Here is a 144,179-nt window from a genome sequence, read left to right as displayed (position 1 = left end):
GATATTTTGAGACTGGGTGAACACCCTATTCCTCAACCTGCTTTCACTTGATAGTTTTAGCATCCACTGATAAATTTCACTTGAGTCAATTATTACTTTGGCAGGTATAAAATGATGATTTGCTATTTCTATCATCCCTTCCACTTTCTTAGTTGGAATTCTGTCCATAGGAGCTCTCCCTTCTCCCACTTTTTTTGAACATTTGATTTTCAGTATCTGTATGGACTCATGGGTTCTTTATTATTATTCAGTGTGTTACAATCCATTCCTGTCCTTATCCATTTTTATGTTCAAATGATCCCAAATGGGTCTAGTAGGGACCCCTTCTAGCTGGCCCCTGTGTCCCTTTTACATAGTCTACCAATTTTTGAGCATTTCCTTGCTTTCTGACACAATAAGATATTCCAAGCTCAGTTCATTCTTTCCTTGCCCTGGACATAGGATGAGTCAGTTCTCCAAGGAGATCTAGCACCTTTTGGTGGGGCATAGTGTGGTGGACATGGAGAGGTACAGATCACCCTTCAGGAAAGGACTTGTTGGGGCACCCAGGTGGCTCAGTCAGTTGAGCATCTGACTCCTGATCTCGGCTCAGGTCTTGATCTCATGGTCGTGGGTTCAAGCTCCACGCTGGGTATGGAGCCTACTTAAAAAAAAAAAAAAAAGGAAAGGAAAGGACTTGCTGTCCAGCGGTGGGGAGTGTGGTTAGTGGGGTACCTCCAGCTGTCAACTCCTCCAAGGCCTGGCTCAGATGCTGAACCACTTCACCTAAAGTGCATGCCCTTCTTGGGGCAACCCACAGCCAGTGACTGAGTGAAGCAGCGGTATAAAGGCCCATATTTTCAACTTGATCCAAGACCCTCTGTTAGGGCAAAAATGCAGCTCCAGAGCTCCCTGCTGGGTTGAATGAAGCTTTGTCAGGCCTGAATCTTGTTTATCTTCTCTATCCTGTTTCCCCACACATCTTTTTAAAAAAGATTTTAAAAATTTATTTGATAGAGAGAGAGGTGGGGAGCACAAGTAGGCAGAGTGGCAGCCAGAGGGAGAGGGAGCAGCAGGCTCTCCACTGAGCAGGGAGCCTGATGTGGGGCTCGATCCCAGGACCCTGAGATCACGACCTGAGCCGAAGGCAGACGCTTAACCCACTGAGTCACCCAGGCGCCCCCTACATCTTTATATACTTGTTGATCCCTAGTAAATATCTTGTACTTCACACTCCATCCCAGCACTGTTTCCAGAGAACCCAACTTGAGGCATGTAGTGTTTAGTAAATGAGATCTAGGTTCTGTGTGCTCATTGCAACTGGGATGTCATTGCTTCTAGGCCCTTCCAGTAGACAGATACCTATTTTTAAATCATGAGTTCACACTACTAGCTGTGTTCAGTTCAACATCACATGGTTCTTCCTCTCCTTTCCTCATTATATAGTTTGTATTTCCTTTTACTCATGGCGAGAAACCCTGACTCCCAGTGTATGTGCTCATTAGCAATGCATTGAATTATTTGCTATATCTAATGAGACACACAAAATAGCTTCAGAATTGTTGCAGCAATATATTACCCATAATAAAACTGCTAAAAATATTCAAGATTGCTTTACAGGTGTTTTAAAAGTCTATATAATGTATCCCACTGAAGGAGTAAAGTGAGAGTACTGGATCAAAAGTTATTGGACTAAATGTTTTTATTCTGCTGTGTAGTTATACCTTCAGTGTGTTGTGCAGTTAGATTAATTTGTTTATATTGAATTTTGGGGTTTTTTTCTCATATCAATTCAATTTTTTGAATATATAAAATATAAATGTAAGTAACAGACAAAATATACAAAAATATACCAGAAGAGTTCCATTGCCCTTTCTTGCATTCTATTTGCATCTACTCCCTTTAGGTAATCAATGTTTTTGTTAAAGATTTTATTTATTTGTTTGACAGAGAGAGACACAGCGAGAGAGGGAACACAAGCTGGGGGAGTAGGAGAGGGAGAAGCAGGCTTCCCGCTGAGCAAGGAGCCCTATGCGGGGCTGGATCCCTGGACCCTGGGATCATGACCTGAGCCAAAGGTGGATGCTTAATGACTGAGCCACCCAGGAACCCCTAAGTAATTAATTTTCTTAATTTCTGGTTTATCCTTCCCACAAAATATATTTTGCAAATACTAGCAGATACATAAAAAAGATATCTTTTTACACAAAAAGTAGCATACTGTATAGAATATTTCGCATCTTGCAAACACAATGCAGTCTATGAAGTTATAATACAAGGTTACTCAAAAGTCCTTTTTTGACTGTTCTATTGTCTCCATTTTTCAGATACTGGATCTGCTGATCACTGGTCATGGTGCCCAACTTCCCATAAATTTTGCAGATTTGGTTTTAGAGCTAATTGTCTGTGGGGATTTTCTTGCATGCCCATTCCTGTTGTGGGGAGGGTTTCTCAGTTGCCTCAGGTCTGTCTCCTCAAGTAAGCAGCAGCTCAGCTCATGGAGTCTTTCTGTAAGATTTAATGGTCCTAATGCCCATACCCACACGGCACAAACCCAGACGTAAGTGCTATGTTGGTTAGGGTTTTCTGATTCAGCTGTTCCCTCAAGCAGGAAGGAGATCCTGGCCCAACCTTGGTGGGTAGACAGAGCTCTTTCAACCATTGCTCTCAGGAGAAAGCATGATTCTAAGCCCTGGCTTCACACTGGGATCCTGGTTCCAACCCTGTACCACATACCGAGCAAGTCTGGCTCCATTGCCCTATGGACTTGAAACCCCGGTCCCAACTGCTCATGGCTTCCCACTGTAGTTTGCTTCTTGGTGTTGGTCCATGCCAATTTTCCTCTCACATTTGATTGCTATGTACTTTTAAATACATCTTTAAAGACCTTATGGATCATTCCCATGTGTTTGAAATAGCATGGGGGAGAATTTTGCATGTGTTTGCTTCACCGTCTTGATGTGAAACCACATTCATTTATTCAATGAATATTTATTGAGACCTACTACATGCCCAGCACTGGTCCAGGGTCTTGGGACACCAAAACAAATTCAAGAAACGATCAGAAGTAGTCAATACTCACGTTTCTTTCGCTCTATGCTTTGTTTATTAAATATGTGCACTTTGCCTTCATAATCCAATAAAACCTTTCAAAAACATTGGGATTGCTAGGATCCTCGGAAGGAGGGGTCACCTCACCCTTTTCCTCCTCCCTTGCCTCCACCAGAATACACACTCTCAAAATAAAAGAAGCTTTCCTATAGAAAATAAAAACTCACCCTGAGAAGAAAAGCTTTTCCTTTATTCCTTTATTCCTTCCATTAGATGCCCAGGAGCCCTTAAATGGTAAAGTAGCCCATACGAATCTGTTTCTGGTAAAAATAATTACATAAGGGGCGCCTGGATAGCTCAGTGGGTTAAGGCTCTGCCTTCAGCTCGGGTTGTGATCTCGGGGTCCTGGGATCGAGCCCTGCATTGGGCTCTCTGCTCAATGCGGAGCCTGCTTCCCCCTCCCCCCCGCTCTGCCTGCCTCTCTGCCTACTTGTGATCTCTCTCTCTGTCAAATAAATAAATAAAATCTTATAAATAAATAAATAAATAAATAAATAACAGCCTGCCACCTACTCAGTGCCCTGTATCACCCTCTAAGACCTCTTATGTAGACGGAGTCTTGGCTTTTTTCTTTTTTTTTAATGGTAAATTATCTTACGGAACCCACTTGTGATGGTGAATTCTGGCTTTCGGGCAGACTTCTTAACTTATGTGGCCACCATCCCAGCATTTCTCCCCTGACGGATGTGTGCTTAGGTCATGCGTGACATTTTCCTTGATTATTGTGTTTTACATCTTCTTATCCTCCTCTGGAAAGGCTAAAATTGGATGCATTTTCAGTCTTTGGTTCAAGGCTGAGACAAAGGGCCTCCTCTGCTCTTTGATATTTAACAAGCTGATGTGCTGACTAATTCTGCAGCGGCTTTCTGTGTTAGTTCAGTCGCTAAATATAGCAGTGGCCATGTGTCTGATAAAAGCAAGTTAATTAAACATTACTCTTCAGCCATTAATATTTCAGTTGCTCACTGTGGAAGCACAACTAGTATTGTTGTAGAAAAAGCAATTCACAGCAACAACACACGCATCTTCAGGACACATAAATGTCCTAGTCGACCATTTTCCTGCTACCTCGGAACTGAGAGCCCCTGATAACTGCAAAACTTTTTTTGCCCCCCAAAATGCCGTCTCCCACACATCAGAGGTTAATGTTCCCATTTAGAATTCTGAGGGCCGAGGGAAGTCAGACCCACCGAAGCTTGGGAGGGTTGCTCCGGCTGCTCTTAAATCATGTCACTGTAACTGTTTTCTTAGTCCGGACTGTACAAATCGACAATATTGAACAAAAATGGAGGCAAACGAAGTCTTGACTTGTTTTCTAGACTGGAATGATTCAGGAGTTGAGAGCCCATGCCAGTGGCGGTTAGGCCTCTATTTGGGAATTGGGTGTGAATGGTTCTCTGTAAAGCTCACCGTGAAGACAGCCATGAAGTCGGCGGGGGGGGAGGGGGGCGTTGCGGTGACTGAAGATACCCTTAGCTGGAGCCACTTTTTCTTTTCTGGGTCCTCCATCCCCATATCTCAGCTCAGAGAGCATGTCATCAATGGCTGTGAGTTTAGTACAGATGTCAACTGCCTTATTTCTATGTTGTGTTTTTTTTTTTTTTTGGTTTGTTTTTGTTTTTTGCAAACAAGGCAGGAATAGAGAAAGAAAACTAGTACATGTTTGTCGATGTAAAGTAGAACTTTACATGTATGGTCTCGTTGAAACTTTACAGTAGCCATATGAAGGAGGTGCTATATTGTCCTGTTTCCTAGATGATGAAACTGAAGTCCCAGAGAAGTTAGGCAACTTGCCGAGGGTCACACAGTTGTTAAGAGGGGTTGTGAGTATTCAAGCCCCGGGCACTCTGACCACTAAGCTGGCATAGATAGATTTCTTTTCATTGACGTGTTCCTCACCTTCACATATAATGGTTTTTTAATTTTTTATTCGCGATACGGGGAGGGGGGAGGGAGAGAACAAGTGGGAGCAGGGAGAGGGACAGGCAGACTCTGTGTTGAGCACAGAGACCGACTCAGGGCTCGATCTTACCACCCTGAGGTCATGACCTGAGCCAAAAGGGAGAATTGGCTGCTCCACCAGCTGAGCCACCCAGGCACCCCTCATAGAATGCTTTTTAGGGACGTCTGGGTGGCTCAGTGGGTTAGAGCCTCTGCCTTCGGCTCAGGTTGTGATCCCGGGGTCCTGGGATCGAGTCCCGCATCGGGCTCTCTGCACAGCGGGGAGCCTGCTTTTCCTTCTCTCTCTGCCTACTTGTGATCTCTGTCTGTCAAATAAATAAATAAAATCTTTAAAAAAAAGAATGCTTTTTAGCAGTGTTGGACCATGATTTACCATTGACTTAAGTCATTGTTTGGGGGAATGTTTGATCAAAAATTGGCACGATTGCCTTCTTCCTGTCACTTTCAATAAATCAGTGAATGGGGAAGTTCAGAACTCTGTGAGAGCAGCCAGGAGCTCTCAGTGGAAACCCTTTAGTTTTTTTGTTGTTCATTTTAAGTTGTATTTATTTATTTTCTCTATTATTATTATTATTTTATCTTATTTATTATTGAAGCATAGTTGACATACAATGTTTCAGGTATACAACATAGTGATATGACAATTCTACGCACTACTCAATGCTCACCATGATAAGTGTTGTCACCATACAATATTATTTTATTATAATATTATTATAATTAATTAGCCAATGAATCAGTAAGTATTTATTCACTCACTACTACTATATCTGCTACAGAAGACTCAGAAAAAATTTAAGGGACGACCGATGTAATGGAAAGCCCTCCAATGGCTCCTAAAGCAAAATTAAATCTGAACCTTTTGCCATGACCTACAAGGCCTTGCATGTCTGGCCCCTGCCTCGCTTCGCCATCACAACTGCTACCAGCCTCCCCACTCCCTGTGCTCCAGCTATATTGCCTTTTCCTTCGTGGAACACACTTAGCTTATTTCTACCTCAGGGCCTTCGCACTTACTTTTCTCTCTGCCCAGAACAATCTTCCTCCACAACCTCATATGGCTGTTTCCTTGCCATCAAGTCTTCTCTAAGCACCCTATCTCAGTAGTACCCAGCCCAGGTCACTGTCACAGATCTTCCTTTTATATCTTCATAGTGCCTGTAACAATCGGACCTAGTTTTATTCATTTGCTTATTGTTTTTTTCTCCCATGAGAATGTGAACTGCACAAGGGATTTTTGTCTCTTGTTCTCTGTGCTATCCCAAGTGCCTAGAATCTAGCAAGTGCTCAAATAAATATTGATTGAGTGAATAAATGATTGAGTGCTAACTTACTTGTTACCCAGAGATGTAAGTAAATCCCAGGGATTCCAAGGAAAAGGAGAGAAATGAAAGAAACTTGTAAAGAGGAGGTCAGAGTTCAACTGGGAGATAGGGTTTTTAAAAGGGTTTATTTATTTATTTGAGAGAGAGAGCGAGGGAGCACACGCAAGTGGGGGAAGAGGTAGAGGGAGAGGGGGAGAGAATCCTCAAGGAGACTCCCAGCTGAGCAGGGAGCCTGATGCAGGGCTGGATCCCAGGAACCTGAGATCATAACCTGAATCGAAACTGAGAGTTGGATGTTTAACTGACTGAGCCACCCAGACGCCCTTCAACTGGGAGACAGGTTTTAAAAAATGATGATTCAGGGACACCTGGGTGGTGCAGTCAGTTGGGTGTCTGACTCTTGGTTTCAGCTCAGGTCATGACCTCAGGATCTTGAGATGGAGCCCCGCATTGGGCTTGGGGCTGGGAGTGGAGCTTGCTTGAGATTCTCTCTCATCCCCTCCCTCTGCCCCCCCCCAACTCTGCTTGTTCTCGCTTTCTCAAAATAAATAAAGAAATCTTTAAAAAATAAAAAAAAATGGTGATTCAGAGCCCATTTTCCTGATTTTAGATGTGACTGATCTTTGTTTAGCTGTGGTTCCTCTAGCTCCTCTGTTGGTTAAACATATTTAAAAAGGCCAAGGATAGGGCGCCTGGATGGCTCAGTCATTAAGCCTCTGCCTTCGGCTCAGGTCAGGATCCCAGGGTCCTGGTATCAAGCCCCGCATTGGGCTCCCTGCTCGGCGGGGAGCCTGTTTCTCCCTCTCCCACTCCCCCTGTGTTCCCTCTCTCACTCTCTCTCTCTGTCAAATAAATAAATAAAATTGTTAAAAAAAAGCCCAAGGACATCATGAGGATGCTATCACACAAGAAAAGCTTCTGACATTTTAGAATCATTAGCCCTGTTTGATAAATAATGCTTTGGGTGTCTGAGTCAAAACAAATTGAGAAATTGATAACTAGTGAATTGTTGCCGAATTTTGAGCAGTGATGTTTTCTCCGCATCTCAGGCGAGGACTGAATGTGCTTGGGAGTCACAGGCTCAGAGGCCTGGGGGGTGGTCAGGGGGCTCCTGCAGGGAGGACCTTGACAACTGGGCCACGCATGCCCCCATAGGTGCCATAGGGCAGTGTGGGCCTAACATGGCTAACTTTACCCCTTTTTTTCCCAAGGGAGGCCAGAAATCCAGGTTTTTGTGTGAAACTGTTTGATTTTTCAATGTTGGCAACTAATCTAAATAGTTTTAAAATACCACAGGGGCCAACTAAAACATGTCTACGGGCTGAACTTGGCTGACGGTCCCCTGCCCTGGCTTTCTAAAGTTCTTTCCAAGTTCTCAAATGCCTCTAGTCCATGAAATTTCTTTTCTAGAGTTGACACATAATCTGGGTAAACATTTTAAAACACTGATTAGCAGAGGAAACCTTTTTATTGTATAAGATCGAAAGAAGACATGGTTTCAAGTCAAATAAGTTAATATTCACTGTGTACTTCAGTTCTGACCAATATACTAGATGTTTCGATAAAGTTGTTTTCTATTTAATTAAGTGTAGAGCAAGGGGAGCCAGCAATCTAAAAAGAGAAGGAGTTTGCTAGTCGGGATGTCTTAAAGCCAAGATGAGGAAGACATGGGGAGACCAGCCTCTCTAGGTGAAGGGTTGCTGTGAATTTATGTTTTGTGCGAAAACATGAATTCATCCAAAACTTCTTAACAGCAGAGTTCTCGTCTTGGTCTTTGAGAAAATTTTAACCAACACTGGAATGGACCCTCAGTTCATTTTTAAAAAAGATTTTATTTATTTATTTATTTGACAGAGAGAGAGAGAGAGAGCACAAGTAGGCAGAGAGGGAGGGGGGAGTAGGCTCCCTGCTGAGCAGAGAGCCCAATGTGGGGCTCGATCCCAGGACCCTGAGATCATGACCCAAGCCGAAGGCAGAGGCTTTAACCCACTGAGCCACCCAGGCCTCCCTAAATAAATACAATCTTTAAAAAAAAAAAAAAAAAAGAAAGGAGGAGACTGATACCAACACCCAGGTATTTTCATGCCCTTTAGAAGAATGAAATAGAAATTCCCACTCATCCAGGAAGCATACTGAATACTTTAACTATCACAATTGCCATACAACTTTCCAGAAGAACCAAAGTAAGCAGTTTCACATTAACTTTTCTCAGATAGGATGGGATTGGCTTGGAATTTTTTTGATAATATTAACTCCATTAGGGAAGTCAATTGTTTCCATATTACCAAAACATAATAATACGATAATTTTTTCAGTTTTATTACTGCACAGACCATTGCAAAACATTGGGACCCCTGAAAACAGCAACCTAAAAATATTACCAACCTTTGATTTTAAACTTGGAGGTTCACTGTGGTGATTTTTTAAAGCCTCTTTTTCAAAATATTACAGTAACAGAAACCAGGGTTGGTGAGGATGTGGAGAAAAAGGAATCCTCTTGTACTGTTGGTGGGAATGCAAACTGGTGCAGCCACTCTGGAAAACCGTATGGAGGTTCCTCAAGAAGTTAAAAATAGAACTACCCTATGATCCAGTAATCCCACTACTGGGTATTTAGCCTAAAAATTAAAAACAAACAAACAAACAAACAACGCTAATGCACTCCTATGTTTATAGCAACATTATTTACAATAACCAAGATATAGAAGCAGCCCAAGTGCCCATAGACTGAAGAATGGATAAAGAAGAGCCGGTATGTGTGTGCATCTATTTATCCGATGGAATGTTATTCAGCCATAAAAAAATAACGAAATCTCGCCATTTGCAACAACAAGGATGGAACTAGATAGTATTACATTAAGCAAGGTAAGTCAGAGAAAGACAAATACCATATGATTTCATTCATATGTGGAACTTAAGAAACAAAACAAATGAGCAAAGGAAAAGAGAGAGAGAGAGAAACCAAGAGACAGACTCTTAACTCTAGAGAACAACCTTAACGGTTACCAGAGGGGAAGCGGGTGGGGAGATGGCTCATCTAGGTGATGGAGGTTAGGGAGGGCCCCTGCTGTGATGAGCACGGGGTGATGTATGGAAGTGTTGAATCCCTATGCTGTACACCTGAAGCTCATATTACACATACTTTAACTATACCAGAATTGAAAAGAAATGTAAGAAGTTACAGTAACAATTTGAAAATAAAATTAAGGAAAATTCCATTTACAATATCATCAAAAAGAATAAATTACTAAGGAGTAATTTTTTTTAAAGATTTATTTATTTATTTGGTAGACAAAGATCACAAGTAGGCAGAGAGGCAGGCAGAGAGAGAGGAGGAAGCAGGCTCTCTGCCGAGCAGAGAACCCGATGTGGGGCTCGATCCCAGCACCCCGAGATCATGACCTGAGCCGAAGGCAGAGGCTTTAACCCACTGAGCCACCCAGGTGCCCAAGGAATAAATTTAACAAAAAAGGTATGATACTTGTACTCTGGAAAGTACAAAGCACTGTACAAATTAAAAAAGACCTAAATAGGTAAAAGGCATTCCACATTCATGGAAGCAAAAGATTTCATATTGTTAAGAGTTCAGTACTCCCCAACTGATCTACAAGTTCAAGGCAATCCTTATCAAAATTCCAACGGTCTTTTTTCTTTTTCTTTTGCAGAAATGGCAAAGCCCATTCTCAAATCCATATGTAATCACTAGGGGCCCTGAATAGTCAAAACAATACTGAGAAAGAATACAGTTGGAATACTAACACTTCCCAATGTCAAAATTTATTACAAAGCTATAACAATGGAAACAGTGTGGTACTGGCATAAGGGGAGACATGGAGAACAACGGAATGAAATCGAGAGTTAAGAAATTAACCCATACATCTATGATTGATTGATTTTATTTTTTATTTTTATGTTTTTGGGAGAGAGAGAGAGAGAGGTAAGGAGGGGCAGAGGCAGAGGAGAAGGAAAGAGAAACTTGAGCAAACTCAGCACACAGTCCAATGCAGGGCTCAATCTCATGACCCTGAGACCGGGACCTGAGCTGAAACCAAGAGTTGGACACTTAACTGCACCACCCGGGTGCCCTGGAGAGAGAGAATCTTAAGCAGGCTTCACACTGGGGGGCCAAATCTCATGACCCTGACTGAGATCACGACCTGAGCTGAAATGAAAAGTCAGATGGTTAAGCAACTGAACCACCCAGATGCCCCTATGATCAACTGATTTTCAACAAGGGTGCCAAGATTATTCCATGGGGAAAGAGTAGTCTCTTCAACAAATGGTGGTGGGACAACTGATATCCACATGCAAAAGGATGAAGTTGGACCCCTACCTCATACCATATATAAGTATTAACTCAGAATTCATTAAAGACCTAAACATAAGAGCTAAGCTATAAAACTTTTGAAAGAAAATATAGGAGTAAATCTTGGTGACTTTGGGGTAGGCAAAACCTTCTTAAATATGACACAAAAGGCACAAGTGACCAAAAAAATAGACAAATTGGACATCTTTAAAACTAACCACTTTTGTGCTTCAAAAGGGCACCATTAAGGAAGTGAAAAAATGGCCAACAAAATGTGAGAACACATTTGCAAATCATAGACCTTGGAGGGTACTTGTATACAGAACATATAAAGAACACTTTCAACTCAATAATAAAAAGACAAGCCTTGGACAAAGGACTTTGGCAGACATTTCTCCAAATAAGGCCTACAAATGGCCAATAAGCACATGAAAAGATCCTCAAAATCACTAATTATTAGGGAAATGCAAATCAAAACCACAAGGAGAGACTACATCTTAAAAATTCCCATCTCTGGGGCTTCTGGCTGGCTCAGTCAGGAGAACATGCAGCTCCTGATCTCAGGGTCGTGAGTACGGGCCCCATGTTGGGTGCAGAGATTGCTTAAGTGATAAACTTTTAAAAATTGCCCTCACAAGGAAAAACGAATTGTAACTATGTGAGGTAATGGATGTCAACTAAACTTGTCATGCTAATCATTTTGCAACATGTACATTATGTCATTACGTCCTATACCTGAAAGTAATACAATGTTATATGTCAATTACATCTTAATATAACTGGAAAAAATAAGAGTGAAAAAGCATTTTAAAAAGAATATGGAGACATTAGAACCCTTGTACACTGTTAGTGGGAATATAAAAATGATGTAACCGGTATGGAAAACAGTATGACAGTTTCCCCCAAAATTAAATGTAAAATTACCATATGATCCAGCACTTTTGCTTCTTGGTACATACCCAAAAGAATTTAAAGCAGGCTGTCGAAGAGATATTTGTACATGTCTGTTCATAGTAGCCTTATTCCAAATAGCCTAGTATCCATAGATGGATGAATGGGTAAATGAAATGCAGTGTAGACATACAATGGAATATTATTCAGCCTTCAAAAGAAAATCGTGATGCATGTAGAACCTGGATGAACCTCGAGGAATTATGCTAAGTGATACCAGCTAGTCACTAAAAGACTAATACTGCATGATTCCACTTAAATGAGGTACTAAGAGTAGTTTAATTCATAGAAACAGAAAGTGGAATGGCGACTTCAGGGGCTGAGGGGAGGGGAGAGTGGGGAGTTGTTGTTTAATGGGGACAGAGTTTCAGTTTTGCAAAATGAAAAAAGTTCTGGAGGTGGATAGTGGTGATGGTTACACAACAGTGTGAGCGTGCTTAACACCCCTGAGCTGTACACTTAAAAATGGTGAAGGTGTGGGGCACCTGGGTAGTTCAGTGGGTTAAAGCCTCTGCCTTCAGCTCAGATCATGATCCCAGGATCCTGGGATCGAGCCCCGCATTCAGGCTTTTTGCTCAGCGGGGAGCCCGCTTCCCTCTCTCTCTCTACCTGCCTCTTTGCCTACTTGTAATCTCTGTCTGTCAAATAAATAAATAAAACCTTTTAAAAAATGGTGAAGGTGGTCAATTTTCTGTTATGTGTATTTTACATGATTAGAAATACTGTTTCTGAAATAATTTTTAAAAATTGGCAAAAGGGGCACCTAGGTGGCTCAGTGGGTTAAGCATCTGCCTTCAGATCAGGTCATGATCCTGGGGTCCTGGAATCGAGTCCTGCATTGGGCTCCCTGCTCAGTGAGGAGTCTGCATCTCCCTCTACCCCTCCCCCCTGCTCATGATCTCTCTCTCTCTCAAATAAATAAATAAATAAATTTAAAAAGAATTGGCAGGGGATTTGAATAGATATTTCTCCAAGGAAGATATGCAAATGGCCAATAAGCATGGGAAAGATGCTCTGCATCATTGGCTGCTAAGGAAATGGAGATCAAAGCCATAATGACATGGAAGCACCTGGCCAGCTCTGTTGGTAGAGCACGTGACTCTTGATCTTGGGGTTGTGAGTTTGAGCCCCACCTTGGGCGTAGGGCTTGCTTCTGTGAGAAAAGAAAACCATGATGACATGCCCCATCACACCTCCTATGAGGGCTATAACAAAAAAGACAGACAATAGCTAGCATTCATGAGGATGTGGAGAAATGGGAACCTTCCTATGTTACTGGTGGAACAGAAAATGGTGCAGCCACTTCGGAAAACAGTTTGGTGGCTCCTCAGAAGGTTAAATGTGGAGTTTTCATGTGTCCCAGCGATTTCACCTCTAGATACTTAGGCAAGAGAAACGAAAACAGATGTTTCTTAAGAAATGTTCAGAACAGAAGTTGGCGGAGAAGTAGCAGGCTGAGACGACATCAGGTAGCAGGAGATGAGCTAGATAGCTTATCAAACCATTGCAAACACCTACAAATCCAACAGGAGATCGAAGAGAAGAAGAACAGCAATTCTAGAAACAGAAAATCGACCACTTTCTGAAAGGTAGGACCTGCGGAGAAGTGAATCCAAAGCGACGGGAAGACAGACTGCGGGGGGAGGGGCCGGGTCCCGGCAAGCGGCGGAGCAACGGAGCACAAAATCAGGGCTTTTAAAAGTCTGCTCCATGGAGGGACATCACTCCAGAGGCTAAACCGGGGGGAAGCCCACGCGGGGCCAGCGTGGCCCCAGGTCCCGCAGGGTCACAGTAGGATTGGGGGTGTCTGAGTGTCGCAGAGCTCGCAGTTATTAGAGCGGGGAAGCCGGCTACAGAGACAGAGCCGAGGAGTGAGCTCGCAGCTCGGGGTTACCTTGAACCGGTCGCAGGCTGGGTGAGCTCGGAGCGTGGCCAGAGGACAGGGAGATAGGAGTGATTGAGCTCTTGTCTCTGAGGGCGCACTGAAGAGTGGGGCCCTGAGCTCTCGGCTCCTCCGGGCCGGAGATTGGGAGGCCGCCATTTTGATTCCCATCCTCCGGAACTCTACGGAAAGTGTTCAGGGAACAAAAACTCCGGAAAGCGAACCCAAGCGGATCACTTAGCCTGGGCCCTGGTAAGGGCGGCGCAATTCCGCCTGGGCAAAGACACTTGAGAATCCCTACAATAGGCCCCTCCCCCAGAAGATCAATAAGAAATCCAGCCAGGACCAAGTTCACCTACCAAGGAGAACAGCAGAATCCAGAGGAGGAGAAAGCAAAGCATGGAATTCATGGCTTTCTCCCCATGATTCTTTATTCTTGCAGTTAATTTAATTTTTTTTTAATTTTATTTTTTTCTTCTTCTAAATTTTTTTAACTTTTACCCTCTCCTCTTTTAACGTTTTTTAACTAGTTTATCTTAAAAATACCTTTCATAAAAAAATAATCTTTTTTGAATCTTCATTATTATAGTCATATTTTATCCTTCATTGTATCTAACTTTTTTTTGTATACACATAGGGTTTTTTCTTCTAAAAAATTTGGGGTACAACTTCTAATAGATCAAAATATACCCTAAATCTAGCTCCGGGCTTGTTCTAGTCTCCAGCCTGAGGAAAATCTCTCCACTTTCTTTTTCTTTATTCTCCCAACCAACTTACTTTATCAACTCCTTTTTTAGAAATTAAAAAAATTTTTTTCCATCTTTATAGGCATATTCTATCCCTTCATTGTGTTTACCCTTATATATGTTTTTCATTCTTTAAGATTTTGGGAGGTAGTTTCTTCTAAGAGACCAAAATACTCCCAAAATTAAGTGGGTGACCCTATTCTAGTCACCAGTCTAATATACATGTATTTTTTCTTTTTTATATTTTTAAAATTTGTTTTCTTTTTTAAAATTTTTTTCCTGAACTTCTTTTTATCCCCTTTCTCCCCCCCGCCATGATTTGGGTCTCTTCTGATTTGGTTAAAGCACATTTTCCTGGGGTCTTTGCCACCCTTTTAGTATTTTATTTGCTCCTTCATATATTCTTTTTTTTTAAGATTTTATCTATTTATTTGACAGACAGAGATCACAGGTAGGCAGAGAGGCAGACAGAGGAGGAAGCAGAACCCCTGCTGAGCAGAGAACCAGATGTGGGGCTCAATCTCAGGACCCTGGGATCATGACCTGAGCTGAAGGCAGAGGCTTTAACCCACTGAGCCACCCAGGTGCCCCTCCTTCATATATTCTTATCTGGACAAAATGACAAGGCGGGAAAACTCACCACAAAAAAAGAACAAGGGGCAATACCGAAGGCTAGGGACCTAATCAATACAGACATTGGTAACATGTCAGATCTAGAGTTCAAATGACGATTCTCAAGGTTCTAGCTGGGCTTGAAAAAGGCATGGAAGATATTAGAGAAGCCCTCTCTGGAGAGATAAAAGCCCTTTCTGGAGAAATAAAAGAACTAAAATCTAACCAAGTTGAAATCAAAAAAGCTATTAATGAGGTGCAATTAAAAATGGAAGCTCTTACTGCTAGGATAAATGAGGCAGAAGAAAGAATTAGTGATATAGAAGACCAAATGATGGAGAATAAAGAAGCTGAGCAAAAGAGAGACAAACAAATACTGGACCATGAGGAGAGAATTCAAGAGATAAGCGACACCATAAGATGACACAACATTAGAATAATTGGGATTCCAGAAGAAGAAGAAGAGAGAGAGGAGCAGAAGGTATATTGGAGAGAATTTCCCTAATATGGCAAAGGGAACAAACATCAAAATCCAGGAGGTGCAGAGAACCCCCCCTCAAAATCAATAAAAATAGGTCCACACCCCATCACCTGATAGTAAAATTTACAAGTCTTAGCGACAAAGAGAAAATCCTGAAAGCAGCCCAGGAAAAGAAGTCTGTAACATACAATGGTAAAAATATTAGATTGGCAGTGGACTTATCCACAGAGACCTGTCAGGCCAGAAAGAACTGGCATGATATATTCAGAGCACTAAATGAGAAAAACATGCAGCCAAGAATACTATATCCAGCTAGGCTATCATTGAAAATAGAAGGAGAGATAAAGAGCTTCCAGGACAAACAAAATCTGAAAGAATTTGCAACCACCAAACCAGCTCTACAGGAAATATTGAAAAGGATCCTCTAAGCAAAGAGAGACCCTAAAAGTACTAGATCAGAAAGGAACAGACAATATACAGTAACAGTCACCTTACAGGCAATACAATGGCACTAAACTCATATCTCTCAATAGTTACCCTGAATGTTAATGGGCTAAATGCCCCAATCAAAAGACACAGGGTATCAGAATGGATAAAAAAACAAAACCCATCAATATGCTGCCAACAAGAAACTCATTTTAGACCCGAAGACACCTCCAGATTTAAAGTGAGGGGGTGGAAAACAATGTACCATGCTAATGGACATCAGAAGAAGGCTGGGGTGGCAATCCTTATATCAGATCAATTAGACTTTAAGCCAAAGACTATAATAAGAGATGAGGAAGGACACTATATCATACTCAAAGGGTCTGTACAACAAGAAGATCTAACAATTTTAAATATCTATGCCCCTAACATGGGAGCAGCCAACTATATAAACCAATTAATAACAAAATCAAAGAAACACATCGATAATAATACAATAAGAGTAGGGGGCTTTAACACTCCCCTCACTGAAATGGACAGATTATCCAAGCGAAAGATCAACAAGGAAATAAAGGCTTTAAATGTCACACTGGACCAGCTGGACATCACAGATATATTCAGAACATTTCATCCCAAAGCAACAGAATACACATTCTTCTCTAGTGCACATGGAACATTCTCCAGAATAGATAACATCCTGGGTCACAAATCAGGTCTCAACCAGTATCAAAAGATTGGGATCATTCCCTGAATATTTTCAGACAACAATGCTCTGAAGCTAGAACTCAATCACAAGAGGAAATTTGGAAAGAACCCAAATATGTGGAGACCAAAGAGCATCCTTCTAAAGAATGAATGGGTCAACCAAGAAATTAAAGAAGAATTGAAAAAATTCATGGAAACAAATGATAATGAAAACACAACGGTTCAAAATCTGTGGGACACAGCAAAGGCAGTCCTGAGAGGAAAATATATAGCGGTACAAGCCTTTCTCAAGAAACAAGAAAGGTCTCAAATACACAACCTAACCCTACACCTAAAGGAGCTGGAGAAAGAACAACAAAGAAAGCCTAAACCCAGCAGTAGAAGAGAAATAATAAAGATCAGCAGAAATCAATGAAGTAGAAACCAAAAAAACAATAGAACAAATCAACGAAACTAGGAGCTGGTTCTTTGAAAGAATTAATAAGATTGATAAACCCCTGGCCAGACTTATCAAAAAGAAAAGAGAAAGGACCCAAATAAATAAAATCATGAATGAAAGAGGAGAGATCACAACCAACACCAAAGAAATACAAACAATTATAAGAACATATTATGAACAACTTTATGCCAACAAATTTGACAATCTGGAAGAAATGGATGCATTCTTAGAGACATATAAACTACCACAACTGAACCAGGAAGAAATTGAAAACCTGAACAGACCTGTAACCAGTAAGGAGATTGAAACAGTCATCAAAAATCTCCAAACAAACAAAAGCCCAGGGCCAGACAGCTTCCCAGGGGAATTCTACCAAACATTTAAAGAAGAACTAATATCTATTCTCCTGAAACTGTTCCAAAAAATAGAAATGGAAGGAAAACTTCACAAATTCATTTTATGAGGCCAGCATTACCCTGATCCCAAAACCAGACAAGGATCCCATCAAAAAAGAGAATTACAGACCAATATCCTTGATGAACACAGATGCAAAAATTCTTACCAAAATACTAGCTAATAGGATCCAACAGTACATTAAAAGGATTATTCACCACGACCAAGTGGGATTTATTCCAGGGCTGCAAGTTTGGTTCAACATCCGCAAATCAATCAATGTGATACAATACATTAATAAAAGAAAATACAAGAACCATATGATACTCTCAATAGATGCTGAAAAAACATTTGACAAAGTACAGCATCCATTCCTGATCAAAACTCTTCAAAGTGTAGGGATAGAGGGTACATACCTCAATATCATCAAAGCCATCTATGAAAAACCCACCGCAAATATCATTCTCAATGGAGAAAAACTGAGAGCTTTCCCGCTAAGGTCAGGAACACGGCAGGGATGTCCGTTATCACCACTGCTATTCAACATAGTACTAGAAGTCCTAGCCTCAGCAATCAGACAACAAAAAGAAATTAAACGCATCCAAATGCCTTCCAAGATCCCATTCTTTTTATCTTTAGCAAATAGACCCTGATCCAATGCAGAGTTGAAAAATCCAGATCCGGATGTTTTCAAAGAAGGCGTTTTAATAGAATTGTGTAGAGAATCCTCACAGGCTTAACTGGAATTTGAGAAAGTGGTAGTTCGAGAGGCCAGGCGCCTAAGAAGTATGATATCAAGTTAGACAACTATCTATCAGCAGTGCCAAAGGACTTCGGCATCAGAGCGTTATGAAATAAGGAAGATGTTGGTTACCTCATGACTGGAAACAACTGAGCGTATATTTGGTCTATAAACCTGCCTCCTGAATCCTCTGGGAACTCTGAAGATTTAACTTAAAATTTTTTTTTAATGTATTTATTTTAGAGAGAGAGCGGGGACGAGGGGCAGAGTGAGAGGGAGAGTCTCCAAGCAGACTCTGCACCCGGCACAGAGCCCTGGGCGGTGCTCGAGCTCATGACCCTGCGATCACGACCTGAGCTGAAACCAAGAGCTGACCGCTTGACTGCCTGTGCCACCCACGCATACCTGAAGATTTGACAGGAGGTTTTTTTTCTGTTGTTGTTGTTTTTTAATTTAAGGATTTTAATTTTTATTTATTTGACAGACTGAGATCACAAGTAGGCAGAGAGGCAGGCAGAGAGAGAGGGGGAGGCAGGCTCCCCGCAGAGCGGAGAGCCCAATGCGGGGCTCGATCCCAGAACCCTGGGATCATGACCTAAGCTGAAGGCAGAGGCTTAACCCACTGAGCCACCCAGGCGCCCCTGAAGATTTGAGGTTTAAGCAGAAGTTTCCGTGGTGAGAGGACTCAAGCATGGCTAGATTGGAGAGAAACCACACCGTCTGAGCAACCGCGGGGCAGGTTATGGGCTAAATGAATTCATCCATGTGTAGTGGTTGCAAATCCCTAGATAGTTAAGCCTAGGGTCTGATTTTTTTTAAATAGAGGTTTTATGTATTTATTTGTCAGAGAGAGAGAGAGAGAGAGAGAGCAAGCCAGCACACAAGCTGTGGGGGTGGCAGGCAGAGGGAAAAGCAGGCTCCCCGCTGAGCAAGGAGCCTAATGCGGGGCTGCATGACCTGAGCAGGAGGCAGATGCTTAACCCACTGAGCCACCCAGGCATCCCTTGGGTCCGATGATTTGAACGGGACATGATGTTGTATCTACAAACTAAAAAATATCTGTTAACTGCACAAAGACAAGCTCCCAAGGCAGGCAGCCAGCTGCAGGGGAGGAAGACGACAATCATGGCAGTGGCAGAGGGGAGCAGGGTGGGGACTGGGCTTGGTTTCCATCCCTCCCTCCCCACTTGCTCTCATCGGTTTCTCAATATCCCAGCCAGGTCCTCTCCGCCACAACTCTGAGTGGCAACTCCAAACCAAAGATTATCTCCCTTGAAACTTGGGATCCTTCCAGCTTGCTCCAACTTGTAGCAGTTAACCCGGCTCATTCCCATTAACCTCTGGAATTTCTAAGCTAGTCAATGCAGCTTGTATGATATGGTTTGGGTTCATTGTTACTTTCATAACATGAAAAATATTTTTTAAATTAGGAGTTGGGAGAAAGCTCAAGAATGAGAGACTGTTTGTATTTTCACAGTGCACACAAGGCATAAAATATGTTTCTCAACTTTGCAGCTGCTAAGTAACACAGACAGTTTTCCAGTCTCCCAAACATTTGCTTATGCACTTCTGCATTCTTGCGATACCGTTCAAATGTTGTGCTGAAGGCCTCCACGATTTAGGTGCACAACAGGGAAAATCATTTCTCATTTATTCTAATTCCTTTTGCTATAGACTGAATTTTTAAAAGATTTTATTGATTTATTTGACAGCAAGAGAGAGAACAGAAGACAGTGGGGAGAGGCAGAGGGAGAAACAGACTTTCTGCTGAGCAGGGAGCCCGATGCAGGGCTTGATCCCAGGACCCTGGGATCATGACCTGAGCCGAAGGCAGACCGTTAACTGACTGAGCCCCCAGGAGCCCTATAGACTGAATATTTGTGTGCCTCCTCCCACCACCTTCATTCATATGTTTAAGCCTAACTCCCAATGTGGTGTATTATGAGGTGGGACTTTGGGAGATAATGAGGTCATGAAGTGGAGCCCCCATGATGGGTTTTATGTCCTTATAAAAGAGATCCCAGAGAGCTCCCTCATCCCTCCCACCATGGGAGGACACAGCGAGAAGATGGCTGTCTGGGAACCAGGAAGTGGCTCCTCCCAGACACCGAATCTGTCTGTACCTTGATCTTGGACTACCAGCCTCCAGAGCTGTGAGTAGTACATTTGTACTCTTCATAGAGCCACCCAGTCTATGGTCATTTGTTCTAGCAGCCCAAATGGGCCAAAGCACCTTGGGAATCAGGAGCCAACACCATCGTGATTCTAGACTAGACTGTTCAGAGCAGAAAGTGTTAACTCAAGAAGGGGTGAGCTTGGGGTTTTGTCCTAAACGCAAATGCTAGGGTTCTGTCATTTGTCCAGTGTTGGGGCCTGTGCTGGGTACTGGGTGTATGGAAGCCAACGAGATATACTTGTTCCCTGCCCTCATGAAGCGCACGGTCCAATAAGGAGAGCCAGACCATAAACAAGAAAACAAAGGAAGAACATTTGAAGTTGTGAGCAGAGCTATGGCAGACATAAATAGGGAGGTATGGTAAGAGTCACTGGTGTGTGGGGGGAGCTACTATGGAGGTTCAACATTTTTCATTTGACTATGACAGCATTGCCCTGAGAACTTTTCAGTCTGGTGAGGGAGACAGACTAAAAACAAGTAGACAAAAAAATGAACCTAATTGTGGGTTATGATAAAAAGAAACAAACAAAGCAACAAAGGGTGGTCAGAGGTCTCTCAGGGGCGGGGGAGAGGTTGCTAATTCAGCAGAGGCCTCGTGGGGGAGAAGGAACCAACAAGCCAAGGAAAGAACATTCTAAGCAGTGGGAACAGAAAATTGAGAGTTTCCAAGATGGGGAGAAGCTGGTGTGGCCTAGTGAACAAAAGGCAGATTGGAAGGAAACAGGTTAGACAAGGACCAGCTCCAGCTCACGGTGAGGAGTGGGGTCTTGTTCTAGCTTAAGTGCACTGAGAAAATGTAAATGTTGCTTATAGTTCCTTGACCTTCTGTTCCAGACTGGCTCTTTCTCTATAAACTTTCATGGGAGACATGGGTACAGGGTGTTAGTGAGAAAATAAGTTAGCCTTGGCCTTCAACATTTCATAGATATCCAACTGAATCTTTGAAGACAGTGGTTATATGCAGACCTATCCTTGTAGATCATTATGGCCAAGCAACCTGGTCAGCCAAGTGAAGTCTGTTCCCCCCTCACTTTCGTTGAAATATCTTGCAAGGATGGCATTTTCGACAGGGAAATATTACATTCACACTGTTTTCCTCTATCAATAGGTGACTGACATAGTAGTTTGGTCAGTAACATAAGGGGATGTAAGGTGGATCGCTTAAATCCATGTAAATATAACAGGATCAAAAATAATCAACAGATAAAGTTCACGACCAAGGGAAACAAAAAGTGGGGAAAACACATGACACTGGAAAGCTAAAACAGTGTGCTGAAATTCTACAAGTGGTTCAGAAACCTACACACGGGCTGTCTGGTAGGCAAAGAAAAGAAGGAAGCAACACCAAATTCATAATGTCTACAAGAGAAACCATAGTTTTGCTCAAGATAACTGCAGCTTTCCCTGGTTTGGAAGCCTGAGAGAAATTTACTCATAGGTCCTTCTAGATTGGGGACACTGTGCTCAGGTGGACCTAGGTTTTTGTTGTTGTTTGCTTATTTTTTTAAAGCAGCTGTATCAAGGTACCATTTACATACCATAAAGTCACCTTTTTTTTTTTAAGATTTCCTTTTTTAAAGTAATCTCTGCACCCAACTTGGGGCTTGAACTCACAACTCCAAGATCAAGAGTCATATACTCTACCAATGGAGGCAGCCACGTGCCCCAAAATTCACTTTTTTTTTCTTAAAAGATTTTTATTTATTTGACAGACAGAGATCACAGGTAGGCAGAGAGGCAGGCAGAGAGAGTGGAGGAAGCAGGCTCCCTGCTAAGCAGAGAGCCTGATGCAGGGCTTGATCCCAGGACCCTGAGATCATGACCTGAGCTGAAGGCAGAGGCTTTAACACACTGAGCCACCCAGGCGCCCCTCACCTTTTTTTTTAAGTTTTATTGATTTATTTATTTGAGGTAGGGGTGGGAGGAACAGAAGGGGAGGAAGAGGGTGAGGGAAAGAATCTCAAGTAGACTCCTCACTAAGCGTGGAGCCCCATGTGAGGCTTAAATCTCAGGACTCTGAGATGATGACCTGAGCCCAAACTGACTGTGCCAACCAGGCGCCCCCCAAATGCACCTATTTTAAGTTCCCAGTGTCCCTATGTCTTCTGCAAGGCTTCTACATATGACACTTAAGGAGGTTTTATAATTGGGGCACAGAATTCTCTTTTCTTCAGATAAAGGGATTCACGTGAGTAATCATACATTCTCTTAGCAAACAGCTTGATAATTGTTAGCATATGCCTTCTAATTACTAATCTTAAGAATTACTGTATTCATTCCATTTTACAAGATGGAGAGCCTAAGGAGCAAGGAAATTGAACAATTTAGCTGAAGTCAGACATTTAGTCAGGGCTAGATTTCAAAACTGGACTGTTACATAAGCCATATTCTGATTCTAATTGCTTAATATGGGTTGATTTTCCCTGTTTACAGATGGTTACTCTTGTAGTGTGTACATCTCACTCAATTGAAGTCTGGAAATGTGAAAGGGCTCCAGGAATTTAAACCCCCTTAATGCCCCATTTCAGATTGCTAAACACAGATTAACTGTGAGTAATACACTCCAATGCTATAAATGAAGAAAGAAGATGTTTGCTTCCTTATTTTTGGAAAACACGAAAATGTCATTTCGAACTTTAAAAAAGTAGGTAGAAAATTCCATCACACTGGTCCAGAAATTAGTTTCTCAGAACTTTGCTCTTTGTTAATGACATGTGGCCCAACAGGAATGTATAGATAATCGCTCACAAGCACAGTGTGAAATATCAACATATTATTGCAAAAGACCTTGCTATTTTCCAGAATATATTAACAGAAGTATAACATGCAGTCCCAAACATTTGTAAATTCATCCTCTTTGTTTATCTAGCATTTTTTTTGAACTCCTTTTAAAGTATTCTACAGAGCCAAACAAGGATTCGACCATTCTGGAGTCTACAGTTCTCAAACAGGACATGTTTATGATCTCTCCAGACTCTAGCCATCGTAGATTAAGAGGTAGAGAGGGACAGAGAGGCCAAGGGGTGCTTGCTGGGATCATCTAAGAGCCTAGCACAGTGCTGAGAACATAGTAAGTGCTCAATAATTGGATTTTATCCCAAAGACACTGAGGTGGGAAGTTTAAAAAAAATTTTTTTATCTTCCTGTGCATTAAAAACCAACCTTTTTGTTGAGTATAAAAATATAGAGCTTAGTGAATTTTCACAAGCTGACCACACCTGCTTGACCACTTACCCATTTCCAGTGGAGGATTTTTGACAGGAAATGCACAAAAAATGAGCAAGACCTACCCTCTGCACTGGAAGGCATAGTCTGATACAGGAGACGGATGACAAGCAAAATGGTGCCATTATCATCCACGTGCTGAGTGCTCCAATAGAAGTGTCCACGTGGTACCTAGAGACATGGTGGAGAAAGGGGCTCATTTTACCTTGATTTACTGAAGTCCTCAGAGAGGAGGGGACATCTGAGGTGGCTTTTAAAGGGTAAGAGCTTCTTGGTTAGAGAAGGGTGGAGGCAGAATTTTGCATGTGAAAAGAACAGCATGGACAGAGCCAAGTTTGGGAGAACTATGGGAAAGAAAATGTGGCAGGAACATAGGGAGCAGAAACATTTCTCCATTGACCCCACAGCCTTCTCCATCTGATACTCTTCTTTCCTGCCTCCCACACAGTGCATGTTCTCTGAAGAATTGCCTCTTATCCAACCTTCCTCAGCCCCCGTCCACTCCTCAACCCACTCCAATCAGTCTTCCTCTCTCTCTACTTGACTGAAACCACTCCTGCCAAGGCAGCCAGCTTCCATGCTGGCAAAGGAGAGGAGCATTCTTCTATCCTATTATTTAACCTCCCAACAATAACCAGAAGTCAGTCCTTATTCATAGGACAATCTCTTTTCTTGGTTTTGGTACCATCCCACATCCTGGCTTTTTCCAAGCTTCTCCTTCAGTGCCTTTTGCTAGATCCTGCCTCTTCCACTACTCTTACAAAGAGTGACTAAAATAATGCATGAAAAATGCTTAGAATAGTTCATGGTAAATAGTAAGCCCTCAATAAACGGTACATACTATTATTTCAAGTTTTCCTGTGGCATCTTTTTCTTTTTTTTTTCCAGATCTGCTATTGATTTATTCTTATTTTAAGTTATTACCCAACCTCTGAATTTTGTTATTCCTCAGGACTCATGGTTTAAAAACCCTCCATCTAGTTATGAATCACAAATTTCCAACTCTAGTCTTTTTTATCTACTGAGCCTCCTTTCTTCACAGCAGCCAGAGAATTCTTCTTGAGACTTATATATCATCATATTTACTGGTGATATATAGAGTACTAAGATTGTTCACAAGGCAAGAATATCTACTCTTTTTTCTTTTTTTTTTTTTTTAAGTAAACTCTACGCCCAATGTGGGGCTTGAACTCACAACCCTGAGATCAAGAGTCACATGCTCAACTGAGCCAGCCAGGCACCCCAAAGATATCTACTCTTACCACTTTTATTCAACGTCATCCTGGAGGTTCTAGCCAGTGCAATAAGTCAAGAAAAAGAAATAAAAGGCATACAAACTGGGGAGGAAAAATAAAACTTTTTATTCAGATACCATAATTGTGTAAAGAAAAAAATTTAAGGACCCTACAAAAAAAAAACCTACTGGAGGTAATAGGCATATTAAGCAAGGTCACACATACAAGATCAATATGCAAAATAATTGTATTTCTATAGACTAGCTATGAGAAATTCAGAAATAAAAATTAAAACACATTATTATTTATGTTATCATCAAAAAAACCCTTCAAACACCCAGAAAACAATCCAATAAAAGACATTCAAGATCTCTAGAGTGAACAATAGAACACATTGCCAAAAGAAATTAAAGAAGACCTAAATAAATGGAGAGATATATCATGTTGATGGATTGGAAGAATCCGTATGGTTGGGATTTCTGTTTTCTCCAAATGGATCTATGAATTTAATGCTTAATGCAGTCCCATTTGTAATTGCAGCAAATTTCTCTAGTAGAAATTAACAAGCTGATTATAAAATTTATTTTTATTTTATTTTTAAAAATATTTATTTCAGAGAAAGTGAGTGAGAGAGAGAGAGAGCACGCACATGTGCTAGCGAGTTGGGGGAGGGGGCAGAAGGAAAGGGAGAGGAGAAGCAGACTCCTCCCTTACCATGGAGTCAGACATGGGGTTTGATCTCCCAACCCAGAGATCATGGCCGGAGCCAAAAACACCAAGAGTTGGACGCTTAACCAACTGAGCCACACAGGCACCCTGATTGACTATAAAATTTATATGGAAATGCGAATAATTTGGCCAAAACAATCTTAAAAGAGAAAAACTTTGGATGTTACACAGTGAATTAATGCTTAATTCTAAAGCTAATGTGTGGTAACGGCATAGAAGTTGATAAATAGATCAGTGGAACAAGGTAGAGAGTCCAGACACGTATGCTCAGTTGATTTTCAACAAAAGTGCAAAGGCAATTAAATGGGGGGAAAGGATAGTCTTTTCAGTGAATGGTACTGGGAACACCTAGATATTCTTATGGGAAAAAAAATAAACATTGCCCCCCTACCTCATTGCTTACTTAAAAATTAATCTGAGGGGTGCCTGGGTGTCTCAGTCGGTTAAGTGTCTGACTCCTGATTTTGACTCAGGTCATGATCTCAGAGCTGTGGGATCGAGCCCTGTGTCGGGTTCTGCACTCAGTAGGGAGTCTGCTTGAGTTTCTCTCCCTCTCCTCTGGCCCCTCCCCCTGCTTGTACTCTCTCTCTTTCTCTAAAATAAATTAATTAATTAAAAAATTAATCTGAGATATATCACGTACCTAAATGTAGTTAGGTATAGTTAAAACTATAAAGCTGCTAGAAGAATATGTAGGAGAATATTTTCATGAACTAGAGAAAGGCAATAGTTTCTTAGACAAGATATAGAAAACACTGACATGGGGCACCTGGCTGATGCAGCCAGCGGACCATACAACTCTTGAATTCAGGGTTGTGAGTTCGAGCCCCATGTTAGGTGGAGAGATCACTTTAAAAAGAAACAAAAAGAAAAAAGCTACCAAAAGTTGAAAAAAAGAAAGCACTGACATAAAAGAAACACAAAGATAAGCAAAACTTCATCAAAATTAAAAAATTTCTCCTCATGGAAATGTAGCAAAAAGGAACAATCAAGTCACAGAGTGGGAAAAAATATTCACAATACACATCACTGACAAAGGACAAAAGAAAAAAAAAACCCAAAAGAAAAATGGGCAAAAGACTTGAACGACACTTTACAAAAGAAGATGGGTGAAGTAAACACGTGAAAATAAACACAACAGACGCATGAAAAGGTTCTCAACATATAGTCATCGGGGCGACACACACTACAACTGCAGTGAAATACCACTTCACACGCCTTAGAATGGCCACAGTGGAAAATGACTGACAGCATAAAATGTTAGCAAAGATGCAGAGCTAGAGGAAACCTCACACGTTGCTGCTGGGAATATAAAATGGTAAAATATTTGGAAAACTGCTTAGCAGATCCTTATAAAGTCAAACACAGATCTTGCCTATGACCTAACACTTCCATTCCTGGGTATTTATCCAAAATAAATGTAAGCTGATATCCACAAAAAGACTCCTATAAGAATACTCATAGTAGCCTTATTCATATAGTCAAAAACTAGGGGGAGAGGACCAAAACATACATACACCAGCAAGAGAAAGGGCAAACTGTGGACTGTATTGAAATATCAGTCACCAGTAAAAGGAGTGAACTGCTAACGCATGCAACAGCATGGGTGAATCTCAAAAATAATTTTGAACAAAAGAAGCCAGACTTAAGAGTTTATATGATATGAGTTCATATCTATGAAGTTCAGGAAAAGAAAAAAACTAATCTATAGGTGGGGGGAAGAGCATGATAGAACTTTCTGGAGTGATGGAGAGGTTTTATTTTATTTATTTCTTTAACTTTTAAATTTTAATTCCAGCGTAGTTAACCTACAGTGTTATATTAGTTTCAGGTGTACAATACCGTGATTCGACAGTTGTGTGCATTACTCAGCACTCATGTAAGAGATGTTTTATGGCTTGATTGGGGTGTATAATGGTCTAAACTCATTGAACTTCAGATTAATGAATTGTTACAAGTTTATAATTAAACTTTAATTAAAATTATAAATTAAAATTCAATTAAAAGAAAAAATGTAGCCCTGAAGCTTGAAACAACCACAAAAGGACCTCATATATCCAACTACTTAATTGACATTGCTACTTGGATGATTATTTGGGAATCTCAAATGGAACTCAGATACTGAATGGTAGTCTCAAAGTCCTTTGACACCATGAAGAAAATAAAATAAGGTCATGTGATAGAGAGTGACTGGACAAGGGACTATTTTAGTTCGGGTAATTAGGAAGCCATGCGGTGAGCTGAGAGAAGAAAGTTCCAGACAGAGGGAAAGTAAATGCAAAGACTCCTAAGATAGGAATGAGCTTGGCATGTGCCTGAACTTTGTGGGCAAGGGAAAAGTGGTAGTGGGCGGCAGACATCAAAGACGTAGGGCTGGAACATGTAGGGCCATATGGGCTTGGATTTTCTTTTGTGTGGGATGAGAAGTCCTTGGAGGGGTTTAGACAGGCCCATGGTGTGACTTGCGTGGTAGAAGATCACCCTGGCTGCTCTGTGGAGAGTAGATTTGGGAGATCAGGAAGAGTGGAGGCAAGTGGCCAGTCAGAAGCCATGTTGGTTATTCTCTTTAAGCTCTTTACCTCTTACCCCATGACATTCTCTGCCTTCTCTGACCCTGAAGGCTGAACCCTAGAGAGAGAATCTTTAGGGCTCCTTTGCTGGCTGGTTTCTTGTTGAGTTTAGCCAATGGTAGGCACTGGCAGGAGATCAGAAGGAGAGAGAAGAGAGATCAGGGTCCTCATTACCATTCCCTCTGCCCCACTTCCTTTCTTTCTCAACCGGGTCCTGGCTGTGGCAGTTCCTAAAGCTCTTAGTGCTTGTTCCTGGTGCTTCATGACCTTTTGGTTCTTTTCTTTTTCCCTTTTTAAGATTTTTATTCATTTATTTTAGAGAAAGTTAGGGAGAGAGCATGAGTGGGGAGAGGGACAGAGGGAGAGGAAGAGAGAGAATCCCAAGCAGACTCTGCGCTGAGCATGGAGCCGGAAGCGGGGCTTGATCTCAGGTCCCTGAGATCACGACCTGAGCGGAAATCCAGAGTCAGACGCTTAACAGACTGAGCCCCCCGGGGCGCCCCCACTACCTTTTGGTTGTTTTCTTAAACCTGCTCATACCTTGGTAAATGGTCAATAGTTAATAGCCTATATATACTGGTTAAGTAAGAATATATTATATATATAGTAATAATAATATATAGTGGTAATAGACAATGGTTTACAGGTAATAGTTAACTAGTTACAGAGTCTCTTCGGAAATGTCTTTTGAGTGTGCCTCTCTTTCCTGTCGGTGCTCTGAGTGCTGCCAGTGGCTGTTGCAAGCAGAGAGACCCTGGCATGGATGGCAGTAGTAGTAGTAGTAGTAGTAGTAGTAGTAGTAGTGGTGGTGGTGGTGTTGGAGGTGGTGACCAGAAGGCCGATCTGAGATATACTTTGAAGGTAGAAACCACAGGGTGTCCTTATATGTTGGATGTGGAGGCTGAGAAAGAGAGGGATGGAGGGAAGTTCCGAAGATTCGGGCTTGAGTGATTGGTGGTATTCTTTACTGGGGCAAGAAAGTCTGTAGCAGATGCAGGCTTGTAGGGAGAAGCAAGAATTTCTTGTTTGCCATGATTAATTTGAATTGTTGATGAGACATTCGGATGGAAAGGTCACATAGGCATGCAGACATACGAATCTGGAGCTTAGTACAGATGTTGGCTAGAAATAGAAATTTGGAGAAAAGAAAAAGGGAAAGAAACAGGAATTTGGGGCCATCGGCGTGTTGTAGTATCTAAAGCCAAGGGGCACGATGAGATCATTTGGGGAGGGAGCGAGCTGGGGAATCCCCATTGCATGAGTCGTGATGAGAGGCAGAGCCGGCCTCCCCCTGGGGAAACCGAAAATGCCAGACACTCAATTTCCCTGACCCCTGGCAGCTGGGGCACGGACATGTGACCTAGGACTCCCGTCCAGGACTTTGAATCTGGGGCCAGTGTTGCAAAGGAGCAAGGGACAGTTTTAAATTTGTTCTGATGGCAGCCTCTATGGCATCAAAGTGGTCACCGGCTGCGGTTGGTGGTGACGGTGTCAGCATTCAGCATCCAGTGCAGATGGCAGAGGCACCTAACGAGTCTGTTTTTGTGGTGTGAGCTTGGCTGGGACTCCGACCCCTGAGCTTCCCTCAGTCTCCAGTTGTTTCCAAGCTTGGTTCGCTGGTTTTCCTGTTAGATCTGTTTGCTACCTGATTTCCTGCCAGTGAATTCCTTTTCTCCTTCGGTTCACCAGAGTGGGTTTCTGTAGGTTGCAGCTAAGAACCCTTTTACACAATGCCTTGAACTTGGTGGACATTCAACAAGTATTTGGTGATCGAGTGTCTGAATAATTTCTCCCTAACTAAAAATTACTCAGCAAGGAGTCCCCTGCTTTTCTACCATGGCTGCCGTGGTCTAATGGCGAGTTCTCTCTCTCTCTCTCTCTCTCTCTCTCTCGGTTAATTGACATCTTTCCTTGGAGTCTTTGAAGGACTGAGAAACAAGAGGTCAGCAGCTGAAGTAACTGTCATCCTAATCTAACAGGAATAAACATATTGACTCATGGGTGAAGTCAGTTTCCATCTAAAAATAACACGTGGGAATTATTATTCATGGGGAAGAACCTTCTTTGGAGACTCTCTTACTTAGTGATGAACCCACTCACCATTTGCCATATTTCTAACAGCAGCTATAGAAACCCATGACCTCCCGATCTTAAGAAATGTATCCACAATGGAAGCAAGGATGCCTTTGGTGCTTTGCCACTAGAATCAAGGGATCACATTTTCCTTTTCCAAACTTCTCAAGGTAATTCAATTCCTCCCTCCCCTCCAGTGCTTTTAAATGAAAGTCAACTGTTGTCTTTGAGGAGATTTAAAGACATTATTGAAACAGCTGGAGTCTAAATCTGCTTTGGCAAAAACAAAAAAAAAAATAATGTGGAATTAGCCTTCACTGTTCTGTCTTACATTTTATTGATTTTGAGCTGCGTAAGAGGCCATCTGCGGGGACTCCTGAAAAGAAACCAACTTTCTGTCCACACATGACTCCAAACCCGAAATGAAGGCCAGCTCCTCAGCTGCGGTGGGAAGCCAGTCCAGGAGAGTGTGCGGTCACTTGGAGCCCTAGCTGATGGAAAAGGGGAAAATGTCAGCAGATGGAGGAATGAACTCATTGAAGAAGAATCGCTACATCAGATGCTAAATTCTGTGTGTTCCACCTAAATAGCTGTCTCCCATCTATGCCCTCCTGCCCATCCTGGTTTGGTCTTGGCCAGTGCTTCTCCAGTTTCAATACAGACCTCAGTCGCCTGGGGATCTTGTCGTAATGCAGATCAGCTTCAGCAGGTGTGTGGTGGGACCCGAGATCCCGCACGTGTGACAAGCTCCCAAGTGATGCCTGTCCTGCGGGTCTTGGACCACACTGAGCAGCCAGGGTCTAGGCAGCCAGAGCATGCCGTAACGTGCCTGGATATTTAGAGCATCTTTCTGGCTGGTCTCCTGCCTCCACCCTTGTTCTTATTTTCAATTCCTTCTTCACAGAGAAGGAATTGATTTTTTAAATATTTTTAAAATATTTTTAAAATATTTTTTAAATATTTTTAAATATTTTTAAAATAATTGATTTTTTAAAAAAATGTTATTAGAGGGACAGAGAGGGAGAAAGAAAGTGAGTGAGCAGAGGGAAGGGCAGAGGGAGAGGGAGAGAGAGAATCCCAAGCAGACTGCACCGAGCGTGGAGCCTGATGTCAGCTTGATCTCATGACCCTGAGATCATGACCTGAACTGCAATCAAGAATCGGACTTAAGAGTCGCTTAAGTGACTGAGCCACCCAGGCACCCCGAAATAATTGATTTAGAAGCTAAGCCTAGATCTGTAACATTGCCTTGGCCTCTCTCCACTTAAATTTCCCCGATAATGCCCAATGTTCTTGCAATACAACCTAGACCCATTACTATTGCACAGAAGTTCTCTATGCCTATGAGCTTCTAGGCGCCAATTTAAAAAAATATTTATTTATTTGAGAGAGAGAGACAGTGACAGAGATAGTGAGAAAGAGCACAGGTGGGGAGGGGAGGGAGAAGCAGGTCCTTGCTCAGGACCCTGGGATCATGACCCAACTCAAAATCAAGAGTCAGATAGATTCTCAACTAACTAAAGGCGCCCTCCTTTTTTTTTTTTTTTTTGAAATATTTTATTTATTTATTGGGAAAGAAAGAGCTAGAGAGTGTGAGCAGGGAGAGGGGCAGAGGGAGAGAAAGAACCTCAACCCGACTCTCTGCAGAACATGGCACCCACTGTGGGGCTTGATCCCATAACCCTGAGATCTTGACCTGAGCCGAAATCAAGAGCTGACACCCAACTGACTGAGCCACCCTGGTGCCCCCTCGCTCATTTCTTTCTTTCTGTCACACTGAACTATTTGAAATTTCTAAAATCTCTGGGTCTATGGGACTTTGCAACACTATTTTATCTTCCTGGAATATCTTTTCGCCACGTTCTAGACCTAGTAGGTCCTATTCATTCTGCAGGATCCAGTTGAGATGGCACATGCTCCAAGGAGCTTCCATTAATAATTCTTACCCCCAGTCCACCTTCTAGCCTGACAAGGGGCCCCCATAATACTCCAAGCAATCATTGCATGGATTTTTTTCTTAAAAGATTTTATTTATTTATTGGAGATAGAGTGAGAGAGCAGGAGCAGGGGAGCAGAGGGAGAGCAAGAAGCAGGCTTCCTTCCAAGCAGGGAGGCTGATGTGGGGCTCAATCCCAGGACCCTGAGATCATGACCTGAGCCGAAGGCAGATGCTTAACTGACTGAGCCACCCAGGTGCCCCCATAGCATGGCTTATACTATAACTGAATGTTTACTTCTCTGCTCAGACTATGTGCTTATTCATTCATTTATTCATATATTTGTTCATTTATTCAAATATTTATTGAGCCCCACTGTGCTTGGCACTGGGGATAGAGCAGTTTACGTAAAAGACAAACTCTCATCTCCTGCTCCTTGGAGCTTACATTCTAGTGGAGGGAGAGATATAATAGACAAAAAAAAAAAAAAAAAAAAAAAGAATGGTTACAGCCATCCATCAGGTGGCACCCCCCATAATCAACAGGCCCCCTTTTTTTTTTAAAGATTTTTAAAAATTTATTCATTTGACAGAGAGAGAGATCACAAGTAGGCAGAGAGGCAGGCAGAGAGAGAGAGGAAAGCAGGCTCCCCGCTGAGCAGAGAGCCTGATGTGGTGCTCGATCCCAGGACCCTGAGATCATGACCCAAGCTAAAGGGAGAGGCTCAACCCACTGAGCCACCCAGGTGACCCTCAACAGGCCCTTTTAAAAAAAGATTTTATTTATTTATTTGTCAGTGAGAGAAACAGTGAGAGGGAACACAGGCAGGAGGAGTGGGAGAAGGAGAAGCAGGCTTCCTGCCAAGCAGGGAACCCATTGCTTGGCTCGATCCCAGGACCCTGGGATCGTGACCTGAGCCAAAGGCAGACACTTAATGACTGAGCCACACAAACGCCCTTCAACAGGGACTTCTATGCTGGTGTCTACTAGCAGAAGAGCAGTAGTAACTAATTACTAACCCCTTACATCTGGGAAGTCTCTTCATTTTCAGAGGTTTTGTCATATTATTTATACTATCTGGTTTCTACAATAACCCTGTGAGCATAGCAGAGAACGTTATCTTACAGATGAACAAACCAAATCAGAGAAGTTAGCTGACCTTCCTGAGATCCTCAGTTGTGTGTGTCAGATGTGGGCCTTGAACATTTCTTTTTAAAAAGATATTATTTGTTTATTTGAAAGGGAGAGAGCACAAGCATGGTGAGGAGCAGGCAGGGGGAAAGGCAATCTCCCCACTGAGCAGGGAGCCCGATGCGGAGCCTGATGTGGGGCTAGATGCCGGGCTCCATCCCAGGACCCTGGGATCATGACCTGAGCCAAAGGCAGATGCTTAACCCACTGAGCCACCCGGGTGCCCCAACCCTTCTGGTTCTTAGTCCAGTATTTGTTCCACATTACCAGGCTTGGTCTGTTAGGGTAGACTTCGTTTATTTTGTAATGAACATAACATCCATGGAAGATTAGGACTGAACATCTCTTCAGGAAGTTAAATGGAGGAGCCAGGCCAGTGGTCAAGACCCAAAATGCCTTCAGGAGCTGGCAGGTGAACTAAGAGGCACTGCCTGGGGGCTGGGTGTGAAACAGAGAGCATGATGGAGCCTGCATTGATCTAGAAAGCACATATTTTCCCTTAAGGTGTTTAAAATGAAAAAAAAAATTTTTATAACACCGAGCTATCCCAACACAACATATCTGCTGACTTTATTCACTCCACAGGACACCTGTGAGTACTCTGTGATACTCCGACCATCCCAACACAGATGACAACCTGATATTCAGAGGGCCCAAGCAGTTCACCCCAAGTCAAACACCTTGTTACTGACAACTGAGATGAACACTGAGCTCTACTTACCCTCTGCTGCACTTGACCCTACGGTGCCCCAAGAAGCCTACCACCACAGGACAGTGACTCATAATCCAGGCTTCGACTATCACTGTGACACCAAACTCCCTTGGTCTTCACAATCAATTCCCCAAAACTTCTCCCTGTTCCCTGTGGCCTTGCTCCATGCTTGCCCTAAACCCGAATAAAGAAATTATGCCGAGGTAGCCATGTGGGGCAGTGGCTTAGTGTGAATCAGCACAACCAGTTATGTCAGCTGGTTACCCCAAGACAAGGACAAGTTCCTCTGGAGCCAAGTCATTAGGGAAGGGTAACATCATGTCTAACAGTTCAGGAGCTCTGGTTATAGAGACCTGGGTTCGAACCCTGACTCTGTTACTTTGTAACAGGTACTTATCTTCTCGATGACTTAGTTTTATTCTCTGCAAAATTGTTTTCAGATACTAGTTCCTACTTCATAGCACTACAGTGAGGATTAGAGAGAGTAAATGCGAAGTTCTTAGCACAGTGTCTGGCATATCGTAATTCACCACAAGTGACAGACTTTGGGGAAAAAAATCAACAACAAAAAAATATGTCCCATGATGGGTTTTCCTTGGCAGTCTGGGCTGCTTCTGTGTTCCAGGTCTGACTGGAGTTCAGAGAAGAAAGGGGTGAGAAGGGAGAAAAATGTCTTCCAGGTCAAATGTGTTCTCATATGTGAATGTGTATAGCCAGATTATTTTTATGTAAAGGTCATATACTTGACCTGTAAATAGGGGTTACTTGACAGGGCTTGGTGCACCAGGAATAAATTTGTAGAAAAGACAGGAATTCCTTTGGTGCACCAGGAATAAATTTACAGAAATAGAATAATCATGGAATAGACGAATTGGAGCCAGTATGTAGAATTGGGGGTGTCAGCCAGGAAACGGGAAGAGGCCAGAGGTGACTGGGAATAAACCACAGTGAAAGGAAACAGGAGGCAGACTCCTTATCCTCTTGTACTGCTCAACATCTCTTATTGGTAACTGGAATAAAGACTAGAGGGAAAGTTAGTTGAATTTGGAAGTAGCATGCAGCTTGGAAGGGATGGTTAAACAACTTGCATGACAGAATAAGTTTTCAAAAAGACCCAAGGGGCATCTGGCTGGTTCAGTCGGTGGAGCATGTGACTCTTGATCTTGGGGTTGTAAGTTTGAGCACCACATTGGGGGGAGAGATTACTTAAAAATAGAATCTTTAAGAAAAAACCTGTAAAGAAATCTGACTTCTTGCTCTAATAAGATAGTTTTTACAATGAAAAAACCCTAGACACAACAGAACAAACAAACATATGAAGACTCTAAAAGGTGTCAAGAAGAAGGCAGACTTGGCTAGGGACCTTGAGACTTCAGGAATGACATGGCGATGAGTTCTCTGGGTTTCCTTTGCCTCTCATGTGCATTGCAGAAGCCTGTAACCTGGAACAACCAACAGGCGGAGATGAAAAGATCTCCAAGAAGGGTCTTCTCTTTATACCAAAGGACTAGAAAAAGGGTGGCCTACAAGAATAGAAAATCTTTTTGACAATACCTGTCCTACTCCAGCTAAACACCAGTTTGTGTATCTGTCTCTCCACCAATACCACACTTTCCTGATTACCACAGCTATGTAGTTCAACTTACATTGGGTAGAATGATCCCTCCCACTTCATACTCCTTTTTTGAAACTGTTTTAAGCTATTCTAAGTTCTTGCCTTTCCATTTCAATTTGAGTGGGCACTTTTATTATTGATTTGGGACAACTTTTCTAATGTGTGAATTTAGTGCTACAAATGTCCCTTCGGCACTGCTGTAGCTGTGGCCCACAAATTTTGATGTGTTGTACTTTCATTGTCATTTTTGGGCATGTATTATTTGATTTCCCTTGAGACTTCCTTTTTTATTTTATTTTTTTAAACCGTGGATTAGTTAGAAGGGTGTTACTTAGTTTCCAAGCATTGAGGATTTTTCTGTTTGTGCTCCTTGTTTCTGGTTTGATTCCATTGTGGCTGGAGAACATACTCTGTATGATTTGAATTCTTTTAAATTTTTGAATGTTCTTGGTGAATGTTCCATGGGCACTTGAAAATAATGTGTATTCTGCTTTTATTGGGTGGAGTGTTCAATAAGTGTTGATTAGGTACTGTTGGTTAATGGTGTTGTTGAGGTCTCCAATATCATTGCTGATTTTCTGTCTAATTGTTCTACCCATTGCTGAGAGTATGACATTGAAGTCTCCAACTATAATTGTGGATTTTCTATTCCTCTTTCCAGTTCTTTCAATTTTTGCTTCATGTATTTTGAAGCTTTGTTGTTTGATGAATACATTTAGGAGTGCTGTGTCTAATTGGTGATTATGTAATTTCCCCTTTCACCTGGTAGTTTTTATTTTTGTCTGAAGTCTCCTGGATATGATATTAACATAGCCACTCCTACTTTTTAAAAATTCATGTTTGTACAATATATCTTTTCCTACACTTTTTTTCAACCTCTTTGTGACTTTATGTTTGAAGTGGATTTCTTGTAGAGTTGGGTTATGCTTTTTAATTCACTCAGCCATCCTTCTTTTTTAAATTGATATACTTAGACCATTTACATTTAATACAGTTATTGATATGTTAGGATTTAAGCCCACAATTTTATTATTTTTTTCTCTTTGTTCTTTCTGTTTCCTTTTTCCTGCCTTCCTGTGGATCACTTGAGCATTTTTTTAGAATTACATTTTGATTTATCTATATTTGAAAAATGAAGAGGATAAAGAATCTTACCAACAGTCTTTCTATGATGGCATATGAATTCTCTAAGGTAATTTAGGCTTTCTTCACCATGCCCCTGACTTCTTCCTGAGCCCTCCCTGGCAGAATGTTTAACACCTATACTTCTATCAACAATTTGTCCAAACCAATGTAGGATTTTCTATCATGCTTTTCAAAATTCTTCCAGCTTCTACCCATTGCCCAATTCCCAAGTCACTTCCACGTGTTTAGGCATTTGTTGTAGCAGCACTCTCCTGATACAAAATCTGTATCAGTCAAGGTTCATCCAGAGAAATAAAACCAGGATGAAATATATATTGAGATTTATGGGAAGAAATTGGCTTATGCAATTGTGGAAGCTGGGTAGGCAAGTCTGAAGTCTGCAGAATAGACCAATAGCCTTCCTCTTTCAGTCTGGAATTCTTGGTCATGAGCTGAAGATGATAGCCGCAGGCAGGATTTCTTCTTCAGGAAAACCTCAGCTCTGCTCTTAAGGTCTTCTACCTGATTGAATCAGGCCCACCCAAATTATCTGGGTTAATGTCCCTTACTTAAAGTCAACTGCTTACGGATTTTCATCGCATCTACAAAATACTTTCAGAGCAACACATAGATAAGTATTTGACTGAATGGGGACTGTAGGGCCCATAAAACTGGTCATCACAGACTTTAAATTGCTACAATCACCTTTTAAAACTGTTTGACATCATAAACTAGAGCTAAGCATACAGGTACCCTATGACTCAGCAAGCATCCTTCCAGGTTTATATCTAATATGAATCCATGTATCCACCAAAAGTCATGTGGAAGAATGTTCATAACAACATTAATGTGTTAGTCTGAAATTGGAAACATCCCAAGTTTCCATCCACAGGAGAATGGATAAAGAAATTGTGGCATATCCACACAATGGACTACTACTTAGCAATGGCAAAGAACAACTTACTGCTATATGCGAGAGTATAGATGAATGTCACAGATATAATAGTTGAGCAAAGCAAGCCATTCACAAATGAGCACATTCTGTATGATTCCTTTTATACAAAGTTCAAAAACAGGCAAAACTTGTCTACACTGTTAAAAATCATGTTCGTAGTTACCTTGGGTGGAACTATTGACTGGAAGCCTTGTGGGTACTGGCAGTGTTCTATTTCTTGATCTGAGTGCTGATTAAAAGTGTGTGTGTGTGTGTGTGTGTGTGTGTGTGTGTGTGTGTTTGAAGAACAGTGAGGCTGTACACTTAAGGACCCAAACACTTTACTTAAGTTATACCTTAATAAAATTGCTTCAAATAATAAGATCCAGACAGGCCAGAATAATGAGTTGAAACCAACAAATTGAGATCTTTAATGTCTGGCAGTTTTAAAGTAGAGCATGAGGAAGAGCTGATTGGCAGCGTGGAGAAAAACTTGGGGGTTTCAGTCGACCACAAGTTCTGTATGAGTCAGCCATGTGACTTGGCGAATTTAAAAGTGCATGTAATTTAAGCTGCTTTAGCAAAAGCAAAACCTCTGTTATGTTTCATCTTTTTGGTTCTAGCCCATCATTTTCAGATCTCTTTGGATCTTCATTCTGTCATGTAGGACAGAATGAAGTTGGAAAAAGAACTCCTAGCTAGGAAAATAAAGCAAAGCCTTGAAACTCTTCCTAATTAAGACAACTGTTTTTAATGTTGAGCAAGAATCCAGCGCATTGTTTTCTTTATACCTGGACTTCGAGTTAGAGACCAAATGCAAGGCCATTCAAAAGTTCTCAACAAATTTAAGAGGACCCAGAGGCCAGTAATTAGGATGGTAATGAGAAATAACTCTGCCCTATATGGAGGAACTTGAGACAAAAAAACCAAAGGAGGGACATAGAAGTTTCCTTTCATTTTGAATATTGGAAGGGCTGACATGCAGAAGAGGGCAGGTCTGTTTATTCCTGAGGACAGAGCTAAACCTGCACATAGGTATGATGGTGACGTTTGCCTACGTTCTATATTAAGAAGGGACCCCTTAATGTCTGGGGTCCTAAGAAAAAAACAGAGCTGGCCATGATGGAAGAATTTAGGCAATCACTCAGAGACCACAGGCTGGCTAGTGCTCAGAGGACAGCTGCGGCACAGTGCCTCTTTGCAGATGTGAAGAAACAAAGAATGGCACTAGGAGGAAGGGAGGTGAAACCTTGAAGATCATGAGAAAGGACACATGCTAATACCCATGCTGCATCACTATTCTCCATTTGCCATCTCTTACAAGTGGGGGGGGGGTCACTGGAGGACCCCGTAAAGATAAAGCATCAAATGTTTATAGCTGGAAATGGACCAGAAGTAGAAGGTCAGGTTGTTGCAGCTTCCCCAAGTCACCTCTGTAAAATGGAGCTAAGATTGGGGCGCCTGGGTGGCTCAGTGGGTTAAGCATCTGCCTTGGGCTCAGGTCATGATTTCAGGGTCCTGGGATGGAGCCCCACATCCAGCTCTTTGCTCAGCGGGAAGTCTGTTTCTCCCTCTCCCTCTGACCCTCCCCCCTGCTTGTGCTCTCTCTCAGATGAATAAATAAAAAATATTTTAAAAAGAATGAAGTTAAGGGCACCTGGGTGGCTCAGTTGGTTAAGCAACTGCCTTCAGCTCAGGTCATGATCCCAGAGTTCTAAGATCGAGTCCCGCATCGGGCTCCCAGCTCCACGGGGTGTCTGCTTCTCCCTCTGACCTTCTCCTTGCTCATGCTGTCTCTTACTGTCTCTTACTGTCTCTCTCTCTAATAAATAAACAAAATCTTAAAAAAAATGGAGCTATGATCAGTCACCAGCATTATGTTTTCAGAAGAGAGAGACTGGTTCCAAGTGCTGTCCAGACTCTCCAGTCCATTTATGGGGTCACCCATTTCAAAATCTTTCCTCTGTCAAGCAGCATAGAGAACACGTTATTTATTACCCTTTAAAAACATCCCCATCAACCACACTCCCATTGTCCCTCCAAAACTCAAGTCTAGCCATGTGGAAAACCCACCAGATCTTTATGATCATAATAAAGTGATTTTGCTTTAACTGTATTTAATTTAGCAGAGCTGGCATCAAATATAAAGGATTATGCCAGCAAGTGTTGGTCAATCTGACCCTGTCCAGAATGCAATGCTTATTTTACTATCCGGCTGCAAAAATATTGTCATAATGATCTGTGACTATCTATAAAATACATAAAGTTATTAAAACACATTCTCTTACTAAAGCGGTACAAAAAAATTGCATAAACAAAGCTAGAAGCAAACATATTTCATTTGCTTAAATAACACTAAGGAAGCCAGTGAAGCAAATCTTCTGATAGGCTGGCAGGCAGCAGGGAGATAATTTCAGTGATGATATGACATGATAAATTGCCTCTGCTGTACACAATTTTCACTCCAGAAAATAATTCATCTTCTACTCCTGTCACATTGTTCTTTCCCACTCAAGCATGTGTCAGTTCCGTCATCTCCGGTGTCTGAGCAGGACCACATTTGTCCTTTGTGGCTGTAGCTTCAAAGATGCAAAACCATGAAAGGAAAATAAACCCACAAAGCACAGCTTTTGGACAACTTCTAAAATGTAAAAATCATTATTCGGGCCCCATTTACATGTTCACATCGAGAGTCCCATAGATACCCATAGAAGAATACTCTCTCGAGACAAGGTACCTTGAGAGGAAGCAGGAGCAGCCACACTGTGACCCTCTGGAAGCTTGATTGGGAAGTCTAGCACTTACCAGATGTGTGAGTTTCAGTAATTCACCTAACTCTCCAGTTTCCACATTTGCAAAATATGGATATAATACAACTTTGTAGGGTTCTTAGGAAAATTTGGTGATGTCATAATTGTTGGGTGTCTAGTCGCACTGTTTGTGTCTGTTAATTGGCATTACCTGGTATGATCATTCGGTCATTTAATGAATATTTATTGAGTACCTATTTTCCAAGCACTGCTCTAGGGGCTGAGAATACAGCAGTTAATAAAGAAACCAAAACCTTGGGGCTCCTGGCTGGCTCAGTTGGTGGAGCATACAACTCTTGATCTCAGGGTCATGAGTTCGAGCCTCACCTTGGTTGTAGAGATGACTCAAGTATATAAATTTTTTTAAGAAAAAAAACCAAAATTTCTTCTCTGATGGATCTTCAGTCTACTGAAAGCCAGTAGTTTGTCAGAAGGTGATGATTACTGTGGAGAAAAACATAGCAGGGGAAGGAGACTGGGGAGTGCCAGGATTGAGTGTGGGGTTGCAAGCTTTGATGAGGCGGTCACCTAAGACAATGGTGTGTGAGCAAATACCTGAAGGAAGTGAATGAGTGAGCCATGAGCCATGAACCATGAGGATATCTGGGGCAAGTATGTTTCCGACAGAGCGGATGCAACTCAAAAAGCTTTGAACAGAAGCATGAATGGGGTGTTCAGCACAGCAGGCTGTGTAGAGTGTAGAGTGGTGTGAATGATGGGCAGAGTAGTAGGAAATGAGGTCAGAGAAGTAATGGGGTCAGATCATGTGAGGCCTTGCAGTGCCTGACGTGTAATGGGTCTTACTATACGATGCCATCATTATCACCAAACTTAAATATTTAAAGAACCATCCTTTTCTGGGTTGAAAACTGTAGAAAGCACAAGGGTGGCAGCAGGGAGATTCTTGACATCATCAGATGAGAAATGATGGCATCTTGGACAGGAGTAACAACAGTGGAGGATGGGAGACATGGTCAGATTCTGGATATATTTTAAAGTTAGAGCCAAGAGGATTTCCTGATTTAGTAGATGTTGGGTGTGAGTAGAAGAGAGGAGTCAAAGATGACTTCAAGGTTTTGATTCCTGAGCAACTGGAGAGATGGGATTTTCATAATCTGAGGTGATGACTATACAGGGGGAGCAGGTTCTAGGCACTCAGCAGCTGGGTTTGTGAAGTCTATTAGACATCTGTATGGACAAGCTAATTAGGAAGGTGGATATCAAGTTGAGAATTCAGGGGAGAGGTCCATGATGGTGGTATCAGCATACGGATTGTATTTAAATCCACGGAACTGGATGAGATCACCAAAGGGTAAGGATAGATAAAGAGGAAGAGGAACGGAACTCTAGAGCACTCCAATGCTAAGAAGCCAGAAAAAAGAATGGGTCAATCCAAAGAGATGGAAAGTAGATTCATGGGTGGGTGGGGGTGGGGACTGTTCATAAATAAGGGTTACTTTTTGCAGTGATGAGGATGTTCTGGAATTAGATCATTGTGATGATTACCAACTCTGTGAGTACACTAAAACCCACTTAATTGTACAGTACAAAAGGGTAAATTTTATGGTATGTGAATTATATCTCAATTTTAAAAAAAAGAAGTCAGATGGGGCGCCTAGCTGGCTCAGTTGGAGAACATGTGACTCTTCATCTCGGGGTCATGAGTTCAAGCTCCATGTTGTATGTAGAGATTACTTAAAAATTAATTTAAAAAAAGAAGTCAGAAGAGGAGGAATCAACAGAGGAAACTGAGGAGAAGTCAGTGAGGTGGGAAGAAGACCAGGAGAGTGGATTGTTCTGGAAGAAAAGAGAAAAAAAAGTTTCAATAAGAGTGTGTCAGATGCTGTTTAGATTTCACCCAGGTTGAGCCTGTATCATTGGATTTAGCATCATGAAGATCATTGATGACCTTGATCAGAGCCATTTAGGTGAGATGATGGGGGTGAAAGCTTGACTGGCATGAGATGGGGAAGAAATCATTGGTCACCTTTAGAGGGTGCTAAGGATACAACTCATTATTTTGAGAATTGGTAAATAGAGGGAGAGAATCAAGCATCCTTCCTGCCTTTCTACAGAAATGGCACCACTATAAAACCATATAGTAGATGAGGGGACATTTCTATTTATTGAAGTATTTCCAGCTAATAACTGAAGATGGGATGGTAGAATTCTAATATCACCACGTTGTAATCCTCAGTGGAAATCTATGCACGAGATTAGCTATATTAGTAATAGCTGCTAACATCACACAAAGAGGTATCACATTTTTGTACCTCTCAATGTAAGCACACACACCACCATTGAAGTGGTCTGGCAAATAAATAAATAATAGATGGATAGTTAGATAGTTAGATAGATAGATAGATAGATCAACCAACCAACCAACCAAGCCACCCACCCAAACTTGGTTAAACCTCTAGATCCAATCTCCAGTATACAGAAAATATAGGAGACACAGGAGCATGTTTTTATTAAAGACTTTATTTATTTATTTGGGAGAGAGAGAGAGAGCGCACGCACATGCACAAGCAGGGGGGAGGGGTAGAAAGAGAGGGAGAAGTAGACTCCACACTGATCAGGGAGGGACTCGATCCCAGGACCTTGGGATCATGACCTGAGTCAAAGGCAGACGCTTAACAGACTGAGTCACCCGGGTGCCCCACAGGAGCAGGTTAAATATCTCGTGAATCTCGTCTCCAGCCAACACCCTGATCTAAGCCAACATCATCTCTCGCCCGGATAATTGGACACACCTCCTAGCTGATCTTCCTGCCTCCATAATCACTCCCCTATAGCCCAGTTTCCCCATAGCAGCCAGAACCATGGTCTTTTCAAAGCAGATTGGGTTATGTCTCTCCCCCTCTTAACACTGTTGGGTGGTTCTTCCACTGTCATCAAAATATGAATCCCAAATCCATAACATGACTATGTCTACTTCTCCAGTACCCCCTCTCAGGACTCCCCCCCCTTCCTCAAGCTCTGGGAACTTTCCATTGTCCCTTAGACATGCCTAGGCACTGTGAGCACTGGCCCTTCAAGTATGCTGTCCCTTCTTTTAACCTCACCTTCACCCTGTGGACCTGGCTGACCTTCATGTCACAGCTTGTATGTCACCTTCTCCAGAAAGCCCACTTTGGCCCTCACACGCAGCTTTTGGGGCCCCTGCTGTGTGTTTCCAGAGCTCTCTACATATTCTTCCTGTCATAGTTTTGATCTAACTGAATTGTAACTCCCTCTTTTCTGTCTCTCCATCTAGATTAGAGTCTCTGGAGAGCAGAGACCTCTTCTGTCTTGTTCCTCTCTGTATGCTGTGTGTCGAGCTCATAGTCGGCTCTTTGCTCCAGCTCGGCCTTATATCCTCATTTTAGAAAGTCTGGCCGCTCATCCTTCACATCTCACGGTCATCTCATGGCTTCATGGTTATCTCCTCATGGTCATCTCATGGTCGTCTCATGGTCATCTCCTCATGGATGTTGTCTCTGCTCACCCAGTCACTCTACCTCATTACCCTACTTTCTTTCTTTCTTTTTTTTTTAAGATTTACCCATTTATTTGAGAGAGAGCAAGAGAGAGAGAGAGAGCAAGCATGAGCAGGAGGGGCAGAGGGAGAGAGAAAATCTCAAGCAGAGTCCCCACCGATCACAGAGCCCCATGTGGGGCTCCATCCCAGGACCCTGAGATCACGACCCAAGCCTAAGCTAACAGTCAGATGCTTAACCAACTGAGCTACCCAGGTGCCCCCACATTACCCTGCTTTTATTTGCTGCGTGGCAACTGCCACTCTTGAATCTTTTCTGTGTGTGTGTGTGTGTGTGTGTGTGTGTGTGTGTGTGTGTGCTTGTCTGTTTATTGTCCATTTTTCGGGCAGGAACGTATACTCCATGGGACCAGCGACTTTGTCTGGTTTTGCCCCACACCATAACATGGTGCCTGGGTTAAAGCTTGGTACATGGTAGGATGAATATTGGATGAATGCATGATGGGTGAATGGAACGAATGAACCAATGAATGAATGAATGAGATGGAACCCTCAGAGGAGAGCAGCAGTCCCCAGGCAGAAGCAGTAAACTAAGTGAGGAGCCCATGACACCGGAGCTGGGGCCTAAGATGGGTCCTCAGTGGTTCCCTAAGGGCCAGGGCCTACTTTCTAGCATGAACTGCCTCTGGCCCTCATGAAAGGTGCTCTTTTAAAATTTCCAGATGGGACACACCCTTGATATGGAAAGAAAAAAATAGCCTCCCCCCGTGGCTGGCTGGGAAAAAAAGGGGCTGGCGGGAAGTGGGTTCTCAAAACTTCCAGTGGCTGCTGGAGACTGGTTAATCGGTGACAGGTAAGGCCTGGGACACAGATGTCCCATGAACACTCATGGAAACCAGCATGTCATTAGCTAGTGGTAAGACCCAGGGCAGGACAGCGTGGCCTGGATGTCTGGTGGCCCTTTTGAACAGTCTCAGCTTTTCTGGAGAGCAGTGCAGAGGAATTTTGGCCAACAGGCCCCACATTCCATCGCTGGCCCCCATCTTCAGCACTCCCACCTCCCCCCACCAGCAGGAACAGAAAGTCATCGTTCCGCCTCCAGAAGGTCTGTCCACAGGAACGTGTCCAACCTCCTAAACGGAGCTCTTCACTCCTGTGAATACTAAGAAGGGAACCCAAACGGAGCCCGTGCCAACATCACTTCTCCCCTGCTCGACATCAAAATTGAGGTTCTGAGCTTTCCAACAAACATTTCTGAAGCCACCCCCTTTCTTTTGTCGAAACTGGAAAGTAAAGAGCTCTCTCGCCAAAAGCCTCTCTTCCGCCTCTGCCTTAGCTGGAGAGCCATGCCAGTTTGGACATCTCCCAAGGACCAGACTTTCTATGCCAGGCTTTTTATGAACAAAGCACAAGTTCCCTCAAATGCTGCGTGATGGCTGGAAGTCCTGTGGGATTCAACCCTCGGAGGATTCACGCCCAAAGTCCTCTTGATTATTAAGAACTAGCAGAGCGGACACTATACTCCAAGGATAAAACCCAACGCCCAAAGGCCCATTTGCTTGCTCTTTCCTGTACGACTGTGGACAGTTTGGCCCTTTATGTGCCCTGGCTCAGGAGACCCTGTGTCGTGCTGCCTGAACAATAGAAGACCTCGTTCCTACCCCCGAAAGAGTCGAGGGGGGCCAGATCGACATACTCGGAAAGGCAGGCATGTTAATGCAGAATCTCGTAGAGCGGACGCCCGGATGGGACGGCCAGCATCTCCCTCTGCATTGCCTCTGGTGAGTGGTCAGAGACTCCCAGTGTCCTTGGGACTCCCGAACCCGAGGACCAGGCCCCACCCCTCGTCCAGGGCTAGACATAACAGCTCAAGTTTAAATTCGGGTCCCTGGAGCAAGAAGATCTCCGAAGAGCACCAGACCCTCCTGTCTGAAATCTCTGTTAGATTTCCATTCTTCAGGAATGGAGAGTGGGTTGGAGAGCCCCAGCCTCACCCCCCTCGGAGGCAGGGCAGGGCGTGAACCCAGCACTCATGGCTCCTATCCTAATCCTTCTCGCCTCTCAGTAATCCATGCGATCGTACTTCTCCACGCCAGCTCGTGGCAAGTCTAAGCACAAACACGGATCTGAGTGACTCCCCACCACCTCTCCGGAGGCGGGCGTCTGAGACGCAGCTGAGCAGAAATCAGTGAAGCCACTGTGAGCTCAGAAAATGCAGACATTTTGGGTGGGAGGCAGCGGCTCTTGGGAGAAAAAAAAAAAGGAAAGAGAGAAAGACAGTCAGGAAGAAAGAACACACCAAAAAGCAACTTGTTGAGCTGGTTATCTTTTTTTTTTTTTTTAAGATTTTATTTATTTATTTGACAGACAGAGATCACAAGTAGGCAGAGAGGCAGGCAGAGAGAGGAAGGGAAGCAGGCTCCCTGTTGAGCAGAGAGCCCGATGCGGGGCTCAATCCCAGGACCCTGGGATCATGACCTGAGCCGAAGGCAGAGGCTTTAACCCACTGAGCCACCCAGGCGCCCCGAGCTGGTTATCTTCTTGCCAGGCAATATCCCCATGACAGAATGAGCTCCGGAAAGAGGAGAAAGCAGGTATGTCATGGTTTTCAGAAACCATCCAACTCCAGACAGCCCCCCAAATGTTGATGCCCCCCCCCACAGCAGTCCCTGCAGAGGGAGAGAAAGCCCCCGCTGAGAAATTGCATGGCCCAAATGCTGAAAACATACACCCAAATCCCAAAACGTGTTTCTGAAATAGAACCCTGACTCCTAATCCCTTGGGTAAGACTGACCACCCCATCCCACCTCTCTCTCTCTCTCTCTTTTTTTCTCTGAAGAAATCCTCTGTGGAGTGCTTTTTAGGGAACTTGCTTCATTCAGAACTTGCAGCCAATTCCTTGAGATAGCCTGAGTGCTATATTGATTTTTTTTTTAATTGGCCAGTGTTTGTTTGATCCAAGGCCATGAGGCTGATGTCCCAACAAGGCTGCACTTCTTTGGGTCCAAAAAGGTGAAGGGGGTTTTCTCAGGTGTCACAGAGCTGGGCTCTGAGGAGCAGCCCCCTGAGATGTCCAGGGCACTGGCAGCTGCATTGGAATAAGTGTGCAATCTCCCTAGGGAACTTCTTGGAAGGACAACGCTCATTTACTAAATGTAAAAATTCTGATGTCATTGAATAAATATGAAAGCTTTGAGATGCTTGTTAAAAATCAATCTCTCTCTCTCTCTCTCTCTCTCTCTCTCTCTTTTTTTGGCGTGCTGTGTGTTTTGGGAGCAGGGGAAGGGAACAGGGCATGCCACTAAATTCACAGGCTCTCTTCCGGGGCTGGGAGGCTTGGTAAACTTTTCCTGAAAGGGCCACAGAGTAGATATTTTCAGCTTTGTGGGCCATTTGGGCTCTGTCACATGGGCTCAACCCTGCCTTTGTAGTGCAAAAGCCACCACAGGTGGTGTCCGAACCAACAAGCGTGGCTGTGTGCCAATAAAACTTTATTTGCAAAAACAGCTGGCCTGGCCTTGGTCTGTGGGCTGACTCCGGTCCGCAGGCTGTATGTCGTTCGCGACCTCTGCTCTCCGTAGAGCGAACACCCCTTTGCAGACTTCTCGTCGAACGTCTCCGAACAACTTGCTGAAAGGTAAAGGGACGAGCTTGGTCCCTAGGCTCCCATAATCACTTCTCTTCAGCCGTTCTCAGTTTAATCCCATGATGTCATTCTGCAATGCAGTGGGTCACTGACAGGGTCACATTACTCAGAAAAACAGGATGTTTGACACCTAAAATATTCAGAACAAGCCCAGAGCTCATCTCTGCAAAAACGTTCTTACATAATGGGAAGCCGGGACAAAGGGAAGGCAGCAAGGGGTGACGTGAGGGACAGTCACTCCCACAGAGGAGGCACACTGGGCCAGGCCCAGATGGCAAGAGAGCACCTCTCTACTTGCAGCTGTCACTCTAGTGGACAGATGACTTCATTTCAGCTCCCCTCAAATAAAGGGGTAATCATCTCTCACTTGGGAGAAACACCATATGGTAGATGCTTTGAGAAGTTGTAAGAAAAGTAGAAAGTACTTAGGCGGGGAAAGCTTCGTCTAAAAGCGTGAAATTTGTCTAGAAAGGGATCAGGCTGTTTCTTTGAAATGCTTACTAGAAAACCGAGTCTAAACCAGCAGGATTAGGTAACAAGAGCGGCATTATCGAGGCAGATCCCCAGGGGAGATCTGTTTCTGGTGTTTACCTACCTTTAGAGCAGCTCAAATCCCGAACATGCATCCGCAAGGCCCTCCCGTGAAGTGCTCCCGCTGAAACCTTGGTGCCCACCACTCTCCGCCTTGTGCTCCAGGCTCCAAAATACAGCGCGGGAACGGCTTCTCGTTCCCCAGAGGCCCAGAGGTATGTGGCCCCCTGCTCACTGGGGTTCCTTGTTCTCGAAGTCCTGTCTCCCCTTCAAAATTCAGTCTCCTTTGGCTGTTCCCTGCCCCTCGCAAATGTGTCCAGCACCACCCCCTTTCTGCGCTACCCTGGGCTCTTACACATGGTTCTCCTATTGTACGTACCACACTCTCCAGTCCCTTCTTTGCTTATCTGACTGATTTCTTCTAAAAGAGCGCGAGCTCCTTGAGGTCCGATTCGTCTCTGGATCCCCAGGGCAGCGAGCGTGCTGGTGCTCGGGAAGAACTCCAGAAACCTCTGTGAGGGTAGATGCCCAATCATGGAGACACCTTACTGGCCCAGCTGTTCTCTTTTGAACCAGAGCTGTGTTTTCCAGGGCTAGCCTCAGTTAGGGCTCCAGGTGAAGGCCTCTAGAATACACAGCCTTGGTTTCCTCAGCACAAAACTCCCGTCAACTGTGTCGCTCGCGTAGCTCTTCCGTTAACTAACTAACTTATTTTCCTCCTTCCTTCCTTCCTTTCTTTTTCTTTCTTTCTTTCTTTCTTTCTTTCTTTCTTTCTTTCTTTCTTTCTTTCTTTCTTTCTTTCCTTCCTTCCTTCCTTCCTTCCTTCTTTCCTTCTTTCTCTCTTTTTAAAGATTTATATATTTTTCTCCGAAAGAGAGAGAGAGAGTGCACGAGGGGAGGAGTAGAGGGAGAGAGAGGATCTCAAGCAGACTCCCCCGCGCTGAGCTTGGAGCCCGACGCAGGGCTTGATCTCACAACCATGAGATCATGACCCTGAGATCTTGACCTCAGCTGAAACCACGAGTCGGACGCTCAACCGACTGTGCCACCCAGGCGCCCCTTCCGTTAACTTTCTTAACTGAGCTCTTATATACCAAGACTTTCCGTCCTTCTCCTGGAAGTCCCCCAGCCAGCTCCTTCTTATGCTCCAAGGGCCTTCTCTTCAGGGTCTCCTCTTTCAAGAGGCTGTCCCTGACTCCCCAGTCACGGATAGGTCTCCCCACGACTCTGTCCTGGCCCACAGTTCTTTGGCTTTGTCCCCCTCAACACCATCTGTAATGACTGGTCTTATGTCTTGGCTTGTGCGTGATTTGCTTCTCCCTACTGGTGGGTTAGCTGCACGACGACACAGGCCGTCCTCCTTACTCACTGTCTCGGCCTTGGCCTAGCACAGTGCTTGGCACGTCAGCCAGCTTTCAGGAGCTATCTGTGGGATGCAAGAAGGAATGCAGTGAGGTCTGAGTATCGTGAGCCAACCCACCTGGAAGGCCTCACACGGTACCCACTGCCTGTAGGCACTCTACGAACGTTCTCTTCGTCAACATCTCCTCAACCCCATGAACCCCAGGAAACAGCTAGGATAATGAAGCCACATTTGCCCCACTCCAGTGCTTCCAAAGATGCTTCCCTTCACCCTCAGACAAACATAAAGGGAGAGGACTGCCCCCCCAAAAAAGGTTAATTGTCATCTTTCGTGTCTAAATAAGACGGGCGCGGAGTTGACAGCATTCGTGGTACCTTCAAGTGTGGCAGAAGCGAACTCCCCCACAGCCCGAGCAAAGGGAAAGACCAGAAATGGTCACACATAACCTTAAAAGTGGCTCTGACCAGGCTGCAGAACGAGACAAGGCCGGGTTAGGAGATTATGTCCATATAAGGCCCTGCAGGCAGCTCCCAGTGGAGCCTGAGATAATTTGGCACCTCTCGGCAAAGGCCAACAGGATTGCCTTCGGGGCTTTGTTCACAAATAATTCTCGCTCTGCTGTCTACGTTTTCATCTAAACATTTGAGGAAAAACCTAATACCACCCTACATATCCCAGGCCTCAAAGATTCTTGAAAGAAGTGCTGAAAATAACCCAAAGGCAGCCATCATGGAGATGTTCGTTGGAGGCTCCCTGGAGCTCGCCCTGGGTGGCTGGGGAAAAGGCTGGGAGAGGCTGGGAGAGGCTGGGAGAGGCTGGGAGAGGAGGCCAGGGCTCTGGAAACCACCTGAATTCAGGCTGAGACCTGCTTTTTTTTTTCTTTCTGCCAGTGACCTGCAAGGTGATGGGAAGGGCGGTTTGGCAAACTTCCTGTGAAGAGCTAGATAGCATTTTCGACTTTGTGGGCCATAAGGTCTCTGTCACGACTCCTCGACTCCACTGTTGCAGAGGAAAGGCCTTCCGCCATGTGTAACCGAATGGGTGTGGCTGTGTCTCAATAAAACTTTATTGATCAACATTGAAATCTGAATCTCAGGTAATGTTCACGTCAGAAAACATTCTTCTTTCAATTTTTTTTAACCATTTAAAAACGTAAAAGCCATGCTTAGCTCTGGGCAGTACAAATACAGGCAGTGGGCCAGATCTGGACTACGGGCTACAGGGGACTGACCCCTGCAGTAGGCAGGATTACACACAAAACAGCCACAGTCCTTTGGACTCACTTGGATTTTTCAAGCTTACTTCTGCCACTTTTTGGTTGGGTGGCCTCTGAGCCTTAGTTTCCCCATCTTGCCAGCTCTGGAATGAGGATTCAAAAAGACAAGGTATGGCCAGCACTCGGCATAGTCTTCGGCACACAGCAAGGACTCAAACCACGTCAGCTACTGTTATCTGAGATTCCCTTCGATTCGTGTTGGGATTCTCCCTTCTGATGAGCCAAGCACCTAGCATAGTACCTGGCGCATAGTAGACACACACGAATTGTTTGTTGAATGAATGAAAGGGCCCCCACGGAAATGCAGGATGCGATGCCTTCACTCACTATGCCTAGGCTGGCGAATTTCCACCGGCCTCACTTCCAAACTCTCAGTTTGGGCCCAGTGGCCTGGTTGGGTCACCACTGGGGACCAGAGCCTGCGGCTAGACTTTGTGCCATATCGGGACGTAGAGGGAGTAGGTGCTCAGTAATTCCTCGGCAAATGAACGAATGAATGGATGAACCAATGAACAAATGAATGAACAGCTATCACCCAAGCCAAGTCCAAGAAAAGAGACCCCCTTCTCCGTCATCTCTAGAGCTCATGATGTTGGGGGGCACTAGACGAAGGGACCCCTCTGAAAATCCACTTGTGGAGGCAGAAGGTCATGACCCAGCACTACCTGTCTGCCTTCCGGTCCTGACTTCTGCTGCTCTCACCGGGGCTGCCCACCGGCCCGCCACCTGCGTCCCCAGGAGACACAGCTCTTGCACAAACAGATTGGGGCTTTTCGGAGCCAAACTGCTCTCTGCAGACGCATCCCCATCCAGAGGGCCGCTGCTCCAGCTGCTAAGGTAAAAGAGGGGTTAGCCAGTGATTCAGGCCCGTGTGCTTCATGGGGGGGGAGCCATTTATTTTTGTATAAACAGCATATGGTGCTCATCTCCCCCTCAGCTGGAGGCTGTGGGGATTCCTGGCACGGGGGTCATTTTAAGTTTCAAAGTTTCTCCCAGGTTCTGGGAAAAAAAAAAAAAACCTGCAAAAAACACGGGAGGGGAAATCATTTTGAGCCACCCGTGGCAGTTCTGAAACCACGAAGAGCATCGTGAGAAGATCAGAGGCTCCAGCAAAGAGCTTGCTGGAGAAAGGCCCCGGCAAGGTCCTGCCAGGCCGATACGGTGCCGGTTTCCCCACCCGGAGACACGGCGTGGGCGTCAATGGGTGCAGTGTCTCGGCAGCTGCCGGCCCGGAAAGCCTCAGCCTCGGGGGACACCGGGAAGGGGCCTGTGGGCTATGTGAGCACCGACAAGACCCTTAGAAGCTTCCAGCTCTCCTCCAGAGGAAGGCTTGACTTGGCTCCGACTACAAATACTGTCAACCACATCATAGCTGTTTCACAAAAGCGCTCAGAAAATGGAAAATGTTCAGGGCATTTGTGGGAACCAAGAAGGAGCCAAACACAGGCATGGCATCATTTTTCCCACCACACAAGAAGTCACCTTCCCAAGTCTCGAAGAGGCAGAAAGGGGAAGGGCGGTCGGGGAGTCTCGTGTCCACTGAGCAGGCCTCTGTGAGCCCATGGCATCAGCCACTGCTTAGGATGAATAATAGTGATAAAGCCCATAACAGCTACCACTGAGTGTTCCTGGTAGCCCAGGCGCCGTCCTAAGTAGCTGTGTGACCTCGGACATTCCCTGACCCTCTCTGAGCCTCAGTTTGTAGTTTATCTGGAAAAGAGGGGTAATATCAGTGCTTCACTCAGAGGGCTGTCGTAGGGCCTCCTTGGGGCCACGTGTGTGAAGGGCTTAACCGTGTCCCTGGCCCCATCAGGCACTCCGTACACGGGTGGCAACTGGTCCATGTGAAAAGTATCCAGTGATTAGGATCGAGGGGGGGAATGAGAGTAGTCTTAGCCCTGTCTGACTTCTGTCCTCCCTCACCTTCCCTCTTCTCACCTTCCCTTGGCTCTTGGACACAGACTCATTCAATTCTCCCCCGACCCCCAAAGAGGGTGGGCAGAGGGCAAGGGCTGAACTAACAGGGCGGGAAGCACAAAGCCATCCCTCGTGGCTCTGTCTGCCCATGAGCGGCGACTCTGAGCAGCCTGCCTCTTCCTTCCTCCTGGCCAGGTCCGCCTTCTGCATCTATCTCCCTGGACAACATGACTTTGGCCTGCTTCCTCAGAGAGAAGTTGGCAGTGGGCTACTTGCCGGGCTGTGTAGCTGTGAATCAGAAATGCCAAGGCATCCGAAAAGAAAACCCACCCCTTCTGTGATGGCCCACCCCAAATAATGCCCCCAGAGGTGTTTCTGGAGGTCGGGTGGAAGAGGGAACAAAAATGAGGGGCGGGCGCCTGGGTGGCTCAGTGGGTTAAAGCCTCTGCCTTCGGCTCAGGTCATGATCCCAGGGTCCTGGGATCGAGCCCCACATCGGGCTCTCTGCTCAGTGGGGAGCCTGCTTCCCCCTCTCTCTTTCTGCCTGCCTCTCTGCCTACTTGTGATCTCTCTCTGTCAAATAAATAAATAAAATCTTTAAAAAAAAATGAGGGGCAGCAACGGGTCCAGGGAAGGGAGTGTTTTGTCTTGGTGCGTCATTCTGCTCATTCTTTTCATTCTTAGTAAGCATCTACTCTTCACTGAGTGATATGCTTCAGGCACGGGAGAAACGGGGCAAACAGGACGAGGTGACCGTGCCTGAGGGGCGCACCGTCTAGTGGGGGAGCTGGAAAAAATAAACGAGCGCTTCCAACATGCCCTGCAAAGTTCTCCGCAGGAGAGGAGCACAGGGGGGCGGCGGGCCCCAGAGGAACACGTCCCGAGCTCATCGGGGAGCGTGTCTGTTTTAGTCCAAAAAAAAGCCAGCAGCAGCAGCAGCAACAAAAAATAGGCTCTCATGAAAACAAGCGGAACTCAGCAGCCCAGGAAACCAAATGCAGCTGGTGCAGAAATTGCAAACGAGCCTGTTCCTCTGGCTCCTGGTGATTCGGGTTTTCCTTCTTGTCCACCATCCCTGAGCCTGTCGATTAGGCTCAAGCCTCCAAGCCGCCAGCAGTTCATCTTTCAGAAAATGCTCATGATTTGAGGTTACGAAATACAAAGTAAAAAGGCAAAATCCTGCAGACTGGTGGGATTCCAATTTTATAGAACACTTTGTTTCTGTACGTGGGAGAGCAGGTGCATATCCAGCAAAAGGGGTTGGAAGGAAACACATCAAAATGTTAATGAGGGTTGTCTTTGGGACGTATTTTTATATCTTCCTGTTTCTTAAACATTTAAGTGTTCCCACACTGAACATTATTAATCTTTATTATCTGAAAAACACTGTAAATTTCAAAAGTGGAGAGCCAGCCAAAGGCTCATGCTGTATGACTCTGTTTATGTGACATTCTGGAAAAGGGAAAACTATAGGGACAGAAAACAGGTCAGTGGTTGCCAGGAGTCTGGTATGGGGACTCAAGGGAATTTTTTGGAGTGATTAAAAACATTCTGTATCCTTCTTGTGGTGATTACATGACTGTGTGTTTTTCAAAACTCAGAATTATACACAAAAAATGATCAATTTTACTGTATATAAATTGTTCCTTAATACATCCGAGTTTTTTTTTTTTAATGTTGTAGTGTGGATCATTTCTCCAGTTCTATTATCTCGGGACAGTCCAATAAAACATAGGACGATAATGAATATTTTGGAGTATACAATTTCAAAAAGAAGATCAGAGAAAAAAAGAATTTTCCTATGCCTGTCAATCTCCCCATGTTCAGCCTTAGATGGCTGGGGCTTGAGTTTTGTTTTTCATTCTTTGCTCCTTTTTTTTAAAAAAAGTCACTTGAGACCAGGATTTATGTGAAAGACATAGTTTTTCTTGGTATTTAATGAGGTGACTTTAGTATGAATTCAAGTATATGATTTACAACTGGGGTGATATCTTTATGAAACATTTACATCTGTGACAACACCTAATAAAACTTTTTATTGGAAACATCGCTTGTATGGTTAGAGCAGACTGTCAAAGTCATCCCCTTTGGACGGGATGCATCACAAATAGATCATTTATACTGTTGCTCTCGCCGATTTCATACCTACAATCAATCAGATGCAGAATTGAGAAAAGGGCAAGGCAGTGACATCATTTTCTTTATGAAGCTTGGAGTTTTCATTTACTGCAAGGGACACAACATAAAGACTATCTTAGAGTAGGAAATTATATGAGCCTGAAGTTGGCAAGAAATGAAGATTATCTGTAGAAGGTAAGAGGGAATACGCAGACACAGACCCTCCCTCATACATAAGGACCCGAGGGCTTACTATATCTACAGCACAGAGACAGGCACTGCGATTCCTGTCCTGAATGACCAGAGTAGGCCCTGTCCAACCCGGTCATGTCATTTAAATATTTGTGACTGCTTTGTGCTTTATTTACTAGAGAACAGGTCATTGTCCGTCATTATGACATCAGCTGCTGTATAACTGAGATAGAATCTGGGGATGCCTTTGTGGCTCAGATGGTTAAGCCTCTGCCTTCGCTGAGGTTGTGATCTCCAGGTCCTGAGATCAAGCCCCACGTTGGGCTCCTGGCTCGGTAGGGAGCCTGCTTCTCCCTCTGCCTGTCTCCCTGCTCATGCTCTCTCAAATGAATAAATAGAATCTTTAAAAAAATTGTGATAGAATCTAAAGCTACCCTTTGGTTTCTTCCTAAGGTTAGCAACAAGAGAGAGTTCTAACGTAACCCGTCAATGCTATGGCGGGCGGGGGTGGGGTGGGGTGGGGTAATAGCTTCCTTAGTACAGAGAGGGGAGCTGTTTCAGCTCCTCTTTAATTTGCCTGTAAATTCTTCTGTTCTTCCTTACAAGTGGCTCCAAATGTGTGGTACAGAAACTACATGTACAGATGCTTTTGCTTCAAATAAAATCAGTTGAGAACTCACAGAGAAATACTGAGAATCAGAAAATAATCTAAGTGACTGATCCTGGAAAAGGGCATAATGAAAATGGAGTGGCATGGAGTTCCCCACAGGAAAAACAAAAAAACAAAAAACTGGCCATGTTAGTCTACTTGATTTACAAACTAGGATTTTGAAAGTCTAGACCCATCTAGCTAATGGTCCCCCGGCCATGCTCGCTTGGAGACCCACAGGTACCTCATGCTCAGTGTGTCCCAACCTGAACTCCTTCCTTCTCCCTCCCCCGCTCTTCCTGAGTTCCACATCGTGGAGAACGGAACCACCACTCACTACTCACTTGGGCCAAAAACCTGGTCGTTAACCTGAATGTTCCACTCTCCCTCATTCTTCCATCGCAGTCAGTAGGGTCTCTCCTAAACCTGCTTTGGCCGTTCCCTTACCGTCACTGTTGGTCAGTGACGTCTCCATATTCCTGGACCCAGTGGATGCCTTTCGGTCAATTACTTGACCTCTTGACTGATTTTGACATTTTTGACCATCCCTTCCTTATGAAAATTCTTTTTCTCCCTTTGTATCTGTAATACCACTTTCTTATTGTTTGTCACCAACCCCTCAAGTTCTTCCCTCCCAGCCTCCTTTTATTCTACTTTCCCTTTATTTTTTTTTTCTAAGATTTATTTATCTGCCAGAGAGAGAGGCGGGGGGAGAGAGAGCACAAGCAGGGGGAGCGGCAGGCAGGGGGAGAAGCAGACTTCCTGCTGAGCAGGGAGCCCGATGCGGGACTCGATTCCAGGACCCCGGGATCATGACCTGAGCCCAAGGCAGATGCTTAATTGACTGAGCCACCCAGGCATCCCTCTACTTGCCCTTTAAATGTCACTGGTTTTCGTTTGCTCTGGTTTGGTTTTGGTTTATTTCCTATTTTATTTCTAGGACTCTTTCTGTTGCAGACCAAGATCTCTTGGTGATCTCATCCACACCCAAAGCTGAGATCTCTTTCCTGTGCTTTGGGCTCAGAGATCTAACATGTCCTTTAAAGCTGAACTCAGTGCCCCCTTACTGCAGCTCTGTCTCTATCACTAATGTGTGAGCTCCTCGTGAGCACAGCCTTGCCTTATTCACCTCTGAATTCCCAGTACCCAGGGTAGGCACTCAAAGTTTGCTCAATAAATAAATGATTAATAGAATCAAGTAATTAGCCACCTATGAAAGGTAGAGGTTTGACTCCCACTACTGACATCTCTACCAACAGGTCAGAAAAAGTAGAGCTCAGCTGGTTAGAGTACAGAGTAATGAGAGCAAAGTTGCCGGCTCCATCATTCCACAGACCAGGCAGTTTGTCCTGGATGGTAGCCATAGGCCAACTTTGAAGTCTAACTGGCCATCTTGGAAATGTAACGGTGGTCACCAAGGGCTGTGGGTGAGAACAGAGAATCATCAGCCCCAAGGGCGGTAGGGTCTGACCCCAGCCCATCATGGTCATCTCTTTTTGGTGTCTCCACCTGAGCTCCCTTTGTGGGGTACAGTTGGTGTTGGTTCAAGGAAACCTTGGAAAGAGAGAGAGAGAGAGAGAGAGAGAGATATTCTCCTTCCGCAGCATCTCCAGGGGCTACGCATCTCACTCCTGCCTCTCCCGGGAAAGTCGAAGGTGAGCCAAGAAAATTTTCTTTATAGTGTGAAGGGCATACTTTGTGAGATTCTGAGTTTAATGCACATTTTTAGGTCAGCACATTAGTCCTACAATTTCTGGGCGGAGGACTTAAATCCTGCTGCGGAAGGACTGTAATCCTGAGTTAACATAAAAGCAATTTTAGGAAATATCTATCAGGACCAATATTACATTGAAAAAAAAAACAAACCAAAAAACCCCAAACCTGACACCTCTCTGCAGATCATCGTTTTCTCCAGGTAGTTCTGAAGTGACTTTTCCCAACGACCCTGGAGGCAACGAAGACTCCATTTTGGAAACATTGGCTGGGTGAGCTGGTGACTCACACCTCAGATGAATTAATAAAAGTTAAGAAAACAAAACCAGATGTTTCCTTCACTTTACTATAAGCCTCTATGCTTTCGTTGGTCAGTTACACTGTCCGTTGCTGATTTCCTTCTATTGAGGCAAGAATCAATTTTTTAAAAAGTTTGAGTCCCTGCTATTTGGCTCGAACTTCCACAAAGACTGCAGCTCCGGCACCGACCATTTCAGCAAAGCTACAGCAGACCAGAGAGCTTGGAACTTGCTAGAGAACGCTTGCGACAACCTTTGGGGAAAAACAGGGTGAAGCAGGCTCTGCGCTCGCAGATCAACCTCCATGGAATCAGCAAGGGTCTGGCCAACCAGCCGCGGCTTCCTCTCCAGATCCAGTATTCATTCCTTGGCCCTTGACCCTCCCAGAAAATGCTAAGGACTGCATTTCAGCGAGCCCACAACATATATTTTCATTCTTCTGGCCAGACCGGTGGAGGATACAACGAAATCCAGAGTGACGCACTTTTAAATTTCCTAATCACACCACCCATCGTTCCCTGAGAACTTCGGAAGCTTTCTGCTTTTTTGTAAGGAGGGAAAATAATTTATTTTTTCCTCCATCTATTGTACTTGGGTTAGAGCAATTATTTTCCCCAGACACCACCCATAGCAGAAAACTCTAGATGTTCTTGGGTTATAATGCGAGAATGGATTACAAGTCCTGGCGTTTCTCAAACTTGGCATCCTCCCTCCACTTTCTCGCTGGGGGCCCTCACTCCCCTTCTCCCCCACCTTTCCCAGCTGGGCTCTGTCTTTTCTTACCTCAGGGATCCAGGGGCAAACCTAGCTCTGTACCTTGACAGCTCCAACCCTTAACTTCTTTGTCATGAAAGTATTTTCTAGAACAGCAGTTACTGTCATCCTGCCCCCCTCATTTGCCCAGCTCCAGGTGGCAGGGTGTCACCGTAGCCACCTCCCCCGGCCCCACCCCCCAGTCATTCGCTACTGTTATTCACTGAGTCCTGCCGAGTCTACCTCACTAAATGACTTTCTTCTCCCCTGGGCCAGCTGTCTCACCTGGCCAGGTGTTCTAACCATTACCCCTGCATCCACTTTTGCCCTGTCTCGATAATCCATCTTTCCTACTGCATCCGCAAGGAGAGAGATCTTTCTAGAACCCAAATGTGGTCAATGTCTTCCATACACTGCCACTCCCCGGGAATGTAGTGGGCATGGAGGCCCGGGAAAATTCCTTACACCAGTGAGCAATGTGTAAGTGCTCGAGTCACAGGAACGGCAGGGCCTTCCCAGGCTTCCCAGCCTCCTGATCCTTCCCCTCCCTGTGCGTTTACCATCTGGACTTCCTTCCGTGATGGTGCCACGTTGGCCCTTTACTTGCTAGTCTTCCCCACAGGACCGTGGACCTGTTTCAGTGATGGGTCTGCGACACCGGGCACAGTGCCTGGCACAGAGCAGACATTCAGAACTAAATAGTAACAGAGACGACACTCTCTCCCTCGAAGGCAGCATGTTAGCCCCCCACCACGGCCCTAACAAATTAGCATAGACCCAGGGGCTTGTCCTCTTATGCTTCTGGAGGGCGGAAGTCTGAGCTGGTTTTACTGGGCTGAAGTCAAGCTGTCAGCCGGTTGCATTCCCTCCAGAGGCTGTAACGGGGAGAATCCATTTCCTTGCCTTTTCCGGCTTCCAGAGACGGTCTTCCTTTCTCTTCCGATTTAGCAACGTAGCATCCCTCTGACCCTGTTTCTGTTGTCCCAGCTCTTTCTCTGAACACGGCCCGGAAAGGGTCTCTGGTTTTGTGAGCCTGTGTGATTAGACTGGGCCCAGGAGAATCTCCCCGTCTCTTGAGATCAGCTGGTTAGCAACCCAACCTACAGTCTTAATTCTCTTTGCCAGGTAACCTAACAGTCACAGGTTCCCGGGATGTCCCGCAGACGTCTTTAGGGACCATTAGTCTGCCCATCGGAAGCAGGAGCAGGTGAGGGAATTCCATCTGAAGTCCCTTGCTAATGCTTTTCATACAATTGCAATGCTTTGACCTAATGGGCCACAGTGGCCTGGAGATCAGAATTGTGACTGAGTGCCCTCTGTGTCCCCAGCGCCTGGCCCAGGGCTCAGCTCATTTGACATGTTCAGCGTTTGCCGACTGGAAGTCAGGGAGTAAAGGATCGGTTGGCTGGAATGTTTATATCGACCTCTTGGCTCCCCTTAGAAAATGGAGCTTTGAGGGTCGAGGTTTCAAGCAAGTGTTAAAAAAACAATTTTGTAGCACAATCAGGGGTCCAGTTTCCATTGTCTTGCTTTCTCACACTAAAACAGCTTTACAGTTAAAAAAAAAACAAAAACCAGGGGCGCCTGGGTGACTCAGTGGGTTAAGCCTCTGCCTTCGGCTCAGGTCATGGTCCCAGGGTCCTGAGATTGAGCCCCGCATCGGGCTCTCTGCTCAGCAGGGAGCCTGCTTCCTCCTCTCTCTCTCTGCCTACTTGTGATCTCTCTTTCTCTGTCAAATAAATAAATAAAATCTTAAAAAAAAAAAACCAAAAAACAGGCATCTTCCATAATTCGACAGAAGTCTTCCAGATTTTTTTCAGACCAAAAAAACAGCTCACATGCTTTTTGCCTAGTCTACACGGGAACACAGCTGTATAGGAAATTCAAATGAATAAAAGAAAAAAAAAAGCATGCTATAAAGCCTCGTGACTCCCAGAGCAACCAAGAATTGAAACCTTCTCAAGCAATTTTTGTAAGATTAGTATTTAAACACACAGCAAGCCACTTCAGTTCCAACAAATCTGGAGAAATTAAACCTTGTTTCCAAGAAGTGCTCACTGAGCCTTCGATGCATTTTTTTCATTGCTGCAAAAGAAATAACTCGCACAAATACACCCCACTTTAGGAGGACTGAGCGCCCATCAGCCAGCACCAAGTGGAAAATGAGTAGACCTGGGGTCCAGGCGGACGCCAGGGGCAGGACTCCCCAGCCACAATTGCAGTCTGGTGTGTGGCAAAGGAGAGAAGGTCTTTTACTAGGCAGACAGAACTGTCCAGAAACTGTCGGGTCTCGCGGAGTTCCGGCTACAGCCATGACAGCCCCAACTAAGCCAGTTCTCAGAGTTCAGTCTGCACCGTGGCAACGGCTTGGGACCCCTCCAACTTGCTGAACGGGAGATTTCAAAGAAAAGCAGCCCGGAGTCGAATCGTGGTCTGTTAAGCGTTTTCCATATTTTACTCATATAGCACCTCATCAGCAAAACCTTACAGGGTACGCAACCTCAGTTTCAAGAGCCTTCGGAATCCTGATCAAAATGTTCCGATGTACATCACTTCATCTGCTCCCCTGAGCAGGGCTGGCAGCTGCACGGGGCTGGAATCAGAATCCAGCACCTACCACAGTGTTGGCACCCGGCAGTAGCTCAATAAATGTTTACTGAATCAGTCGGCTGGCATCACTTCATAAGGGAAGAAACAGGCTCAGAGAGGTTTAGGTGGCTTCCGGAGAGCGCCCAGTGGCAGGCAGGGCAGGGCCTCAGGCCTATCGCTTCTCCTGCTCCATGCTTCGAAGGCCTTCCAGACCCAGCTAAGTCAAAGGTCAGGAGGACGTTGTGCTTCTTTTCAACACATTCACTGAGCATCTACCCGAAACCAGACCTTTCCGCCGCACTTCCCGTCTGCTGTCTGCCTGGCTGGTTCCTTCAAGCCTTCGTGTTAACGTTACCTCCCGAGCCTGCCCACACTCCCCCTGCCGCTCCTCGTGCCCATCACCCTCCACCGTGTTCCCTACCTGTCCCTGATCCCAATCTCTAATTATTTTGTGTGCGTTATTTATGGTTGGCCTGCTCTGCCGGGAATATAAGCTCTGTGAGGGCAGGGGGCCCGCCCAGACCTTCTGGGGACAGTCAGCCCACTGTAAGACGAGGGAGATGTGGCCACTGAAACAAAGAGCCAACATGGGCTCAGGCGCAATCATGAAAAAGTCTAGAACAACAGACTCCTGGTGCGTGTCCAGAAGATAGGAAGAGAATGAGGCTGTAAGCTTGGGAGCAGAAAAGGCCCAGAAGACATACCGGCTCCTCTTTTCGAATGTCTAAAGGCTGCAAGGGAACAGAGGGCACGACTTGCCTAGCAGGTGCAGCCCGAAAGGGCTGACTGGGAGGAAGTCACAAGGGTAGGTTTGGCTTCGAGGTGCCCCTTGTTACGATCGCTGGGTACTGTCTCCCATACGGATATTAAGGGCTAGGAGGGTGGCCTGTGTCAATTTTATTTTTCACTGTGTATACAGCATAGCACACGGTATGTCTGTCACTCAGGAACCATTTGATTGGATGAATGTTGTGTGGAAGATCGATTACAGGTGGTGAGTTGTCACTGTTCACTCTGCCCAGAACGCTCCTCATCCTCACCGCCCTTCATCTGGTTGGCCCCCTGCCTAGCTTTGAGGTCTGTTTAAATGTCACTTCATTAGAAGATCTGCCTTATTCCCCTACCAGCAGGCAGCAGTCCCCTCTCCCAGCCTCCCGTACTCTGCCATCACAGTCTTTATGGCTATTGTATTTTATGTTATTTGCCAATTATTTAAGATAGATATTCCCCTACTGGAAAGCAATCAGTGTTTCTGTAGCATATGCTCTGTGAAAGCAAGGATGGTTGTGGAACTGTCTGCACTATAGCCACTGTGTGTGGCACAATGTAAGCGCTCAAATATTTCTTGAATGAATTCACTTTATAGCTAAGGAAGCAGAAAGGCTCAGCAAAGTCAAGTAACCAGCTGACACTGTGTAACAGTGGAGCCTGGGTTTGAAACCAGATCTGTGTAACTCCAAAGCCTGGGATTTTTCTACTACACCAAGTTATGCGGGCACAGAGCCACTCTTTAGGACCACACGCTCTGCCACAAAAGATGGCCCCCCTTGGTGAAAATGGTGGAAGGCAGAGTGGGGAGGCATGGTGCTAGCCAGGTCGCCTTGCTTATGGACACAGGAGGGCACTTCACTAAGAATTCGAGAAACTTCCCAATCGGGCAAACTTGTGTTTGGCAGCCAACAATGCAGCGAAGGGAGGGACAGAGCTGAGACTTCATGCCTTTCCCTGGCCTCATGTCAAGCAGGTGGTGGGCAGCAGAATGGAAGTCTGCAATTTTCTGCACTCTCCTTCTAGTTCTCAAGATGGATTAGCCCGCAGACCGCCACTGGAGCCACTAGAGGAGTGGCTAACAATCTAGACTTTGGATCAAGCCTGGATTTGAGTCCTGGCTCTGTCACTTACTAGCAGGGTGGCGACCTCCCTGCACCTTACCTTCCATGTCTGTGAAATGCAAAGAACAGAACGTACTCCCACAGCATGATTCGGATTACATTAAAATGTAGCTCTTCAAGAAGACCATGTATACACACAGCCTGTATCCAAGAGGGGCTCAAAAAAAATGGGGAATTAGTATTGCTATCATTTCCAATTTATTCCAAGCCTCATACCTTACACTGCATCATCTGTGTGGGATGCCTCCTATCAAGGACTGCCTGATGGAGTTAAAACATCTGTACTTTTATATCTTTTTGTTAAATAAACTTAAGTTGAAGAAACTAAGCTTAAGTAACTTAAGTGAACTTAAGAAAACAATGCTCCCAGCATGGGGCTCGAACTCACGACCCTGAGATGAAGGGTCGCACGCTCCACTGACGGAGCCCACCAGGCGTCCCTACCCTTCATCTCTTTACACTCCTGCATTGAGCCAGGTTAACAATGTACTTACTTAGATCGAATGTCAGATTTGATCTGTGAATTAGAAAACACGGTTTGTTCAAGAAAAGAGAGGTTAGTAGGTCCACCACCTGCATCTCTCACTGGACCATGAATAAGAAAGCTGGCAACAAAACAGAGTGCTAGTGTGGTTGGTGCCTTTACTAGACAAAGTTGCTGTGAGCAAACCCTAACCTATAAAACTGCTCAGGTACAGAAAGAAAGATCTCTCTAACTGGGGAAAGGGCTGTTTGCATGAGCGTGCTTTCAACTAAACTTGGAATGGCTTTTCTACCTAACGGGACACAGGATCTACTCTCGCTACATCATGGAACTGACATTTTCATGACATTATCCATTACCGAGCTAACAGGCTACGAATCAGTGTGACGGAATTTGAGTGCTTTGAGTCTTATTTCTTAAATGGTCCAATTGTGACCACAAGCAAATATGTCCAGCCTTACACATAAGCCCCTTGGTTGGCAGCCCCCACACGTTACGTTCTGGTAGGTTTCTGTCTGCTTTTTTTTTAAACATCAGTCTTCCCCACTTTCCCAGTAGGTGTATAGGTAGAAAAATAAATGAAGTCAGCACTCTTTACTTCTCACTAGAATAAACTGTGACTCAAATACGGTGAGTGGTTATTTGCAAGGCTATAATTTTTTTAATGACAGATTTTCCTAAAAGAAACCACTATAACATCTGTCCAAGTACTCCAAGGGAAAACAAAAAAATACATACAGATTAAGTCTATTTCTTTAACAGCACATTGCCAAACACGGACGACGAGGATAAAATGCCAAGGAACCTTACAAAATAACTTTAAAAGATGCAATGTTTGAGTCACTCAAACGCGCAGGGTTCACAAAGAACAGAACGGTTAAGTCCGAGAGCAGCTCTCCTTTGTGCGTGATGGTAACTCAGACTGTCCTTCATTCGAGTTCACTCAGGTGTCGAAAACCGACGGGTATATGAGCACAGTTTGTTGGTTCTTCTTTGCTTGGAGATGTGCACACAGATTAGAGGAGAGGAGAAGCTTCCAGATGCTGATATAAGCATGGCAGCCTTGGTTCCCCTTTGATAAAGTACGAAGGCAGATTTAGTTGACTCAAGCTGTATCGGTTTCCCTAAGAAAGAGTCTGATGCATGCTGAAAGAGACGAGTTACTGACTGTGTCATGCTAAGTATTTACAGCCATTTTCCTAAAGTGAGCTCAGTAACCTGACAGAATAAAAAAGGTAGTTGTTAATTTCTTGTATGACCTTTTACAACTTGAATAACTTCGTGGGTGAATGACGCTGAAGTTCAAAGCCCCTCAAACACACATTAACAAGAAATGAGAGACTGTATGAAGAGGCGCACGTCCTCTCGAATGCACACGTCACGGGGCTCCTGCATAGCAGGAAAGTCGCTACCACTACGTAACAAATGGCTATGCCAACAGTTAGAGCTGCCGCTCAAGAGTCCGACAGTAGAATTCCCTTAAAATCTCAGAGTGTTCGCAACAGTACAGACACCTTGGCGAAAGTAAGTACATATTTTGTTTGGAAAGACATCTTTTGCTGGGAAATTTGAACATCACGTAAACACATCAGTTTGCGAATCGGGTTAAGATTTAAGGCAATGCTACTCAGACCCGAGGCGGGGGAAGACCCAGAAAAGTTTCCATTTGTCTTCTGAAACATTAACAACAGGTCAGAATCCACACCAGAACGTATCCCCCTTTGAAGCATTCACTGCACCTGTAGGATTTTTCAGCATTACAAAATAGAATCTACTTTCATTCTCTGAATAGGAAATGGGTAGTTGCTATGTACTCTTCCTTGAAAACTGTAAAAGAAAAAACAAACCCACACCCACACACACCCACACGGCGGCTTAGGTATTTCATATTAAAAAGTAACATGGAGAGGAAGACAAGTCTAGCCGGAGCACGTAAAGGAACACTGCCCTTACGATGAGTTCCAAAGCGGTGCGCTTCTCCCCGACTGACCTTGATGTAGTGTGGAACGATCATGGGAGTCATAAATTAACTTTAAACATCAACTACAGACTAACGAATGACAATGAGACACAGTAAAGTTCAAAAATTTTACATTTTGCTCCTGTTTGGCTGCTAAAGAGCAGCGATTTAAATCGATATAAAAACATCTGACCACAAAGCTTGCTATACAGATAAAGTATATAATCCAAAAGTAAGCAGCACTGAGTTTCTTATTTAAACTTATCTGGTATGGAATATTTACACATCTGGGAAGAGAGCTCTCCGAAGCACCCCCCCCCTTCTCTTGACTCCGCTCCCGCGCTCTGCCCCGGCCCCCACCAATGCAAACCACCTGCCCTGTGCCATGTACACCCGTACTTCGGCTAACCTGGCAGGATGATACGACTCCTTCCTATGGTCTTGGTCTGGGAGAAAAGCAACACAGTCTTGGATGTCATTTGTAGCCCTTCTTTTCTGAATACCAGTGTGCTATAGTCAATGAATCTGTTCTTTCATAGCAAGGGTGGGGGGAAGAGGCCCCCCCACTTCACTCCCAACTCCCAACGGGACAAGATCCGAACACCATCAGCCTCTAATGCCACAACAGGCCACCGGAGAAAAAGGAAAGACAAAGGTCACGGCCAAGGCAGTAGCAATGAACACAAGTTTCCCAACAGAGGAACCTCTCCGTCCCTGGGCTTTCCCAGAGATAACACTCCCTCTTTCCTCTCCCTCCCCTCCCATGAAACAAAATTAATTCACGGCACAAGAACTTGGTACTCTGGTTAAGTATCAGGTAAGTGTAAGAAAGAGTAAATCTGTCACTTTGTGTACTTTAACTGAGACGTAAAGCTAACGGAACACACAACATCACTGTGAAAATAACTTTTTTCTAAAACAGATCCAATCTACATAGTGCAGCCAATGAAACATAAAAGAATAGTTTGTTCACAATCTGCCTTGTACAGGATATTTATGTTCTCTCGATGCCATATAAAGAGCATTTATATAGCTTAAACATTCAGAGACATGCACTGGGACTTTTTAGGTAGTACAAATTTCTTCACAATCACATGTGCAAATTTTACAAATCACTAGGTGAGTATTAGTAAGCTTAGGCTGGACTGTGTCTTGTATTATCTAACAAATTTAATGGGGGCTCAGAATCATCCATAGGAAGAACCAGGCGTGTTCCCCGAATGACCAGTTCGTGGTCCCCAAACGCAAGCTCCCGATCCAAGGCATCTTCAGAACTGTTTCCCATAAACCTCCTAGGGGCACCGGATGCTCCCGATTCGGTGTTCACAGTGGAATCCCCATACGTCAAACTAATATCGCCATCATTGAGAATAAGATCGGAGTCATCGTCTTTCAATTGCTCCTGGTTCTAAATGCAAATAAAATAAGTCTTAAGAATTGCTTTGTGACTGACTCAAGAAACATTTCCAATAGAAGAATTTTTCGAGGATTCCTATTAAAACCCTTCAGGGCTAGTCTGCTGCCTTCAGGATAAAGCCCACAGTCCTCATCTGGGTTTAAAGACACCACGTGACTCAGGCGTTTCACCATCCCCCCCACCCCATCCCGCCCTGGTATCTGCCTCACCCACTCCAGCCGCCCCACTGTGGGCCTGCCATTTGAACTGCTGAAACGTACCCAAATCACTCATGCTTTCCCTTACCTTCTGTGTCCCCTCCCCCCGCCCCAGTCCAGTGACTAGAGCCTGCTTATCACTGAGGTCTTGGCTTAAAAGAAAGTCCCTTCCTGCTGGAAGTCTTCCTTGATCTTGCAAAGCTGGCTTAGGTGTGCCTCCTGTGCTCTCTCCCAGTGTCTGGCACGTAGCCCTGACCCTGTAGTGCCCTTTACCCTTGTACCACAGCTGCACACGCACTGGTCTGCTCTCAGCCCACACTAGCTTCTGAGCCCCCTCTACACTCGAGTCCAACCACCAGACGGCCTGGGGCACACAGAAGGTATTCTCCAAATGTAAGGTCAATGGATCACTGAGTGGATGAGTGGATTTATGGAAATGAAGCTTTTACTTCAGTATGGACAATGCCTAGAGATATAATGTTTCCCAAATGTGTTGAAACCTCACCATACACTTGTCTCCCAGCTCAATAAGCTTTTGGTTCTCATGGAGACTTTGTGGCCAAAAATGTAGAATTAAATAAAGTTCTACAAAAGGGGAAAAATCAAATACACACACACACACACAAACACACACACATAATGCCATTTTGGTAAATAAAAGAATGTTATATATGCATAGAAAACTTTGGAAGGGTAGTCAACAAAATGATGATCATTAGCTCTGCATGATAAAATTGCTAGTGATTTTTATTTTCTTATGTTTTTGTACTGAAATTTTATTATATTGAGTACATATTACTTTTAAAAATCAGAAAGTCATCTTTTTCTAATATAAAGCATAAGAATCATTCTAAACACTCCTATGGATCTGGCAAAAAAAAAATCTGTGACTAATATTCCTTGGGGAAAGCAGAGCTGATACAAACAGCGGACATCCGTCTCTCCTGAGCTGTGTGTGTTTGAAAATCTTAAATTTGTCTGACAGAGTCAGACTGAGGAGACTGTTAAACACCAATTTAAAACAGTTTTAATTTGCTGTTGCTAAATATTTGCCTAAATACTCAAAGCCATGTGAATTAAAAACCAAACAAACCCATTCTACTAACCAACCATAAGGCCCTCCTGCTCTGTAGAGTATGACACGAAGGCCCACCAGGGTCTGTCACCTCACTGAGCGATACTCAACAAAAAAGCTCGGGCGGGGGGGCGGGAGGTTGGGGGAACCAGGTGGTGGGTATTAGGGAGGGCAGAGATTGCATGGAGCACTGGGTGTGGTGAAAAAACAATGAATACTGTTATGCTGAAAATAAATAAAAAATTTAAAAAAAAAAAAAAAAAAAAGCTCGGGGGTGACTGCGCACCAGCAAGGGCTCTTCAGCACCTTTAAGGACTGTGTTGAGTGTGAGGTTTGGGACAATAGCTATCAAATTTTAGAATGCATATATGCCTTTTGACTCAGCAATTTAACCCTTAAAATCTATTTTATATACCTTTATATACTTGGATAAATTCATAGGTACAAGAATATTTACTATAAACATGGTTTGTAGAGACAAAAAAGGAGAGGAAACAATTTAAAGGTCTATCCATAGGAGACTGATTAAACCAATGCTGGTCTAGCCACACTAGGCAGCCATGAATAAAGAGAAGATAATGGGTCTCGTGTAGTCATGGAAAGGTAGCCACGGTATATCACTAAGTGAAAATGCAAGTAGCAGGACAATGCAATTGTGATCTCATTTGTATAAAACAGTAAGAAAGCTACACATGTAAATTTGTCTAAGTTTGTACAAAGCTATATATACACATGTAAGTAACGTACTTCCTGTGTATTAGGAAGTATACACAATAAATCATTAATAAAGACCGTTTCTGGGGCACCTGGGTGGCTCAGTGGGTTAAAGCCTCTGCCTTCGGCTCAGGTCATGATCCCAGGGTCCTGGGATCGAGCTCTCTGCTCGGCAGGGAGCCTGCTTCCTCCTCTCTCTCTCTCTGCCTGCCTCACTGCCTACTTGTGATCTCTGTCTGTCAAATAAATAATAAAAAATCAAATCTTTAAAAAAAAAAAAAGACCGTTTCTGGGGGGATGTAGGTGGGAGAAGGAGCAAACTGATTTTTCACTTTGTACATTCCATACTGTTTGAATAGCTGGCCACAAGTAGAGTTAACTTTAATAATTAAAAAAGTAGGTGTTAATTAATTAATTAACAAATGAAAAAACATTAAAAATTAAGTTTTATGGTTGTTACAGGTTACATGCTATCCCCCCCAAAGATGCTAAAATCCCAACCACGAGTACCTGTGAATGTGACCTCATCTAGAAATAGGGTCTTTGCAGATGATCAAGTTAAGATGAGGTCATTAGTGTGGGCCCCGATCCAGTGTGACTGGTGGGTGTCCTTAAAAACAGGGAAAATTTGGGGACACACACACACACACACACACACACACACACAGAGTGTCATGTGAAGATGAAGATAGCGATCTATATAACTCATCTACTACAAGCCAAGCAGCACTAAAGACTGGCAGCAAACCATCAGAAGCTAGGGAGAGGCCCGGAGCAGACTGAGCCTTACGGCCCTCAGAAGGGACCAACCCTGCCCACACTTAGACCTCAGACTTCGAGCCTCCAGAACTATGAGACAACACATTTCTGTTGAGCCATTCAGTCTGTGGTACTTCATTACGGCTGCCCTAGGAAACAAATATGACAATGTTGTATTTTGTTAGAGTCCGCAGGATGCGCAGTTGTGGAACTCTTGGCTTTTGGTGGCCATGAGTGGGTCTCTGGAATCCAAGAGCTGAGGCTCACTGACTGAGCTGACAAAGCTGGCTGCCCCTCTGCGGCCTCGTAGGCTGAAAGGGCACAGAGGACAGGGAGGCTGCTCGACATGGAGAGCCTGGGCCATGTGGGAGGGAGAGACAAGATAACACGGGTGCTCCCCCCACCCCCGGGCACAATCTGTCAGGAAGCTGCATGGACTCAACGTCCCACAGAGCGGTAGGGCACCCCACCCTGTAGGTGCCCTAAAACTCCTCTGCCCGTCCCTTCTCTGTGGGCTCTGCTCTAACATACCCCAGAGGAGGGCGTAGGGAACCACATGGTGCCTGTCTACACTGCTTCGCCACGGCCTTGTAGCTCTACTCAAGCTGTTCCATCAGACCAGCCCAGGTGGTGGGCTTAATCTGGGCCCTGTATCTGACGCCACAGATGATTTTGGAAGAGTTGGGTTGGAAGCAAAGGTTTTTTAAGAAAAAAGAACTTGAAAAATAAGACGTTCATATTTTAAAGTAAAGGCTGTCAGCATTTGTCATTTCTTTCTGTGTTGTGATGCGTGCTGAATCACCAATCTCATGTTGGCAGCTAAGGGAAAAAAATATGGACTCTAGGTTCTATCTAGATATGCTCTTGCCGCCGAGCAATGTGGAACACCGGTAGATAAACTCTCCCTGATGTCCAAATGTGGCAGGTTTGAAGTAAAAGACCATCTGTTGTACTTTAGGGGTATCAAAAATGGTTTTATTAATCCTCTCAACATGACTGTGACCACTTTAATTCATAGATGAAAACATAACACATTCAATACTGAGCTCGGGCCACATACTGTAAATAAACGAAAACCAGTGTGGAAATAGAATTATTTACTAAAATCACTGACAGTAAGTGAGGCAATACACTAGATCTCTTTTCAAATGAGGTTTCAAAGACCGTGAAATTGTATCTCTAGATTTCTATATGTATCTATATGCATTTTCTGGCCGGGCAAAATAGGCTTATATTCCCTCTCATGGATTTTATACCTTAAAGGCCAGTGAAGCAAAACCGAACCAGTGATGTATCCACAGAGCAGAAAAATTTAACTTCATGAAGAACTTAGGTTTTGGATAAAAGCAACTTACTTCATAAGCTTGGGGGCTGGTCAGGCATCTGGCGATGGGCCCGCAGCAGGCAGGGAGTGTTGTAGTGAGAGGAGGTCCACTGTGCGTCAGCAGGGGCTTCAGATAGCTGCACCCCGGGTTAAGGAAGAGCCACGCCCCTTTCCTCCCGAACTCCAAACAAGTCCTGTGCTCACCACCACCCTCACGACGCGCCTGCTGCTTCCGAGGGCAGCGGACGGCTTTCACATATGCTGCCTCATTTTGTGGCCACATCATGCCAGTGAGTCAGCAAAGCGAGATTTTGTCTGTTTCACAGAAATGGAAACTGAGGCTCAGGGAAAGGAATGACCCACTTAAAAGTCACACAATGAAGCAAGTGACGGACCCATACATGAACCCAAACTGGTTGGATTCCAAGTCCTGCACCATGTCTACTGCGTCATATTGCCGTTTTGCTTTTACTAAACCCAAAGGGAAGACAGAATCACTCTCAGTTTAGCACTGAAGGAGATATGGTAGATATGGTAGAAAGTAAAGAGTGGGAAGAGTCAGAAAACAGATGAAATTTTCCAGTTGCAGAATTTAGTAACAAAAAATGGTTTTAATCATCTATTGTGAATTCAGTTGGTATCTTGAATGAGTTGAAACTTCATATCAAGGGAAATTCAATTCTAAAAACATTAAAAAAATTAGGCGTCATGAGTTCCTCTATCATAGACCCTCATTTCAGTGTTCATTTATTTTCCAAAAAATAAAAACAGACATGATAACAGGTATGATACTCAGAAGAAAACAAGAGGGAATCATAAGAAAAAGTAGAGACAATGGGAGAAACACACACACACATATTCCCCACTTTCTGAAGTCACAACCTAAGGTTGTTCTCAGTTAAAAATGAGGAATAGTCCTGGGGCACCTGGTTGGTGACTCAGTTGGTTAAGCGGCCAACTCTTGGTTTCACGTCAAGTGGTGATCTTGGGGTCATGGGATCGAGTCCTGTGCCGGGCTTCACACTCAGCACAGAGTCTGCTTGAGATTCTCTGCCTCTCCCTCTGCCCCTTCCCCTGCTTGCACACACACACTCTCTCTCTCAAATAAATAAAACCTTTTTTAAAAAAATGAGGACTGGGGCGCCTGGATGGCTCAGTGGGTTAAGCCTCTGCCTTCGGCTCAGGTCATGATCTCAGGGTCCTGGGATCGAGCCACGCATAGGGATCTCTGCTCCGCGGAGAGCCTGCTTCCCCCCTCTCTCTGCCTGCCCCTATGCCTACTTGTTATCTCTCTCCCTCTGTCAAATAAATAAATAAAATCTTAAAAGAAAAATGAGGACTCGTCCTATATCTATTAAAGAAATGAAAACCCTCCTCAGAGAAAACACTCCAGGCCCAGGTGACTTCACTGGTACAGTCTTCCCAACACTTAAGGAAGAAAACATACAAATCCTCCAGAAAACAAAAAAAGAGAAAAATTCTCCCCCATTCATGTCATCAAACCAGCATTATATTGCTATAGTCGCTTGACAAGGACATTACAACAATGACAAAAAAAACCCCACAAACCAGTATCATTCCCAAAAACAGACACAAAAATCAGCCACAAAATATCAGTAAACTGAATCTAGTGACACACAGAAGGGATGGTGTATCACAACCGAGTGGGATTTGTTCTAACCGTGCAAGACTGGTTTAATATTCAGTCAATGAAAACAGCACAATGACAGATCAAAGGAGAACAAATTAAATACATGATCACCTCAACTGATGCAGAAAGAGCATCTGATAATATTCAATGCCTGTTCATGCTAAAATCTCTCAGGAGACTAGAAATAAAGAGGATATCCTTAACCTGACAAAAGCTATCTCAAAAACCTAGAGTTAACATCATACTAAATGGTGAAATATTGAAAATTTTCCTCTTGAGGTCAGGATAAGACAAAAATGTCCACTATCATCACTTATACTCAACATTGTACTGGAGAGGTCCAGCCAGTGTAATAAGACATTAAAAAAATGTAAGGTGTTAGAAAAGAAAAAAAGACACATTATTTTCCACTTGATTTTATGAGCAGTAAATACAAAAGAATCTACAAACTATTCGCTAATAATCAGTGAACTTGACAAGACTGCTGGATACAAGGTCAATATATCAAAACCCCATTATAGATCTATATATTAAGAGCAAACAAGTAGAAAATAAGTACCTTTTGCAATAGCATCAAATACTTAGGGATAGTAAATACAATAAATGATATGCAAGACTGGTCAATGAAAACTATAAAACATTAATGAGAGAAATTAAAGATCTAAAGAAATGGAAGGATATACTGTGTTATTAGATTGGGAGACTCAATATTGTTAAGACGTCAGTTCTCTCCAAATTCATCTATTGATTTAATACAGACCCAAGAGAATTACCAGCAGGTTTTTTTTTTTTTTGGTGAATGGATGAGTGAGTGAGAAGGTGTGTGTGTGCGTGTGTGTGTGTGTGTGTGTGGAAAGTGGCAAGCTGTTTCCAAAATTTAGATGACGATGCAATGAACCTAGAATAGCTAAGGCAATACTAAGGAATGACAAACCTACAGAACTTCCCCTATTGGACAGCAGGATTTATTACAAAGTACAATCATTAATAGAGTGTGGTATTGATGTGAAAAAAAAAGACAAAGAGAGAAGAAAGTCCAGAAACAGATCTCCACTCAGATGGCCAAGTGATTTAAAACAAAGGCTCCATTCCCATTCAGTGGGTTAAGGACGGCATTTTCAATAAATGGTGCGGGGTTAATTGTATACTCATATGGGAAAAAAGTAGGTGTTGACCCATACCTCACACCGTACACAAAAATTATTTTGTGGTGGGTCAAAAACTTCAATGTGATAGCTAAAACAATTACACTTCCAGGAGAAAATATAGGATCTTGGGATATGAAATATAAAAGCATTATCAGGACACCAAAGCACCAAAAGAAAAGACTAGTAAGATAAACCTCATTAAAATGAAGAATTTCTATTCCTTACAAGACAGGATTAAGAAAATGAAAAGGTGAGCTATAGACTGGGGGAAGATATTCATAGTACATACAACCAACAGAGAACCCAATTTAGGAACATAGAAAGAACTACAAGTCAATACGAAAAAGGTAAGACAAATCAATTAAATAATGGGCAAAAGAACTAAACAGAACTAAACACACTTCATAAAAAATGAAGTCCAAATAGCCAATAAACATATGAAGGAATGCTTGATCTCACTGGCCATCAGAGAAATGCAAATTACACCATATCCGGTATCACTAGGCACCCATGGAAATAGCTACAATTTAAAAGATTGATTAAATATCAAGTTTTGGTGGAGATCGGAACAAGGGGGACTCCCTGAAGTTGCTGGTAGGAATGTAAGTTGGTTACGACCACTCTGGAAAACTGGTTGGTGGGGCGCCTGGATGGCTCAGTGGGTTAAAGCCTCTGCCTTCGGTTCAGGTCATGATCCCAGGGTCCTGGGATCGAGCCCCGCATCGGGCTCTCTGCTCAGCAGGGAGCCTGCTTCCTCCTCTCTCTCTCTGCCTGCCTCTCTGCCTACTTGTGATTTCTGTCTGTCAAATAAATAAATAAAATCTTAAAAAAAAAAAAAGAAAACTGGTTGGCAGTATCTATGAAAGCTGAACAATACACTTGCCCGAAGTTTTTCCCCTAGGTATATACCCATGAGAAATGAGTGCTGAGGGTCACTAAGAGATGCATATGTGGACTTTTAACTTTGTTCGTAACAGCCAAAAGCTGGGAACAACTCAAATGTTTATCAAACAGTAGAATGGTTGGAAACAAACAAACCAACAAACCTGTAATATATTTGCACTTTGGAACACCACACAGCAATGAAAAAGAACGAATTACTGGTATAGGCAATGATATGGACAAATCACATGCTGCTAAGTGAAAAAAGTAAGACATAAAATAATATGCAATACATGATTCCATTTATATGGAGATCAAAACCAGGTAAAACTAATCCATGCTGCCAGCAAGCAGAACAGTGGTGCCCTTTGTCGGGGGAGGAGGGGCAGGGAAGGCACTACTGATTGTAAGAGAACACGGGCAGCTTCGGGGATGCTGGAGATGTTCCATGTATCTTTACAAGGGTAGCAAGCACACAGCTATACACACAGGTCGCAAGCTTAAGATTTGGGTATATTACTTCAGTTATATCATTATTATAACAATCTGGCTACCCAAAGGACCTGAAATCCAGAATGATGAATGATTAATTCTACTAGGGCACTAGGTATTAAAATTACTGGGTTTTGGGGCACCTGGGTGGCTCAGTTGGCTAAGCGCCTGACTCTGGGTTTTAGCTCAGGTTATGATCTCAGGTCGTGAGACTAAGCCCCACATCAGGCTCTGTGCTGGGCATGGAGGCTGCTTAAGATTCTCTCTCTCCCTCTCCTCCTGCCCCCCGCCCCTCCCTTCCCTAGCTCTCTCTCTCAAAAAAAAAAAAAATTACTGTGTCTTAGTCTAGCAGTACTGTGTCAAATCTTGGGTGTTTACTTCTGTAAAAATATACAGAAAAATAAGCTATTATTCTGCCCTTTCTCTACATCAGGATTATTTAGTTGTTTCGTACATGTATTATGCAGAAAATGTGCAAAATATTTTATGCAGGAAACATTAAACAATTTTTGTTAAATCAGAGGGAAGAAAAAGCCCCAAGAGATACGGGAGTGGCTTATACCCAAAATGCTGATAATGGAGCCAGAAGTAATGACATAATCATTAAACAATTTTAAAGAGGCAGGCTCTCTCTCCCTACTGGGAGGCTTAATACCACAGATATGCTTGTGTTCTTGTTTCCATAGAGTAATTTAATTTTGAGTACTTGCAAAAAGTGATTGTAAAAATCTAGCAAATGGAATATAGTAAGTAGTAGCTTCTAATGATAAGTGCCAAGTGCATTTTTTTTTAAAGATTTTATTTATTTATTTGACAGAGAAAGAGAGATCACGAGTAAACAGAGAGTCAGGCAGAGAGAGAGGAGGAAGCAGGCTCCCTGCTCAGCAGAGAGCCCGATGTGGGGCTCGATCTCAAGTGCATTTTTCTTAAATACACAAAGCTTTCATCAGCAAGTCGAAAGTGAGGGAAACATTTTTTACGTGGTTGTCCCAAACTGGCTTTGGTGGAACACAGACCGGGTTTTGATTCATTTACTAATAAGCCTCGGCCTAAAAGAACTGCATGCTCCCTTTTCCCAGTTCAATTTTCAAATAAGAAATTGATTTTTTTAAAAAGATTTTATTTATTTATTTGACAGACATAGATCACAAGTAGGCAGAGAGGCAGGCAGAGAGAGAGAGGAGGAAGCAGGCTCCCTGTGGAGCACAGAGCCCGATGCGGGGCTCGATCCCAGGACTCTGAGATCATGACCTGAGCCGAAGGCAGAGGCTTAACCCACTGAGCCACCCAGGTGCCCAAGAAATTGATTTTTTAAAAAAGATTTTATGTATTTGACACAGAGATAGAGAGAGAGACAGCACGAGAGAGCATGCTCATGCACAAGCAGGGGCAGAGGGAAAAGGGGAAGCAGGCTCCCCGCTGAGCAGGGAGCTCAATGCCAGACTCAATCCCAGGACCCTGGCACCATGACCTGAGCTGAAGGCAGACGCTTAACCCACTGAGCCACCCAGGTGCCCCTAAGAAATTGATTTTAATAAATAGTAAGGGATAAAATATTTTCTGAAAGGCATGATTTAAACAGGTTATAGAACATAACACAACCCAAAGCAGCGCTATGAGGAAGACAGTTATAATAGAAGACAGAGATTTGGTAAACAATGAAACACTGGCACCTTGAGTGGATAGGCGAATCTTCCAGTCTCCTGACAGGTCAGGGAAAGCAGACCCACCACTGGCAACTGCGGTATCTAATATGACTCTGTTTTCATCTCATCTGGACGCTTTTCCCTGAGGCAGCCTTTCCTCTTTTACCCTAGTGCACTGACAAGGACTGGCAAATAACCTTTTGCAAGATTCACTAAATTAGGTAAAAGTCAGCGACTGCTCCATAAAGTCTCCCATAAGGGCTTCTGAGGCCCATCACACAGCTACCTTCTGCACTAACCGTTCCCTGCTGGCATTGTGGGTTTTCAGAGGGATTCATTTGTGGGGATTGTCTCTCACAATCTTCTCCATCCGCCACACTGAAGGGGAAAAGGAAGACCAAAGGTAGGTTTTGTATTCTACTTCAGGAAGGGAATAGTCAAAACAGCCATCCCATTAAATCGTAACTGGCCATGTTCACACTACCATTTTTCCCCTCAGTTAAGGATACTTATGGTCAAAGTTGTACCATATCCGGAAAAGCCAGGCACTCTCGGCTTTGGTGGTTCTTCTCTCATTTTCAGGGATACCCTGCAAACAGATAATAAAGAAATCAATCCATACACCAAGATAAAAAATACATTTATTTAGAATCATTTCTTTTTAGACTTGGAAATATAGCCTACTTCACACAAGATACCCTCTATCACGGGTAACATTAGACATTTAATAGCTTGTGTACTGTGGCTTTGGAATACGGAACTGAAATGTTTTTCTGAACACCTCTATTACTCAGGCTGCCTGCTGATTTATGAGTCTACTGTCATTTAAAAAAATCACTGTGTGATAATTCACCCTTAAATCTGCAAGACTTACACCCACAATGTGAATTGCATCTTAACAGAAAACATCACATCGACATCCCTATCTTTGGGAGTTGTTATGGGTCCCAAAAGTAATGGGCTTCTGCAAAGATGCTATGTTCTTAGAACACTAGCAAAATGAAAGCAAGCAGAAAAATTCCATGGTAAGCCTGACTGGCTAGAAGGGAAAATTAACAAAGCAAGCAGGCCTCTTCTAAAATAGCTTCCAAAAACAAACTGGGTCCTTATTTGTAATGCGGTACAGTCAGCAGTGGGGCAGTTAGGTGATCTGGTTCATGTCAGCTCTGACATGAACTAGTTGGACAAGTCCTTTTCCCTCCCTGAGCCTGGATTTCTTTGTGTACACAGCGTGAGGGGTGAAGAATCTCAAAGGCCTTTCCTAGCATGGATGTTCCATGGTCCCAGGCTTTCTGAAGGACACAGAGTTTAGATTCTGGGTTTTGGTTCTTTCCTGTCTTTCCTGATCTTCAAAATAAATAAGTAAATCTTTCTCTCAACATGTATCCAAACATACACAAAGTAAGAATGTTTGAGAACACTGCACGGGTTTACAAGAGCTGAAAAACACCTGCAATTCCATTCACACTGGTACACAAAGGTTTGTATGTCTCTGTGTTTTGAAGAGCAATGGGTCTGTAAATCTCACGATCCCCTCACTACATAAACACCTATACCCCCAACCCCCACATACTCTGTGCTTCCTAACACGTTCCTCTCTGCTTCGTAGTGGACACTCGGAATACTGACTACATGATGCAACAAAGCAAGACGCCCACAGGGTTTTGAGGGCAAGGGAGAAATGGTTTTTTTTTTTTTGTATCTCACAGGTGGTACTCACCTACCTGGTTTTCTTTTTCCCATCTCTCCTCTGTGAGGAGACATAGCAGGGGGAGACTTACGTGGACCATGACCAAGCGCTGGTCTGGTGAATCGTATGATATTTGATTCTTGTTGGGACACGGGGGTGGAGGCCTGAGGAACTACTACCCCTTAGAAACTACCCCAGCAGCTCGGCATCACGGGGATTTGTCCAGCCTGGTTTGCACAAGTATTTCAAGCCCATGAAACTATACTAGTCTGATTCTGACCCCAAAAGAGGCAAGTACTTACTGTATTACATACACACTCGTCACTCAACAGCTACCAAAATTAGCATTTAGGAAATGAATCTGACAATTTTTTTTTTGAACCACACCCAGAAGACAAATAGACCACCGCTTGTTTCAGACAAGAAAAAGAATGTGTTTTGGAAGAGAGACTTTCCATCTTTCAAAACATTATTTCTGTGATTTCCCATCTAATGTCTAGGATGGAGTCACATATTCAGTGGTGCTCAGAAACCATGAAAAAGCAGATGGAAAACACCAGAAATGGGTGGCCAGTCTAGAGAAGGCACCTACCAGGGTCAGGTTCAGAGGAACAAGTGAGAAAAGGACACCTAAAATTAAGCAAGGAGACCTGGCCAAGGTGGAGGCACGGGGCAAGAAAGTACATTCTCCCGACCAGCCAGGGAAGACTGTCTGAAGACTGCAAAGCTTCTAGGTGGTTCTCAAGGGCAGCTGCTGGTCATCCAATTTGAGAGTTACACAGGAAGAGCAGCTGGAGTGGAGCTGACATCAGAGACAAGCCTTCATGCGCAAACCAGAGTGGAAAAAGGCTCCATGTGCCAGAGCCACCACTTGAAAACTAGGAGTGCTTAAGGGACTGTTTCGCTCCATGGCCAAACCCAGGCCGGCCCACAGATAGGAGAGCTGTCACCCCCGATAACCATATGTTGTCTAAAATTTGGTTTTGTCCCTATCAAGCAGTGAGAAAAGCCAGGAATGATGTCAGTTAAAAGCTGGTGCAAACAGGACAGAGTCTAAATAACAGTGGCATGAAGTCTACGGTAGGCCATTTCCTTTCCGAGCAGCTGCACATTCGACGGGAACGCTAGAGACAACATGAACGCATATTTACCAAGTGCTCTTGGTCGGAATCAACACCAACCCTAAAGGAGAAACACAAAAGGCAAATGAGATCCTGAGGCCAAAACGAGGTCTAGTCCCCTGTGCACCGTGTCAGGCCGCTACTTTCCCCAACACGCAAGCTATGGAATGGTGAATCTTTTCTTGCTTCTCTCTGGTTGTTGATGTAGATTTTTGGCTCCTGCCACTTTCCTTAGCAACAGCTTGGATCCCGAGGCAGGCAGGGTCTACTAATGATTCTCTTCCTGCAATCCCACTTACCAGTTTCAGAAAAATAACATTCTCTTCACTGAATGGCAGGGCACTGGAGGCTGGATAGGAACCACTGGGTAGTTCCAAACACAAGGCCGGCACGGCGCAGTTCCAGGAGGGAGCTGCGTGTTTGCGGACCTCTCAGCTCTCATGGCAACATTCTGTTATGATGACTGAACAGAGGGCCCAGTTACAGTTGTTTTCACAGGCTAATGGACAGATATTAGCCTGGCTTCTTCATAATTATCTTTCATCTGCTTAAAATTCCTGCTTTCCGTATCCCAGGGAACAGCTTCATTAGGAAGCTCTCTTGGACTCCTCTCTCGCAACAGCAGCTCCCACCAACTCTGTCTGTTCTTTCTCTACCCTGGTTCTCACATCTTCTCTCCTTTCCATTCCAACAGCTCAAGCTCAGGCCTCACTGTGACTCATGAGGTCTGTTGCAATTGGCTGTAAGGTTGTCTGGCTGCCAGGATATCCCCTCGAGTTAGCTGTCTAAAGTACAGAACTCACTGGGTCATTGCCTTGGCAAAAGACTTTGAGGGTGGCTTATAACCCAGAGGGTTAAGCCTAAAGCCCTTTGGGTGGCACCGAGGACTCTAAGACTAGTGACCCCTGCCACTCCAACCTAGCTTTCCACCCTCATTTCCCCTCATTCTCTTCTATATACCCTGTATTAGCCATCCCCGCCTACACCTGTCCCCAGACCCATACTCTCCCGAGCCTCCGAGCCTTTGCCCTCCATCTGAAATGCACTGTCCCTCATGTGTTTCCTACTCTTTTGGTAAGCTCCAAAAGAACCATTCTGTGACCCCTGCAGGTGGAACCATTCTTTCCTCTGTCCTTCTACAGCACTTTCTAGATTCCTCTATAATAATACTTAGCACAGTAGAGTATAATTATTTACCTGTCAGTCTCCCCAAATAGACTGTGAGCTCCTTGAGGGTAAAGGCCATGTCTCAATTCATCTCTGTAGCCCCAGAGTCTAGCACAGTACCTGATACACAATAGGTGCTCAAATGTTTATCGATTAAGGTCACTACTACAGACAACACAAAAAAAATAGCAGTGTGAGTAGCTGTAGCAGTAGCATCCCATAATATGAATACACAGAAGGGAGGAAAATGATGCAAGACCTCATCTGGAAGGCGAGTGAATCATGGTCAAGTGCTTGAAAACAGATGGCCATGACCAGATTCATAATTCAAAAGGCTCATCTTGTCTTTGTTAAATGGCCAGAAGCTGTTTAATACCTTCTTAGCCATATTAAACTCTAGACACATTTGTGCATCTAAAGTGACATCTAGTGGTCTTGGCGATAGCACATTTGTAATACTCAGATGGAACATTACTGGAAGCCAGTTCAGTGTAATAAACATTTATAGAGCAATTATTATCTGCCAGGCACTGTGCTAGGCACAGGGCATAGACATGAATGAGACACAGCGCCTGCCCTCAAGGAGCTCACAGACTCGTGGGGGGCACAGACACAACTAGAGCGCAATCCCCAGGGGCTTTGCAACCAGGGAAGGTTGGGCTCCAGTCTGGCCTCAGCTCCTTTCTAGCTGGGTGAACTTGGCTATGCAGCCTGATGAGCCCCAATTTTATACCTGGAAAATGGGAACCATATCCACACACAGAGTTGATGCAAGGATTAAATGAGAAATGTAGCTAGAGAGTTTTTAAGCATCTGATGCCTCATCTCACCCCCACTGGAGAGTCACTCTTCAGCCATTACAAGGCTGGCCGACAGAAGTGTTGTAACAGCCATGCCCACGTTAAGCAAAGGGAAGAGGGGGTCCGACAGAACAGGGCAAAGGGAGGAGGCATCTGAGCTGTGCTATTTCCTGGGGGCGCGGTGAAGGAGAAGTCCAGGCAGAGGAAACAGTATGAGCAAAGGCTCAGAGACCGAGAAGTGCCAAGTCTGTGCGGGAAATGACAGGGAGCCAAGTGTGACTGTCACAAGCTACGTGAAAGGACACAGGAAGAGCTGGCTGGCTGGCTCTAGCTCACTGAGGAGCCTTTGTCTGCACAACAGCTGGAGCAATCCTTTCATATGGTCCAAGAGATCATGTCACTCCCTTGCTTTAAAATCCTAAAAGATTTCCAATTGGACTTTAAAATCCAAACTCCCCACATCCTACAAGGCCAGATAGCAGAGCTCCCCAAACTACAGCCCACAGGCCCCATCCGGTATGCCTCCTGTTTTGCTGGAACACAGCCAATCCAACGGATTTACTCATTGTCTATGGCTGCTTTCACGCTAGAGTTGAGTAGTTGAGACAGAGACCATACGGCCAGCAAAGCCTAGAATATTTACTATCTGGCCCTTTACAGGACACATTTGCCAACCCTTGCCCCTGTAGATTCTTGCCCATCTCAGCTCCTGCCTACCCTTCAATCACTATATTCCAGCTATGTGGGCTTTTTTTTTTTTTTCAGTTTATTAAACAGGCAAAGTTTGCTCTTGCCTCAGGGCCTTTGCACTTCTTTTCCCTACTGCCTGGACCATTCTTCTTCCTGCTCACTGCTTAATTCATAATCTCTTGTCATTCAGTTAGACTGAGCTCCAGTGGTACCTCAGAGAGACCTTACCTGACCTCTGCATATAAAAGTCACTCTATCCCCAGTCACGCTCACAGTACTGTGTTTGTCATCACAGCACCAAATTGTTTTCTCCACATATTTGTTTGCTGGCTTATTGTCTGTGTTCTCCTACTAAAGTGTAGACTTTTCTTTATTACTGCTACCCCTGTATCCCTCCAGAGCAGGGTCCTGTACCCTCTGCATTACTGATATTTTGGTCCAGACAATTCTTTGCTGTGGGGGTGCCGCTCTGTGCCCTATAGGATGTTTAGAGGCATCCTTGGCCTCTGCCAACCAGATGCCAGGAGCAGCCCCGTCTCTTTGTGACAATCAAAAATGTCTCCAGACATTGCCAAATTGCAGCCCTCCACTGAGAACCACTAAGTCAAGGCCTAAAATAGTGCTTGGCACGTGGCTGGCGATCAATTGGTATTAATCAAATGAATGAATAAAAGGCACATTGGAAATGCTGTACCAAGAGCTCTACAGACATTAGCTCACTGAATCCTTACAGCAACCCTCAAGGAGGCAGGTACTATCACCCACATGTTACAAATGAGGAACCTGAGGCGTAAGAAGAGTTAAGAACTTGCCCAAGACCACAGAACTGGAGAAAGAAGGAGCAAGAACTCAAAGTCAAAACTCGGTCTGCATGAATCTTAAACTTTAAGGACTTCTCAGCAGCTTCAAAATTGTACTAGACAAATCTGGGGGGAGGGAAAGGAAACTTAAAATCCAGCCCCTGCTCACAAAGAGGCCAAAAAACCCCCAAACGAGCACAGTAAGAACTAACCTAAGATTGTAAGGCAATGCATGTAAGTAAGTGCCAAACTATGCTCCAGGACAGGCAAGATGGCGCCGAAGGGCTTGCAAATCTGGTGAGGAGGATTCAACTCTAGCTGGGGTTTTTTGGGGGTGGGGTGGGGTGGTAGGCATGGTGGTAGGCATGGGTATTTTGTGTGGAGAGTTGTTAGGAAAGAGAACTGAGTCCAAGGAAATGCTGAGACTACCGAAGAGCATTATTTTTCATAAATTATCTTATATGTAATTTTGTTCTTCTCAGTAGAATAAGGATGAATCTTCATTTACAAGCTCTTAAGGCAAGAAAGGAGTTTAATCCTTCCAAAAGTGAACACCTTCATTTACTGATGCAGCATGGTCTACAAGAAATGAGGTGAGACCCAAGGCTCCTCTGTCTGCGGCTTCTCTGTATGACCTTGAACAACTTAGAAACTTTTAAAGCCACTATTTCCTCACTTGTAAAATGGAGCTGTTGTGATTAGATGAATACATGAAATGTACTTAGCCCAATGCCCAGCACATAGTAGGTGCTCAACAAATGCCAGGTCCTCCCTGAAGTAATGATCTGGATTAGAAGAACATTATTTGCAATTATATACAATAATAGCACAGAAATGGTAAGAAAGTAGTTTGAAAAGTAAAAAGAAATAAAGACAATAATAACATTCAAAGTGTGATTTAGGGCTGGCTGGTCTCTAGAATGTTTAAGGGAAAGGCATAATAGAATGGAAAAAGTAGAGAACAGATTCTATAAAACATGAAATACTGTTTTCTCTAATGAACCCTACACATTCTAGAGGCTCAGCAGAAGGTCTATGAAATTTCAGCCAAACACAGAACTAAAATCTACAAAAGCTTTAGCAACACAGGCTGCTGTATCCATGGAAACAATGCAGTACTCCTGAGAGACAGGGAGCTTTCCAACTGAATACATTAACTAGTATGAATTTAACACTAAGACCTCGCAATCTTGGCCTTGGACTGTCAGGTTAGAGACAGTGTTGATCATAAAGTTGAGAGAAGGATAACGTCTAGTTATCTGATTAGGATTGGAATAAACTGGACTGTCTCATATGCTGCAGATGAGAAGAAACATTTTCGATCTGATCAGGTGATATGGATCAAAAGCCTTAAATATAGGCATATCTTTTGACCAAGCAATGCCACTCCTAGGAATGGATCCTAAGGAAATAATCAAACGAGTGCACAGTGGTGTATGCATTTATGAATGCTCACGCTGTTAATGGTAGCACTTAAGAGCAAAATCCTCAAATGGTAATGGTAACAGAAAAATCCTAGAAATAATGCAAAAACCCAAAGATAGGGATTTGGTTACATAAATTACGGTGTATGCAGCCATGAAGTTCTGATGTAAATATACTTCCTAACATAAATGCCCATGCTATAATTACATTTACAAATTGCTTTACAAGAATACCTGAAGTGTTGCCCCTTTCTGTTAAAAATACATGTTAACGCATAGCAAGAGATCTGGACGGACATCCCTCAAAGTGTAAACAACGGTTTTTAACTTTCTTTTGCACATTTCCGATTTTCTCTGTACTACAGGTTACATAATTTTTAAAAGGAAAGAATAAAACATTATACATTTGTCAAAGCTTAAACTTTTCTCATAATGGAAAGAAAAAAAAAACCCTGAATTAGAATTTAATATGAAAATGAGCTTCCCAGGCACTACCTACCTTATATGCAAGCATGAAAGCATGGCAGTGGTGCCACCGCCAAATACCCACACGGTAAAAAACACGATCAGAAGTGTGGTACTGAACATCATTTGCCGCGCGTAAGTGGCAGTATCGCGAATGGCCAAGGCAAATGCCATTGCGCCACGGAGGCCTGGAAGGGAACGAAAGAGGCCTTCTTCAGTAACTCACTACTAACGCGAGCTTCAGAAACTCAGCAGAAGTAAGGCACATTCTAAGAACTCAGAAGCATGTGAACAAATATGTAATATATACTAACGCACAAAAGTATATACAGATACAGAGAATGAGTAGAGGATCCTGACATGCGCTGAGCTTTTAGCAGTATTTTGAATTTTATTTTTAAACTTACACACAGTGACATCCACTCTTTTTGGGCGTACAGTCCCACGAGTGTGGACAGTGACTAGAGGCGTGTGTCCTTGGTACTACATCCTTGGTACAAATTCCTTGGTACTACATCTTTCTAGTCCCACCTCTCTGTCACCCTGCCAAACCCCTGAGCTGTTCTCCACCACTGTGCTTTTGTCTTTTTGAGAATGGAACCCTTTGAGACTGGCTTCTTTCTTACGCAGCGCAACGCCTCTCAGGCACTGTGCGTATGTATCCCCAGTTGGGCATTCCAGTGCTAAGGAGCACCCCATGGCCTCATGGACATCCTACGGTTTGCCTATTGGTTCACCCACTGGGCTGTTTCCAGGTTTTGGCAATTATGACTACAACTGCCATAAACCCTCACATACAGGTTTCTGTGTGAAAATACACGAATCCTTATCTTCTCTTCAACATGTGACATATTTTTGAACCAGGAATTTGGAACCAGAAAAAAATTCTGACAGAAGGGAACAGGACACTATAAAAAGAATTTTCTACTGGAGGTTGCAACTTCAATGTTTAAGGGAGTCATATTACTAGCACATCATTCCTGTTTAAAATCAAGCTAGCATATGTGTTGTGAGTGGTTCCGTGGAATGGGCCAAGAGGGAAAGTTCCAACTTACCAGCAAACATCATCATGTGCTGAAAATTTGATCCAATCTTACTTCTTCTACCCAAATTAAGTAAGAGGGACAAGGGGTAAATATTAGCAGCTCTTCCCAAGAAAATAGCAATCTAAAATTAATAGGTTAAGGCTAATTTCATTTTACTGTTAATATTAACTAGACTATACACTCAAGATGGGGAAAGGCTATCTTCAGCAGCTTAGTCTCCGGAGTGCCTGGGTGGCTCAGTCAGTTAAGCATCTCTGGATTTTTGGCTCAGGTCATGATCTCTGGGTCATGAGACTGAGCCCTGTGCATGTCCCTCCACCCCCAACCCCACGCTCTCTCTCTCAAATAAATACATAAAATCTTAAAAAAAAAGTTCAGTCTCTAACAGTCTTTTGCTTTTGCTAACAGAGCGCTGTCTAATGGAACTTTCTGCCATGACAAAAAATATTCCGTATCTGCACCCAACACAGTGAGTGTCTGAATGTGACTTGTGTGATGAGGAACTAAACTTTCAGTTTTATTTCATTTAAATTAACTCAAATTTAAATAATTACATATGGCTAACTGGTACCAAATTGGACAGCTCTAACATACAGGAAATTCATTAGATGAATAGAAACATTTTTAAAAGCTGATCTTCTTTGGTATAACTGTAAGATTATTAATGTAATAGGTTAAGTCATCTTAATTTAAGTCAGTGTTGGTGGGAGGGAGAGTAATACTGGCTAAACTTGCCCTTGTTTCCTCAGAACAGACAGACGGGCAGCTCTAACCCCTCCTACCATTGATTTTCCTACTGGCCCAGGTGTGTTCCTCCAAGTCTACCATATCCGCACTGCGTCAAAAGGAAGTCTTAATGGGAATGTAGACTGGTTTTAACTAGAAACCAACCCTCGTGTCTTTTTGCCCACTTAGCTGTGTAGAGACTCCTGCTTCGCAATTACAATTTTTATAATACAGTCTCCACCCCATCTTCTAAAAGGGATAAAAAAGGAGCATTTAAGACAAAAAACATTAAAAGCAAAAAAAAAAAAAGCTGGGGGAGGAGAAAAAACAAACTAGGTGGAGTAAAGAGTGTTGACCTGAGTAACTTTGGAAGTGGACAGAGTCTGTAAGACTAAAGGCACAAAGAACTGCACAAAAGGCATCATGGGCTTGTTGGTCAAGTTGTGTCCCATGGGAGTACTGGTTAACAATTCTGATGCTCCTACATATGCTGGAACAGTTAAGGAATGGGATGGCGGACAGTGGGAGCCAGGTTTCTCACTACTGGAGTGGGAATTCATGGATCATCAAGAGAAGGAGGCCAGGATGATGCATGTGGTAATGGATTAGAATTAGAGACATCAGTATGAACTTCTGCTTAGATTAATAGAGATATGGATGATTACATACATACATATAAGTATATGTACATACAGGAGCTAGTACATACATACATCTTTCCTCCCAGTGTCAGCTGAGGGTGCTTAGAAGCCAGGACACCCCAGTAACACAACATACTTACAGCTCAGATCTTGGTTTCTAATACCATTCCCCAATAAAAGGAACCAGGGATCCTTGGGAAAATGGCTGATTTGACGTTGGAACAGAAAATACACAAGATGAGCATGAAGCATCTTCCCTAGAGAGTAAGGCAGTGCTCAGAAAAAATTTTGAAACACACAACGATGGGAGTGTGCCAAAGGAACAAAGTACCCACTGAACGAGCTCCTGATGGCCAAAGCTGGAACAGTCTGGGCAACAAGATTCTTAAATGTAGTAATGTATTATAACCCGAAGTATAAAATAAGTATCAGTGAGTCCATACTAATATAAATGAAAATAAAACAACAAATGGAGGAGAATAGATAAATCCCCCATGCAAAGAACTCTAAATAATTTTGTAGATACGCTGTCCTTGAGAAAGTGGAACCTAACTCCCTGCTGTGGATGGTGACTCCCTTCCAAGTGGGACAATAGAGAAAGGGAAAAAAAAAATGAATGACTTTACAGTGGTGCAACCTGATAAACACTATCTCGGTCAAGTGATGAAAGCTAATACCAACATTATTCACATGCTAATGAGTATATGCCCTTGATATAATGTGATGAGAATGGCATCTTACTTCTGCGTCTTCCTCCCAAATAATGCACAACCCCAGTCTAATCATGGGGAACACATCCGGAATTCTAGTCATGACACATTCTGCAGCAGCCCTTCAAAACTATCAAGGACCATCAAAAAGAAGTCTGTGAAACTGTCACAGTCAACTGGGACCTAAGGAGGCATGACAACTAAATGAAATGTGGCATCTTGGATGGGATTTTAGACTAGAAAAAGGCCATTAGGGAAAAACTCTTGAGAATCTGCGTGAAGGACAAGCTTCAGGTAACGATAATGTGTCAATACTGGTTCATTAATTGTGATGAGTGTACCATGCTAACATGAGAAGTTAATAACAGGGGAACCTGGCTTTGGGGTATAGGAGAACTTTCTATATTATCTTCACAATTTTTCTGTATTTCTAAAACTAGTCTAGAATGCAAAGGTTATCAAAAATAGTGAGTCCCTAAAAAAAGAAAGAAAAGAAAAAAAAGAACAACAAAACACATGGGCCAATGTGGCAGTGACTGCTAGTTATATCCCCAATATGTATCCCTCCTTTCCTCTCTAGCAGCAGACCCTCCTCACTTTCACCTCCAATTTTCATCTGCATACAGTCCCCTAGATAAAGAACAGAATTCCCAGCTTCTCCTGCAGGTATGTGTAACCCAATGGATGTTAAGTGGAAGTGATGTGTGGCTATTCTGGGTCATGTCCTTAAAGGGAATTGGCAGACACAGGGGAGAGCCATGCTGGCCCCTAAGAATAAGGGCAACTCCTGAAGGATGGTTGCGAGAAGGCTGCTTGGGTCCCTGAGCTGCCACACTAGTTCAGACTTTGACACAAGAAAGAAAGAAGCTTCTATCTTGTTTAAACCTTGGTTAATTTGAGTCATTGTCACATAACATCAAGCCTATATCCTAACTAATAGAGCTGGCAAGAGGACAACTCTCTCCTGGTAAAAGTCAATATTCCTGGTAGGCTTTTGCACTGAGGAACCTGAATTCCTCACAGACTCAGAAACATATAGAGAATATTTAGCCTCATTTCTGAATAAGTATAGTAGATCAAGCCAGTTGACAGCTCCAAAGTTTCTCAAAGACTAGCAGGATACGAAGGGACTGATCTCATGGGAGTCTTCAGCTAGGGTTTTTCTCTTATTAATAGGGTTTTCTCCTTTTTTGCCTGAAGTTCATTCCCAGAAGACTAAAACATGACAGGATGGCATTTCAATAATACCTTATTTTCTAACAGAGATCCTATTTAGAGTTGTAATTTTAAAAATATTCCTGGTACTCTCTTTGGCAGAAACTTCATTCTGAAGTAGTTTTTAAAAAATATTTCTTTTGGAAACTACTAATTCAAATATCCCCCTCTAATCACACTCTCTGCTTCCATGTCTCACGTTTATCTATCCCCCTTGGATCGCTCCCCCACCTCCATCTCCCTGGGACCTCCCATCCAAAGAACCCTCAACTCTTCCCTCAAACAACCAGTCCTCTCCCTTCCTCACTTCCTTCCTCAGCCACATCTTAGTAACACTCTTCCCGGTACCCTATACTCATCTGCCCCTCTCTGGGTTTTCACTGCACTCACTTGACTAAACCCCAAACCTCGAAGGACCCAGCTCTCTCTCTTTTCCATGCTTCCAGCCAAGTACTCCTGGACAAGGTAGTACCGCAGGGCAGACCGATTCTGCGGTTCGCACCTATTCCTCAAACTCAAAAGCATCCTTAGTACCATTCGGCAATTCTACTGCATTTCTTCAGTCAACTCACTCACTCGCTTGCCCACGCTCTCTACGTCTATTTCCAAACCCTCTCCTCAAAACTCCGATCACCTGTGGGAGCCAGCCTCCAAGATGGTCCCCTAGTATTCACACCTTCGTATAGTCCCTGCGTACACTGTACCAGCAGCCATCAGTGTGACCAATACAATGTGGAGGAAGGGATGACAGTCACTTCTGAGATGAGGTTCTAAAAGGCACATCAGCTTCCATCTTCATGCTCTCTCAGCTCCCTCCCTCTGGGGAAAGTTATGCTGTGAGCTGCCCCACGAGGAGGTCCCCTGGAGAAAGGCCTCTGGCTAAAGGCCATGTGAGTGAGATGGGGAGGATCCTCCAAGCCTCGGTCAAGTCCTGAGAGAGGAGAGCCCCAGTCCAGAACCTGACTGTAACCTCAGGAGAGAGCCTTGTGCCAGAACCCAGCTCAGCTGTTCCTGGATTCCTGACCCTCAGAAACTGTGTGAGGTAATTCGTGCTTGTTGTTTTAAGCTACTACATTTTAGGGTGCTTTGTTATACAATAGAAAACTGATAGGCCACCTGCTCCTCCCTCCCTCTCAGCAGATGCTCTCACCTCCTACTTTACAGATAAAAATAGAAGCCATCAGACAGGAACTCCACCTTACAGGTGTGTGCCTGCATCTTGACATTCCCTGTCCTCTCCTGCAACAACGGCGGAGCCGTGCCTCCCCCCGCTGGACGCCAACCCTCCCCCACACGTGTTAGGTTCCATTTTCTCCTGTCTTCTCCCAAGGCTGGCACTACCGAGTGCTCGCTTTTATGTGCTCAGCTTCTCCATTCTGACTGGTTTTTAAAGCCAGAGACAGAAACAAAGCAGCCCCCTTCAGCCTTTCACCATCCTGTAACCACTGCACCATGGCGCGGACTGCAAACTCCTTCCCAGGATCTGCTCTCTCTCTTCCCTTCAGCGACAAAGGACTAACAGTTTTATTTTGGGGGACTGCTGGAATCGTTGGAGACCTTTTTCTGCCATCTCAACCCGTGTTACTTGTGCAATAAACAAAATGAAAAGAGAATAGAATACATAGAATAGGAAAAAGAGTTGCAATTCTTCCTTTGTTTTACTCAGAGGAAAATTTTACATATTTAAATGTATTCTTATCAACCACCTCTCCAGAACACACGTGCGAATCTCAACCGAAAAGAAGTTTTCAAAATAGAACACATAATAAAGGATACAAATGCGCCCACTACAAATGTTGGGTTAAAGACATGGTTCTGGAAGGTGAACAGTGTCAGTCCCATGTAGGAGAAGATGAAATTCTCTGCCAAGAAATTGAGAAGCTCAAACAACTGAAACGAAATTTTGAAAGGTTAGTCCAGTAAATACATTAAGTTATGTAATTTGAAAACACGAGTATCACTAAGATAACAACACAGACACTTCACATATGTAAAGCTCATGTATATCCCTCAAACAGGTGCTTCAGAGGGGAGCAAATGTAGGGATGACGTTTCTAGTCCCACAGATAAAGCCAGAAATATTGCCCCTGCACGTCCCCCCAGCATTTCCTTTGTCAATCCCCAAGTTTAGTCATTGTCTTCCACCTCCTCCTCCAAAACCTGTCAAGTTTCCTATGGGGATGTTCCTTGTCCCTGCCACTGGCTTAGTCTAAAGCTTTCAGCAAGCCCAAACCCTAATACTGCAAAGGGCCCCTAACTGTATCCTGCTGCCCCCATCCCACAGCCTCATCCGCTGAGTCTCTCCGGATAGCAGTTGGAAGACACCTCCCTCTTCTAAGCTGGAAGATGCAGTTCAAATTCTTTTCTCTTGGCACTGAACGCTTCATGACAACTTCTGTATCACTGCCTTGTGTGATTTCACTTTTCACGTGGGTCTTAGCCCTTGTTTAGGGAGCAGGGGTTTGCAGGTTATAGCCCTGTGCTCCTCCCCTCCCCGGCTGCCTGCGTGCCCTGCCATTCACACCACTGCCCAGGCAAGTGTTACTGACCCAGCAGAGAGCTGAAGACTTGTGACTTGACTTGCTGCATGAATGAATCCCAGGCCCTGTGTAATCCAGCATCTGTCCGTCTGTTGTAGTTATCTACTGCTGCTCGTGCACACGAGCCTCTGCCCCACTAAACAGGGTAGTGGTTAAGTAACAACATGTGCCCAGGGGTCAAAATGCCTTGGCTTGAAGCCTGTTTTTCCCACTTGCTGGCTGTGTGGCTTTGGGCAAGTTAAACTTTCTAAACCGGGCTTGCCTCATTCTTGAAAAATGGGAATTAAAAATGGAAATAAGTAAGTACATACTGAATTTACTTTAAATGACTTAATATACTATAATTATACTTATTTGTTTAAGCATAATAGCTAAACTTTATCTGGTTTTTACTATATGCCTAATACTATGCTAAGGACTTTACAAGCATTATCTCGTTTTAATCTCACAACTCCACGAGGTAAGTACTATCGTTATCCTCATTTTAAAGATGACAACACTGAAGAACAGACAAGTTATGTAACTTGCCCCTGGTCACACAGCCAGCAAGCAGTAGAACCAGGATTTGGAACAACACAGACTCTCTGCTTTGAACCACAATACCAAGGGCTGGCAAGTTTTTCCTATGAAGGATCAGAGAGAGAGAGTAAATATTTGAAGCTCTGTGGGCCACATGGTCCCTGTCATTCTACCAATGTAGCACAAAAGCAACCACAGACTACATGTTAAAAAAAATGGGTGTGGCAGCATGCCAATAAAACTACTAATGGACACTGCAGTCTGAATTTCAAAGAATTTCCCTGTGTCACAAAATCATCTTCTTTTGTTTCCAACCATTTAGAAATGTCAGCATCATCATCCTCAGCTTGCAGACCTGACCAGGAGGTCTGGCCACTGTCTGCCAACCCCTGTGCCATACTTTGCGGCCTTCCATTGGCTGACGCGCTACCTTTTTGTTCTGCCTTTACCAGTACTGTTTCCCCATGGCTTCTTTTCTTATCCTTTCTCTATGCTTTCCTGAATCCTTCCAATCTTTCTAGGTATACCATTTCTTTGGTGACAGTTTTCCAGCCTCCTCAAGCCTCAAACCATTTCCCCACTTCTCTGACCTCTTGTATGGCATATCATTTGAAACATGCTATCTACAAGCTCCATTAGTCTGGGTTTTTCTAATGTGATACAAGCTTCATATCACCAACAAAACCAAAAGACCTTGTTGTTGTTTTTTTTAATTCCCCACTCCACTGTCTAGAAAAATACCAAAAACCCCAGCTGATTTTCTTCTCTACAATTACTACAGTACATTAATTCATAAAAGGGATTTGTAGCCTCAGCATATATGCTTGGGGGAAAAAAAGTCTAACTCTTTTGAAGAGTTAGGAAAAAGCACAGGTCACATACTAAATTTGTGGCTCCAGAAGAAAGAAGAAAAGAATAAGGACATTTGTTCCTGCTTTATCAGGAGTCCTTTCCAGGCTAATCTCACTGTGTTCTAGTCATTTGGCAAAACTGGCATCTAATCATAATCAAGTATGCATTTAGTTCTATTCCAGACATTTCATATCATTCATTCATTTGTCCCAAATGCCTCATGAGACTAGGAAATGCTATGCCTATTTCCTCTGTAAGTCCCTTCAGGTTCCCTGCACACCCGATCACTTGGCACCATATGAAACCCAACCATGGGTGTAGCTGACATTCCTGGAAACAGAGCAGCTGCGAGGTGCCCGTGGGAGGTCGATTGTCTCCATGTCACCCAGCAGCAGAGCCCGTAGATCAGAAATGTATCTTGTTTCTATCACTCAGCGGTCCTTCTAGGCAGACCTGAGTGAACTTCCAAAACGTTCCTCTTAAAAGCAATTTGATTAGGAAAACAAGGAAGGGAAGCCAACTGATCACTGGAGCCACAGTAATAATGGCCCCTAGCTATTCTGATGAACTATCTCTACCTTAAATGCTGCCGCCCTTCCACCTGCCAATCCCATCTATCTTTGGAATCAAAGGAAGAGGAGCTGAAACGAGTGGACATCATTTGGAACCAACCAAAGATGGTTTTTCAGTAAAGACAGACTTTGGTTTTGCTGCCAAGGAGCAAACGTTTGTTCACAAACTATAATTATAAGCTTCTCTTACCTGTTTAGTTCTATGCTGAGACTCGGTGGACAGATTATTGTAGGTATAATGGGCCTGTGTGATGCCGCAGAACAACACTGCAACCACACCTATAAAGACAACAAGTTCCAAGTTCACATCAAAGGAGTCTTCCCGACTCTCATACCAAGGCTTGTATTTTACAGAAGATCATATGCTTACTGTTGAAATTTCCAGTTGTGGCTTACTTTAAGAGGAACCACTTCCATTAAAAAATCTTTTTTTATATTCTAAAGTGACAGCACAAATCCCAACGCTCACAAGTATGTTCAAATGCTAGAGGATGTGCCCACGAGTGGAAGTAACGGCTGGCAAAGTCACTCTCTGTGAAGGCTGATGATCAAAAGGAGAAAGGATCCTACCTGTGAAGCCCCATGCTTCAGCCAAGAGGAAGGTACTCCAGGACATCAAGAAAAACAAGCCTGTCTCCAACAGCTGGAACTCCCGTAATTTGGTGAACTTTGTCACGTAAGACTGTCAAGGTTGGTAACAGGTAACAAGTAAGACTACAAAAAATAATAGCCAAGGCAAGGCAACCATGACAGGGCAAGAAGGGTTCTTCAATCTTACACGAGACACAGAATAAGGAGGCGCCAAAGCGAAAGACTTCTTAAAAGGAGCGCTGTACCAAGGAGCCTGCCGTCTCTGCTTCCATGAGGAAGTCACACAGTTCTGTCAATCCAATTGTTTTATGGGTATCACATGCCCTTCTGGAAACCACATCATAAAGGACAGAGACGCGAGCAACAGATCAGATACACAACAGGCCACCTCTGACTATTAATCTGCAACCCAAAGCAAGACAGCTTCCCTAATTATAGCAATTTTCAATTACTAAGAACGTGGCATTTCCATGAGATTTCATGTTTACTTGATCCCCTAGAACCTCCGTGATGTAGAGCATTCCATGATGAAGAAACTGCGGCATGTCACTCCCTTATACGAATCTAAAAATTATTTGTTAGTCGACCGGGGAAGGGCCTGTGTAGACCTGTGACAAATCTCAGGATGGAATCTACGTCTGCTTCAAAAAATGTGTACCACAGGGGCGCCTGGGTGGCTCAGCGGGTTAAAGCCTCTGCTTTCGGCTCAGGTCATGATCCCAGGGTCCTGGGATCGAGCCCCGCATCGGGCTCTCTGCTCAGTGGGGAGCCTGCTTCCTCCTCTCTCTCTGCCTACTTGTGATCTCTGTCTGTCAAATAAATAAATAAAATCTTTTTAAAAAATGTGTGCCACAACAGAAAGATAAACAAGATACACTCCCTCTCCTCAAGGAGACTGCAATGGGACAGCGGTATGATTTGTCCTGGCTCCTCCTTCAGAACTTTGTACTGTCTATTTGTGCCTCGGTTCACCTGTAAAAAGCTGTAAAACAAGTCTCTTCCAGCACAAGGCTGAAGGAGAGCTAACTTACAGATCTTGAAAAAAAGTATTTGTTGTTGTTATTTTCTTTAAAGATCTTACTTTTAAGTTATCTCTACACTCAACGTGGGGCTCGAACTCACAACCCTGAGGTCAGGAGTGACACATTCTACTGACTGAGCCAGTCAGGTGCCCCCAAAAGTATTTGTTTTACATGAAAATATCTTAGACATTTTAGAGTTGGAAGCTCTTTAGAGACCATCTAGTCCCACTCATCTTTCCTGCTGTCCCCACCTGCCACCTTCCTACACTGAGGGCCCACAGGTGAAGGGCCAGTGCTCCCATACTGGAAGCTCCAGGAAGGCAGAGGCCATGTCTGTCTTGCCCATCTTTGATGCCCAGAGCATAGTAACCTGCATGCAGCAGGCAATCAAGAAGTGCTTTCTGAATGAGCACAAGAATGACTTGCCCATCATTTCTAATAGCAAACCAGTGACAGTGCCAAGGACTCTAGAACTGAAGGTTAAAACCATTGAGAGCTGAGATGAACTCCCATCTGTCCAAACCCAGGAAGCTGATTTTGTTCAATTGACATTATGGTCGTACATTTTCTATTTGTCCCATTCAAAAACAGCAAATGAACAGCAGTGCAGAATACCCAGAGGCTCACTGAAATATATTTACCTTTATATCAATTTAGCTTATAACCTTAAAATTCACTCCCAGAGGGTCACTGTGTCTAATTAGACTCTGGTAGTGAAAGCTGGAGAGCATGGAGCCCAATACAAAATAAGAAAATTCCTTTATTTATTGGTAAAGATGATTACATAATGTTTTCAAACCAAGTCCTTGATTATAAGCTTAATAATTATAACACAATGGGGTCACCTGGGTGGCTGTCGGGTAAGCACCCAACCCTTGGTTTCAGCTCAGGTCACAATCTCATGGGTCCTGGGATTGAGCCCCACGCTGGGCTCCACACTTTATGGGGAGTCTGCTTGAAGATTCTCTCCCTCTGCCCTTCCCCCCACCTGTGTGTGTCTCTCTCTCTAAAATAAATAAATAGGGGCACCTGGGTGGCTCAGATCATAACCTCAGGGCCCTGGGATGGAGCTCTGCGTCAGGCTCCCTGCTCAGTGGCGAGTCCGCTTCTCCCTCTCCCTCTGCCTGTTGCTCCGCACTGCTCATGCTCCTCTCTCATGCTGTCTGTCTCTTTCTCAAATAAATAAAATCTTTAAAAAAAATAATCGTAACCACAGCAGCAATTATGGAGCAGGAGAGACCATGGAATACAGTATTCAACCACTTTTTCAGTTAACAAGGAAGATTAACAAAAGGATATTAAAGCGGTCACCACACCAGTAGCAGCACCCATTGCGAAAGATCCACTGAAGATCCCAAGGAAAATCCCAATAGACTTGAACATGGCTGTGACATCAAAGGTGTGGCTGTTGTCTCCAGCTGGCTGGTATGCCACTATTGAGCTACAAAAGAGAGATCATTTTTACTTCTAGAAGCAACTTTTACTTCAAAAACTATCTTAAAAATAATAAATAAATACATTCTCTAGTGTCGTAGAGCTCAAAAGATGAAATCAGGGCCGGAGGAGGGTACAGGAGAAAGTGGACAAAAACTTTCGATTTGAATTGCCAAAATAAGGACAAAAGGTTACCAAAACACCCTGTGGTGGATCCAGCTAGCAAGAAAATTCAGCTTTTACTTTAAATGACAATTTCAGGAGATTGAATGTTTTAAGGTCTTCTATGTGAAGTTGGACCGAGCCTTTTTCTCCAGTGTCAAGACACTGCAGTACTATTCTTCTATGACTCTGTTCAAGACTTCCTAGCACTGACTGCCTATAAGCCCTAACATACTAATGTGAACAAACTAATGAAAAATTCCACTTGTTTTCAGCAGAGGCATAAGAATATAAAGAATACTGCTCAATACTCAACCTGGTCACATTTTGTTTTTCCTATGGGAAAAAAAAGATGACTGAAGTACCCTTTCAACTTTTAGAATACCAGAATGGGCCCAATGCCTAACATCTATTCACTCACTGAAATAGACTTTTATAGGGAAAAGGGCTTGAAAGTCCATCCAAGGAATTAGAATCCACTCAGCTTACGCAGCTGGATCTCTACCTCAAACTTTTGAAAGTCACTCTGCAAGTGGCCAAGACACGCAATTAAAGGAGACACTCTCCATCTTGAACTTACAAGTCCAAACCTGGTCTAAAATGCTTCTTTTTAAAATGGTCACCCTGGGAAAGAGAAGTGGCTGAGAAAATCACTGTTGCCAGCAGGTGTCTGGCGAGAGTGCCTACCATTAGTAAATCAGTTCTCATCTCAGTTAATTGACATATCAGTGTTTTTAAAAAAAGTGGACTCAAAGACACCATACAAGTCATGTCAAAGAAAAGAAGAAAAAAACACATTCCCAGGAATATAATGAATTTTCCCTGTGGTTACTGCAATGCCTTTTAAGGTTCAGGCTGAAAAATGGGCTTGTTATACCATATACACCAAGTTTTTTTCATACCTCCACAGTTAAGTTAAAAAATTATTTTAATAAATATGAAATGGCCTTTAATGTCATGCTATCTTATCCATACATAAAGGGTCCCACCACCTTTTATGGTTTTTAAGACGTCAAGAATGGTCCAAATGGGGGCGCCTGGGTGGCTCAGTGGGTTGAAGCCGCTGCCTTCGGTTCAGGTCATGATCCCAACGTCCTGGGATCGAGCCCCACATCAGACTCTCTGCTCAGCAGGGAGCCTGCTTCCTCCCTTCTCTCTCTGCCTGCCTCTCTGCCTACTTGTGATCTGTCTGTCAAATAAATAAATAAAATCTTTAAAAAAAAAAAAAGAATGGTCCAAATGGATATAACCATTTGTTTAACCATTTCCCTACTGCTAGACATGTAAAACTTGCTTCTAATATTTTTGCTACCATAATAAACATGTGAAAGAGCATTTTTGCATTTTTTCCAAATTTTGGACTATTTCCCTGTGCTATATTCCTGGAACCTGGGTATTACTATACCTATGGCTCCTTTTACATGTAGTGCAACTGCTTTCAAATAGACCTATATTACATTTTTGGAAGGAAATAGGACTGTATCTCTCAATTTTTTACTGATCACATCCATTGGCCTAGAAATTCAACTTCTAAAAATCATACAGAAAAGCTCACATGGATTCACAGAGATTTACACATAAATATGTTCACTGCAGTGCCATTCACAATAAAACAATATTAGAACACATTGAACATTAAACGGTAAGGGACAGGAGAGGTAAGTTTGTGGTGTACCACACAATGGGATGATAGAAGTATTAACACAGTAAAATGTTCAAATGAGAAAAGCAAGTTACAGAAGAGTATGTTTAGTACTATGCCTTTTTTGTTTAAAAATTATTAATATAGGGGTGGGGGAATGGGGTAACTGGGTGATGGGCATTAAGGAGGGCACTTGATACAATGAGCACTGGGTGTTCTATGCAACTAATGAATCACTGAACTCTACTTCTGAAACTAATAATACATATGTTAATTAATTGAATTTAAATAAAACAAAATTAAATTTAAAAATAAAATAAAATTGGTATATGTTTTAATTGTGAAAATTAATATATTTATATGTATGTTAATATCCTAATGGAAAAGCCTAAATGAAAATCTTAATAGTGGTTATCTGAGAGCTAAAATTTCAGGAATGTTCTACTTTCTAAGTCAAATGCTTTTGAGATTGTTATAAACGTATTAATTTTATTATCATAAATAATGACAAAAAGGTAGAGTGCAAAAGAGTAGATGATACCAACTACAATGTTAAGAACAATGTACAAGTGAGCTTGGTTAAAACACCAGGGTGTCTCAGTTCTGGCACTATTGGTATTTGGGGTCAGGAAATTATTTGTTGGGTGGTGGATGCTGTCCTGTAACGGCAACTGTATACAGGGCTAGATATTTGCTTAGTAGGAGTGGGTTGGCAGGACTGAGTCCCTCTGAGGTTCACACTCACTTTTTCACCAGCAAACACCTTCTACTAACATGTATAGTAACTTCCATAAGTAGATTAAAGTATTGCTCATTTCAGTAATTGTCTTAACACTTCTAAAAATTAAACATTTCTGCAATGCTTACGTTAAATGTTAGAAATACAAATTAAACTACCATGAGATATTGCTCAATCATCAAATTGACAAAAAAGTAAAAGTCTGACAAATATTCTGTTGGGGAAGCTATGAGGAAACAGACACTCCCATAATTCAGTGGTTAAAGTGCAAAATGGCATAATCTCTTTGACAGGCAATGTAGCAATGTCTACCAAATTACAAATGTATTTACTCTTGAACATACTAATTTCACTTCTGGAAAATTATCCAACTAATATACCTATGCATGTATAAAACAGGTGAGGTCAAGGTTAATCACTGTAGCATTGTTTGGGATAGCAAAGGACTGAAAACTCTCTAATGCTTCCATCAATGGGAGACTGAGTAAACTAACTTTAACAGTTCATAGTACAGCACATAAGGTACTCTGTAGCTGCAAACCAAGAATGAGAAAACGTTCTGCTTCAACATGGAGAGAGCTCCAGGATATAGTTATGTGAGAGAAAGCTAGGCATAGACTACATTTAGCATGCTACTTTTAAAATAAGAAATAAGAGGCAAGTGAGAATATTTATTCACATGTGTGGTTGCATTTGATTGAAGAAATATGAGGATACACAAGAAACTAATCAAAATGGTTACATACAAGGGGCTGGGGGAACAGGAGGATGAGAACAGGAGTAAGAACATGACTTTTCCATGTTATATCTCTATACATTTTTGATTTTTGAACCATGTAAATATCTTATCTGTTCCAAAAATTTAATTAAAAAAGAAAATGTTCACATTATCATGTTAAAATAGAATAAAAAATTATATACACACCACAGTCACAACTGTGTAAAAACAGCACTCATCACGCATAGAAAACAAGAATAAAAGGCAGTGCCTCGAATCTTTAAAGTAATTGTCTTTAGGTGTGAGCAGGATATACCATTTTTTCTTCCCCTCATTTTCCATGTTGTCTGTAAGTATGTATTTCTTTAAGAGGGAAAAAAAAAACCAAGCCCCGGTCTTTCAAACATCTGCATTTGTAATATACTTCATTCAATAAGTGACTTTCGGTTTCTAGTACCCCAATATTCAAAATATAGAAGATAACAAGAAAACAAACACTTACGAAGACAGCACTATGGCAACAGCATCGTTGAGGACACTCTCCCCAAAAAGAAGTGCATAGAGTTCAACATCCACTTGAAGTTCGTGGAATATGGCAAGGACAGTCACTAGCACACAGAAAGAGTCAGAGAAGTATTTAGACATTACAAATGTAACACAGTCCCCTTCATAGATAATTATGATGGCTACTTAGAAATTCATCTCTTCCTCTTAGGATCTGATCCCAACAAACATTCTCTTACGATATTAAAGATTCAGTATGTTCCTGTCAATACTGCTTTTTTTCCTAACTGTGTACCACAATATTTCCTTTATCTTACAAACAGCAGAAATTAACCCTGGAGGACTGAGCTGACCTACACGTTTCATGCAAATGCTAATCATCTTTGTCTTGCACATTTCATTTCCATAAAGAATATATACAGAACTTCTTACAGACCAGGTGATCATTAATCTGATGAAGAAGGGTATTACAAAAAGCATCTCTTGCTGCCAACTTCATTTTCTCCTTGGAGCCTTACAACTTGTTTCTATTTGACTTGCAAATTTCAGGCACACTGGTTTAGTTTAGCAAAGACAGTAGGAAATGAAAGCACAAGTATGGTTTTTGGATGAGATAAAATTTACGACTGGAATTACAGCTGTTATATTTAACTTAATAAGAAGCCAATGACCAGGCTATAACCTGAGAAGATTAAAAAAAAAAAAAAAACCTTCTTCTAGGCAACAATTCCATGAGAATTCTTAGAAAATCAGATGAGCTGAAGTTGTAATACAACTTCAGTTGCTGAGTCACATACAGCTCACTCACTAAATAAACCCAAGCAGACATGAAAGATTATTATAATCAGAGATGGGAAAGCCCCTTCAAATGCCAACCAACGAAACAGGAAACTTGCATTTTAAAAGATGTAGTTTCTACCACAAAGCATTTCATTTGGAATATACTGACACAAAAGCTTACTGAGAAAAGGAGGGCAAAAGCAGTGCCGAAGAATTTTGCAAAGAGAACCTATGGCTCACCCTTCTATTGCAAAATAACAGAATTATTATAGGGGCAAATGCCTATATAACTCAGAAGAAATGTTAACTGTCCAGCTTAATATGAACAGAACACTTTCGCTTGAGCCATTTGGGAAATACCTCTACCAACACAAGACCAGAAGGTTGAATTAATGTAGCCAATCCAGTTGACTTAGATTTCTCATAGACGTTGAAAAGCCAAGGACTTTGCTTCTCAGCAAAAGGACGCAGAAAAGGAGACTACTGGCTCCTTGCAAAAACCATCTTATCTTCATACAGATAATGGGAGCAGCTCTAAATAGTAAGGGGATAGCATTGATGGTCTTGAAGGGAGCAATTTGATTTTCAGTTTTAAAAATGCTGAACTAAAATACTAAAAACTAAAAATAAAAAAATAAAAATAAAAATGCTGGGCGCCTGGGTGGCTCAGTGGGTTAAGCCTCTGCCTTCGGCTCAGGTCATGATCCCAGGGTCCTGGGATCGAGCCCCGCATTGGGCTCTCTGCTCAGCAGGGAGCCTGCTTCCCTTCCTCTCTCTCTGCCTGCCTCTCTGCCTACTTGTGATCTCTGTCTGTCAAATAAATAAATAAAATCTTTAAAAAAAATAAAAAAATAAAAATGCTGAACTATACAAATGCCTCTGTAAAATGCCCTCTGAGTTTTATAAAATCATATCATATAGAGTAGAGAACATATTTTCCTACTTCCTATATATAACGCCCTGTGTTATCAGAGTTAACACAGGAATTCAGAGATAAGCTTATTTTCCTACCTTTAATTGTGCTGCATGACAATTAAAGAAGATGATTAACTTACAAGGGCAAAAAGTCAAACAGAACAAATCTCTGCCAAGGTCCTAAAGCCCAGTGAAAGAAACCTTGCATCCTTAGTTCAAAAACTCCAGTCTTTGGTCCCATCACTAGGTCTTCAGCCTGCATCTTCTCTAAGCTGCTACCATGAACATAACTGTGAGGCTCATCAATACTGTATTAGGAAAATTACCACCTAACTCCATAGAATTGTATTCATTCTCCAGCTGTGTTCATATCAGAACTATTTCAGGGGTGCCTGGGTGGCTCAGTCCGTTAAGCATTCAACTTTGGTTTTGGCTCAGGTCATAGTCTCGGGGTTCTGAGATTAAGCCCCTCATGGGGCTCTGTGTTCACTGCACAGTCTGCTTGAGATTCTCTCTCTACACCCCCAACCCCCAGTTGCTTGTGTGAGTGCTCTCTCTCTAAAGCGTTCTTTTTTTCAAGATTTTATTTATCTGAAAGACAGAGAAAGAGAGAGAGAGGGCGCACAAGTAGGGGGAGAGGGAGAAGGAACAGTCTCCCTGCTGCGCAGGGAACCCGACAGGGATCTTGATCCCATGACCCTGGAATCACGACCCGAGCAGAAGGCAGACGCTTAACCAACTGAGCCACTCAGGCACCCCAGCTCTCTCTCTCTAAAATACATAAATAGAACCTTAAAAAACTATATCATAACCATAAAGCTGATTTTATAAAAACAATTCTTTAATGTATAGTAAGGCCTACCAATGATGCTAAATCACACTAATGGTAGCACAACTGCCTTCTAACAATCATATAAAAACTATTTTTCTTATTCTTACATGCAGATAGCTGAATATAAACAGATGGTTTTTAGGGAATGGGTCTTCTAAAAGCATGAAAGGAAGTGTACCATTATTACCCATTTTAACTAATCTAGTTCATATTCTCCAAATACCCAATTACTAAAGATAGACACCAACCTGAATTTCTGAAGAAAAGGCCTTAGAGCCGTCGTCTAAACAACATCAAGCTGAGGACCAGTAATGGCAAATGTAAGGAATAAAATAAATAAAATAAAATAGGGTGCTTAAGCCAAAAGGACCCATGAGTTTTGTTTTTTCCTCTACAATTGGAAGTACAGTACTAAGGGAATTTATGAATTCTACACCCAAAGGAAGGTCTGCACACATGTGCTTTTGCTAGCAAAATGCTGTACTTTAAGTACTGAAGCTCCGCTCTCATGGACACATACCTGGGTCAGTTGCTGATACAATGGCACCAAACAGCAGACAGTCTGTAAAGTAAAAATCTCCCGCAAGCTGTCCAGTTACTTTCATCAGTGTGACACAGCCATACATTATTGACCTGCTCAATAAACACATTTCTACTTTAGAAAAAAACAGCAACTATTAAAGAAGTCAGAATATAGTAAGAATAAGATGAGTCTACTGTAGTACTTTGTGACTAATCCCAAATTTAACTCATTTCATTTAAATATGGTAATATCTTGTCCTTAAGGAGAATTCAAACAACTTATTATCTACGTGAATGCATTTTATTGAAAAAGGTCCTTAGGCACACTCAGGAATACAATACTACATAAATCAAATTTGCATTATTTAAAAAGTATAATTTGAAGGATAAAAAGTGTTTTAACTTTAAAGTACTTACCCAATTACAAAACAAGAAATTGCTGTTCCAAGAAAAGCATATGCTAGGATCGACCCAAGGTTTCGAAAGAAATGTCTCTAACAAAAAAAAAAAAAAAAGAAAAAGAAAAAGTTACAGTGTGTTAGAATACTTACTGATTATTTGAAAAAGAAAAGGCTTTCTATTCTAGTGTGCTTTGCTAATATTCAATGCATTATTCATTAAAGGAAATAAGAGAAAGAATTTTTGTACAGGCATAAATTTCAGCAAGGAGAGGAGAAGGGAGGGAAAGCTGGAAAGAACTGCCTGTTTCTGAAGTGTCAGACACGATAAAGTCCACGGAGTTGAAAATTGTTCGAAGTATATGAAATATACAAGCACTTACTCTTTTCAGACTATATCCTGCATAAAATATGATAGGAGGAAGTAATATGTTGAAAAATACTTCTGGATCAAAGGTAACCTGTTAAAATAAAGAGTTCTTTTAGATGAATTCCCTTAGAAGACCTTGTATTACATTATCAAATTATGAAAAAAAAAGATTGAATGTTAAACTAATGAAAGGCAAGAATATTACTGTGGTCACTGAAAAGTATTTCATATAGGATAGCTGTTCTATTTCTCAACCAAACGACAAGGAGACAGTGTTGGAGCAATCAGTTAAGTCATATCTGTGCAAAGGGTAGTAAAATACTATGACATTAAAAAATCTTAAAAATGGGGAAATCATGAACATTTCTTTGCTTTAAATTCAGGAGACCCCCAAACTAGGTAACAAAATTTGGGGGTATATCATTATTGCCGGCAAGAAGAAACAGACTTCTTACACAGGTAACGCTTCTAAGGGTATACAGCATAATATTACGGTAAGAACTTTCTGTGTGACTAAGATTTCTAGTCCTGATGGCCCATTTCTTTTAATATCTATTTCTTATAATAATATAGATGACCCTTTCTGTTCATAAGGCTGCAGCAGGATCTGACATGAACACAAAGCAACTACACACATATCCATGCTAAAACTTCGTTTACCAGAACTTTTAAGGAACTGGAATTTTCCACAGGTGGAAAGAACTCTGGCTGCAAAGCAAACTAAGCTTGTAGGAAACTGTAAAAAGCATTAAGGATGGTCAGAACCACAACCAAGTAGCTTTGAAAGCCAAGTTCTGCCCATGCAGAAGACAGAAGTGGAGGCGCCTGGCCGAGGGTGGGCGGCAAACAGGAGACACGAGCAAAGAGGCCCTGAGAAGCTTCATGGGGAACTATGGCGAGGACAGGAGGAAGCAGCTCCAGGAATGTTGGGGTGCCAGTGAGACTGCGGCACAGCCTCCTACATAAAGCTTTATACACAGCATGGTACAGTAACTGGTTCTCAGAATGAGGCCCCTGGAGTTGTGCCAGATTATGAATCAAAGAAAGATTAAATTGTCCTCCATATAGAACACAGTCAAAACAAGGAAGAAATAATAATATTCAGAAAATATTAATGGAATATTTTAGGTATTATCAAATAAACTCAACATGCTGAAGTACCATAAAATTCTAAGGACCATCTGCTAATTGAAAGAAATGCTTATAAATTCTGCTTAAGTCAATACTAGTTACCATTTATTACAATTATAAACATCACTGAATGAAACAAAAAGGATTATAGTACTTAGCCTCAATCAGAAAATGAAGTGTACAGATGTCCATTTCCTTAGCATTATATCACGCACAAACTGAGATTTCTCTCCATTTTAAGAGACTGATTTTCAACATCATTAAAAATTCACTATTTGCTTCCTGAACCACTTTGCAACTAGTTATATGCTTTAAAAAAATCCAAATATTCCCTTTAATGAAGAACTTACCTTTCTAAGCATTTCATTATCTTGAACGTTATTGAGTTCATGTGAACTAATTTCTCCTTTAAGTGTATATTCATAAAATTTTCCACTAACATTTACCAATAAGGTAGTTGGGCTTGACTGCACTTCACAGCTTAGGGTCACATTATTTACGTCACTTGGAACATGAATGCCATATCGAAGCACGAGGCCCACCAAAAGACCTGGAAATAATAAAAGAACCATATAAGCTCTTCTTCTGGACAAAGACTACTTCTTTTATACCCCACACATACCTTTGGACTATTAACAGAAAAACTCTTATGATAGTCCTCTGTGGTTCAGAACCAATTTCTAGAACGAATGTAGTTACATTTTTTTTTATTTCTTTTCAGTGTAACAGTATTCATTGTTTTTGAACCACACCCAGTGCTCCATGCAATACGTGCCCTCCCTAATACCCACCACCTGGTTCCCCCAACCTCCCACCCCTGCCCCTTCAAAACCCTCAGGTTGTCTTTCAGAGTCCATAGTCTCTCATGGTTCACCTCCCCTTCCAATTTCCCTCAACTCCCTTCTCCACTCCATCTCCCCATGTCCTCCATGTTATTTGTTATGCTCCACAAATAAGTGAAACCATATGATACTTGACTCTCTCTGCTTGACTTATTTCACTCAGCATAATCTCTTCCAGTCCAGTCCATGTTGCTACAAAAGTTGGGTATTCATCCTTTCTGATGGAGGCATAATACTCCATAGTGTATATGGACCACATCTTCCTCATCCATTCGTCTGTTAAAGGGCATCTTGGTTCTTTCCACAGTTTGGCGACCATGGCTGCTATAAACATTGGGGCACAGATGGCCCTTCTTTTCACTACATCTGTATCTTTGGGGTAAATACCCAGTAGTGCAATTGCAGGGTCATAGGGAAGCTCTATTTTTAATTTCTTGAGGAATCTCCATACTGTTCTCCAAAGTGGCTGCACCAACTTGCATTCCCACCAACAGTGTAAGAGGGTTCCCCTTTCTCCACATCCTCTCCAACACACGTTGTTTCCTGTCTTGCTACATTTTAAAGTAGTATTAAATTTGCAAATCTAAGAGTCTAATATTCATATAATCCAGTGGGACGAGAGGAAAAAACATTTCCTAGGGCACAAGCATTTATCACTGCATCGCTAGATCAAGATATAAGTAGATAATTAGGAATGTAACAAAATAAAAAAAATACCTTCAAATTATCTGCACACAGAATATGCTCCAAGGTGTCCCAACCTGACAGCGTAATATTGTTAGAAATGTGTTTACCACCTCCACCTCCATCCGTCAGTTCATAAGAGTGTTAAACACACGACACTTCCCAAATTATTCTTACAGCATCTGGCTAGCCAAATAATATACGTTTAACAAACTGGAATATCAATAGCATTTGAAGAGCAACTGAGCTCTTCTACCAATAAAAGCTCAGATTTTAATTGAAAAATATGTGCTTTGGGACACCTGAGTGGCTTAGTTGGTTGGGTGTCTGCCTTTGGCTCAAGTCATGATCCCCAAGTCTCGCACTGGGCTCCTTGGCTCAGTGAGGAGCCTGCTTCTCCCTCTCCCTGCTTGGGCTCCCTTTCTCTCTGTCTGGCAAATAAATAAATAGAACCTTAAAAAAGTTAAAAATATATAAAAATAAAATAAATAAAAATATGTGCTTCAAAACCAAAACATGGAAAAGAAGTCCTCAGTCCAGGACTATGACATCAACATATTGCTAGATATCATCATACTGATATTCAGATGTGCACCATGTTCTAGGTACTAGAACCTATATTGATCAAACTGATAATGGCTTTATTGAGATGTAATTCACATACCATAAAGTTTACCCTTTAAACTACACAATTCAGTAGCTTTTAGTATAGTTACAAAGTCATATATTGATCACCACTATCTAATTCTAAAACATTTTCATTGCTCCAAAAAGAAACCCCATATCTATTAGCAGCCACTTTCCCCCCCGCCCCCCCAAACTCCAGCCCCTGGCAACCACTAATCTGTTTTCTCTATATATAGGTTTGCCTATTCTAGACATTTCATATAAACAGAATCCTACAATATGAATTTTCATGTTTGGCTTTTGTTCACTCGGCATCCTGTTTTGAAGGTTTATCCCTGTTGTAGCATGTATTAGACATCAATTCTTTTCATGGTCAAATAATATTCCATGGTATAGCTATATTTCAACTGCAAACTGAACTCAAACTTCTGGAACTTCCCTTAACTCCAAGATGTACAGCATACCGCTCTCAGTTACACCTGACCTCCCTGTTTCCTTTCACACTAACCCGCCAGCCACTCTCTTAATATATGTGATTAGAGTACTATGCTGAGTAGGCCCCCAGGGTTCAGAGATGAAAACAAGGTCCTTCCTTCAAGGAGCTCTCAGCCTAGTTAGTGAAAACAGACTGAATAAACAATTACAGTATGGTGTACACACACACACACACACACACACACACACACACGAGGTGTTAAAAAAACAGAAAAAAGAGGTACCTAACCAAGCCAGGGGAAGTGGGAGGGGGAAGTGGGATGGGTGGGGGGAGTGGGATGGTGGGGAAGTCTTTCTAGAGGTGTTACCTAAGCAAGGAAACAAAGTAAAAGAAGAGGTTTTCCATGTAGGAGGTACAGTAGGACACATCCAGTCATGGAAGAGAGAACACAGCCCATTCAGGGAATCACACGTAGTTCAGTATGGCTGGGTTATAAAGTGACAGAGTTGAGTGTGAAAGATCGGCAGAAGCTGAGTCATAAAAGACCTTGCAAGCTGGGGAAGGGAGTTTAGACTTTATCTCGAAAGCAAAAGGAAGTCATAGAAGGGTTATAAATAAACAGGGGCTTGACATCAGATTTCTATTTTAGAAAGACTGGTTGCTTTAGACCACAGTGGTTTGAAAGGGCAAGATAGAAGGCCACTGTAGTCTTTCAGGCACTAAGCTTAGGGCTTCATCTAAGAGGACAGAGAAAGGGATGGAGACAGATTTTTAGAAGGTAATTATTTTTTACAAGAATCAGTGACTGAGTAGACCAGGAAGGAAGGGAGACTGGGAGAAAGACTAAGAGGAGCCAAAATAACTTGGCAACTATGAGGGTAAGCTGGCCTGTGCAACCAGATAGGTAGCAGGGCCATTCAGTGAGAAAGGGAACAGGTTCACGGGGGAAAACATACAGTTCTGTTTCAGACCTGTTGAGTTTGATGTACCTGTGACAACATGCACAGTTGAGTGTGTGGGATCTGGAGCTCAAGGAAGTAGGGGGTCTCAAGTGGAGATGGCTGAAGTCAGGTGCCTTTGAGATTACCTGGGGAGCAAATAAAATGGGAAGAGGACTATGGATATATGCCCAGAATTTTACCCCAACATTTAACAGCCAATGTGAAGGAGCTGGTAGAGGAGGAGGAGCTGATGAAGGGGTGGAAGGAGGAAAAGTAACAGGAACAGGAAGAGAAGAGGAGGAAGTGATGAAAACTAGCTAATGCTGCAGCCAAGTCAAGGAAGACAGATGTTAAGAATGGTCCACTGGGTTTGGGAACGAGGAGCTCACAGGTGAGCTTGGTAAGGGCCATTCCAGTAGAGCAGTGGGGGCAGAAGCCAGGCCAGAATGGGAAGTGATAAATGTGGGAGGGGGACAAATGTGGCAAGTGGGGAGGGTGCAGAGATGAGGGATTCTTTCAGGCAACTTACAGTCACACATTTTTTAAGTGAGCAGCAATGAGTAACTGCTAAACAGTACGATGACCTCAAATTTTTAGAAAGTTTTTAACAAACTCCCAGATTGAAAATAAATGAAAGGGGCACCTGGGTGGCTCAGTGAGTTAAGCCTCTGCCTTCGGCTCAGGTCATGGTCTCAGGGTCCTGGGATCGAGCCCCGAATCGGGCTCTCTGCTCAGCAGGAAGCCTCCTTCCCCCTTCCTCTCTGCCTACCTGTGATCTCTCTCTCTCTGTCAAATAAATAAATAAAATCTTTCAAAAAATAAAAAAAAGAAAAAAGAAAGTAAGTTAAAGAGAAAATATTTGCAAGTCAAAAATCTGCTAAGGGACTAATATCCTCCCCCCCAGATATATATATGATAAGGACAAAAATATCCAAAATACACATAAGTCAATAGCAAAAAAAAAAAAAAAGAATCTGATTAAAAAATGACCAGAAGATCTGAACATTTTTCCATAAAAAATGGCCAGAAGACCTGAACAGACATTTTTCCAAAGAAGACATAGAGGGTGCCTGAGTGGCTCAGTGGGTTAAGCCTCTGCCTTTGGCTCAGGTCATGGTCTCAGGGTCCTGGGATCGAGACCCACACTGGGCTCTCTGCTCAGCAAGGAGCCTGCTTCCCTCTTTCTCTCTGCCTACTAGTGATCCCTCTCTGTCAAATAAATAAATAAAATCTTTAAAAAAATTTAAAAAAAGAAGACATAGAGATGGCCAGTAGGTACATGAAAAGATGCTCAACATCATTAAGCACCAGGGAAATACAAATTAAAACCATGATGAGATCACCTCACACCTGTCAGAATGGCTAAGATCAAAAAGACAAGAAATAACAAGTGTTGGCAAGGCTGTGGAGAAGAGAACCCTTGTGCACTACTGGTGGGAATGCAAACTGTTGCAGCCATTATGAAAAACAGCATGGAGGTTCCTCAAAAAAATTGTTAAAAACCTACCATATATGGTCCAGCAATTCCATTTTTGAGTATTTACCTGAAGTAAACAAAAACACTAACTCAAAAAGATATATATACACCCACAAATTTCACTGCCACATCATCTATAATAGCCAAGACATGCAAACAACCTCGGTGTCCATCCATGGATGAATGAAGAAAATGTGGCGTATATACATAATGGAATATTATTCAGTCATAAAAAATGAAATCTTGCCACTTGCAATAATATGGCTGGACCTTGAAGGCATTAGGATAAGTGAAATAAGTCATACAGAGAAAGACAAATACCTTATGATCCCTCTTATATGTGGAATCTAAAACAAAACGAAACATCAAGCTCATAGATACAGAGAACGGACTGGTGGTTGCCAGAGGTGGGGTGTGGGAGGTGGAAGAAATCAGTGAAGAAGTAAACATTTATTTAAAAATTTAAAAAAATGAAAGATACACTATGAGGGTAGCTAACCTCTAGAATACAAAATAAGAAAGGGATGGTTGGGTATGAGTTGGGTTTGATAAGCACAACCTTGGTGAGCAAAGCCTATAGATCCATAGGCACCCTGCCTACATGATACAGAAAGAGCTCTTTTCTCTACTATCCTGTAAGGTCTCCTAATCAAGAGGCTCAGTAAAAGTCATACCCCCCTTATATTTCTGTGCCAATATCATAGCTAAGCTACTACAAATAATGATAACAGTGGCACAAATTCTGTCCATGTCCATGTCCTTAAGGCCGACTGTGGAAGGAATGGTATCCACCAGTTTTGCACTCTGATTCAAAGCTGAAATGTTACTGCGTGCCCTGAGGAGGGCTCAGCGCTTGGACAAATTTGAAACACACACTTTGGCAGTTAAAACTTCAGCAAGGAGAATAATTACTTAGGTTGGAAAAAACTGAGATGCTTTTATTACAGCATCAGACATCTGAAAAATTGGAATTTCTCTGAATAAAGTTGATAGTTCAAGTTAATTTGGGTTCTGTGAAAGGTCAAATTGTAATCAGAGAGTTAAAGCAATTCTCAGTGAAGAGAAGTACACAAAAAGAGTGCTTTGTTACGGGGATAAGGCGGAAACTTCCAGCCTCCTACACAGACAGAGGCACAAGAAAATACTGATATCACGAAATGTAAAATTAACCACTAACAAGCAACAAAGAATACAATCTCAAAGAGATATCCTTCACAAAACAGAAAGGTCCCACCTCTCCTACACATTCCTGACCCTCATGTGCTGGACCCCCTCCCAGGGATAAAGAACTCAGTGTATCACCCAGGGTCCCAACACTGTATGGGGCTCACGGTCAATGGAAATTGGTTTTCTAAGGGATCTCAGCCCATTCTCCCAGGCTATGACACTAAAAGCCTCTGATAGTCAAAATATGGAAGGAATATTGCTGGGATATCAAATGTGGTCAAAATTGATAAAATTTCTACACATTAACATGTGTATGTATGTACACAGAGATTTATATACATATGTATGTGCGTATATTTATTATATAACATTTGTCTACTTCTTGAAAAATGCTGTTAGATTTTGTTTTAAAAGCTAATTCAGGGGCACCTGGGTGGCTCAGTGGGTTAGAGCCTCTGCCTTCGGCTCAGGTCATGATCCCGGGGTCCTGCGATCGAGCCCCGAATTGGGCTCTCTGCTCAGCAGGGAGGCTGCTTCCTCCTCTCTCTCTGCCTGCCTCTCCGCCTACTTGTGATCTCTCTGTCTGTCAAATGAATAAATAAAATCTTTTTTTAAAAAAAGCTAATTCGACTTTAAGACAACCAAAAAAGGCAAGGTGTTTGCTGACCTCTGGTTAGTTTTACATGTGTTTATTCAACTTTTTGTCTCCTAGCACATTCTCTACAGCAGCTCCTCCAACCTTTATCCTCCTTCTCAAATCTTCAATCTCACTATCTCCTTTTTGGAGAAGCCACAGGCCATCTGATATAAGCTGCCTCAATTCCAAGCCTCTCCATGTCAACACCAGCTCATTTCTCTTTAGCCCCACTCTGGGGAAAGATCAACCTCTTTTCGAAGGGAATTCTCTCACTTAGCACCTTGAACTAATCAATCCCCATCTTAATTCTCTCTGCATGTATTATCTGACCCTCATAACCTTATGTAGTAGATATTTTGTAAATCTCTCAGTCATTGTTTCCTTATCTCTAAAATGGGGATAAATGACTTAGCCACCAGTATTTGGCATTAAGTGATAAAACCAGCACTGAATCTGGTTTTTCTATCTCCAAAACTTCTCTAAAGTTCCTGTATTTTTTTTAAGTACATCCCATGCTGGGCATAGAGCCCAACACAGGGCTTGAACTCATGATTCTGAGATCTAGACCTGAGGTGAGATCAAGAGTCGGACGCTTAACAGACTGAGCTCCCCCAAGGCACCCCAAGCCTCTCTAATTTTCTTATTTATTTATTTTAAAATGTTTATTGTGTTATGTTAGTCACCATAAAATACATCATTGGTTTTTGATGCAGGGTTCCAAGATTCATTGTTTATGTGCTCCATGCAATCCATGCCCTCCTTAATACCCACCACCAGGCTCACCCATTCCCCCACCCCCTTCCCTCTAAAACCCTCAGTTTGTTTCTCAGAGTCCACAGTCTCCAATTTTCTAAATATCTCACGTCACAATGAACTGCTCCAGTGGTTAAGGTCTCTACTCCCTCACAGCCTTCCCTCACAATCTACCTCCAAAACTCCTACAACCTAAGTATTATTTCTCTACATGTATGATCTTATGAAATTTAGTACAGCAAGATGTAGGAGGAAAAGCACAAGTCTGAAAGTCAGATGCATGAATTCTGGCTCCATCAAGTTCTAGTCTGTGATCTTAGGGTTGATAAACCCTCCTTGAACCTCAGTTTCCTTATATGTCATGATGATAATACTAACTGTTTATCTTTATACTTAAGTTTTATCACTTCAATATAAGGCAATAAGGTTAGGGGGTAAGAGAATTGGGCTTCTGAGCCAGACTGACTGGGTCTGAATTCTGGCTCAATACTTACAAATTATGTGACTTCAGGCAGGTCATTTAACCTCTCTCTCTGCCCCAATTTTCTTATATGTAAAATGGGAGAGATAATAGTACCCATCTCACAAGGTTGTTAGGGGGTTTAAATGAACACATTAGAATGCTCAATGAACACTATCTATTAAGGCACTAGATCCTAAGTGCTTTGTGGGCAGGGATGATGACTCATATCTGTATTTCCCATCATATCTCATATGTCAAAGACAATAATATTTATTGATGAATCACGTCAGTTAAGCATAGGACTCTGGATGCTGGAAGTTTCAGGCAAAATATTTCTTTCCTGTCTCTTGCTTTCTATAGCATCTGTAAACACACTATAGCGAGTGATCACTTTTCAGACTCAATTAACTACCCTGCCAATTTTTACTAATGGTGACTCACTTTTAAGCTTCTTAAGCAAGCTAGCCCAGTGAACAGAACCCTTGGGTGCTTTCACATTGTGTTTGTAACTGGAGCAATTAGGCTATATTACAATCTAGAAACTGATCACAATTTAATCTTTTCTTTTTTTACTCTTGATTCTCAAAAAGATAACGAGAGGCTTATTTCAAATAGCATTCTTCCAGGATTTAGGTAGCTAAACCGACATCACAGAAATAAAATCATTGGTGGGCTGAATCATGGAGGGCTGGATAGTCGCAGAGTAAGGAGCCTTTTCATCCAAAAGTCAAGCAGAAAAATACAGGTCTTAAGTTAATATATTAACAGCTATGATGGTCTAAGAGTCAAAGAAAAGGTAAATGGCAGACAGTAATCAGGATTAGAAAACATCGGTTTCTATGGCACTGAAAATACTTTGACCCAATCCCATCTATTCTCAAACTGGACTTGGGAGTTAGTCAGGAGGCTGTTTATCCACAGCCCCCAAGCCATACTGAGAAAATGGAACAGGCTAAAGAATGCCAAGTCGTGGCAAATCAAGCCCAGATCTGACTCCCAGATAACACCTTTCCACTTGATATTCCACAAGAGACACCCTTGTTTTTCCTTCACAAAATACTAACACTAAGCTACTCCATTACCTTTTACCACCAGAAATGTCAGGAAATGTAGTCAGTAATCCCACTTTTCTATTTAGCTCAAGAGTTAGAGGAAGTTAATGACATCAACTACCAAGGAGCAAATATTTTCAGGGCAATTCTAAGTCTGTATTTGATACTAAAAAAAACAACTGTTTGCCTCTTAACTTAAAAGACTAACGAATTAAAAGAAATGTTTTGAGCCTGACCTGAGAAAATGCAGTATAACAGCGATAATAATAATATCAAAGCTATCATTTATTGAACATTTACTTAGGGATCAAGTACTAAGCTAAAAACATTTCTTCCTCACAACAACCCTCCTGTCATTTCCCCCAATTTACAGGTGACAGTGTAAGAGGGTAAGGGACTTGCCTAAGATCACATAGAACAATTAGCACAGTGGGACAGGAACCCTGGTCTGACTCTAAAGCAGGAGTTGGCAAACCACAGTGAGGTTTTGTTTTTGTGTGGCCCAAGAGCTAAGAACAGTTTTAATGTTCTTTAGCTTTCTTAAAAGGAAAAAAAAAAGAAGAAAATGCAACAGAGACCTATGTGACCCACAAAGTCAACAATATTTACACTCTGGCCCTTGACACAAAAAAACTAAAGCCCTGTACCTTTAACCACTACATCATACTCTCCCCATATGGAGCAAATAGGCTTCTATGATCAGCTCCTTATTTTAACACCATAATACTCATTTGGCATTTAACTGAATTTAAGATGCCATTCTTTTCTTTTCTTTCTTTTTTTTGAAGATTTTATTTGTTTATTTGTCAGAGAGAGAGAGAGAGAGGATGCACAAGCAGGCAGAGTGGCAGGCAGAGGCAGAGAGAGAAGCAGGCTCTCTGCTGAGCAAGGAGTCTGAAGCAGGACTCGATCCCAGGACCCCAGGACCATGACCGGAGCCAAAGGCAGTGGCTTAACTGACTGAGCCATCCAGGTGTCCCAAGACGCCATTATTTTCTTTATGTGACCTGTCTACCCAAGGAAGCTAAGTGCCTTGAAGGAGGGGCTCTTCTACTTCTTTGTATTTTCTGTGCCTAATACATAGTTGGCTAACTAGCAAATGTTCATTCAGTATAGCAAATACAAATCATACATTGTTATACAGAGAAATTATATATATAGAAAGGTGTAGCTTAAGGGGCACTGCAAGTAAAATACAAAAAAATATGAAGTATGAAAACTACCCAATATGTCTAGAAACTAAGAATCCTATGGAGCAGAGATATTTGCACACAGGCTTAGAATTGTATTACCTTACAGAGGAAAAATAAGCCTGAGTTCATGTATTTTCCTGATGCACACAACTACCTTGTTTTGCCACTCTTGAGATGCACATATGCACGTTCCAGAAGTCTGTATTTACTGGGAAGGGCTGGGGAGGGGGGTCGTGGAGAAATGTCTCTTTTGTGCCAAGGCTGCTTCTACCTATTTGCAAGTCTGGGAAACAAAGCTCAGCAAGCTCATCAGTTTAAGCCTGTTCATATGAAGATAATCTTCACTCATGGACTTCACTGAAAGGACTGTCTGTCCATCCTCATCTCTTCAGCCATCTACCCTCACAGTCACATTAAGACAGTCAGCAATATGCATCTTTACCACTCACGAGGCCTCCCAGCAGGCCAAAATGCCTGTGAGCCCATGGTTTGATTTGCCCTTCTTGCCTTAAGACCAAAATATAAAAATACATAAATAAGAAACTTCAAAAAGAAAGCACACTAAGACACCAGAACTGAAACCATTTACTCAATGATCTGTCAATAACCTTATGGCACCAGCAAGTCACCCATACCGCATATGCGTGGTGTTCCTAAACACTGTTTGGCTGAACTGTCCTGATCGCCGTATAGTACAACACACTGCTGGGAGATCTTTAACTCTTTCCTGTCCTCACCTCGGTATGCCTGGATCAGGACGGTAGACCACACGTATCCTAATCAGATATTACGAGCATAGTACAATAAATCAGGATGTCATTAAAAATACCCTAAGCCTTCCTGGTAGCTTTTTCTGCATTCGGGTTTTCACTTGGGCTACAAGGGAGGTAACGTTTTCATTCTCAACCTCGAAAGGACAGGGCGTAGCAAGAGCTGGGTGATGGGTATAGGTGGACTCTGGCTCCAAAAGGACGCCAGATCCTGAATGGTAGAGATACTACTGCAGCTTCAATGGACCTTAAACAAACTGACACCCCAGAGAAATAGATCGCTACGCTGTCTTCCCCTCCCCCAGTCCCCAGCCCAATCTGAGACACCGCACCCACTCCCTTCCCATCCTCAGTCCCGGGTCCCAAGCTTGGTAGGCAGAGGCGGGGGAGGGGGGCGGGGGGTGGTGCGCCGAAGAAAAAGGGGGTGGGGTCGGAGGGAAAAAAGGTGTGGACAGGCAAAGGAAAGGGGGTGAGAAGCAGAGAAAACGGGGGTCTAGGCTGAGGAAATGGGGTGAGGCAGAGAAACGGGGGGCATAGCAGAAAAAGGGGGGACAAGGCTGAGAAACGGGGGTGGGAGGGAAAGCGAGGCAGAAAATGAAAGGAATCAGAAGGGGAGCTGAACACAGGCCGAGCAGGGCCAGGAGAGGAGGCAAACAGCCGGCGGGCAGAGAAAGGGGGAGCGCCAGGGGGCGGACATGGGTTGAGGCACTTGCCATAAATCATAGCCAGGCCGGTTTCATGCAGGAAGCGGGCCCGGCGGTGCTTGAAGAGCCATATCGTGAGAATGGTGAGGGTGAGCAGCAGGATGAAGATGAGCAGGTTGGCGCTGTCCTGCCGGTGGCTCTCTTCGGCTTGCTTCTCGGACACGATCTCCTCATCCATGGCTCTCGCCGCTCCGCCGGCGCCGTCCAAAGCCCCGGCCCAGCCAAAGACGCCCACTGCGAGAAGCAAGCAGAGCGGCCGCATGAGCCCGGGGGCTCCGGGGCCGCGGCCGCCGCCGCCGCCGCCACTACCGCCGCGGCTGAGGGGCGCCCGCAGCCAGCCGCGCCGAGCCATGACTCCCCCCGCCCCCCGCCCCGCTCCTCACCCGCAGCCGCCCGCGGTCGGACCACTCCCCGAGGGCTCACGGGAAAGGGGCGGGGCCCCAGGGAAGCCGTCGGAGCGCGCCGCCGCCACCGCCGCCGCTCTTAAAGGGGACGCGACACTCCTGGCTGGTTCGGCCCCATCCCTTTGCCCTTCGGGCCTCCACCGCACCGACTCCCCCCAGCCTCGGATACGCACATTCGGGGGCTTCTAGGGAACGAAAGGCTGTCGCATCCAGCCCACGGCTTTCTGGAAAAGAAACCTCAGCTTGGCTTAATCAAGCAGAGGCGTATCAAGCTAGGTCTACTTTGGTCCTATTCTTAGAGCTCTCAGGGGAATTGAGCTTTCATAACCCATCTCAATATTGTCCCCCAGTGTCTCTTAACTGGATAAGAAGTTGTCCCCTTGGGGGACGCCTAGAACTCCATCTCTGCCATTTAAATCGGATTCTCCTTGTTCTGTCCTCACTGGGAAAAAACCAACACTCTAGTAGTTCATAAAAGAATTGACTCAAAGGCAAGGAATATGAGTGTGTCTGTACGTTCGGTTTTCCTTATATGTAAACCACCCGAGATGCGAGTCATCCTCTCACATCAGGAACCTGTACAGAGACACTCGTCCATCTCGCAAAGAAGATTCAGTGTGTGCTCAAACTTACCCAAGCTGCGAACCACTCCTCTCCTTCCCAAAGAGGAAATCTTTTGAGGTGTGGTGCATTTCTCTTTCTCTCCTTGCTCCTTTTTCCCTGCCGTTACAATGCAGATTTCCCCAGCTGGGAAGTCACCTTTGACACCATCTCTCATCTATCTTCCTCCAAGAGTATTTTCTCTACTCTCAGCCTCTCCACGCCTCACACCCACACGGAAAGATTCACAGTTCTCACCTCTTGGAGAACAGTGGCTTCCTATTTTCTCCATACTTATCAAATCACACCTTAGTCTGTGTGGGCTTTTTGTTCTCACTGGACTTTCATTTCTGCCTCTACATGAATGCACTACAAATCCCCAGCCCTGACCTGTCACTCTCCCTTCAGGCCTCTAGCGGTGGGATACTGATCACATCCTGTTGAAGGACCTACCAAGCTCAAAAACTAGAACTGCTTTGAAGTGAGCTCGATTCCCCCTTACAAACATGAATTCCTTCTCAAATTTTGCATACTATCAATGGTACTATCAATCCAATTCCTATCATTCTGCCTAGAAGTCCTGATTCTTAAATGCTATATCACCCCCTTGCTAAGACAAATAACATCCAGGCAACTCCAAGCTACCCCATTCTGGATTCTCTCCTGTTAACCGGCTCTTCATTTTAATCTCTTTAAGTTCTGTGAGCATAGTGAGCTTAAGAAAAAAAAAGACCTAGAACAGGTTGTTCAACTCCAAATGCTGTCCCTAGCAGGTCAGGAACTGTCCCAGGGATTGTGAAGCCCATTTTCTCCTGTTAGTACCTGGGACTATCTGCACTTTCCCAAGAAATCTCATGCCTGCCTCTCCCCATACCCTGGCTCCAGCCTAACCACACCGCCCTGTGCACACAGGGCTGGCCTTTAAGAAACCCAGGTGAGGATCCTTCCCAGTCTCCCCACTGCCCCCTCCCCAGACCTAGCTTGATCACCCCAGAAGACCCACCAAATTCGTTTACTTGTTTCTTCAGTCCTAACCACCTACTCTCAGGCTGTTTTGCCTCAGCACAAAATCATTTTTCAGTCTCTTAGTGTTTGGAATTAAAAAAAAAAACAAAACACGAAGTCAGAGATTGCTTGCCTGACCAGTAAGCAAATATTTTCAAGCGCCAGACTCTACTTCTGTCCACAGGCCCCAGCGACCTAGCAGCTACCCGCGCCCCCCTCCGCCACCCAGCCACCTCTTTATATCACAGTTCTGGGAGGAATCCTGACGGGGCAATAACTCTACCAAGTGGGCCAATCCCCATGAGTTTTGGCTCCTCTGAGAATGTACCCCTCTCTCAACCCAAACCAGTTGCTTCACTGATGTCCCCAAGATCTCCTCCTTTAACAGCTACTTGAATCTCACTCAGGACATCACGTGCTCTGCTGCTGTTTCAGGTGGTGCTATCTCATCATCCCGCTGTCTTACACACGCGCAATACCTACGTGCAACTCCCGCCCTGTATCCTGTGGCCTGAAGAGGTTGCCACTCAGCTCACTTCCCTACTGTTGTTCCAAGCTCCTCGTTCCTCCAGCCCTCATTTTAAGCTCTAACACTCTCCATTCCTTGTCCCCTAATGACTTCCTCGTCTCTCCTGTACATTCACGGAGGGTGTGGGCATCTGGGTCACAGCATCCACCCCCTGCCCCAGCCCTGCCTTCATCCCGGCTGATTCACTGTCCATACTGATAAATCACCTGGAATTTGAGCCTTGTCTCCTTTTTCACCGCGAAAATCAAGATCCTCAAGAAAATGGTCCTCACCTTCCTTACCCTGCCACCTACTTAGCTATCCTGTGAGGGCCCCTCTTTTCTTCCTCCCGTCCAAGCTCAGTGAAAGATATGTTTCCTCTTCCCTTATGAAACATACACTGCAATCTGTGCTCTGCATTCCATCACCTCTTACTTACCTCTTCCAGGATCTACTCCAACCATCATCTCCCTCCACCAACTTCAATGGCTCCTTGTCCACTAGCTTTCTTTTAATTGAAGTCTAGTAGACATTCAGTGTCACATTAACAGTTTTAGGAGTGCCACATAGTGATTCCACAAGTCTATATGTTATGCTGTGTTCACCGCAAGGGTAGCTGTCATCTCTCACCATGCGACACTATTACAATACCACTGACTATATTTCCTGTGCTGTACCTTTCACCCCCATGACTCATTTCTTACAAAACTGGCCCACTGTCTCTTCCTGTTCTCCAAAACCATTTCCAGATCTCTTTGGAGAAACGGGCCACTGTCTATGCCTGCCTCCACTACCACATTAGTTTTGTCTCCCTATCAGAAATGAACTTCTCCAAAGAGTTGCCTACATTCTCTACACTCCCATCTGCTAGTCCAGAGATTAGCAACGTACAGCCAACGGAAACCAGTCTGCCATCCATTTCGGTATGGCCTGAAACTAGGAATGTTTTATACATTTTTTGTAATGGCTGTACAAAAGTCAAAAGAAGAACATTTTGTGACACATGAAAATGACGTGAAATTCACATTTCAGTGTCCATCAGTAAAGGTTTATTGGACATGGTCCTGCCTATTTGTTTACTAATGGTCTGTTGTGGCTTTTGCACCACAAGGCACAGTTAAGTAGGTGTCAAAGAGACTGTAGAATCTGCAAATAGCCTAAACTACTTACTGGCTGGTCCCTTACCGGAAAGGTTTGCTGACTTCTGCCTTGGCCTCTACCAACCGTCCTCCCACACTTCTACTAGAGGGATCTTTTTGAAGCACAAATCTGATTATATATAGCACAGCCCTGCTCCAAACCCTCCAGTGACCCCACTGTTGTCAGTTCTGGCTCCTTAGCCTGACCTGTGGTGCTCCCTGAGCCCTGACTCCCTACTGCCTCTTCCCCTCATAGCCCACCCTTCTCCCCCAAATATCATTTGCTTCAGCCATTCTGAACTCTGCAGGTTCCTGAATGCTTCACGTGGTTTCATACGTGTATGTGCCTTTCCATGTGCTCCCTCTGCTTGGATGTCCTTCAACCCTTTCTTCACCTAACCTCTGCTCCTCTGACAAAACTCAGTATAGAGGTCACTAAGCTTTCTGGGATGCTCTCTGGCTGAGTTTGGGGCCCTTTGTATGAGCTCCCACAGCCCACTGGGCAACTCTCTCTTTTAGCCCTCCTGAAATACTGTCATGCTTGATTTACATGTTTGTTACTCCGCAGGTCATGGATAGGTACTCTGAGGGTAGGAACCAGGCATTACTTATTTCTTTACTGACAGCATCTAGCATAAGGTCTAATCCAAAGAGGTATTCAATAAAACACATCTAAGGGGCACCTGGATGGCTCAGTCAGTTAACTGTCTGCCTTCGGCTCAGGTCATGATCCCAGGGTCCTGGGATCGAGCCCCAGATCAGGCTCCCTGCTTAGCCGGGAGCCTGCTTCTCCTTCTGCCTCTGCCTGCCACTCGCCCCCTTGTGTGCTCTCTCTCTCTGTCAAATAAATAAAATCTTTTTTAAAAAATATAACACATCTGAGCATCAGTGAATGTCTCTCAAGTTTAACTGAGGACCAAAGAAATCTCCATGTTTGCAGATGACATTAAATTCTCTTAGGGACATAGACTCAGTTCAAGGATTAAACTGAAAGAGGACTTTCCAGTACTGGGCACATAGTAAGTGCTCAGTAAACACCTGAAAATCACTGAAAAGTGGAGGTAAGTTTAGCCCAGTGGTTAGCACAGTCCTTGGCTCACTGGAGATGCTTGATAAACACTGAACTGATTGATTCCCGAAATGGGGGAAAGGCCGGAGAGCAAAGTTGAGGCCATACTGTGAAAGGTCTTTATGCTGCAGACATTTTTAACTCATTCATTTCCCTGGTCAAGACTTCCCCAATGTTAATTTGGCAGCAGAAAGGGGGATGAATGAAATGCAGACAGACGGGCAGTAGGGGAGGCTGATTAAGAGGTTAGAAAAGTTTTTAAAAAGGGGGGGTTAGAATAGGAGGCCTTAACGGACCGGATGCAGTAGGAATGGAAAGGGAGAATGAGAAGGGAGGTGGGGTTCAGCAGCCCATGCAGAGGTAGGACTAACCTGTCATGGAAATTGACCGGGCAGGTAGATGCGGAATGCTTGAGAAAGGGCAATTAGAAGACTACACCAAAGTTTTAAACCTGTGCAACCTGAAAACGTAGGGGTGTTAATAGCATTAAAATGGGAGTCATGGGGTGCCTGGGTGGCTCAGTGAGTTAAACCTCTGCCTTGGGCTCAGGTCATGATCTCAGGGTCCTGGGATCGAGCCCAAATTGGGCTCTCTGCTCAGCGAGGAGCCTGTTCCGCCCCCCCCTCCCCACCCCGCCTGCCTCTCTGCCTACTTGTGTTCTCTCTGTCAAATAAATAAATAAAACTTTTTTTAAAAATGGGAGGCAGGAGGTACAGCTTGGCTTTGGACTGGCTGGATTTAAGGGACTGGTGGGATGTCCAAGTGGAGGGTCTGCAATTCAGGAGTGAAGTCAGGACCAGTGAAAGATGTGGGAGCTATATAGGCAATATTGAAGTTATAGGAGTTCATGTGTTCTCCAAAGAACAGAAGGTAGAAAAAGACCCAGTTTTAAGGCAGTGGTATGAGGAATGTCTCTATTCAAGAAGTGGGAGGGGGAACCTAGGTGGTTCAGTTGGTTAAGCGTTGTTTAAGCGTCAGGCTCTAGATCTCAGCTCAGGTCTTGATCTCGGGGTCGTAGGTTCAGGCCCCGCATTGTGTTCCATGTTGGGTGTGGAGCCTGCTTTAAAAAAAAAAAAAAAAAGAAGAAGTGAGAGGAAGAATAGGTCACAAATATCAGTTGGCGGGATGCCTGGGTGGTTCAGTCAGTTAAACATCCCACTCTGGATTTTGGCTCAGGTCATGGTATCCGGGTCCTGAGATTCAGCCCCGTGTCTGGCTCCCTGCTTAGTAAAGTTGCCTTGGGATTCTCTCTCCCTTTCCCTCTTTATCCCTCCCCCTCACCACGTGCATGCTTGCACATTCTCGCTCCCTCTCTAAAACAAACAAACAAACAACAACAACAAAAAGCCCCCAATATTAGTTAGGACACAGTGTAGTGCTGGAGTTTTACATTCACTTCCTGAACTTATCAGCTCAAGTGTGCTAAAACAGCAAATAAGACTTTTGGTGTCATTTTCAGCGTCAAGGCTACTTGAAATAAATAATCATTTTAGCCCCAGACAAGTAACCTAGGATACTTTGTGCAGATGTGGTAATGAAACCCCGAGAGAGATATTAGTAGATCTAGAAATGGCCCAGAGAAGAGCAATTAAAATAAACAAAGGGGAGAAGCTACTGATGTTTTAAGAAAGACCAAAGGGATAAAGAACTCCTTTAGTCTGGAAAAATTGCTAGAAGACTCTACAGTAGCAGCAGCAGGAATGATAATGGCTAACATTTACTGAGTACTCACCATGTGAGGTTATTCTTTTTATTTAAGATTTTATTTTATTTATTTTTTTAAAGATTTTTTATTTATTTATTTGACAGACAGAGATCACAAGTAGGCAGAGAGGCAGGCAGAGAGAGAGGAGGAAGTAGGCTCCCGGCTGAGCAGAGAGCCCTATGTGTGGCTCGATCCCAGGACCCTGAGACCATGACCTGAGCTGAAGGCAGAGGCTTTAACCCACTGAGCCATCCAGGCGTCCCAAGATTTTATTTTTTTGAAGTAATCTCCACCCCCAACACGGGGCTCGAACTCACAACCTGGAGATCAAGAGTCGTATGCTCCACCGACTGAGCCAGCCAGGCACCCTTCCTACCCCAAGTGGGATTATTCTAAACAACTCATATGTGTTGTCTCCCTCAATCCTAAAAACAATCTTACCAGGTAAGTACTATTATTATCTCCACTTTACAGATGAGGAAATTGAGGCACAGTAAAGTTAAATAACTTGCCCAATCTCCCAGATAGTAAAGGAGAAGCCAGGATTCAAACCCAATCGTTTCTAAAGCATACGCTTTTAACCATAGGAGTATAAACCTTACAGTAAACAAGTCTTCAAAGATATGAATCAAGTAACCACAGTCTTATTTACTGAGATTCAAAACGCGAGATGCCAAGGGGCCACTTAATGCATTAAGAGGGATACATGGTTTCATTGTTTGAACTTCTTACATGAACACACACCATTTTTGTAAAGAAATAAAAAAAAGATGATGCAATTTCAATATAAATGTTGAAAATACTAGTCTACCCAGCAGGGAGTAAAATTCTAGAATTAGTTACCCAGGGAGGTTGAAATAAGTATAAACAGTTTGAAGAAAGGTTTAGTACCTTTCCTCTTACACATACCTATAACAGCAACGTATTCCTAGGGAAAGTAGGTTTTTGAACTAGGTAGGAAAGAACAGAGCGTGCTAGAAAGAGGGAGAATCTGTGTGGGAAATGGAGGCACATCTGAGTGATGTATGAAGTCACTCGCCTAGTTGGGTAGCATGTAACCAAATTAATTAACCTGAAGATAATTTGGGATTGCAGTGCTTTCTCTATTCAACAGACTATCCTGGGAAGACGTGATGCGCCTTCATAAATAACATCTGGGTCGGAAATGCTTTAGAGATCATTATCCCCGCCTTTAACAAATCCACATCATGTATCCTCTGTGCATATGGAAAACGACTGTTTCTTTAGGAAACCTAAAGGCACTTTTGGGGTCACCTAGGAATTTAAGTGTTCTTTCACATGAAGTTTGACTTCTGTTCTGAAAGCTCACGAAAACAGTGCTGCCCCTAGCTGTACCTGGCACCTTTGGAATGAACTCCAACCTAGAAAACAATGTATGACTGGACCCAAGGTACTTATTTGAATGATACAATCTTTGGTAACTATGACTCTGAATGAATACCTTGGCTTCCCTTCATGTTAAAATCTACAGATGAGACCATTAAAATCCCACTCCTTGAATAGGAGTTAACCATTTATTTCTAGAAAATGCGAAACTAGCCTAGTTTCTTTTGCATTCCGCACATGGGTAAGATATTCAAAAGAAGAGAATGGGGGCATGCATCTTAGACTGTAGTGGAGAAAACAAAATTCAATGCTTGGCCACTACCCTGAAGACTAGGATAATGTATAGTGGCTTATAGAAATGCCAGATTTCTTACCGGCTCTCTCTTTTTCTCTTTTTTCTGTAACCTCATCTTTTCAAAGGAAAGGAACCAGACCTCAGCTCCCTTAAGAAACCTAATGATTTTTCTGCTTTGGATAAATTAATATTAGCAGAGAAAATTTAATAAGATATCTGAAAAGGCTATTTTAAATTTGACCATTATCAAAGCTAAAACCAAGGGTTAAGACTTTTTTTTTTTTTTTCTGGTCAACTATCTTTTCTATTTTGCCACTTCCCAGGGTGAAGGAAGCACTTTCTTGTCAAGTACAGGAAGATTATTTCCTGGTTCTTCCTGATTGTGTGGTTTATAAATACACCTACATTTGTAAGGAATACATTACACTGTACTTGACATTGATTGAGTACCGTGCCAAATCTTGGCTTAGAGGTGAAAGAATTGGAGTGGGCCCAGAGAAAAATAATGAACATAATATTTGTCCTCTTGGAACTTACATTCCAATGGGGGAAGAGAGAAAGTGAACAATAATAACACAACAAACATAATAAAAAGGTAAATTATAGAATATTTCAGAGGGTGATATAGAGATAGAGCAGGCTAAGGGGGCCAGGAATGGTAAGATTGCAAATTTAAAAGGAGTGTCCAGGATAGGCATCTTTGAGTATATGAGAGTTAGCAAAATTGATGCAGCTCAAAAGTAGAATCCTGACAGGACTGAGGGCATTTACCTTGTGATATGCCGCTTACAACGCTGTGCCTATCAGTCAGGGGTCACTGGAGGAGTTGGTGCAGAGTTTGGAAAAATGGATGAATTCCGTCTTGGCCATATTAAGTTTGAAGTGCCGCAGGATAGAAATAAGCGATTAGCGGGTCTGGAAATCCAGGTCTGGAGCCAAAGAGAGACATTTGAGATCGAGATGTCGCTTTGGAATTAACGGTGTTATCGACAGTAACTGAAGGGGTGGGAATGAAGAGGTAAGCTCGCCAAAGGAGAGCAGAGTGAAAGAAAGGGAGAATCTCACTAACGACTGTGTGTATTTTAGGGGATAGAGACAAAGACAAATCAAAGAGGGAGAGTACACTTTTTTCCTGATCGGAGATAGACGAGATGGGCTGGCGTTTTGCGTGTCCTTTATTCCTCCCCTTTCATACTTCCTAACGTAAACTGGCTCTCTTCAGGACAAACCCTCCCGCGTGACACCACACCCCATGGGACACGAGTCTTTCTTCAAGACCTTTTGAAGGTAAGGAGAAGGGAACTAACTTTTACGGAGCATCCCACGCGTGCCACGTGTTTGGGGTTCCAAATACCGGGTTGTTCTCTTCTACACCCCACCCGCCTCTTCGCTTTCACAACCTTGCCGCCTTCAGCAGTGTTGGCTCCCAGAGGGCTGAAGCACTGGACAGGCCGGCAGAAAACAAAGGACCCAGCTGGAGGGAAAAGCAAAGCAAACAAACAAACCCCCCTGCGAGGAGTAGAGACCCAGCGTCGCCAGCCTTGAACCTCCGCCTCCAGCCCTCCCGGCGCCGCGCCCCTCAGCCCCGCCCGGGCCTCTCCGCAGACCCCGCCCCTTGCCCCGCGGCCCGCGCTCATTCGCTGGCGCCCTTCCGCTCCGCTTCCCCATTGATCCGCTTTCACCTCCTTCGGTACGCTCTCCGCTTAGCTCCGCCCCCCCACGGAGAGACAGCGCACGCAAGCTCGGCTCGTGGTCACTCGCGGACCTTATTCCGTGTCGCTTTCCCCTTCTTCCCGGCATTCCTGCTTCCGCTTTCTCACGGCTCTTTGGTTTTTCCACCTCTGAGGCACTTCGCGCCCAGGGGTTCGGTGACGTCATCTCTCTGCGCTGCGCGGACACCCGCCAGTGGAAGAAGGAACAGCTCCGCCGCCCTTCGCCTCTTTTGTTGGGCTGCTGCTCCTCCGGAATCATGGCGCCGTCACTGTGGAAGGGGCTGGTGGGCGTCGGCCTCTTTGCCCTAGCCCACGCGGCCTTTTCCGCTGCGCAGCGTAAGTGCCGGGGGGGCAGCGACCGCTCCTGTGTGGGACTCCGGGGGCGGTGTGTGGGAGCACCCTGAGGGAGTGTCGGACCGAGTGTCCCAGGAATGGTCATTTGAGCCCTTAGAGTTGGGGGGTGACTTCGAGAAGCGGCGCGGGGCTTCCCGGTGGAAGGCTCGGAGTCTGAGTTTGAGGAGACGGGCACGTGAGAGTGCAGCAGGGGTGGAAGGGGAAGAGGGTGTCTGGGAGAGGGCTCTGAGCTGACTGCAGGGTGGGCAAAGAGGGTGTCTCTCCGGCTGCGGGGTGACCAGGAAGGCAGTCTTTTGGGGAATGCGGGACAGGTGATGTCAGATCCAGCGTGGGGCTGAGCAAGCAAAGTGTCAGAATGAAGACTTCGGGTGCTCATGGTCCCATGACAACTAGGTGGACAACATCTTGGGCACTCCTGGGCTGTCCAGGTAGAGAGTGAGAAGTTAAGTGACCGTTTGCCTCATGGGGGCACTGTGGTACAGGAGAAAGAGCACTGTACTGGGAGTCTGGAGGACAGGTTCTGAAAAACTTGTTTTACCGCTAAATCTGTGTGACCTTGGGCAAGTCATGTCCCTTCTCTGAGCCTTCATTGAGGTGGATTTTAATTCTTGCTTTTTCTGTGTCACAGAGTTACTGGGAAGTTTAAAAGAAAAAAGTAAAACTACTTTAACATACACATACTGTTGTACCATCAAGAAGAAACTTGGAGTCTAGCAGAGGAGGTATAGCTGTCTTGAGACAGCTGATTTGTTTTTTGTGGTCTTCCTTCTCTACTAGGCCAGGGGTCAGCAAACTGGCGTGTGGGCCAAATGCAGCCTCTCTCCTGTTTTTGCAGTGAGCTAAGAATGTTTTCACATTTTAATTTGTTGGGGGAAAAAAAGCAAATGAATATCATTTCATGATCCATGACAATTACATAAAATCCAAGTTTCAGTGCCCTTCAATGAAGTTTTCCTGATAGACAGCTACACCCATTCATTTAGGTATTGTCTGGCTCCCTTCTAAGTGAGAAGTTGAGTAGTTGACACAGACACAGTATGGCCTGCAAAGCCCAAAATATTTATTATCTGACTCTCTCTTTTTTTTTTTTTAAAGATCTTACCTATCCACCTGACATATAGAGATCACAAGTAGGCAGAGAGGCAGGCAGAGAGAGAGAGAGGAGGAAGCAGGCTTCCTGCTGAGCAGAGAGCCCCACGTGGGTCTCGATCCTAGGATCCTGGGATCATGACCCAAGCCGAAGGCAGAGGCTTTAACCCACTGAGCCACCCAGGCGTCCCAATTATCTGACTCTTTAAGGAAAAGTTTGCTACCTCTGTCTTAGATTGTAGAACCCACAAGGGCAGCCCATTTTGTTCATTGCTGTGATCTCTGTGCCTAGCACAATGTTTTCCCACAGTAGGTACTCAATAAATTAGTCAAATGAAGGAAGTGAATTCAAAGTTGAACTTAATTCATTTGCTAGATTACTTTCCATCTTCAGGAATAAAGTAGAAAATGAAATGTGAATTCCTTCAAAGCTCTAATTTTTTTCAAGATAAAACCTTTTGTTTATTATGTAGAATTAAAATGATCCAGTTATTTTAACTACTTTTTACATACATGTATTGACATTTGTCTGACCAAAACTCAGCTTTATTTTTTTTAAAGATTTTATTTATTTATTTGACAGACAGAGATCACAAGTAGGCAGAGAGGCAGAGGCGGGGGGGGGGGGGCAGGGAAGCAGGCTCCCTGCCGAGCAGAGAGCGGGACGCGGGGCTCGATCCCAGAACCCTGGGATCTTGACCTGAGCCGAAGGCAGAGGCTTTAACCAACTTAGTCACCCAGGTGCCCCTCTCAGCTTTATTTTTTAAATACATTTTTATTTTGAAATTTTGCAGAGAAGTTGCAAAGATAGTACAGTTACTATATACCCCCACCCAGTTTCCTGCATTGTAACATCTATTACCATGGTATAGTGTCACAACTAAGAAACTGATACTGGTATAATACTACTAACTAAAGTCAAACTTTTATTTGGGTTTTACCACTTTTTCCAATAAGGCCTTCTGTTCCAGAAATCAAGCAGGGTATCACGTTACATTTGGTTGTCATGTTTCCCTGGTCTTCTATATTTTGTGACAGTTTCTCCAAAGCTCCAGTCTTTAATGATAACAATAATACAGCTAATGCTTATTAAATGCTTACTGTGTGCCAGGCACTGAACTAAGCGCTTTACATGTATTATCTAATTCAGTCCTACCAAAAGCCCTGTGAGGTAGCTGTTGTTGTTATCACTCTTGAAAGATGAAGTTGAGACACGCATAGCTGGGAAACTTGCACAAACTGACAGAGAGAATGGTGGGGCCAGGGTTCAAAGACAAGCAGTTTGACTCTAGAGCCTGTGTGCTACACTGCTTTATGAAATTCAGTTTTGTGTAAGTGGTTGAAATTGCGCTGTGCTTAGGTGCCAGAGGTACAGTGATGCCCTAAGGGAGTTCAAAGTCAAGTGGAATCAATAAATAATCACGATAAAGTGCTATAGATGCTATGCTAAGAGTATATCAGGATGCATAGAGACAGGCTGCGGATGGGAGGTGGGGGACAGAGGGTTAAGGAAATACCTTAGAGCCTTGCTGCTCTAGGGTGTTCAGCGGACCAGCCTCCTGGGAATTGCCTGGGAGCTTGTTAGAAATGCAGAAACTCAGGCCCCGCCCCAGAGTTTATTGAATCCTAATCTGCATTTTAATAAGATCCCCAGGAGATCTGTCTACACATTCATTTGGGAAACACTACCCTAGAGATCAGGATACTGTGGAGTACTGCGTCATTTTCTACAGTTGGCTTCAGCTGTAAAATTTTACAGTACTCGAGCAAGGAGATCACTGAAGTCCAACCCCTTCGTTTTACAGATGAGGAAATGCCTGGTTAGAGGTACTGTTCGAATCAGATTAGGCTGCGTGCAAAGAAGAAAGCTGGCTAGGAATTGAACAGACAGTAGGAAGTTAGCCAAACCTATTTTTAGTATTGGATTGATGTTTCTTTTACACCGGTCCTAATGTTAAACCTGTAAGATAAAACTTCAGCAATGTCTCTAAACACATTGTCTTTTAAGAGTCGCTGCATGTTCACTCACAGCAATTTGGGTTTTTAAGTCCACAGCAAATTGTTAAGTAGGGATTGTGCCAGGTTTTTCTAGAATTAGGATTTTGTGTTTTTGTGTTTCTGATGAGATGAGAATGCCTTGTGGCATTTGTCACTACAGTGGGACCGCTTTATAATGCTCATGTTGGAAAAAGACTAGTATTTACCTTTGAAGCTAATTGTGTCATGCCAGATGGTAGCTGCAGATAACACACCTTTGTGCTATGGCATGCTCACCTTTGCTGGGATGAACTTTGTTATGGCAGAATGGCTACCATGTATCTAATGTAATCTTCCCATTATCCCCCATTTTACTGTTGCAGACAGTTAGGCAGTAGAAGGATACTGTATTTCTTTGATTCCAAGATTCACTCCCCCTCCCACTCCTACATTTTAACAGTCTGAAATTGAGATACATATTACAATGCACCAGAATGTCTTAAGGTTTGATGAGATAAAGTCAGTGAGTGACAGGAAGTGGAGGAGCTGGTTTTATGATCCTGGCTGATCAGCTTCCAAATCCTGGTCCTTTTCTTTAATACCTTGCTGCTTCCTGAGGCTAGGCAGCAGCAGAATTATGATTTAATCAGAGAGGCAGAAATTGACGTTCTGGAACTTTTCCTATTCCACCACTGCCCCAACATACTCTCTCAGGAAAAAGCATGTCCATACCAATATTACTTTATCCATACTACGTGATGGCGGTGCTATTTCAGAGTTGAGATTTTCTGTAGGATTATTCGTTTTTAAATAACTGTGATTTCTCTGACCAGTTAGTGAAAGAAACTGTTAGTTTCAGAGGATTCTAGTTTTCCCGTAGTACTGAAAGAAAAAAAAAAAATAACGTTTGCGTATTTCTTCCTCCTACTTGCTCACCTTTCACTCTTACGGTGTTTTATAAGGTGACAAAGCAGGTCATGATGAAAGTAAAATAGTTCAAGATCGGGCTGACTGGCTTAGGAGATAGAGGTTTTTGAGGAATCCGGGATTAGCATTACTTTATGTAGCATATAAGTCAGCCGCTTCTTTGGTATATTGATTTGCTTGCATTTTAAGAAAGAAAAATGGGCTACAATTTCCTTAATGGTATGCTTCTGGTTTATAGATCGTTCTTATATGCGATTAACAGAAAAGGAAGATGAATCACTGCCAATAGATGTAAGTTGGTCATTTATATTCCATTAAAATATATTTTAAAAATTAGCCACATAGCTTATAATAATTTTTTACTGGTTCTTGTTCTCTTAAAATTTTCCAGACATGAAGTAATATCTGTTCACTACTTTACTATTTGTCACTCATTGTAAACCCCAAAGATTTGGAAACAAAAGATTTCTGTTTGGTTTCTAGAACTGTAGTTTAAGTAGTCATTCTAGAAGTTGTTCTGTTCATAGTCTGAGATGGACTTAAAAAGTTGATTACTTTATTTTACTTAGCAAAGTTCCTTTTTATGTAAAGTCTAAGAACAAACAAAACTAAACATTGTTTAGGGACATATATGTAGGTGGCAAAAGTAAAGAAAAACAAGGAAGTGTTTTTTTTTTTTAAGCTGAAATGACAGTATGAACTTCACTCATTTGTTTATCTCAAATGGATTTTAAGTGACAAAATAGTAGCTTCTTTATAACAGAATCAAGCAGTAAGCGTAAAAAGTAAAACTGACCCCATAAAATAAAAAATGACAAGTGACCTCACTGCTCAGCAGTTCTGCTGCTACTCCCACCAGTTTGGAGCATGTCAGTAGTTCAGCTCACCCCCTGTGTATAAACAGCAGTCTTTATTTACATTATGTATAGTTTTACCTAATCAAAACAGTTTTTCTTTTAAAAAGTTATCTACATGTATATATGTATAGTTTTATAATTAGCCTTTTATTACTTAACATTATTTATCTTGATGTAACTTCATGATAACTCACAGATTTGCCACATTCTTGTTCACGGTGCCTGTGATTGCATTATATGAAATAGGTCTTGGTACACTGGTGGTGGGAATGTGTAAGCTGGTATAACATGTGACGTTAGTTTTAATTTAGAAAGTTAGAGTAATAGCTTGTGGCTAATTTTGACTATAGTTGTCTGTAATAAAAGTTATGATGGACGGGACTATTAAGCCACTCTCCTATCACCTTTGCTGTGTGGTAGGTTACCCCCCCCACCACCACACACATATCCATTTCTATCTATTTTTTTAAAAGATTTTATTTATTTATTTGCCAGAGAGAGAGAGCACAAGCAGGGGGAGCAGCAGACAGAGCAGGCAGAGGGAGAAGCAGACTCCCCGCTGAGCAGGGAGCCCAATGTGGGACTTGATCCCAGGACCCTGGGATCATGACCTGAGCCAAAGGCAGATGCTTAACCGGCTGAGCCACCCAGGTGTCCCTCATTTATATCTATTTAATATAGCTTGCTTCTGTTTACAAATTGGGAAATTTGAAAAATACAGAAAAATCACAATCAAAATCAAATGTACCTGTCTGTAATCCCAGGTTGGTTAATATCAAACATTGCAAGTTTTTGCTTGCACAACCTCTTTGGAAGACATTTTGGTATTACCTAATGAAGTTGAACATGGGTATGCCCTCCCCCAGTGATTCTACTCCCATGTGCCAGGAGACCTACTGCAGGATATCTATATTGGCATTGTAAAAGTAACACACAGAAAACAGCCCACACAGCCATCAGCAGTGGAATGAATAAATTGTGGTATTTTCATATAATGAAATATAAAATGCAGTGAAAGTGAATGACTGCAAGGATATACTACAACAGGAATGAAATCTCCCAAAATATTCAAAAATGGGGAAAAGTAAGCAATATACATTTTAGAGGTACATACATAGCTGGTAAAATTATAAAGAAAAGCCTTAAAGAATTGATTAATGTGCAGTTCAGTACAATAGTTAACTTTGAGGGGGTTGGTGAAGGATATAATTGGAGAGGGACATGTGGTACTTGAAAGGTACTGGTAGTTTTATTTCTTAAGCTGGGTGGTGGGTCCAGGGGTGTTCTTTTTCATACTCAGTGATATTTAACAATAATACATAAACAAATTCTTAGTTGCTCTTGGAAGCAGGTAATAGTTGGTAACTGAGTTCTGAATAGCTTAGTACCTGTTTGCTATTGGAGCAAAACCTAGAAGTATTTTTCCACTGATAGACAGAATTTATGGAAGATTTTATTGTGTCTGAGTTCAAATTATTTAAAGCGAGAACTAACTCCTTGATAGGATCTGGGAGAAATACCTGTCAGAGGCTAAAAAGAGATGGAGGGAAAATTGTACATTTTTATGGTAACATTTGTATGTTATTTGATAATCTCAATCTTTATACTCACAGATAGTTCTTCAGACACTTCTGGCCTTTGCAGTTACCTGTTACGGTATAGTTCATATTGCAGGAGAATTTAAAGACATGGATGCCACTTCAGAACTAAAAAATAAGTAAGTCTTTCCCTTTTCATAGGCATTTCGATTCATTTATGTAATTTCATAGGCATTTCATTATGTAATTTCATAGGCATTTCGATTTCATAGGCATTTCGATTCATTTATGTAATTTCAAATGTATGTTTTCTGGTACATAAAAGTTGATTTTGCTTTTACATTTTGATGGTGCAGTTTGTGTGAATAATGAGGTCAAAATATTGAGGCAGTGTTTGATATGACAGAAAAATGGAAGTTGAATGACAGGTGATTGACATTAGACTCAGAGGTCATGTTATATTTTCTTAAAATTATTTATTGGTTAGAGGGGTGGAAGGGAATAGGTAAATAGGAAGATATTCCCTCAGAAATGTTTTCCTGTCGTCCGTTCTTCTTCCCTTCCCTCTCCTCCCACACCCTTCCATTTTTTCCTCTTTTTATCTGCGTGTCCCAGCTTAGTCTTTGGAAGAATAGGGGTTTTCGGTCCATTTCCTCTCTCACTTGAGCCTAGACTGTGACCTAAACTACTCTCTGGCCCTTTCCTATTCTTGGATTACAATATATTTGTTATTCTGTTTTCTGTTTTCTCTTGTGCTTCTTCTAAGCTATTTTCTTGAACCTGGCTTGCTTTTCTTTTCCGTATTTCCTACTTTCATAAAGTTATTCTTATCTTTGTTCAGTTCCATCTCTGGACTTTACCTACCTTCTTGAGCCTGGCAGTTTTAACCCGTTGCAATGTGTCCTCAGGAGGGTTCACAATAAACATTTATTTGTTAGAGGAAACTCACCCCCTTGTTACTTTTACTTTTCAGTTTACATTTTAGATAGTTACATGTCAGGCTTCCTGTTATATGTGGGGGTATGCTTGGAATTTTAGGTGGGCTGGCTTTGAGATTTGAGTTTTTATCAAGGCAGAGTTCTCTTTTTTCCAGGAAAATAGTGTTTAAACAAACCAGTACTAAAAGCCAAACACTTAGGTGTTCGTGAACTTTTTTCGACTACACATATCTCACTGGGAAAGAAGAAAGGATACTCTACTATCACCACCCACTATAGTTCTTACAAAGAGTCTACCAAGAATCATAGGCAAAGGGCCAGGAAAGAAAGAAGTAAAACAGAATGGCATTAAGTAGGTGGTAGCAAAATATATAAATTTAGTAGGTGGTAGCAAAATATATGAGTTTGGACAACAGTAGGTACAGAAGGGCCAAAACGAGTTTTTTTTGTTGTTGTTGTACTTGAAAGATTCTTGGAAACAGATCTGTGAAATGATCGTATTGCTTGAATAGTGAGGGCCAAATGAGAATAATCAAAGGTACAATCTATGTACTGTTTTTTTTTTTAAAGACTACTTGGCATGGGCTAGCTAGTGTTAAGATTTACAGAAGTGATTAAAGCTGAGCGATTATCTGTGTTATAGTCATAGGCACCTTGGAAGGAGTGGCTGAAAGAAAGATTTGAGAGCTTTATGTTGCTTTTCCAGGTTTCTTATTTTCCTTATACAGAAACAAACAAACACGAGACACAGTATGATCACTATGTATTGCCTGATCTCATGGATTTAAACTTAGTTAAGACTATAACCCATAGCAAATTCATAATTCGTCAGAAGCCTGCTTGTTTTCAAATAGGCTTTTGTACAGGTGTATCTAAAGTGGATGCTTTTTTTTTTCTTTTAAGGACATTTGACACATTAAGGAATCACCCATCATTTTATGTATTTAATCATCGTGGTCGAGTACTGTTCCGGCCTTCGGATACAGCAAACTCTTCAAATCAAGATGCATTGTCCTCGAACACATCATTGAAGTTACGAAAACTTGAATCACTGCGTCGTTAAGATTTTTACAAATTATCATAACAGGACAGGACACAGAGCTGGAATATTGGAGTTTGGGGTATAAAACACTCCCCCCATCATCAGTATTTATATTATATTGATCTTTCAGACCTAATTAAAAAAAGTCTATGGCCCTTGTTTGTACACTGTCAATCAAATCGTTAATGGAGTATAAGTTATCTGTGAAATGAGTCTGATCTTTCATAGAGAGTATTTTTTTTTCCATTTAAAACAAACCCATATCTTTTGTAAAAGTCACTGTTTTGAGCACATTTCTTTGAAAAATGTTGATGATTTTGTAATTATTTATTTTCTTAGATTTCTTTTGCACTTGAGTTTTTAGGATCCTTTTGGAAATAATGTGACTACTGCATTTTGCAGCATGAATGAAAGTTAAAAAGTCTTTGGTTTTTAACAACAAATGGACTTCTCTAAAGAGACCAAAATGGTGGCTTATCAGTTTTTCTTATGACCCCTAAAAAATAGCTCTGCTTCAGCAGCTGCTTGCCGGTTTTCAATTTCTCATGACTTCTCGCCCCACCCCCACTCCCATATACCTTCTAACATCGACTGTCTTGTTTCATCACTTCTCTGGGGTTCTGTGTGCAGTGAGCAATTCTTGTGTCAGAAATTCTTTGTCATAAATATATTTAACAAATTCAACTTGCTATAAAGCTACTTGTGTTCTCTTCATTTCTCTGTCAGAAATTTCCCCAATTGATAAAGTAGTTAAAGACTAGTTGAAGATAGACCACAAGACCCTTCATGATTTCATGAATTATCTTGCCTGTGTAGAATAGTAATCACTGAAGAAAACTGATTACTTGTCATCAGCCAGTTTAACTTATTCAAAGTCTCTGTTATTTTATTGCATACTGAACTCGCAAATTAGTAAAACTAAACGAAACTTCTCATCAAAGGTAGGCTTCAAAGGCATTGGGACAAATATGTTTTAAATATTTGGAACTAGTATCTTCAATGAAAAACCATTAATGTCATTTAAGAAACTTTTATGGCTTCGGATTCGTTAGCAGGCTTAGAGTTTTTCCATCTTTGTTGGATGCTGCCGAAGATGAGGATGAGGGGACAGAGTAGACTTTTTTTTTTTTTTTTTTTAGAAACAGTAATTTTGGGTTTGGAAATTTGGCTAGCCCTTCGATCTACAGGGAGCTGAATGCTTCTTTGTAGAGAAGGCTGCTTTTGTTGAACTGTACAGGTATGCAAACATTGCTTTCTTTGAATTGTATAGATGCAAAGGGAATAACTATGCAGACTTGAAAAGCAATAGCTTTCGGCAAGAGTCGTAAGATGCCCTTCTGCTGGACGGCATTTTTCCCATTAGAAATGGACCTCAGCTCTTCTGTTCTGCCGGGTAACACATAGCCTCAAAGCACGAGACTCTTTTGTCGTTGAGCTTTTACTGTTGATTAGTTTTCTTTTGCCAACCCAGTCTGTGGAACACTGACTGCTCTCTAAGGAGAGCAAGTTAGAAATCTGCTGATTAGCCTAAGATAATTTAGAAATGAGTTAAAAATGGAATTCAGGGCTTAATGTGATGATAATTAAATCAAAATATTGCCTGCCATTTCCTCAGGTATGACTTGATTCGAGAGAGCCTCTTCTCTTTGGGGGCTGCCTTCCTTTTTTTATTATCCACATACCTTCAGTGCAGCCATTTAAAGGGTACAGTTCAGTGGTTTTGTCATATATTTGTGAAATTATGCAACCACTACCACAATGCATTTTAGGACGTTTCTATCACCCCTAAATAAACCCTGTACCCTTTAGCGGGCACCTGTCCGATCCGCCTGCCCCAGTGCCTCCCAGCCCTGGGCAACACTAAACTACTTTTTGCCGCTATAGATTCACCTATTCTGGTCATTTATTATGAATGGATTCGTACAATGTCTGGTCTTTAGTGACTGGCTTCCCAAGTATAGTTTTGTGTTCTGTGTGGAGTGAGAACTTCTCCCCTTGAGAACTGTGATCGCTGTGGAAGGAAGTGGTTTGTCAAATCAGTAGATGGGGAGTAGGGAGGGCCAGACACTTAACCGCGTTTCTTCATCAATCTTAGGCTGAATGGTTTTCCCTTGTAACCAAGCGCTCATGATATACTACTATTTATAATATTTTGCTTAGTCTCTAGAATAGATATGGAAATCTTTGCCTGCCCAGTCAGGAAAGTCCCAGTAAAAATGATGCCTGAGGATTTGGCAGATAATTGACATAGTTTTCAGGTGCGTCTAATTTTGCTAGCAGCTTGTATACCTCGGGCCAGGTGAGCTTCCCGAATTTCTTCTTGTTTCCTCCAGTGAATTTCTGTTTTCTTTTTCCAATATGTACCATAGGACTAAAGGTGATTTGGGTGCATCATAACAGTGCTAAATGGATTAAATTCAGAATTTTATTTATAATGCTTTGAGACAGTCCATGACTACCTAGGGTAGTCCCCGCTGCCCCCCCAAAAATGTAGTGATGTGAGCTAGTTAAGCCTGCAGTTGACTGCAATTTTAGTGACATTCAGAAGTGTGCACTCTTGGAAGGCTCTCTAAAATATAGGAAGAGACTTCTTAATAACTAGGGAACCAGCCAAATGCTATGGGCTAATGGCCCAGCCACAGAAAATGCAGATCGGTGGATTGGAGACCATGATGCTCTGTAACTCCCTAATGATTGTTTCCTAAGCACTGTGGCTTAGTTTTGAGTGGCATGACAGCATCTTCCTGGTTGTATGTGGCCTGTTTCCATGATGTATTGAGTAGTGTTGTTTGTTGTGAACATCGATGCCTGTAACACCAAGCTAAACACCTTCTTTTGGATATGTTTCCTCTCTTTAAATGGCCTTGCCCTGTCCAATAAATAAATGATTGTCTCACCCTGTTTTTGGTAGTGGTTTTTGTTTTTGTTTTTGTTTTTTAAATCTCATTCTCTTCTGCTTCTCTGTTCCCAGAAAAATGTGAGAGGTAATTTTATGACTGTATTTTTGTCCAGTGTGATGCTGTTCTACTAAATTCAGTGGATACTTTACTTTTTATTGTACATGTAAAGTCGAATTACAATTTTATGGGGTTTTTTTTTAGAGTTGAAATAGAATGTGTAATCTCATTTATATTTATAAATTATCAAAGGACTTTTGGGGTATAAGAATTTCAGTCCTTGAGTAGCAGTGTCCAATCATTCCATCACAAATTTGTTATAACTTTACACTTAACGGGAAATCATTATGACTAAAAGCATCAGCAGGCAAATCCAGAGTCTGATGAAAACCCAAGGGGAAGTTCTGGTTTGTAAAACTTGGCACTTACTTGGAGTATTTTGAAAAATAGCACTAGCAATATTCAGATCTACCTAGAAATATCTCAAGATAACCTACAAATCAAATATTATTTAAAAAAAGGAAAAACAAAGATGATATATATATGTGGCAAAAACAAAAAAATCAGATGGTACAGAAAGGCATGCCATTAAAACTTGCCCCCTTTTCTCTTGTGCCTAATGCCTCTCTCCAAAGGTAACCAGCTTAGAATGTCCTGTATATTCATTTGGGGGAAAAATTATTTCCCAGCAAATACATGTTTTAAAAACTTTTTGTTAATGGAATCACACTGTATACACTCTTCTGTACCTTGCTGTTTTTGCTACCTGTGTCTTCTAAGATCTTTCTGTATCAGAATATACAGAAATACCTCATTATTTTTAATGACTGTGTGGTATTCCAATGTAGGAATGTGTTACAAATGTTCAAACACTGATGGGATCTCAGGTTTTCCATATTTTACTACTGCTAATCCATATTGCAGTGAACATACTTACACATATAATGAGATTATACCCATGGAGTTAATTCTTAGCAATAGAATTGCTGGATCAAAGGGTATTTTTCATTTTCAATTAAGTAGTTATTGCCAAATTGTTCTCCAGGAATCTTGGCCAAGTTATTCTCCCACATGTAATTTGTAAGAACAATTATTTCCAAGGCCCACGCTGATACCGGTACTAAACTTTTAAACATTTGATCATCTGAAACGGAATAAACAATTATCTTGTGTCATGCTTATTGATTACTTACATTTCATTTTCTGTGAACTGTGTGGTCATGTTCTGTTTTCTATTAGATGATTTGTTTTTTATTGATTTGTATGAGCGCTTTGTAAGCTAAGAAAATTGGTCCATTGTCATATGTCTAAGAGTATTTTCCTGAGACTTATTTACTTATTTATGTAGTTAAACGTATCAGTCTTTATGGCTTTGGGGATTGGTGCCTTGCTTAAAAAGGCCTTCTTTACATTTAAGAATAAATTTAATGTATTTTTCCAGTACTTTTAAGTTTTTTTTTTTAACCTTTAAATCTTTGATTCATTTGGACTTTATTTAGGCAGAAGGAGTGAGGTAAGGATTCAATATTTTTCTCCCCAAATGGCTATCTGGTTATCCCAACCCCACTTTCTTACTTTTCTCCCCACACTGATTTGAAAAGCCATCTTCATCCATACATTGAATTTCTGTGTATATTTAGATCTATTTCTGAGCTCTGCACTCTGTTATATAAATTACCAGTCTTTTAATTATTTTAAGTTGCTGTACACTTTCATATTTTACATTGCTAGTCCATACTGCATTATTATTATTTTCAGGACTTTTTCTAGTTATTCATGTATGTTTATATTTCTAGAGGGACCTTAGTATCATTTTGTCTATTCCTAGAATCCTACTGATATTTTTCTAAAATTTTATTTTGAAAAATTTCCAAATTACAGAAATCGTGAAAGAATAATATGAGGATTGCCAATATACTTTTCATTTAGTCACCATTCCTAACATTTTGCCACTTTTGCTTTTGTTATCTCCAAATGTGCTTTTGTCTCCTCCTGAATAGTTTATGGTAAGTGGGGATTTCATAATCACACTTTGCGACACCATGACATCCCTAAATATGTTAGTGCCCTGTTTCTATAAGATGAGGACATTTCCCATTTAACCACGATACCATTTTCACGCTGAAGAAAATGGTGAACCATCCAATATTATATTCAAATTTCCCCATGTGTCCCCAGAATGACTTTCATAGCCACCCCAACCAAGGTTTGCAAATTACATTGGTTAGTGTGTCTCTCCAGTCTCCAATTTTAAATGGTCCCCCTACCTCTTCTTTTAAAATGGTATTTTCTAAATAAACCTTATTTTTCAGAACTGTTTTAGAGTTACAGAAAAATTGGGAAGAGGTGCAGAGTTCTCATATAACCCATACTAAGTTTCCCCTACTGCTAACATCTTAGGTTACCACGAGACATTTGATGCAAGGAAGGAACCAATATTGATACATTATTGTAAACTACAGTTATTATTCAAGTTTCTGCAGATTTTACTTAATGTCCTTTTTGTGTTCCAGGATTCCATCCAGGATACTGCATCACATTTAATTGTGATGTCTTCTTAGGTTTTTCTTGGCTGTGACAGTTTCTTACACTGTCCTTGTTTCTCTGATCACAGCTCTTTTTTTTTTTTTTAAAGATTTTATTTGAGAGAGAGAGTGAGCACAAGTTGGAGGGAGGAGTAGCCAGAGAGAGAGAAGCAAACTCCTTGCAGAACAGGGTACGCAACACAGAGCTCAATCCCAGGACCCTGGAATCATGACATGAATGAAGGCAGATGCTTAACTGATGGAGCCACCCTGGTGCCCTGATCTCGATAGCTTTGAGGAATACTGGTCAGGTATTTGGTAAAATGTTCCTTTATTGGGATTTGTCTGTCTTTACCATTTTATACTTGGATTGTGTGTGCTGTTGTTATCATATCAAGGGTACATATTTATTAACATTACTTATCATGTTGATGTTATTTTTGATCACCTAAGTTAGTGTTTGTCAAGTTTCTCCACTGTAAAGCTACTCTTTTTTCCCCATTTCCATACTGTACTCTTTGGAACGAAGTCACTATGTGTAGCCTACACTTAGGGAGTGGGGAATGATGGTCCACTTCCTCGAGGATGGAGTATCTACATCAATTACTTGGCATTCTTCTGCACAGGAGATATGTTTCTCCTTTCCCACTTATTAATTTATTCAATAATATATTTATATGAGTTTGGGCTCCTGGATTTTTTTTTATACTTTGGGTTATCATGTAACACCACTTTATTTTGAGGTTGAAATTGTTCAGTTTTGGACATTGGGAGCTCTTTCATTGGGCTCCTGTGTCCTTTTGACATACTCTCATTATTGTGGACTTTTTTGTTTTATTTGACCACTTCCTTACTTTCTGGCACTACAAGATGTCCCAGGTTCATTGTGTATACTTCCTTCCTCAGTCCTGGAATCAGCCTTTTCTCCAGGGAACCTGGTTCCTCTTACAGAAGAACGGTACTTGAAACCAAGATCTGGGCCCTAGTTGTGCCCAGTGCTGCCAGTGTTTTGTTGCTTCGAGGCCCTTTCAGCTGACAGAGTAAGAAAATATATGTGTGTGCACTAACCTGTGCATATACACACATATAAATATTTCTGGATGTAACCTCTGTATTTCTATTAAGTGAAACACGAATTCATACTGGTGTTCCATCTATCACCACATAAATCTTTCTTACCACTTCTCCTGCTGATCTGCAAACTTCCACTCCCACACTAAGAAACCTGGTTCCCACCATCTGCTACCTGTTTACTTGAATTGCTTAAAAACCAGTATACACGGTTTCAGAAACATTACCCTGTTCTCCCATGGAAGACAACATTTCCAACTAGAGCAGTGATTATGTGTTGGGTTGCCATTAACTTACAGACCCCACTCATTTCCAAATTTACCCCCTCTCCTTCAGTATGTTAGCTTCACAGACTGTAATACAGTTAGATTGCTTTGTCACATTCTGCCTTCTACCCTGGGATTCCCCTGACCTAAATGATTTCTAAAAATTTATATACACCAGGGTTCACTTTTTGTGCCCTATAGTTCAACAGATTTTAAGAAATCCATAATGTTATGTATCCACGATCGCATTATCGTATAGAGTAATTTCATAGCTGTAAAATCGCCTGTGCTTCACCTGTTCAACTGGGGCGCCAGTTTACCACTGGTCTTTTTACTGTCTTACGTTTTGCCTTTTTCCAGAATGTCATATAACTGGAATCATGCACTATGTAGCCTTTTTAGACTGGCTTCTTTTACTTAGCAGTATGCATTCAAGATTCCTCCATGTCTGTCTGTGGCTTAGCTCATTGTTTAAAATCTCTGAATAATAGTCCATTGAATGAATGTTCCACAGTTTGTTTACCCATCACCTATTGAAGGACGTCTCCAGTTTTTGACAATTATGAATAAAGCTGCTCTAAACATTTGCATGTATGTTTTTGTGTGGACATAATTATTCATATTAGTTGGGTAAATACCAAGGTACATGACTGCTGGGTCATATGGTAAGATTATGTTCAGCTTTATAAGAAATTGCCAAGCTGTCTTGCAAAGTAGCTGTACCATTTGGCATTCCCATCAACAATGAAGGAGAGTTCTGTTGCTCTGAATCCTTTTCAGCAGCTGGCATGGTAAGGTTTTAAGTTTTAGCAATTCTACTAGGTGTGTGGTGATATCCTGTTTTATTTATTTATTTATTTATTTATTTAATTATTTATTTTTAGAAAGATTTATTTATTTGACAGAGAGAGTATAGGGAGGGGCAGAGGGAAAGAGTCCCATGCAGACTCCTTGCTAACTGTGGAGCCTGACACTGGGCTTGATCTCATGACCCTAAGATCACAACCTGAGCCAAAACCAAGAAGTCAGTTGCTTAACTGGGTGAGCCACCCAGGTGCCCTATGATATCTTGTTTTAATTTGCAGTTCCCTAATGAAAGTGATGTTGAGCATCTTTTCATATGCTTATTTGTCAGCTGTGTTTGTCTTTTGGTAAAGTATCTATTTGGATCTTTTTCCTGATTTCAAATGGTGTTGTTTGTTTTCTTATTGTTGAGTTTTAAGAGTTTTTTGTAGATTTTGAATACTAGTCTTATACAGATGTATGTTTTTCAAGTATTTTCTCCTAGTCTGTGGCTTATCTTTTCATTCTCATGACAGTGTCTATTACAGTGTTTTTCATTTTAGTGAAGTCCAACTTACCAAATATCTTTTACAAATCATGCTTTTGGTTTTGAATTTAAAAGCTCATCTCCACAGGGAGAGAGGGAAACAAACCATAAGAGCCTCTTTTTCCAAAGATTTATTTATTTATTTTTAAAAGAGAGAGAGAGAGAGAAAGAGAGCAGAGGGAGGGGCAGAGGAAGGGAGAGAATCTTTGAGCAGACTCCCCGCTGAGCATGGAGACTGATATGGGGCTCAAGGTGGGGCTCAGTCTTAGGACCCTGAGATCATGACCTGAGTGGAAATCAAAGGTCAGATGCTCAAGCAACTAGCCACCTAGGCACCCTACCATTAGAGACTCTTAACGATAGAGAACAAACTAAGGGTTGATTGATGGAGGGAGGTAGGTTGGGCATGGGCTAGATGGATGATGAGGATTAAGGAAGACACTTATGATGAGCACTGGGTGTTGTATGCAAGTGGTGAATCACTGAATTCTGCTCCTGAAATCAATATTGCAATGTATGCTCACAAACTGAAATTTAAAGTAA

The 144,179-nt window shown here is 42.8% G+C and overlaps 2 protein-coding genes and 1 long non-coding RNA gene across 3 annotated transcripts; 1 reads left to right on the top strand and 2 right to left on the bottom strand.

Moving 5' to 3' along the window:
- Positions 1–63,926: 63,926 nt before the first annotated feature.
- Positions 63,927–117,393, bottom strand: SLC9A6 (solute carrier family 9 member A6; the record flags this gene model as incomplete). Its single annotated transcript, XM_080831207.1, has 16 exons — positions 63,927–66,660; positions 70,770–70,875; positions 77,067–77,146; positions 79,399–79,429; positions 84,749–84,902; positions 85,770–85,881; positions 90,829–90,942; positions 93,726–93,814; positions 94,106–94,211; positions 96,448–96,589; positions 100,346–100,451; positions 103,395–103,507; positions 103,814–103,890; positions 104,178–104,255; positions 105,646–105,845; positions 117,051–117,393. 16 exons carry the CDS (start codon positions 117,391–117,393, stop codon positions 66,388–66,390), a joined length of 2,124 nt encoding a protein of 707 aa, XP_080687333.1. The 3' UTR covers positions 63,927–66,387.
- Positions 117,394–122,656: 5,263 nt separating this feature from the next.
- On the bottom strand, positions 122,657–126,700 carry LOC308359900. The gene is made up of 3 exons (XR_013968482.1): positions 126,421–126,700; positions 125,885–126,042; positions 122,657–122,826 (listed from the first exon to the last, which is right to left on the bottom strand). It is a non-coding gene; the product is annotated as an uncharacterized lncRNA (long non-coding RNA).
- Positions 126,701–126,832: 132 nt separating this feature from the next.
- On the top strand, positions 126,833–138,448 carry MMGT1 (membrane magnesium transporter 1). Its single transcript, XM_080831206.1, has 4 exons — positions 126,833–127,161; positions 131,411–131,463; positions 133,643–133,746; positions 135,409–138,448. Exons 1-4 carry the CDS (start codon positions 127,083–127,085, stop codon positions 135,566–135,568), a joined length of 396 nt encoding a protein of 131 aa, XP_080687332.1. The 5' UTR covers positions 126,833–127,082; the 3' UTR covers positions 135,569–138,448.
- The last annotated feature ends 5,731 nt before the right edge of the window (positions 138,449–144,179 follow it).

Source organism: Martes martes (assembly GCF_963455335.1).
Source record: "Martes martes genome assembly, chromosome: X".
Classification (NCBI taxonomy): domain Eukaryota; kingdom Metazoa; phylum Chordata; class Mammalia; order Carnivora; family Mustelidae; genus Martes; species Martes martes.
This window is presented reverse-complemented; position numbering and strand designations above follow the sequence as displayed.

What these genes read in the sequence shown, in the direction of transcription:
- MMGT1 (XM_080831206.1), top strand. Translation starts at nt 127,083, where the DNA reads ATGGCGCCGTCACTGTGGAAGGGGCTGGTGGGCGTCGGCCTCTTTGCC. An exon ending in GGCCTTTTCCGCTGCGCAGC is followed by an intron (nt 127,162 to 131,410) that starts GTAAGTGCCGGG and finishes TCTGGTTTATAG; the next exon opens with ATCGTTCTTATATGCGATTA. An exon ending in ACTTCAGAACTAAAAAATAA is followed by an intron (nt 133,747 to 135,408) that starts GTAAGTCTTTCC and finishes TTTTCTTTTAAG; the next exon opens with GACATTTGACACATTAAGGA.